The 144179-nt window shown below is 38.8% G+C and overlaps 1 protein-coding gene across 5 annotated transcripts; it reads right to left on the bottom strand.

Moving 5' to 3' along the window:
- Positions 1-59990: 59990 nt before the first annotated feature.
- On the bottom strand, positions 59991-136248 carry IGF1 (insulin like growth factor 1). 5 transcript variants are annotated; one of them, XM_087868812.1, is made up of 5 exons: positions 135913-136246; positions 131301-131457; positions 81623-81804; positions 80078-80129; positions 59991-66330 (listed from the first exon to the last, which is right to left on the bottom strand). In XM_087868812.1, exons 1-5 carry the CDS (start codon positions 135973-135975, stop codon positions 66305-66307), a joined length of 480 nt encoding a protein of 159 aa, XP_087724938.1. In that variant the 5' UTR covers positions 135976-136246; the 3' UTR covers positions 59991-66304. The 5 variants fall into 5 exon arrangements, with proteins under 5 accessions (XP_087724938.1, XP_045635851.1, XP_045635852.1 ...); XM_045779895.2 differs by lacking the exon at positions 80078-80129 and having other exon boundaries at positions 135913-136240; XM_045779896.2 differs by lacking the exons at positions 80078-80129; positions 135913-136246 and adding an exon at positions 134095-134156.
- Positions 136249-144179: the final 7931 nt, after the last annotated feature.

The following is a 144179-nucleotide window of genomic DNA, read 5'->3' as shown; positions in this document are numbered from 1 at the left end:
ACACTTTCTGTTGCAACTACTAAAGCCCTAATCTCATTCTTCAGAGTCTAACTAGTCATATACATGTCAATGTTTCCATTAGGTAGTTAAATTTTATAGAGAATGCTTGTGCTGTGCCATCCAGAGACCCAGCCCCTCTTTAGGATCGGTCATTCATTTTCCTAGATGCTGGGAATATTGGCCGTTGACAGCTCATAGCTGTGTCCCTCATTGGGAACCATCCTCCTCCTAGGGGGCAGCTTGTGTTCAAAGACTGGCCAATGCAGGGGTACAAAGGCTCAACCCCTTTGCTTTAATTGGAACCATTCTTAGCCCATCCATCCCCAGAATTCCCCATGGGATTGGCAGAGGCCTTTTTTGGGACTGCGTGACCTACTGTTCAATCTCGCTTCCTTCAGTGCTTCACAAGTGTTACTCTCAGGAGCACTTCCCAGTAAAACTTCTGTAGGTAATTCTTCCTTAAAAATGTTTTCCTGCATCCCTAGCACAGTGTTTTATAGATTCTTAGGTATTAAAATCAAAGATGATTGTTGAATCAATGGAATGAATGGATGTTATGTGACATTCATTTCTTTCATTCATTTATTGAGTATAATTTGCATAATAAAAATTCAGCTTTATTAAGTGTACAGTTGATGTGTTTTGAAAAATGTATAAAATCTTGTAACCTCTACCAAAATACAGAACCAAAATATATAAGCAAAATAAGGGTAAATTTATCACCACAAAAGTTTTTTCATGGTCCTTTGCAACTAATCTCTTTCTTATACCAAACCTCTGACAACCACTGATCTGTTTTCTGTACCTGTGGTTTGACTTTTCTAGAACATCATATAATGGAATCATATACTATTCAGTCTTTTGTATCTAGCTTTTTCACTCAGCACATGCTTTTTATTTTTTTAAGTCATGAGGTACATACACCAAAGTTTACCTTTTACAGGTGTATAGTTCTATATGAATTTTGAAAAACAATATAGTTATGTACCCACTGCCATAATCAAGACAGAATATTTTTATCACATCAGTTATTTTATTTATGTATTTATTCATTAAAAATCTGTCATATGTAGATGTATAAAATGGTATCTCACTGTGGATATAATTTGCATTTTCCTGATAAGTAATGATATTGAATATTTTTTCAAGTACTTATTTGCCATTGATATTTTTTCTGTAGTGAAGTCTTGGTCCAAATTGTTTGTTTACCTTACCTATTTTTAAATTGTATAGGGATGGCATTATTTTTCTTATTTTTCAAGTTTGAGAATTAATCTAAGAATTAATTTGTTTTTTGTTTTTGGTTTTGAAGATTTTATTTATTTGACAGAGAGAGACACAGCGAGAGAGGGAACACAAGCAGAGGGAGTAGGAGAGGGAGAAGCAGGCTTCTGCCTGAGCAGGGAGCCTGATGTGGGGCTCAATCCCAGGACTCTGGGATCATGACCTGAGCAGGAGGCAGACACTTAACGACTGAGCCACCCAGGCATCTCTACGAATTAATTTGTTAAATTTTAACATGTTGTATTTTCATTTTAATTCAAAATATTTTCTAATCCATTATTTTACTTTTGTTTTTGACTTATAGGTTACTTAGACATGCACTGTTTAATTTCCAAATTTGGGGATCTTTAGATCCGTTTCTTCTATTGACTTCTAGTTTCATTATCATGTTCAGAGAACATACTTTATCTGATTTAATCTTTTAAAATTAGTTATTCTGTGGCTCAGAATATGGTCTGTCTTGGTGAATGTCTATGTTTATTTGAAGAGTATGTACTCTGCTGTTGTTAAATTGAATGTTCTTTTTTTTAAAAGATTTTATTTATTTATTTGAGAGAAAGAGCACAAACAGGAGAGAGGCAGAGGGAGAACAGACTCCCCATTGAGCAGGGAGCCCAACATGGGCCGATCCCAGGACTCTGAGATCATGACCTGAGCCAAGCCAAAGGCAGATGCTTAACTGACTGAGCCACCCAGGCTCCCTAGATGGGATATTCTAGAATCATCTAGATATCCCCCCAAATGGGATATTCTAGAATCATCAGGTCAATTTAGTTTATAGAGTTATTCAGGTCTTTTATATCATCAACTGATTTTTGTGTCTACTTGTTCTATCAATTATTTTAAAAAGAGTGTTGACATCTCCAACTATAATTGTGTATTTCTCCTTTCAGTTCTATAGTTTTTGTTTTACATATTATTAATTATTTTTAATAATTATTATTAATTTTAATTTTAATAATGATTATTAAGCTGTGTTATTAATGTATACACATTTAACATTATTATTGCCTCTTGATGAATTTACCTTTTTATCATTATGTGATATCTTTATTGCTGTTAATATACCTTATTCCGAAGTTACTTTAACTGGTATTAATATAGGTATTCCATCTTCCTTTAATTAGTGGTATAATTTTTCTATCCTTTTACTTTTTAGTTGACTATGTCTTTATATTTAAAGCAGATTTGTTGTACAAAATATATAGTTGGGTCTTACTTTTGTATCCAACATGACAATATCAGTCTTTTAATTAAGTGTTAATTTCAATAATTATTAATAATTATTGATGTAGTTGGGTTTAAATATACCAGCTGCTACATTTTCAACTTATCTCATTGGTTCTTTATTTCTCCTTTCCTCTCTGGTGCCTATTTTGAATTGAATATTTTCTATTTAATTAATTTTCACAATTGGCTTATTAGTGTTTGCTTTAGAATTAAAAAAAAAACACCTCTTTAACTTTCAAATATATTTTACTTCTAAATATATTACTTCACATAGTATAGAAATCTTATCAAATACACTTTCATTTCCTTTCTTGATTTTTGTCCTATTGTTATATATTTTCTTCTACGTGTATTATAAGCTCCATACATATATTATTATTATCATCACTCTAAAAAGTCAATTATATTTTCTGATGGCCGAGTAATATTCCATTGTATATATGAACCACATCTGCTTTATCCATTCATCTATTGAAGGACATCTGCCTTCTTCCATAGTTTGGCTATTACGGACATTGCTGCTATGAACACTGGGGTGCATGTGCATAAAAAAAAGTCAATTATATTTTAAAGAAATTCACAATAAGAAAAATGTCTTTTACATTTAACTGTACTTTTACCAATTCTAGTGCTCTTTATTCTTTTATATAGATTAAGTTTTCTACTTGGTGCCATATTTCTCCTGCCTAAACAACTTATTTTAACATTTCTTATAGTGCAGATTTGCAGGCAATGAATTCTTTCAACTTTTTTTTTTTTTTAATCTGAGAAAGCCTTTATTTCTTCTTTATTTTTAAAGGTATTTTTTTGCTGAGTATATAATTCTTTTAACTGTTATCATTTAAAAATGTTCCATCATCTCCTGGATTGTATAGTTTGACAAAAAGTCTACTGTCAGATTTTAGGCCTCCAGAACTGTGGAAGACTAATTTTCTCTTATTTTAAGTCACCCAATTTGTGGTAATTTTTCACAACACCACTACGAAGTGAGTTTATCTCTCTGTTTAATTTTCTCATCTATTCGTTCATGTATAACACTTTTTCTACTAGGCCCCTTAACATATGAATTATAGTTATTTTAAAACTCCTATCTATTAGTTTCAATATCTGGGCCAAATTCAGAGTCTGTTTTATCTCTTGACAGTGGGTCATTTTGTTCTTGCTTTTTATGTTGATCACAATTTTGATTACACACCAGATAATATATATAAAAGAACATTAGAGACTGGAACCAAATAATATTTGTGCCCAGAACTGGATATGCCTCTTTTTCTGTTTGGTCATTAGTCTTTGGGGAATTGAGGCTACCTAGTCAGTAGATGAGCTGGGTTCAGATTTGCTGTCATTGTTGATGTGTTGTTGTCACCTGTAGTGAACTCTAGGCTTAAAATTTCTCTAGGGTTAGACTGCTGCTACCTTGTTGTTGGTGTGAGGCCTGGAATTCTAGAGTGATTTTCTAAATGTTCCTTCTCCATCCTCAACTTTCAGCAATCCCTAAGTGCCTTTGCCACAAAGGAGGTTTCTCTCCATGTTCTGGTTTTTCCTCTAGCCTTAGACTTCTGTTGCTTGTTATTCTGTGCAAGGCTCATGCTGAGGCTGAGGGTTTTTACTTCTCCTGCTTTGGCCTCAGTCTTAGGCAGACCTTTTGGTCCTGAACCTCACTTGTCAGGGTTTTTGATCACTCCCACCTCTCTGCTGAACAAGCTGTCTTTGCCTTCCCCTCAGTGCAGGTAGGTGTCCTGCATTTCCCCTCCCCTCTGCCTTTTAATAAGTTTCCTGCTTGTCCCTGGGCGGTAGCAGACCTCTGCTTTGTTAGCAGTATAGGATCTTGGGTGTAAGCAAGTTCTTGGGCACTTCCTCCTCAGAAGCAGTGAACTTTTGCCTGGGAATAGAGACATGACAGGGTTTCCTGACTCTCCCTCTATATCAGATGCATTTTATTTCATGTAAAATCATGGTGATATTTGGGATATGAGCAGGTTCTTTCTACTATCCCCAAGAGCAGACAGATTTTGCTTCCTATCTAGGAGATTCTGGGCTGTGGGCAATGGCAGCTGCTCAACATCCTATACTCATGCAGAGCCCAATGTGAGATGAGATTCTATTGATACTCCTGTTCCACTTTCAAACTTCAGCAGGCCCTGCACATCTGTGTTACCAAGAGGACTTTCCAGTTTCCTACATGCACCCAATCTTTCTTGTGACTACCCAGGAGAGGCCTGTGGAGAGTAACTGGTGTGTGGGCATAGACACCCTTTTACCCGTGGCCTCTGGGAATTCTACACTTTAACACTAGTCCACATTTGTCTTTTAAGAATGTGGAAAAATTTCAGTTGTGTACTTCTTACCCACTCCTATGGCTGTCTTCTTTTCCTCCTGTGTTCCATCCAGGGTGAAACATTGGGTGTCCCATGCTTCCTTTGTGCAGTCTTTTACCCTTTGGAATTTAGTTCGCCTGATTGATTATGTTGCAACCTTAGCTCGCTGATGAACTCAAGAATGATTATTTTGTAGATTATTTGCTCTTTTCTAAAGCAGTGTAGATTATTTAAGAGTATAGATTATTGAAAAAGACAAATCCAGAAAACCACATTGTTTTAGGACATTCTATGAGACAACGGACCCATCTTCTACAACAAGTCAATGATATGTAAACATAAATAAAAGGAGAGAGTACTCAATAGTTAGAAACCTAAGAAATGCAGCAACACGAGGTAATTTGTAGACCTTGTTTGTCTCTTGCTTCAAACAAGCCAATAGGAACATGATATTTCTTAAATAAGTGGGAAATTTTGAATACGGACTAGTTGACTAGATGATACCACAGAATTACTGATAATTGTGTAAGAGGGATAATAACCTTATAATTACATAAAAAGATCCATTTTTTAGAAATACATAATAAAATATGTAGATGTGAAATGATGGTATCTGGGATTTGCATTAAAATACTTCAAAGGCTAGGCTGGGAGATATAGATACATGAAGCAAATGTGTCCAAATCTTGGTAATCTTAGAACTTAAAAAGTTTTCCTACCATATGTGAGGAGAATGAATTAGGAAGGCATGAGAGTATAAGTAGAGAAATCACTCCTATGGTCTACTCCTATGGAGAATGATGGTAGCTTGGACAGAGAGGAGCAGCACATAGTAAGTCCGCAGTAAAGATTTCGTTAAATAGATGATAATAAGTTTTATACACACACACACACACACATACACAGATTTTTTTTTTAAACAAATATAAGAAAGTAGAATGTGTCCCTTTTGAAAACCACATTAACTTCAAAACAAAGTTTAATAGGAAAGGGCTCCGAGGCTCGGGAAGGCTAGAACTGTTCAGCTCATACTCTGCCCAAAGAAATATTTCCTTATCAGCCTATCAGTACCTGGAATTTAAACTTGGGTATTTGGACTTAAAAAACAAAGAATATAGATTATCAGTTTTGTTTGGGTGATGGGGACGTTCTTTTTTCTCTGCATCCTAAATGAAAGGAGAACTACATTTATTGTTTTAGCAAATATTTATATCAACAAATGTATACCAGGAGAGACTAATTGATGTCTCAAACTTGAACATTTGCATAATGGAAATTTTTAGTTTCCCCAGCCTCTTCCTGTTCCACTCTACACCCATCTCAGTGAGTTATCTTGCAGTCTACCTAGTTGGTCAAGACAGAAACCCAAGCATTATCCTTACTTTCTTTCTTTCACCCTACGTATTCAATCCAACAGTAACTACTATGATTACTGATTCTATTTCCAAAGCAGATATAAAAATACATTCACTTATTTCCATGATTGTTGTCACTAGTATAATCTAGGCTGTCATTGTCTCTTCTCTGGATTTATTTGAAAACTAGCAAATTGGTCTCACAACTTTCACGTTTGTCTCTTTAGACTACATTACCCACTCAGCAACCAAAGTCAAAACCTCAGTCTAATCACATTCTAAAAACAAAAGTTAAGTCAGAGTATGTCTAACCCCTGCTAATAATCGTTCAATGTCTTCTCATTGCCTTAGAATAGAATCCTAACTCCTCACTATGGCCTGCAAGGCTCTGACTGATCCAACCTTGCCTATTTCTGCACCTTCATTTTGGGCCACTTTCTTCCTTACTCACTCTATCTGGCTACACTGACATCTTTCTGTTTCTTGAATACACCAAGTTATCTTGCCACATGGTCATTGTCTTTGCTGTTCCCTTTGCTTGAAAACTCATTTTTAGAACTTTGCAATGCTGGTTTCTTATCATTGCAGGTCTCAGCTTGAATGTTGACTCTAGATGTGCCTTCTATGACCCTGTGACCCCATGTCCAAGATACATTCATCTTGACCTCTTCGAGCCCTAGTATTTTTTTAAAAGATTTTATTTTATTTATTTGACAGAGAGAGAGAGAGAGAGAAGGAGAGAACAAGCAGGGGGAGTGACAGGCAGAGGGAGAAAGAGAAGCAGGCTCCCTGCTGAGCAAGAAGCCCAACTCGGGGCTCGATCCCAGAACCCTGGTGTTATGACCTGAGCCAAAGACAGATGCTTAACTGATTGAGCCACTCAGGTACCTCAAGTCCTAGCATTTTATTTCTTGGCATCCTATTTATTTTGTTCATAGCATTTCTTAAATAGATGTTTATTTATTTGGTTTTTTAGTTTCTCCATTACTAGAATGTGAGATTTATGAGGGTGAATTTAGTTCTCTATCTCCAGTGTCCAGCACAATGGCTAGAATGTAGTCAGTACTCAATGGAATTTGTTGAACAGATGAACTTATTGGCACCATCTATATTTCAAGCCCTAGGCATAGTGATGGGAATATGGTAGCAAACAAGCAAGAGTAGTTCTTAATCTACAGCTCAATACTTAATGAGCGACACAGATATAAAGAGTCACAAAATTAACAATTTAACTATAATTGTATTTGGAGATACAGAGGGATCACAAACAGAAGAAGTTGATTTTATTCTGCCCCGAGGAAGTGGTGTCTGAGATGTTCTCTAAGACCTAGGGGGAAGAAACAAGTGAAAAAGGGTGGACAAGAGCAGTCTTAGAAAATGAATAGCATATGTAAAGGACCTGAGGCAGGAAGAAGAGTGGGTTTTTATTTTTGAGACAGAAGCAGTCCTGGAAGGTTTTTGCGCTAAGTTCAAGAGTTTTCTTTGGCCCCTTCTCCTGGTGCATTTGGTCTTAGGGGTTCACAGTTAGACTGTTGCCTCACTCAGTGGCCTTATAAATTCTCACAGACATACTGCCTTATACAAAAAACACAAAGAGACGATCTACCCTAATTGGAAAGATTAAGTTGAAATGTTTCCTCAGAATTTTAGGGAAACGCAGGAAAGGAAGTAGAATAGGCTTCTTTTCCACCTCAGTTTCTCTTCATTCTGACATATATCAAAGGCAAAGGTGCCCCTTTTCTTATTTATACTTGTGGACTAAGAATTTAAATGTGACATTTAAATGATGAAAAGCAGAGTTCAGTCTGTTAAGTCAGGAGAGACTGGTGTGACCTCAAGAAGTCCCTGCTACCCTTGACTCCATGGTGGTCCAGCTGCGAGATGCCGTAAAAGCCACTAGCCTCTGGACTTTTGTTGTCTCATTTGTACAATAATACATTTAAATCTATTAAAGGAGGCCAGAAATTAAACAGATTGCTTATAATCACACAATGAAGTATCAGAATACAAAGCAGTGTTTAGAAATTTATCTCACTGCAAAGTGAGTTTAATAAAATAATAATATATTACCTGGAATTCATGTCTAAATTATTTGGCTTGGTAACTTTGCTAGAGGAGAGAAAAATGCTTTTTACCATAGTTTACAAAATACCATAAAAAAAATCTGAACGTATAAAGTATATGTATCATGGGTACCTGGTTTTTAAGGTGATTTTTAACCAGATACTGTAAATAACCTATGTCATTAAACGTGTTTAAAATACCTTGTAAAGATTTTATCAGTGTAATGCTTTGAGAGGCATTCCCGACTTATGCATGTTTGAAGAATCAGAGCATCCCATGAACATATCCCTGAACTCTGAAAACTTAAAAAATAGAAAATATTATTCAAAAAAGAATTCTAAACAATTTTTTGAGGTGATATCTCATTGTGGTTAAGAATTCTAAACTTCAATAATAAAAAATTATTATTAAAAAAAGAATTCTAAACTTTAAATAATCTTTATTTATTTCAACTTTGCTTATTTTTTGACCTATATGCATTATTTTCATCTCTTTCAAATCTGACTCATGTTTTTCATAGTTAACTTTATTTTTGCAAATGGACCATTGAATCAAAACACTATGTTTACTGATGACAGTGGATTCTTCTGAATCTTTTTATACACTTTTGATAAAATGTCCCTTTGGTATAGAGTGCAGTGCAGTTTGCTCAGGGTAGGCGTGAAGAAGGCAGGATGTTTGTCTTTGCTCAATTGCCTGGCCATTGCATCTCATTTGGGAATAGTCTGCTTCAAGTAGTTAAATCTATTCCTGAAAACCTCTCTTTCTGTTTTATCTTTTTCCTTTTTTTCTTTTTCCTTTATCTTTTTTATGTTTTATCTTTTTCCTTTTTTTCTTTTCTTCTTGCTTCTGCTTTTGCTTCTTCTTCTATTTCATCATGCATATAGTTTGACTTCAGGAGATCTTGAAGACAGTGGTTTCCTGTGGCAATGGTGACTTCCCTGTCACTGGAAGTGTCTAATTGCATGTAAATGCACAGCCATTTGGAACCATTCTTTCATTCAAGAACAAATATTTATTAAAACACCTCCTTTGCCAGGCACTGAGATACTTACTAGGAGTTCAAAGATAGAAAGTCACGCTCTTGGGGCACCTGGGTGGTGCATTTGGTTAAGCATCCAACTCTTGGTCGTGATCTCAGGGTCTTGAGATCCAGTGACACTCAACATGGAGTCTGCTTAAAACTCTCTCCCTCTCCCTCTGCCCCTCCCCACTGCAGCTCGCTTTCTCAGATAAATAAATGAATCTTAAAAAAAAAAAAAGACTTAAAAAAATGACTATGCTCTTAACAAGGGTCCATTTTAGGTGTCAGACATACAGCTTTAAGTCAAGTGCTGATTATTCTAATGGAAAATAGGGAATCCAACTATCAAACTATTGCATGGCCTAGAAGACCTTTAAAAACATTGACTAATTTCTGAGAGTCTAAAAATTCCCCTGCAAGCTTGCTAGAGGGATTATTAAAGAAGGAAAACGAGAATGGTCTTCAAACCAGACAAACTTGGATTAGAAATCTGATTATACCATCTCTGCACTTTGTGAATCTTGGGCAAGTCCCCAAACTTTCTGAAGCGCAGTTAAGGTTTTTTTAAATCTTTAAAAAGGGAATAATTTGAAGAGGGCTAAATGGGATAATACATATAAAGCCCCAGTGCCTATTAGTTATGGTAGAGTGGGGGTGTGTTTAATGAAATTGGAGATTGGATTTAAGCAGATATTTCACGATCTTTTTTTTTTTTTCTCTCAAGAGAGAGAGTTAGGGGATGTGGTGGCAAGGATGTTTCATATTAAAGAAGCAAAACAGAAGAAAAATGTGAAGATCTAGGGAACACTACAATAAACTGTGACAGGCAATGAACTGTACAGCCTGAGCCAGTTCTGAAGGCAGTGAGCCTCAGCTAGAGCATCTTGTATGCACCCAAAGAAGATAATGACATTCAGTGTATCCAAGTGTATGTGCCTGATGACAATTTTAAAATCAGTCTCTGTTTGCAACCTCAGAGAACCTGGAAAAGTTAATCTTAGTAGTCTTTATTTTGGAGAGAAAAGTTTTTTAAAAAATATTTTATTGCTTTATTTATTATTTCTCATTAAGGAAAGAACAGTGCATTCCTGACCTAGTCCCAACTTGTTAGCAGCTAGCTCTTTGTGAGGCACTTTAGTAATAATAACCAGTTTTGCGGGTGCCTGTGTGGCTTACTAGGTTAAGCATCTGCCTTTGGCTCAGGTCATGATCCCAGGACCCTGGGATACAGCCCCTCAAAAGGCTCCCTACTGAGTGGGGAGTCCGTTTCTCCCTCTCCCTTTGCCCTACCCTGTTCGTGCTCTCTCTCTCAAATAAATAAATAATCTTTAAAAAAACCATTTCGTAGCATTGTACAAGTTGCAAATGTCTTCACATGGATGATCTCATCTTTGTCATTCCCATTTTACAGATAAGGAAATTGAATTTCAGAAATGACTTGTCTGAAGTCATGCGGATGGTATGAGTTAAAGTAGAGATGAACTCTGGTCTTTCCCATCATACTGCACATAAATGGGCCATGCCTCAGAGTAGATCAGAATTTTCAATGAAAAGAAAATTAAAATTCGATTAATATCTGTCATTCTATCTTATATCAGTCAAATATGAGTAGATAATCTTATAAAAGATCTTGTATTATCATTTAATTTACCCCTGCTGATCAATTTCTATTCTACTCAGTTTTTATATTCTATTAAATATTATATCACTGAAAACTTCTGGAATATGATGAGCTGATGAGATTGGACAAACAACTCACTCAAAACACAAACACCCCTAGGCATTTATTTAAATATAAAAACTGTATGCAATGATTAATTTAAGCAACTATTATTTGTTTATTATGTTATTAGTAAGCTACTTTCAAATACTCCAGTAAAAATGGTATGACATAAATTAACTTTAATTCATACCATAGGGACGGTCATTTACAGTAATGTGCTGGCAACACAGCTCTGGGGAGGGACAGAGTCCTGACTTGTATTGTTTGCTGATTTCTGTTTGTAACTATTCCCACCATAGCCAGTTTCAAGCAACCAGTGCGAAGTCACAGAATGCAGTGTTGGGAAGGGATGTGCAGAATTGACTCACCACCAGTGTAAGCCAGCTGTAGCAAACCACTGTGACCTTGCAGTTCTCTACTTAGGGATCCAGATCCAGTACACTTCAAATATTGCTATTTAAGTCTGCACCAGACAGTTCACTGATGAGTGCAAGGGATGTTGGACATAATTTCTGGGGTGTAAGTGAATGATGGTATGCAAGGTATGTATCTGGCTACAAGACGATTATGTAGGAATCTCTATCCTTGAAGGAACAAAATTGAAGGATCCAACAAAACCCAGAAGCCTAACATTTAGACTATGTTCTAGGTCTAGAATTTTGATTTTGTGCCTCCCTATTTAATCAAGACTGTTTCACCTGATCTAATTAGAAGTTTTGCTAATTTTTGTATTCAACTATTATTGTAAAGCTTGTTAGTAAGCCTAAAAGGTAGAGAGCAGGGACTTCCTCATAGTTTGTATGACTATTTTGAAGCTTTCCTGCTAATGAATATTTCTATGTGGTAGAATTTGGTCTGAGATTAACTTTCACTACACTTACCACCTAATGGTGAGGTAGGGGAAGAAGTCATAACTTTTACTTATCTCTTATCGTATTACCAAATATTGAGGCAATCAATATTTACCAAAAGAATCTGACAATTGTGTAGAGTCAACTTGGCATATATCAATTTTCAATATCACTAAATGGGTACTATGTTTCCGGCATTTTAGCATGATAAAGTCCCTGTCTACAGAGAGCTTTTAGGTTGATTGTATCATGAGTGATTTCAAAATGCAATGTTACCATTTGTATTTGTAAAGAGTGAAAACAAATTAGATGCCAAGTTCACACGTGCCAGCAAAGAATGGTTTATTCATAATACTCGGTTGTAGTCAAGGTGAATATACAGATCCCTTCACTCTCTTATAAGATAGCAAGGGCTTAAATAGAAACTAATGAAAGTATGCAGGTAATATTTAACTGTATTCATTATGTTTCACCTTGTTGTAATGGGTTTAAAATATGGCCTCCAAATTTCTGACCCACCTTCCTTCTACGTGTGGGAGGTCTGTGTCTCTTCTCCTTGAGTCATTATGGATTATGATTGTTTGACCAATAGAACAATAAAGTAGAAATATTGCTGTGCCAGTTTCTTAAAATATGAGTTTGGAAACTGGCACTGGATCTGGTAAAATACAGGACCAGATTTTAAGAAATTCCTCGCAACCTTTGTAGAATGAGGTAAAAGGCTTGCTCTAATAGTGAGCTACATACTGGAGGAACATAAAAACATGACCCCCGCACAATATCCCAATAACCAAACAATGTATAGTCTTTGGCACACCAGTGAGCATTCTATCAGCCATTACTACTTGGAAAGGACTGGGCTCCAAGTAGAAAACTCTGAGGGAACTAGAACTACGGCTTGATGGTCTGTGCACCATGTGTTGGGATGGAGAGATTTTCAACAGAATGTAGGAGCCCATCAACCTAAAAGGATTAAACTCAAGTCCTGATTCCCATCCCTACCTCTGTTCCACTCACAGCCTTCCTCATTTCAGTAGAATGGAAACTCCATTCTTATTGTTGGTCAGGCCAAGTCACCCTTGGTGACTTCTCTTCCTCTCATCCGGAGTGGGATCCCTCCTCACCATCTTCATTGTCTCCACCCTGGTCCACATATCCACTGTCTCTCATCTAGATTGTTGGAGTCCTTTCTCACTGGCTTTTTCCTCCTACCTTTGACACCCTACCTCCTCTCCATTCTATTGTCAACACAGCAACTGAAGTAAGTCTGTTGAAAAGTCCAAGTGGATGTTGAGGTGTAATTGACAAGCAATAAGCTGCACAAATTTAAAATGTACAATCTGAGAATTTTTGACGTGCTTATACACCCATGAGACCATTGCCATAATCAAAATAGTAAACATATCCATCTTCCCTACAAATTCTCTGTTGTCTTTGGTAAGCCTTCCTTTTCACCCTCATCTACTCCAGGCCCCAGACAACTATGGAGTGAGCTGTTTTCTGTTACTACAGGTTAGTTTGTATTTTCCAGAATTTTATATGAATGGAATCATAGAGTACATATATTTTTCTAACTTCTTCCACTCAGCATAATTATTTTGAGATATAGCCATGTATCAGTAGTTCATTTCTTTTAGTTGCTGAAGAGTATACCATTGTATAATTATGCTATAATCTGTTTATCCATTCACTTGTTGATGGACATTTGGATTGTTTTAGTTTTTGGCTATTATAAATAAATCTGCTATGAATGTTCATGTATAAATCCTTGTATGAAAATACCATTTCATTTTTCTTGAGTAAATACCTAAGATGGAATGGCTGAGTTGTATGGTAGTTGTATGTTTAACACTTCAAGAAGATTTTCTAGTGGTTGCACCATTTTACATTCCCACCACTAGTCTGTAAGAGTTCCTCCAAAACCTCACCAATATTTTAAATGGTCATTTAAAAAATTTTTAGCCATTCTAATAAGCATGTGGTGGTATCTCAATGTGGTTTAAATTTGCATTTTTCTACTAACTAATGGTGTGAAAATCTTTTTCTGTGCTTATCTGCCATCTGTATATTTTATTTGATGAATGTCCAAATTTTGTATCCATTTTTAATTTTTGTGTTTTAAGTTTTTAAAAATTATATTTGTGATAGAATTTCTTTATTGGGTATATAACTTGTAAATATTTTCTCTCAGTGGCTTATATTTTCATTCTCTTAATGTTTAGTATCTTTTTAAAGAGTTTGAACACAGATGAGTTATTTTACAAACTGCTTTACACTCAAAGAGGGGCTTAGTGGATCTGAGAAGAAAAAAGTAATAGCAAACAATTCAATGGTTTGACATTGAATGCCTTTTTGTATGATTTTCTTTGGTTGGCATGTATCTAGTGACCTTTCTTTATAAAGCATTGTAGTATAAATAAGCATTGTGGTAAGTATTGTTTAAACTTGAATTCTGGGCCCAATGGAAACTTTTAAAAACAGTTTCCAGTTTACGGGCACCTGGGTGGCACAGTTGGTTAAGCGTCTGACTCTTGGTTTTGGCTCAGGTCATGATCTCAGGGTCCTGAGGTGGAACCCTGAGTCAGGCTCCTCACTCAGTGGGGAGTCTGCTTGAGATTCTATCCCTCTGCCCCTCCCCCCATTCTCTCTCCCTGAAATAAATAAATCTTATTAAAAAAAAAAAGTCTCCGGTTTAGAGAAGACCTTAATCTCAAGGTTCTCAGTGTATTATGTCTCGTCTGCAAACAGTCTAAGCTAAAACACCCATGCATTCTATCTGTATTTCTATGCCTATGTCATCATATGTATCTATAACTATTTTTATTTCTATATATGTATGTATGACTTGCAAAAAAATCCAACTTGCATTCACATTCAACTCATGTCTTTGGTCAGACATAACCATTGGGAACACTGTTATGATCTCAGAAGTAAACTAAATGATAATATAATACATATCACAAAACCCATGTGCTTTAGTCCACAGTAAAAACACAGATCTTCTCTCAGGCCTTTATCCAGACAATTATTTATAAAGCAAGATAGATTATAACCAGTGAGGCCACACTGACAGCATGTGGAATAACAGTTTACAATGGTGGGAGGAGAGAGAGATAAAATACAGATCCAACAACTACAATGCACAGAAGTCTGGGTTTATTTTATAATATAACTACAGAAAGCCTTATAAGCATGAATTCTCCAGAGGACCTTGAGTCATCAAAAGTTTATAATAATTTATTTCAGAAATGGTTGCAATAAATTATAACTTCTTAAAAGGAACAAAATTTTGAGGAACATATAATTAAATCCTTGATAATATAAAAGAATTTATGTTATGAAAGGATCTGAGGCTATAGAAAGTATAAGACTTACAAAAGAATGGTGTCAGAAAGCTGAATGGAGTTAAGGTAGAGAGTTTATCTTGAAAATGCTTCCACTTTAAGTATTCTAAGTATGAAATAGAAAGATATAGTTAATTGGAGGTGAGAAAGTAATACCTATTGAATGGATTTCTGTGTGGTGGCAGTAATTGAAAAGGGATATTCCCATGCAACCAATTATTAAGCCTCATATCAAAATTTTGTCTAACATTTGAAATATTTGATCTAGAAAATTAAGAACAGGTAGGATCTGAAGGAAGGAAGTATATTTCCTCTGTTGGAGCTTTTTAATGCTTAAGAGCTTAACTTTAGAAACAACCCAATCCAGGTTTGAGTCATAGCATGATCTCCGAGTTGGCATCCAGAAACCCCAGGTTTCTCATGTGCAAAATGGAGCTAGAAATTCCAACCTTATGGGATAATGGTGGAGATTACATGGAAGGCTGGTAAAGGGCTTAGTTAGTACAGTACCTGGCCCAAGGTTTCACACACTCAATAAATATTAAATATTACAATTATCATTCTTGTTTCCTTAGGCAGAAATCTGAAAGTGAAGAGGCACTGGAAAATTCAAGCAAAGAACATCAACTGTCGGTCCCATAATTTGGGACTGAGGATTGAAATCAGGTTTTATCTTCATCTGTTTTTGTTTCTTTGATTTTAATAAAAAACTTGAGGAAGCCCCCAGAAATAACTGACCACTTTTTGAGGGTGTCCCTAGATGCTTTGTGGGCTCTACCTGGGTTGCAGCCACTATTCTACCTACTCCATACAAGGAGGTGCCTGAGGTTAAGTGTTCTTTGCAACAACACCCAGGTCGAAGGCTGAGTTCAAGTATGCCCCAGGTCGCATAGCTCATTCTCTGTTCAAGAATCTTCCCTAATCCCCGGTGCCATTTGGGAACGGTTTCAAAGGCATTCCAACTGCAGAATCATGCCAGTGCACTGGTTATCAATTATTTTGTTGATCCTTTAGCAAATCCTCAAACTGATTTTTCTGCCCTCCTGGGACACAAATCACAAAGCTGACCTTAACCACTTTGGCATCCCCCTCTACTCCCAAGGCACACAAAAGAGCAATGTGGGGCTAGTGATTTATTGTTTTCCCACGCAGGTCACCCTCGAGCCCAGACAGATAGAGAAGATCTGTCTTTAATGAGAGAAATGTACCATTACTTGGTCATAAATTCAACTTAATGGTAATTTTAGTAGGGCAGCTTGCCCAGGCTTTGTAGAAACACAAATCAAAAATCCCAAATTCCAGGCATATCCTCCTAGAAACTCTTTTGGCAACTTCGTTCCCTTTGCTTTTTAAGGAAATCCATTTCCCTAGTTATAGTGTCTAGTTGCTTAGGGTAGATTTGCACAAAGTCTAGAATCACTGTGGCAGCAGAGAGGGGAGTGGGTGGCATGCTGCTCAAATTATTTTTGCCAAGCGTTAGGCCCTGACTTCAGTCGTCAAGGAGGCACAAATGAACTGACACACAGATTCAGTATACAGCCCAGGAAAAGTAGTTTGCAGTAAGTACTCAGACAACTCTGTCTAATGAAGGGTTTTATTTTTTCAAATCTTTATGTCCTTGGCCAGTTCTAAACCAACTAATACTAGTCCTTACCACACTTAGATTGCAGAACACATTTTTATCCCCAGAGTTGACTTAATTTGAGTTACTGGGTTAGAAATATACATAAGAGTATGTTCAGGCATAATGCTACCAGACACCTTGCCACACTCTTAGAAGTAGGTTTGAATGTATCCTTTTACCTTGTATCACATCCTGTGCTCACTTCCACTGTAACAACTAGCAGCTCCTTTTGTGCTTAATTATTCATGTATGTTGCCTTCCACTAAACTGTGTCCTCCCAGGTGTAGGATCATATCTGAGTTTCTAGGCCAGTGCCTGACATGTGACAGATGTATAGTTAACATTTGTTGAATGAACAGAAGTATGAATAATCATGCCTTTCCAGTAAGGTCTGACTTTAAAGTCAGGGAACCTAGTAAATGGCCATTTCTTTCTATTTTCAGGATGATATATACTTGACTAGGTGAGGCAGTGCTCTGGAAGACAGTGGAGAAAAAACAGAACCAAGGACAACTGCCTCCCATAGGTAGGGTAACTGGAGTCTATTAAAAATATTACCTCATTAATTTAAGCAAATATGTGTAGATTGCCGACATAGCTAAAGCACGTGTGCCAGCTACTGAAGAATGTTCGGGGTGACTAGAAATCAAAAAGCTTATAATCTATTAATCTTTAGTTCTCAGATCCAATGTATAATGTTATCATAATTTTTTTTTTCCAATAGCATAGCTCTATCCAGAGAAAAGACATGAAATTCCAGCTCTCTCCTCTGATTTGGTTTTGTAGGTGGGTCTACTGACTCTTCTCCTCAGTTGTAGAGGGCAGTTTAATTGGCAGTTTATTTGTGTTGCTGTTCATTCATCTAGGGGAAGGTCAGGATTAGAGCAGGAAGGGAGGCCTGGGACACCCATGGGATGGCATGTTTGGATCCTTATAATTCTCTAGGAAAAGTGATGAAGAGCTATCATTTGTACACCTTCCATTTACATGATGTTAACTTACATATAGCGATTATAGTTCAGTAAAACTGGAAAAAAGGAATTCAGCAATAATGACAAAAAGACAGTGTCTCTCAAGCTTGGGCAAACATCAGAATCACCAGGAAGCCTTATTAAGACACAGATTGCTGGGCTCCACCTCCAGAGTTCCCGAGTCAGTGGTTCTGGGTTAGGATTCCAGAAGTTGTATTTCTAAAAAGTTCCCAAGCAGTGCAGATGATACTGTCCAACACCAGCTGATCTGAGGTAAGCCCTGATACTTACCTTCTACCATGTCTTGTTCTGCTGTTCTCTTGTGTAACCCCATAGGGTGATTCTGTTTTTATGGTTTTGTCAGGGTAGCCTTGGACTGGGGTGAAAGAAAATCCGTTTGAATTATTTTGTAGCCATTTCTTAGTGACCCAGGGCAAGTGTTTTTAATGTCAGATATTTTCCTTTTGCCATTTAGCCTATGTACCTATGAGCTGTCTCTCCTGCCATTAGTTGGAGATAAAACCAATGATAATATCAATGAAAGTAACACATAAACATACTGTTAGCAAAGACATGTATTCATGTGAAGTATTTTATTTATGCCATTGACCTTGTATGAATAACTACCTGAAATGATGAATTTAACATTAGCTCTTGGATTCTTCTTTCCCTCATCTGCTCTGATCAGGAAAATAATTGTAGTTTCAGTCTAAATGGGGAAATATCAGCCAGGTCTTTCTGTCTTCTAGATAGTTCCTGTAGTCCAGCCAAACTATCTGGCTCTCTGATTAGACAGTTTTTTAAAGAGAAAATTTTTTTCCCCAAGAATCATTTTTAGTTATTTTCCTACCTCATGATGAAAGGTTTATCTAAAAGCCCAAACTTCATTCAGGATTCTTCCCCACTCTTTGTCATCACCCGTCCTTCCCTGACCCAATGCAGCCCTCAGACAGCCAGAGATTTAAAAATATGTTGGAAGATTTTAATGGTGTCTGCAGAGTAGAATTATATTCTTCTGTAATGTAGCATTTGGACACTGAGTGGAAAGATAGCACAGTCTGTCTAGCTCTTTGTAATTAGTTTCATGATACTGTTTTAATTATGGCACAACTTAATCACTGGCTATGCACAGATTATGCCACATAGTTAAAATAATTATGGGTTTTTGATAAGATAATTCTTTGAATTCATAAAATGCTTCTTTTCCAATGGGCTCCACACTTTAAAAGGAAAGAGAGCAAAGAAGGATAGCTAATTGATACCAGTATTTGTCATTTTCTGCACCTTGTCAGGGCTGGCCAGGGGAATATTATTCCTTTATTCCAGGTCATCTTCTACCTGCCCAAAGAAACATTTTATCGAGTACTCAGAGATTCTGAAGATAGTGTGAAATGATACATACCCTGTTTGCCAGCTAATATTTAATACAGACTACATATCTAGTGACCTACGCAAGCCTATGTGTATGCATTAGTTCCAAATACAATGCTTTGTTTACGTAACTGATGGCTGCTGTCTTCCTAAGCAGTTCTTCACTTTCAGAAAAGTGGAGTCTGATCATAGATCTTTTTTAGAACCACTCTACAGTTTGTATGGTTTATCGAACATTCATTCATTCACAGTAGTATGTCTACTATGTGTCAAGTACTATTCTAAACCCTAACAGTAAACAAGATAAGCAAAATTCCTACCCTCATGGTTACTGATGTAGGGGACATTCTAGACGTAGGGGAACTGACAGTAAACAAACAATAAAATAATGACTTCAGATATGATTAGTCCTATGAGTAAAATAAATCAGGCTTAGGGAATAGAGAGTGTCTAGAGTGGGGAAATTTTAGATAGATCAGGAAACAACTTTTTAAGAAAATAACATTTGGGGGCATCTGGGTGGCTCAGTTGTTAAGCGTCTGCCTTCGGCTCAGGGCGTGATCCTGGAGTCCTGGGATTGAGCCCCACATCAGGCTCCTCTCTGCTGGGAGCCTGCTTCTTCCTCTCCCACTCCCCCTGCTTGTGTTCCCTCTCTCACTGGCTGTCTCTCTGTCTGTCAAATAAATGAATAAAATCTTTAAAAAAATTTACATTTGAGCAGAGTTCTGATGATAAGAAGGAATTAAACATGTGGAGATTAGAGAAAAGGGAATTCTAGATAGAAGGAAAAGGAAGTGTAAGGGTCTGAATCTATATCAAGCTTAGTGGCTCTGGGAACAGCAGGCAGAGTTGAGGGGCTGGAGCAGAGTGAGTAAAGGGGAGAGATGTTGGGACTGAGGCTGAGGAAGAGGCCCGGTCAGAGGGCTGTGCTCCATGGCTTTAAGATTGGATTTTAAGGTGATAGTAGTTCTTAGAGAGTTTACATTGCCTGATTTACATTTTTGATTTTTGATTTCTAATCTGACTAAGGAGATTAGTTTTATGAGCAAGAATTGAGACGGGAATAACTAAAGGATATAAGACCTTTTTTTTAGACATTTGAGTTTGAGATAGATGTTATATATCCAAGTGAGGAGTCTAATATAAATCTGGAACTTAAGGGATAGGTCCAAGTGGGAGAGATATATGTGGAATCCTTCTGTATACATATAGTATTTATTACCCAAGCTGGATCCAGGGCAAGTGGAGAAATGAGGTAATGCAAAGGAAATATATGCATCATTGCTTCATCCTAAAAGAGATTTTTAGAAAATGTTATCTTTTTTTTTAATTTGAGTATAGTTGACACATAATGTTACATTAGCTTTAGCTGTACAGCATAGAGATAGATTCAACAAGTTTATATATTATGTTATGCTTTTTTATGATCCCTGTAATGAATAATAAGAAGTAACAGAGTATGACTTTAATACATTTTTTGTTTGTTTGTTTAATAGAAAACAGAGCAAAATTTAGATATTCAATAAATTTTATCTTTCAAAGGAGCCATTTGGGAGGGCTAGCCAATTGGCATAACAATGCTGTCATTCCTTAGAACTTTCTTGGAATGATTGGGACCCACTTTTAGATTTGCTTATGCCACATGAGAAAGTCAGCCTAACTTTTTCATAAAATTTTGTTTCGTTTTTGTTTAAAAGATAGAACTGGCTTAAAAATTCACCTGCTATTATACTTGTAACATTTTTAAAAATATAAAACCAAATACTTCACCATAGGGAGATGAGTTGACATCATTGATGATTTTAAAATGAGTTTGTCACTTGCTTTGGGGATTCTCAGAACAGCATTTGGATATGTTTTGAGCAATAAGGGGATGATTGGGATAAGTACACAACCTCCCATGTGATAACTTTGAAGGAAATGCTGTTTTTGGGTTTGAAGCTTTAATTTTAGTCATTCATTCACTTAGTCATTCATGAAAAAAAATTATTGTCTGCCACATGGCAAGTGGTTTTCTAGGCAGTGAAAAGGCAGTTATGAGCAATAAAAAGAATAAGACAATGATAATTTTCAGGACTTCATCTTTGGCCTTAAAGAGTACTACATCTAAACTTCAAAAAATCCCATTTCTGAAAATGGCTCCATTAATCAATTTATTGAAACAAAAATATTTACATGAAGGAATAACATTTAACTTTATCTTTGCCTTCCCCATCTGCTTTCCTATTCCTACCATATTTCCAGAAACCTAACTCTCAACCTCTGATTTTTAAGTTTAAAGTAATCTGTTCCTATATGTCATAAGATCCCCTTCAGACATGGAACACCTTATTATTTTTCTTCCCCCCCTCATTTTGTTACTAGGAGATGTTCACAAATTTCTGGGGTAGGATTCTAATTTATTAATTAATTCATAGTAGGGTGAAAATGACTTGATGCTGATTTACTATGGGCTGAATTTTTATTTTAACAACAGAACAAGATTTAGATCGAAGAAATACATCTGTAATGATGGAAAGTAAAGCATTTGCAAGTAGTAAAATGGTATATTTCTTGGCTGAGAGCCTTCTCCATGTCTCTGAAATCACAGCCTATACAGCTTACTTAAATTGGCAATCATAATCTCTAGGAACAAGAAACTTTCAGTTTCCCCTTGATGCTACTATTTCTTTTCCTTTTTAAGAGATATTCTGTAGCCCTCCAATGCCATATAATACATTAGCAAGCAATCCTCATAGCTTTGCTAGAGCAATGGACCAAGTTTTGCCTTGGCCTTTGTTTAGCTGGAAGGTGCCTACCCACTGAACTGGGGCTCTCCACTACCATTGCTCCTTCAGCCTTGTGCAGCATATTATTACAATCAGCTTCACTTGTTCCCAGTTCTTTCAGCATCTGTAGTGGCAGCTGGCGCATCTCCCTCTTCATCAGGAAGTGCATTCAAGGGTATCCGACTAGAAAGCTCCCCCAGCAAGCATTTCTTCATATTACAAAATGAAGAAGCAAGGTTTCAGTTGGAGGTATTCATATTTGGGGTCAAGTAAGGTAGAGTAAAGTTGGGGAGATCTTCCATCATCAAAATGTCTTCATCATGGGTGAGACCAGACCAGCAAAAAAAAAAAAAAAAAAAAAAAAAATCCATTATTTTTTCTAGTGGACTGGCATTCCTTTGACCCTGGTTTAATCAGAAAAGGGATGAGCAGAATTACGCGATTGGCACTGCCCTTGTTTGTTTTCTAAATTCTCAAAGAGAATTGCTCTCATACCATGGGTTTCCCTCAAGATCTACAGTTCTGATTACTGTGGTTCACTTTTGTGTGGAGTTTTCTGTGTTTTGCCTTTGGACACCCATATCTATCTTTATTCCAGCAGTTAATAGGAAAATTCCATTGTGCCACTTGTGGTTTTGTTCTTTTTTTTCTTAAGAAAACAACCTCTATTATCCTCCACCTGCCTTTACTTCTTGTATTCTGTACTAATATGTAACTGCTGTCAGAGAGGTGGTGACGGTGATCAGCACATGTCAGAAAACTGTCCTGGTTAATTAGAAAGAGCTATGGTTTTGGAGGTTTAGCTCATGTGAAAATAACTGTGGCCCAGAGAACTAACTTGTATATTTGCTCCCTGGGAAAGAGCTTTGGGACCACAGCTCTCAAGGTCATTCATTTTTGCCTTGTAAATTTTTAGTACATGCTGTGCATCTGGTAATGAGTGTTAGAGCCAGAAGTGTTGCTAGCCTTCAAAAGACTAATTGGAGCCTGATATGTTTAAGGAAACTAACAATTATTGAGTACTTAGTTTGTGCCAAGCAATATGCTAGGAATTTCTGCTTGTATTACATCATAAAGCCTCAGTTTTTTTGTGTATTAGTTGGAATATAGATTTTACTTAGTTTTATTTAAATCTTGTTTTTATTAATTTGGTCTGGAATGTTACCTATGTAGTTTTATACTAGAAGGAAAGTAAATTTGGTGCTCTAAAAGAGCAATGGTGGTAGTAAATAATTTGAAATTAGACCTGTTTGTGAAGTATATAAATTCAAAGTACACAAACAAATTTAAATTACAATAGGGCTAGTCAACACAACCAGACTCAAGTGAGTAATTCCAAGAATTTGGTACTGTGATAGTTAACGAGACTGTTCATCAGTATTTCCAGACATCCCCCTTGAGTGTTGCCCTGTGTCCTATAACATGTTAGTAAACAATCCTCATAGTTAGACTCTATTTTCCTACATCCTTAAAATTAGGTGTGGACATGTAACTTACTTTGGCCAATGAAATATGAGCAGATTGACGAGTATCACCTTCAGGTAGAAGCCTTTAAAGCCAGTGCACAAATCACCATCTTCTCATCCTTCAGTCGTTATGACTAACAGCATTCCAAAGGGAGAGGCTCTGCCAACTGAGTCCTGAGTGAGGATAATATGAAGCCAAATTCACTACTGACTCAATACAGCATGAGTGAGAAGTCAAATTCTTCTAAGACATTGAGATTTGGGGATTGTTTGTTAATGGAGCACAACCTAGATTATTCTACCTAATAATGTAGGATCCATCCATCCAGAAAGTAGAAACCCCCAAAGTCCTTCCTAAATGTATCTGCTTTCCTTATCTGAGTGATATAACCAGAGGTTTGAATAGACCAGCCCCTTGTGATGACTGGATAGTATACAGGTAAAGGGGTCTGTGCCGTCAGGCTACCTCTGGTCATGTACTAGCCCTGCTATTTTCTACCTGTAAAGACTTGAATGAGTTACCCAATCTCTGAATCTCAGTTTCTTCATTTAGAAAATCAGACAAAGTTCCTACCTTACAAGGCTATTGTGAGGTGAATTAAAATAATGTATAAAAAACCCTCAGCTTAGAGGATACCCTTTTAAGATCTTGGGGAGGGAGGAAAATGGGGAGTTACTAAAAATGGGCATAAAGTTTCTGTCAAGCAAGATAAATCAGCTCTAGGATCTGCTGTATGATATTGTACCTACAGTCAAAGGGCACATATTGTACACTTAAACATTTGTTAAGAGTGAATCTCACTTTAAGTGTTCTTTCTAAAATAATTAAAAAATAAATGTTAGCTATCATTCTATTATCTGGTACCATTTGAGACTGGCTTTACGGATTCGGTCTTCTTACAGTCTAATTGTTTGGGTGAGTGATCCTCAAAGTTCCTTGCAGCTCTAAAACTCTATGGTTCTGTGGAATACCTTGCTTTCTAGTCCCCAACTTTACTTAGAGTAGCTTTAGCTGTGGTTTGAGTTTTGTGGTACATGAAAGAACAGATGCCAGCAGAGTTTCTTTGGCTTAGCAAGAAATCTTCTACCAAAAAATCAATTTATTCTGCTTCAACTTTCTCCTGTTAGTCCACTCCATCATTCCTTGAAGTTGTTCCAGAATTCTATTTAACTTCGTAGTTGCTTGCTTCTTTCTGATTCTGAAATATATTTTTATTTTTGGCCTTTGACACTGGACAACATAATTTTTCCTTTTAGTAGACTTGCTTATGTATATAGTAAATAGGACCAGGAATATGTCAAGGAGACTTCCCCAAGAGATCATGGAGGTTTTTGATGGTAAGTGTAGTGTACTAAGATCTTCTAAAAACACTGAAGTGGGGAGAGGAGAAACACTTACTGTTAGACACATATTGATTTTAACATTATACCAAAATATTTCATATGCACAAGTTTGTAGAAATATTTCTGATTTGCTGTGTATATTTGCCAGTACTCTCTCTGGGAAAGAATGCAGTGTCCCCTGAAAAAGTAGTAATCATTGGCTAAAAATGTTTTGTTAAAATAAAAAAAGTGCAGTCGTTAAGTATTTCATTAGTGTGGTTGGGATCAATGACTGTGCTTTGAAATGCAGATGTGGATTGTGAAGCTGTGAACAGAATTGCACAAGGAAAATGGCATTGTCTAGGATGAGGGAAAAGGGCAGGACCTGTGTCAGATGTGAGCAGGTAGTGCCAAGGTTATATGTAGAAAAGATAATGAGGGAGGAGGATGGTTGAGTTCCTGGGACAATAGCCTGAGAGCTTGGGGAACTGGAAAGAGTAGAGGGCAGGAAAAGTGACCCTGGGTGTGGGGGAGGTGAGAAAAACTCAGACAGGAAGAGGGACGAGATCAGAGAGGATGCAGAATCAAGGCAGGGCTGCAGACAAAGCCCTCAGGACCAAAAGCCAGAGAGAATCCCAGTTGTTTAGTCCAGAGACAGGAAAAAGGACATCCTCTAAAGGGACCTAGGTTAAGGGCTGGAGGGAGAAGATAGATAACAGGAAAGAACCCAGCTTCTCTGGGGACCCAAAGAGCAAAGCCTGCCCCTCCACCCACCCACCCACCCCCCTCTCTATTCCTGCCCTAACCCTTCTCACAAGACAATAGCTTGAATCTGGAAGGTAGAAATGAAATAAACTGCCTAAAAAGGAGAGAGAACCTGAGCCCCCAAGCCAGGGGAATGCCAGGGAAGGCCTGGCAGGAAGGCCAGCATACTAATGGGGCCTGCAGTCACAGGCCTTGCCAGGAAGGGCTTATTTATACTTTGAAAGCATTCTTTTATTGAATAAGTGACTATGTGGAGTGGGAAGCATTGAACTTGAGCTGAGCTTACCAGCAGCATGGCATTTGATTCCAACTCTAGAAGCTGAGAGCCTGAAATTTCCTCACAGGTGGGAAAGTGCCTTGTCTGTAGTTGATGCCCAATAGGTATTGTGTGAGGGAGATGACTCCCTCCCAGATGTGAGTGAAGGTGGAGAGAAGGAGGAGGAGAGGTACCCTGTGCTGGAAAGCATGTGCACTGTGGCAGTTCCCTCTTTTCTACCCCCCACCCCCACCCCCACTTCTCAGATTAGGTGAGTAATGGGGAACTCAGATTGATAAATTCATCACCCTAGGGTTGCTTTCACATGATGGCATTGTATAATTTACTGTAACACTTCCATCATCTAGGCTATATAAGGGGGTCACTGAAAATCCAAAGCAGATACAGGAAGAGTTTGGAAAACAACCAATGCTAGGAAAATTTCCAGAATTCTCTGTCAATTCGGAGTTATGAATTCTTAGCTATTTTTCCTTTGCAGTCTTTATGGATCCCAGTTGACTCAAATCTGATTTAACTTTAAGGGACTTTGATTCCCCTAGTTTGGGTAACTAGTTCCTTGACTTGCATCTTTTCTTCTGAGGGGTTTTCTCAAATGTTTTTTGGGAGGATAGCCTTGGGTACTATTGCCTGAAACTCTGGTTCTCCACTCGTTAGCTATATCTTAGGGAAGTACCTTACTTCTCTGAACTTCAGTTTCCTTATCTATAAAATGGAGTACCAGCACTACCACAGGGAAATTCTATGAATGAATGACATGATATATTTGAAAAGTGCCATGGCCTGTGGCATACAGAAGGCATCCAGTAAATAGTTCCCTTCTCTCAGAAGGCCAGACATCTAGTATGTCTTACTGGGGGGTTTTGCCCCAGAAAAAAAGCAAGCCAGCATAGTGTAAGGGTGTCAAAGACTGCTCCAAGGAGACAACCTTTCTCCAAAATAGCTGAACAGGCATGGGTAATGGACAGTGTCATTGCTGCTTTCATTCTTCAGCAGTAGAGCTCTTCTGAGAACTCTGGCTGCCTGAAGAGGTCAGCCACTAACCCCTCCATGAGTATAACAGAGGACTGGGCATGAGAATAGGTGAAAATGGGCACTAGTACATGTATGTTTTACATAAGTTATACTTATCTGAGGTCAACTTAAAGGAAGTAGGTCTTAGCAAACCTGGGGATGATATCAAATAGGGTCATTTGCTAAATGTGGCTTTTCAGGAACCCACAAATCCTAACAGGAGTTACATTTAGGTGCTTTCCCGACCTTCAGCCACATCACCCTAGAACACCGTGTGGTGACCTCGTAATTGCACTAGCATTGCATTCCTGTCTTAGCCACAGTTTATAAAATAATTTACTGGATGCCACACAAATGTGACCATAGCGATGACTTATCTTTTAGCCCTAGGCCTGGGAGAGGCTGAGCACCTCCAGCCTGGCCGTGACCTCCCCAGGCCTGCAGTATTTGTGCTGAAGGCTGCTGTGATTCAGAGGGTCAGCAGTGTGCGTAATGTGGAATCCTGTACCTTCTGGTGGACCTTGAAGAGCTCATGCCATCTGCATGCAGGGAGCCACATTTACCAGGTTTCCTTGCCACCTGGTTTGCAGGTGGGTTTGGCTACTGTAACGTATTGGTGGAAGACCAGAAGGCAGGATGGACCAGAGTATTTCTCCTCCTTTTTGCTTCAAATGAGGCCTCCAGCACTAGCTGCTTTTGTTTGCTTGTTTATTTATTCAGTTTCAGCTCCTATCGGTCAATCCCATCCTCTGTGTTCACAGCTACTGTGGATTGGTCCCTACCATATTTCTAAATCTCACCCACTGGCTTCAGTTCCTTGTTCTGGTAATGCCACATCTTCCCTGTGTCCCTTCAGCCCTAGGCTAGTGTCAGCTTTCTGTTCTTGCTAATACCTGAGTTGCCTCACCTTGAATTCTTAGCTCTTTCATTACCTGTGTAACCAGTTCCTTTGACATTGATTCTGTTTGAAATGCTTCTGGCATGTCTGTTTACCTCGCTAGACACCAACTGCTACACCTCCTTCGGTCAGTGCTATTATATCTTCATGTTGGACCTGAGGCTCCCAGGCAAGGTTTGTAGTCTCCCAGGCTATACACTGGGAAACTAGGCAATGGTTCCTTGCAACAACTAGGTGTCCCTTAACATACCCTGGGTTTCATTTACCTTTGGGCTTATGACTCTGTGGGGAAGACAGAGTGCTTGTCATTTCTTAGTGAGCTATTTTATATAAACATTGGTTAAGCTTCTTGAGATTGTCCTTGTCTTCCCTCCCATTGGTTAAACTAATTTCTTTTGAGGTAAAAAAAACTGTTCTTACTTCATCATCTATTTCCCCTTTTCCTGGGTTTGTGTTACACATTCTATGTTATTTCTCTAGACTTTGATGCTAGAGAAAACCCTTAAATACAACAAATAAACACAAATGAACAAGGAAGCCAGGGATGCAGAGCATCAAGGACACACAGATCCATTAAAGTGATCAGCAGCTACATCCGATTTCCAGGGACAGCAATGGCTGCAGGGCTATCAACAAGGTACAGTGTTAGGGGTAGTGGCAATGGTGTCTCACCAACCAGGTTCTGTAGCATGAATTCGAACATGATCCGTGAATGTGTATCATCTGAACCTGGTTTGCTGACTTTCCTAGAGATTTTGTGAGCTACCCAACATCATTTTTTTTTTTTTGGTAAATCATAAAAAATTTGTTTCTGATATTTATAGCTAAATAATAGATACAGAAATTGGAACCATGCACAGTGTTTTCTGATCCATAAAAACCATACATTCTGGTGTGCCCAGGTGCACTCTAATCTGATGTGCTTTCAAAATGAGTCCACAATATCTGAGTTCCATATAAAAATTCACCAAAAGGGCCTGTGTTAATTAGATGATTAATATGATCTGTCCTCTGAATGCCAGTAGGTCTTTGACCTCAGCTGTGCCAATGGTGCCCAGTGGGCTCATTAATTAATTGGCCATGGCAGCAGGAACTAACCTACTAGTTTAATTATGTGGAATTCCCTTCACTAAGGATTTCTCAGAATCACCAATTTGTCAGTATCAGCTCTGGTAACCAACCCTAACCATCTCAACTGATACCGTTCCAGTCATTCACATGGTGGCAGGTTCATCATATTTGACTTCTTTTGTGGAGGGAGAAGCAGTATGTCCTTACTAAAATAGATACTATTTGTATTTGGATTTGGATTTAGATTTGGATTTGCTTCCCTTCCTTCTGTGCTTCGGCCAAAGCCATCATCTACAGATACTCTGAATGCCTTGTTCACTGCCACAGTATCTCACCCATTGTTGTTTCTCACCACGAAACTCACATTTTAGGAAGGAAGCCAATGGGCTGATGCTCATGGAAATTTGTAGTCTCACCATAAACTCTGTCCTGGAAACACCTGGCTTTTTACATTAATAGGATTGAGATAAGACTCAGTTAATGTGCCAACATAAAGTCAACATCTTGAAATGTTGGGGTGTCATCTTAGAGGTGAGACTTATGTTTACTTGTGTTTGACTTATGGTGCAGACCCTTATAGAAAACAAGGATCCAGCGACCAAGGTGAAGAAATGGGAGTGCCACTTCCCACAATTACATTTAATATTATGGTCATTATACTATGACTTCTGGACAATAGTTGTATAGAAGCTTTAGTACTTGGAGGAGACATGCCTCTCCCAGAGGAAACAACAGAGACTGCCACTCTGCCATCCCCGGCTCCTTTTACCACTGGGCCAGGAAAATACAGGCCATAGTATTGGCTGGGGTGACTGATGTGATTGATCCTGGTCATCAAAGCTTTCTGATACAGTGGGGTCAGAGAGGAGTATGAATGAAATCCAGAGGAAACTCCTTGGACTTCCCTGTTCAGTCATAGGTTAAGGGAAGCTATTTCAATTCCCTCTAAGCGGGAACCAATGAAAGCTCAGATCCTTCAGGAATAAAGTTTTGGGTCGTTCCACAGTACGAACACTGGCCATCTGAAGAGAAAGTAAAGGGATAAATAGTGGAGGGTAGAAACAATAAATATCTACTATGGTCTTCTTACCAGGGGAGTCATGCTTTAAGAGTAAACATGAAAAAAGTAGGAAGTTATCCTCATTTTCAGGAACATAAAGGAAATCCTCCGAATGTTTGCTTTTGCAACAAGAATAAAATCCAAAGTTTACTCTGATTTACAAAAGCCTGTGTGAGTTGGTCACTGCCTACCTCTCTTACTTCATTTCATTCTATGCATTGCCTGCCCTGTTAAAGCTTACCAGCAAAGTTCATTCTAATCTTAAGGATTTGAACCAGCTGTTCCCCCAACCTGGAACTTCCCCCCAGATATCCACATGATCTCATCTCTCACTTTATTTGGATTTCTGCTCAAATGCCCCTCATCAGTGAAACTTTCCTTCCACCCCATATGAACTCTCCACCTCCTCAATCATGCTTTAGTTCTAACAACTATATTGCATGTTAGATAATAGACTTATATATGTTTATTGTCTGTCCCTCTCCAATGGAATGTGATCTCTATGAGGACAGAAACTTTTTGTTTATTATTATATCCATATAGCCTAGAATAATGGAGGTATTGAGATATTAATTGAATAAGTGATTAATTAATTAATTGGATAAATTATTATCTAATTTAGATAAAATGTATTACCAGATAATGGAAAACAGATGAGATGCCTGTATCTCTCAAAGTTCAGACAACTTAATAAGCATAACATAGAAGATGTTTGAAATTGCTCAGGGTCCTTTGCTATCGTCCAAGTTCTTTAGCCATTCAGAATTGGGCTGATGGCTTATTCTACTCTGAAAATGCTTTTATATTGATCCCTATTCTTCCCAAACTACTCCCAAATTTCCCTTCTGAGCACCCTCATTTCCTTTTCCAGCAACTATTGACTTCTGGGTGGTTTTTTTTTTTCCCCAATATTTTCTCCTCCAATATATCTTGCTTATCTGGCAGCTGCTTCATAAAGATGTTGGAGAGGGCCTTATATCTTTGTTATCACCCAGCATCCTGACTAATGTGACTGTTTGCTTCTGTGTATCAGCTTTTGAAGCTATTCTGAAGCTTTTGTTTGGTATTTTCATTATCAGAATGTCCACACTGCCACTCAGATGGCTGGCTCTCATGAAATATAGTATGGAGTTAACTCTTTACTGTCCCATCAGGACAGTCAAGGTGGTCTTCTTTTCCACTTGTTCTGTCCACATTATCCTGCTGCTTCAAGATTTGTCCAGAAATTTCTGCTGCTCTTCCATGCCTCACTGCTTTTCCCTTTGAGCTCATTTCACATATACAATTTCTACCTCACATTTAAACCCTTAATTACATACTGTTTGGCATTCTATTTCAGTAGTGGGGGTTCAAACTCTTTTCTACCTCAAGAGAGTTACCGGTTCCCACATTCTCATTACCAAGATCTATCTCCCGTTAGTGATCATCAGTAGTGGAGAATTTGACATACCCTGCTGCATTCTATTTGAAAACTTCTGCCTATTTCATTTGTCTCAATTCTTTCTCAACTAGTTTGTAACTTCTAGGATCCTTGATTGTATCTCATGTTTCTACAGTATTTCCTCCAAATAGTGGCTTAACATCTGGGATAGTGCTAGGCACATAGCAAGTACTCTTTTCAACAAAAAGTAATTGATTGATAGATTTTTTTATTGATTACTAACTGAGGGTTATACTGAAATTTAGATGAGTCATTATGTGTGTGCGTTTATATATTTATATATATATATGCACACATATATATAAAATGACATATATGTTATATATAATGACATATATATTATATATATAATGACAAATATATATATTTGAATACCTTTACCTCAATTCCAAACTTTCAGTAAGGCTGTTCTTGGATTGATACAATGATTATGTTTGTGGATGGGGGTCCTACAGCTCCATGTAAAGTCCAGTTTTAGTTCTGCAAGCATTAACTCCCATTTCAAATATGGCAAAGACCAGACACCCTGTTACCCTCAGGCCTTTTAGCCCAGCCTCTGGGGAAGTGTGAAGTGCCACTGGAGACTGAGTTCAACAATGTGGGCAATCAATCAAATCAATCAATTATAACTATGTAATAAAACCCCAGTAAAAACTCTGGACACTGAAGCTGAGTTTCCCCAATTGTCGATTACTGTATTTGTATTGTCACACATTGATGCTGGGAGGGTAATATGTCCTGAGGATGGAACAAGCTTTGCATTTGGAGCTCTCTGAAACGCTGTCCTATGTGAATTTTCCTTTTGTTGGTTTTAATCCCTGTAATAAATTATGACTGCGTATATAATAGCTTTGAATGAGTTCTGTGAATCTTTCTAGTGAATGATCTAAACTGAGGGGGTGTTGGGAATCCCCCAAACTTGCATTTAGTGTCAGACATGAGTGAATTTTGAGAGACTGTGCCCTGAGACTTTGCAGTTTGGCTAACTGTGGTAATGACACCCCCATATTCCCCTCCTTTCTCAGAGTTTGAAACATGACCAGAATCACAAATTTACATTGTTGTAGTTTGGGAGAAACAGGGCTGACCTTTGCTTTTGTTCTGATTTATTTTTCCACCCACTCAGTCTGTGCTGGATTTATTTCTACAGCCTTTCTCAGCTTCTGTTTTCCTTTTCCACAATGTCCATTACCTTATACTCAGCCTTGCCCAGCTCTACACTTGATAGAGGTTGGACGGATAGGAAGAGCTGCCTCTCAGCTGTGCAATTCACTACACGTTCTCTAAAAGTTAGACATGGTGTTCTGGGACCTAGGGATGACCCATGCCCAGTGTTCACCAGACTTCAAACTTACCTCACTTCCCACCAGATATAGACTTAGTACCACCAAAGCAGGTCATCAGGTGCCTGGGGATGCTGGCTTTCCTTTGCATTAAAAACTTTTTCTACCCATTCTCAGCACTTCATAAAATTGCTTAGCCGGGTGTTTCATAAACCTGACTGATTATAAGGATCACTTGAGGGCTCTTGTTAAACTTTCAGATTCTCAGCGTATCTCATGAAGATTTTGTTTGTAGGTCTGGGCTTTGACTTGAAAGTCTGCATTATTTAAATTTAAATAATAAGTATACCAGTTATTCTTATGATTACTAACCATATCCATGAGCCTGGACTTCTGCTTCATATCTACTTCTAACTTTCAGTTACCATCCTATGTATTTTCCTTGTCCCTGCTCGTGTTAGGACACAAACCTGAATCTGTTTTGTATGCCCTCTGTGTTGAAGGAGTCATGCCCTAGCCTTGGTTCTGGGGCTGGCAGTCCTCCTACCCCACCTTGTTATGGCCAACACTCCTCTCTGGCACTAGGATCTTTCCTGTGCCTTATCCCAGCGTCTGTAGTCTTGCCACACATGGATGGATGGATATCAAATATGATGACCAACTCCACAAACAACTTCATTTAATTCAATAAACATTTACTGACTTGAGTTATGTCCCAGGCACTGTGCTAGGTGCTGGCGAGATGAAAAAAGGTAAATACTCATAGTTTAAAGGGTGTGACAGGCACATAAAGAAACATCCATAATACCGTATGATAAATGCTTTAGCAGCAGCATGTACAAAGTGCTATGGAAACTCAGATGGGGAAGTGATTAATTCCTCCTGGGAAGGGTCAGGAAAAGTCACAGAGAAGAGTTTACATTTGGAAGGTGACCGAAAGTTCTCTCAGAGGTCAGGGTGAGGGGAAGGCATTCCAAGGAGAGAGCAAATCCGAATCAGAGCCAAGGAGAGTGAGAGTGCTCTCTGTGCTCAGGCAACTTGGACTGAGTAGCCTGGTGGACAAAGAGCAGTGTTTTTTCCAAGTGTGGTCCTCACGCCATCTGCACCATGATTCCCTGGGGAGTCTGTTGAAAATGCACATTTCAAGGCTTCCACCTCTTACTCACTGATTTAGAATCTCAAGGGTGGGGGCTAAGCCATCTTTATTCTTAATAAGCCTCCTAGATGATTCTTAAACCAATTAAGGCAGTGATTCTCTACTTCAGTATGCTATAATCACCATGGGGGCTTTACAAAATATTAATGCCTGAGTCTCACCTTCAGAGATTCTCTTTTATTGGATCTTGGGTGTGGCATGGGCATCAGGGCAAGCTCCCTTGGTGATTCGAATGTGGAGAACCATTCCACCCCACATTGAAAACCACAGGACCACAGCGTCAGATTCAAGAAGTTGAAATAGGCACACAGAGAGCTGCTACAAATATAATGGAGATGTAAGAAGTTAATGAAAGGGTTTGGGGAGTTTGGTTTTGATTTTATGGGGGATAGAATGTGGGGGTGGCTCCTACAAGCTCGCATTTTCTGTAGATCTCATTAAATGGTGGTGGTAGGAAACAAGATCCAAACTGGTTTGTACACACTTTGTGCTGGGGGAAGGGATGTTCTCATGGGACCTTGTCTCTATGAAGTGGCTCAGCTGTGTGTGACTGTGCTTTCCTAGAAACTGGGCACTGAGTATTCCTGTTACTATCTTCAGAGATGCATTGGGTATCTATACTGTGCCCACTGTTGAAAAATCCCTGTCTGTATCCCAGGTGAATTCTGAGCCATGCTAAGCTTCAAGGAGGGAAGGCTGCAAAGAGATTGATAGTGGGGGTTACACATTTTACATAGTCTTCTTTAAGCTCAGAGGTTAGAGGTCTATGCTTCAACCAAGTCCTTGAGATTCATGAGTAGAAAGAAATGTGTTGTGTGGATTATGGTGCCTTTGGAACACAGAGGAGAAGTTTTGGGGTGAACCAAAATAGCATAGATGAGGGAGAGGTAGGAGATAAGGGAGAAAGTACAGGAAAACAGCCAGTAACCATCTGAGACTGAGGTCCAGGAACCTTAGTGATCAACTTGATCAAGATAGAATGAGAAATTTTATGGGTACAGGTGTGAAGGGAAAGGAAAGGAGGTCAGAAGCCCAGTGCAGGAGCCACCTGAAGGCTCTACCTAGCAGCTAGTCAAGCAGACCTCAGTGACATCTCTTCTTCTTAGAGTTGGCTCCAGTTACCCCCTTTCCCTCTTATGTGTTCTCCATTCTTTTTCCTCTTCATTAACCCTCTGCATCCTCATTACCCATAGGGCTCCCAGGAATAACAAGCAAAGCCCACCAGACTCAGAAGTTTTTAAATGAGCCCACGAGTCATAGCCTTTGTTGAATCTTAGGGGTGAGACAAATGTGGACAATTCTTGGTCCAACTCATTTAATTTATGAAAGAAGAAAAGACCAGCGAGCAGAAGATCACACAACTAGTCAGTGATAGAAGCGAGACAGACCACTCGGTGTTGTATGTAAGTGATGAATCACTAAATTCTACACCTGAAACTAGTATTATACTGTATGTTAACCAATTGGAATTTAAATAGAAACTTGAAAAAGAAACCAACCAAACAACAAATAAACAAGACAGACCCATGTCTTCTGACTTTCTCTCTGAGTCTATGTCTGCTGTACTAAGCTGTTGTCATAATGGCGAGTTCTTAGGTTTTGCATGCTTTGAGTGAGAAATTTTGTATTCATCAGCTTGGTTCCTACAGCCACTTTATAAGAAGGCTACAGCAATTAGTTCCTCATGTTTGCTAAGTCAACTGAAGAAGAAATCTACTTTGCTTAAAAACACAAGTTTCTCCAGAAAGGAAGTACACATTTACAAAACAGGGAATTTCAGGCTCATATAATTTTAGGCCATATGATCAGATTTTTCATATAGTAGATTCTAGAATTATAGTTTGCCATTATCACTATGTAGAGTCCCAGAACCACTATCCTGGGACAAGGAAAGACTTTTATGATTCTGTGATTGAGTGTAGGAAAGGACATTATGTGGTTACATTACTTTGGTGCTGTGACCTTTGTTTTACTTCCTTTTGAAGTCTTCTGACCTTATCTGCTGCTGCTCTTACACTAGGATGTGGGAAACGAGCTCATTGCTTCTCTCACAAAGCAACACAGTGGTGCCTTTTGCTGTGGCTTTATGAAACTTGGGAACCCAACATAGTGTCTGACTCAGTGCCTGACACATAACAGGTACTCAGGTTATTTGATGAACCGAGTTGAGATGACATCTGCAGAGCTGCACTGAATTACTATGAGGGCAACCTTGGACAAGTCATTTCCATTCTCCAAGTTTACTCTTTGCTCCTACAAAATAATAGACAAGAGCCAGACACTTTCTGATGTTCCTTCCCACTCAGAGATTATATATATATTGGCATCTCTTTCAAAAAATCCCAGAAATTTGGACCAGGAGTGACTTTGAAGGTCAATTAGCCCAACCCACAGCTTGTTCAAGGCAGAGCCAGACTATTCAAAAAAGTGGAGATTTGGCAACTTTGTGGTTTGTGTAATAGTGAAAGTCAGCCAAAAAGAATAATTCAGATTGAAAATCATTTGAGGGCCAGAATTATTCCTTTTTTGCTCAATATCCATCAAGTCAGTGAGAAATAGTTATGTCTCTGTTTTGGTTTTCTTCTTTGTTTTCTATGAATGTATACCTTACGTACAGTAAAATGCACTAATCTTAAATGTACAGCTTGGTGAATCTTTACATATGTATTCATCCATGCAACTACTTTCCACATCAAAATATAGAACATTTCAACACCAGGGGAATGCTCTCTCATGCTCTTTCTTAGTCTTTGTCCTCTCTCAAGGAATAGAGATCTAATTTCTACCACCACAGGCTGGTTTTGCCTAGTTTTGAACTTTACATGAATGGAATCACACAGCATATAACCTATTATGTCTGACTTTTTCACTCAGCAGTGTGTCTGAGATTTATCCATGTTGTTTCACATGTCAGTTGGAGTTTTATTTTTACTTGCTATATGTGAATTGTATGACTATATCACATTGTGTGACAGTCATACAACTTAAGTATTTACCAGTGCAGAATATTAGCTACAGCCCAGGAGGAAAAGTCAGAAGACTTGGGTTCTAATCTTAATTTTACCAGTGAGTAGCTTTATAAACTTCTCTCTGGGACCATTTTCCTCATTTGTAAGTGAAGAGATTGGGCTAAAGAATCACTAGTAATTTTTCTAACTCCAAAGTTCAACAAATATTATGAGTCACAGACTCAATAAGGAATTGGTAGATAGTCATAATCATATATCTGACTCATATTGAGAACTCATATCAAAAAACCCATATCAAGAATGTGTAAGGGACTCCTATAAATCAATAAGCAAAAAAGAGAGCACAACTAAAAACAGGAAATATGCTTATATGCTCTGTGTGTGTGTGTGTGTGTGTGTGTGTGTGTTACTGTTGTTATGATGGAGGAGAAATTTGTTGAGTGGGAGATCTTGGGGTGCAATGACCATGTAATGAATATACTTAGACACTCAGAACCATTTGCTCATCTAGATACATGCTGTAGAAACTGATTTTTTAAAAAGTATCCCTTTGTACTATTTTCTGTAAGGGAGGCACCATATTTAAATGAATGCATGAAATGTACATAAAAGGGCTTTATAAACTGTAAAGCTCTCTGCAAATGAAAGGCATTATTATTATTCCAGATATAATATGAATGCAGCTGACATCAACCTCCATTCATCCCATTTGCAGGTGTAACAACCAACAAGGGTATTTTCCTTTGTTCCTTTGCCATGGCCATGGGAGACTTTCTAAACCCAATGCACAAATAACAGCTGTGATTTTAATTGAGACTTTTGAATGGATAAGCAAGGTGTATACTGAATGCATAGCAACAGATAGACTTTCACTTGGGCAGCCACATTATTATTTCCTCAGACTTTGAAAAGGGAAAGTTTTAACAGACCTCTTGGAAGTGACCCTTGTTTTTCACCCCACCTGTTCGCAGTTACTGTCACAGAATGCGTCATCTCTCTCCCACGCACACAGTGGGAAAACAACTTTGCCATGCAGAGCAAAGAGAGTATTCTGCTGTGTCAGGGACAGGAGAATCTGTATATGGTTCACTGTCCATTTCCCAATTAAGTTCCCTCCCTAGGCACTGGAGTTTCCTGCCCAGAAAGCCTGTCTGGTATCCTTATCATTTCAGCAGAAATAAGTCATCATGAGAGGCCACTGCAAACCAGAATTTTGCCAGAATGCTTGTGGTCTCTGCCTTGCCCTTTCTAAAGATTTTGCAACTCTGGTCTCGCCTTAGAAGGGTGAGAAATTGTCCCAACAATGTAATCAACCCAGATTGGTCAACCAAAGGGAATTTGCTTGTTCACTCACATTTGCTGTCTGTATCTTCTTGGATGAGGATATCCCCATGGCTCTGCCCCTTGACTAGGATGACTAACTATTGGGTGTTCTCTTTCCAGAATTGGGCATAGATATGTTTTAGAATGTGTATTTGCCCATTAATGTCCCCGCTGTGGTGGATTTAGGAGCCCTATGGTAACACACACACACACACACACACACACACACACACACACCACACAATAATAGATGTAGAGTGAAAAGGGTTTCAGAGTCCAGAAAACCTGGGTTTGGATCTTGGATTTATCACCACACCTGGATGATAAGCTTCAGTTGCCTCATCTGTAAAATAGAGATGAAAATACCTTCCTTGCTCTCAGGATTCTTGTGAAGTCAAGAGAGGCAATGCCTGTACCCCTTCCCAGAGAGGTCTGGCCCATGGTAATTGCCTCATAAATGGTGGATTGTTCCCTAGGTTGTGCAACTGGGACAGATTACCCAGTAGTGCAGGGAGCCCAAGTTCTGCAGTAAGTTAATGGCAGTCTTAGGCAAAAGTTAAGGCCCAGAGCTGTTTTCCACTCTGGAGCAAATCAGGCCATGTACAAGAATTTCTTCTGCAGGTTTTGGGAGGGGGCAAAATGAAACAAAAGAAAATGAAACAACATACTTCAATGAAGTAAATTATTAGGCTTTGATAATTTCTTAAATTGAGTAGACTCTGGTTGGCTGGCATGAAAGGGAAGTTTTTATTTTTATTTTTGTTTTTGAAACACTAACCTCTCTCTATGTTTCAGCGTTTCTTCCATGTTTAGCCACAGGCATCTATATTGCTTTGAGGAGAGTTAGGATCGTTAGATAAGGAAAGCAGAAAGAAAGAAACTAATAAAATATGTTTGTGCAGCCTACAACAGAAGCATAGATTCGAATGCCAGAACTTTTGATTTATAAGAGACAGGTTTTGTTGATAGAGGGAAAAACAAAAAAACAAAAAAACCTTGAGAATCCAAACGAAAGGTCCTTAAGGAAGCAGGCTATAGAATCCATGGCATAAAATTAGGTGCCATTTAGGGGACAGTCATATTAGCTGTGTTAGCCTTTTTTTGTCCAGGACCTTCTATAAACAGCAGCCTGAATGTCACCTTCACATGGGCTCTCAGAGGAGGTGAAACACCACAATGTCCCAAGATTTTGCTAAGCTCCTCCATAAGAGCTACCTATTTGTTTTTTTAAAAGATTTTATTTATTTATTTGAGAAAAAGAACATGAGCAAGAGAGCACAAGCAGGGGGAGCAGCAGAGGGAGAGGGAGAAGCAGACTCCCCACTGATGTGGGAGGGAGTCTGATGTGGGGCTCAATCCCAGGACCCTGGGATCATGACCAGAGCCAAAGGCAGCTGCTTAACCAACTGAGCCACCCAGGCACCCCAGAGCTACCTATTTGGATATTTCTCCTTTAGTGGCCAACGACACTAACAAGTTACCCCAAAACACAGCCACACTTCTCAGAAGGTGGGTGGAGATGTGGAGGGTGAGCCCCTAGCACAATTATCCTGAGTCACCAGTCATCTTCCTTACTTAGGTTTAATGTCAATTTGGAGAGTTAACAGAGCATAGTGATTAAGAGTGTGTGCCTAATATACTGGTTCTCTCCCCTTTTTAGATGGGAAACTTTGAGAAAATTTATGAGACTCTCAACCCATTAGTTTCCTCATCTGCCAGATGGCATAATCAGTGTCTGCTACATAGGTTTGTTTTGGTTAAAATGAATTAATACATATGAAGAACTTAGTTAGAACAGTGCCTGATACATAGAAAAGTCCACTAATTGTTATTTCTAGTTGTTCTTACCATCTGTGTTCAGCCACACCAGAGCAAATTTCTGTGTGTGTGGTATAGATCCAACAAACTGGCAGTTTTTTACAATAACCAGGAGGTAAGTTACATTTCACTGTCTCAACTTTATAGATTTGTTCATTTGATTTTTTATTTATTCATTTATGCGTGCTTTCAAGAAATATTTATCTAGCCCCTTCTATCTGTCTGCCAGGCATTGTGGAAGGTGGTGAGGGTAAAATGACATAAGAGAGACATATTTCCACCCTCATGTAGTTTACAACCCAGCTAGTCTTTTCAAATGACTTTTTTTCCCTTTATCTGATCTGGGGACACAGGACAATCTCCTGAGCATATTCCCTAGTGCTGGCAATCTGGGGTCCTGGAGCAGGCCATAAAATGCATGGTATATGGGTTTAATAATGTCAGGGGAAATTTTCAGTTAATCCCTTGGACTGTGGGTACACTCAGGATTCAAAGGCCAGACCAAAATGGCATGAAGAGAAACAGAGAACTGGTAATTATCTGGTGAATTTGGGTCATGTGGAAAGCCAAACCAAATTACTTTAGCCAAGGAAAAAATGATTTTTTTTTCTCTTCACATGAATTGGTAGTTTTGGTAAGATTTTGCAGGGGTCTCCCTTCCTCTCTTTGCTTTATTCCACCAGGTATTTCCTAGAAACCAGCATATCGTGGGAAAGATCTGAAGACAAGGGCTTTGAGGGAAATGACAACTGTCCATTATGGGGTATTATTTTGGGAGTGCTGGTCTTCTTTCCAGTACATATATGGAAAATCAAAGCAAGGTTTTCAGTCACACTAGGTCGGCAGTGCTATCAAAAATCCAATCAACTCTCAGGTGCTCTAACTTTGAACTAAATCTGACAACTTTTCTTCATTTGTGAAACAAATGTTTTGAGTTAGATGCTTTATTTTAGTTCTAAATTGTATTATGAATTTGTATTTCTAAGGCAAAAAAGCAAATGAAGGGAACATGCTTTAATTTTTATGTTTTGAGTCATTTATTATCCTTTTAATAGAAGATTTCAATGTATTCCCCATCCAGGAAATGGTAATGGAAATCTCCTACTTCAACGTGTAATCTATAAAATCTTGTTAAATAGTGTAATGAGACTTTGTCACTTTGTCACCTAGCTGAACTTTTACAACTCTGAGACCCAAAGTGGAATGACACCTTCCCCAAATCAGATGAAATGCCCACATATTTTACTGTGTTCTTACCAAGAAAACCCTGCAGCCAAAATCCAGCTAGTCCAAGTCGATTTTTAAGCAAAGTGCATAACCAGAAATTGGCACAAACATTTGTGTATCATCCTTTCCATATTCAAAAGCTGTCTGAGACTCATTTGATTAAGCATAAAAATAACTCTGCGAATGTCATTAGAAAGGCTGATGAACATTCCATGTCTGGTCCCTTGAATTTGTATTCTGAAGACGCATTATTAAGTCACTGCTAAATAGTTTCTCTTGTAAGAACCTGATCGTGCTCTCTAGAGTCTGAAGGAATTATTTTTATATTGAGTTTAGGAGGTTTAATTTTTCTATTTCCATTCAACAGAAAGGAAACAGCTGGTAAATTAGGGAAGGCCGTTACAGTTTATTTGACTACGTAACCTCCACTGGCTTCTTTGGTTAATAGAACATCTTTATTCCAACCAGGGCCCCCTCCCTGCCAAATCTCCTCATTAAACTGAGTTGTGATTAGAAAAGAATAAATGACATTTTGTTTCATATGTGGCTCCTTCCAAGCTTCATCCTCCTCTTTAAGTTTTCCTTTTACACGACTTTTCCTTGGCCTTAAGCATTTCTTCTTCCTGGCAGCTCTTCAACACAGGAGGTGCAAAAGTTCTTGTGCAGTCTTATAGACTACTACTGAATGTAACATCTCCTTGCCCCCTCCTTGGACTCAACTGTTATCCATTCATTTATTCATTCCGCAAACAATTCTTACACACAAAATGGCCTTATGTACTTTAGATTCAAGCAGTCATCTCTGAGGATGATTTATTGGTTCAGACATGGAAGTCCTCTTTCACTTTATCAGATTTTTTTCTCTATTAGGTGGGGCAGTGGTGTGTGTGTGTGTGTGTGTGTGTGCTTCTTTCCAGAGTCAAGAAAGACCAAAATCTACCTTGCATGTGGTAGAGTGTGTTTCAGATGTGGACAGATGTTGACTGAAAAAGTATCACTTGAGTTTGTTAAAAATGGAGATTTTGGGAGGTTAGCCTGAAGATAGTGTAGGAAGATCCTGAACTCACCTCCCACAGACACAACAAATCTACAGCTACCTATGTAATGATTCCCTCTGAAAAAACCTAAAAACTTGTGTAATAGCATCTCCAAAGCAAAGGATAAAAGGACCATATCGAGATAAGAAGGAGAGGCAGAGATACAGTCTTGCTAAAAACCCCGCCTCTGGCATGATGACCCACAGTTGTGAGGGATCTTACAAATATGGAGCTTATCCCTAAGGAGCCAAGTGTTTGTGCTCCACATCAGGCACCCCAGCCCTTGGGATGTGTCCTGGAGAGAAAAGTCCCCAAAACATCTGACTCTGAAAACCCATATGGCTCATGTCCAGGAGAACCAGAGGGCTGTAAGGAATGAAGATTCCACTTTTAAAGGGCTCATATGCAGACTCATTTAGCCTGGGACTCAGTGAAAAACCAGCAGTTTGAAAAGCACCTAAACCATGTGATAAGATTAATTTGCTAGTCTCGAAGCATCTATTAGAAGGGCAGGAGCTTGTTAAAACTCTCTGGGGACTGAGGCACTGGCAGGTGCCATTTTTTTTCATTCTCCCTCTAACAGTGTAGCAGGGGGCCCACCTCTGTGCTGCTCCCATGGCCCTGCCAAAACCACACATGCAGCTCATACAGGGGATGCCCCTTGAGCACTTAGGTCTGGTGGCCAGGGGGTTTCTCTTTCTGGGCCCTATGGATCTGAAACAATCAGAGAGATTGTTCCTGGTGGGCTACCACTCCAAGGCACTGCACAAACAGCAGACCAAGAAATACCTCAGTCCTCCTGTGAAAAAGGCCTATCAACCTGTCTTGGAGCTTCAGTCTGAGGGGCAGGCTCTAGGCTTACCACACATCTAGAGGCTCTTAAGGAACACAGGCCAGGGGATGCCATTTTTGTGCTCTCTCTTGACCACACTACAGCTCACGATTACTTCCCAGAAAGGAACTCGTACACTTGTCTGGAACCCTGATTTTTGCAACTGTTGCTGAGGGGACACCTCCAGATCACATGGTTTGAAGGCCAACAGTGTTTACAATTGCAACCCCACAGGACTGGATATGTTCACATATCTTAAAAGCTGTTTCATGAAGTTCTAGCTTCCAATCAGCCTGAAATTAGGTGCTGACTGAGATCCTGCCTTCTGGAACACTTGACATAATAGTAATAATAGAGTTAGTAATAGAGTTCTATCAAGAATAAATCAGGCTGTTTAGACAATCACAAAAGTTCAGGAGACAACCAAGAGCTAGGGCAATGTTAAATGATAAGTTTCATCTTCTATATGAGGCTCCTCCTTCAAGACTGGGAGAGATGTTTCACCTAATACATTAAAAAACAAACAAACAAACAAACAAACAACCACAGAGAGTCAAGCAAAACGAGGAAACAGAGGAATATGTTATACACATAAGAAAAATAAACTCCAGAAAAAGACCCTAATAAAATATGGATAAGTAATTTATCTGGTAAAGAGTTCAAGTGGTCATAAATATACTCACTGAGCTTGAGAGAATGGATGAACACAGAGAGAACTTCAACAAAGTGATAGAAAGTATAAGAAAGTACCAAACAAAGGTCATACAGCTGAAGAATACAATAATTATATAAAAAGCAGCAAGAGAAAAACAACTTGTTGTATACAAGGGAACCCCTGTAAATCTGTCAGCAAATTTATCAGGAGAAACTTTACAGGCTGGAAAGGAGTGATATATGTGATATATTCAAAGTTCTGGAAAGAAAAAACTCCCAACTAAGAATACTCTACCTGGCAAAGTGATCAATCAGAATTGAAGAAGATAAGCAAAGCTATGGCAGTTCATTACCTACAACTGGCCTTATAAGAAATTATATAAGTAAAGGCAATGGATCAATCAATTATAAAGCTGGTATGAAGGTTGAAAGACAAAAGTAGTAAAAATAACTATAACTATAATACTTAAGAGATATACAAAATAAGATGTAAAATGTGACATCAAAATCATAAAACAGGGGGTGCAGAGTAAAAATGTAGAATTTTAGAATGTGTTCAAACTTAATGCACTATCAACTCAAAATAGGCATATATATTTATATGTGATCTTCATGGTAACCACAAAACAGAAACCTATAGTAGATACACAGAAGATAATGAGAAAGGAATCTAAGCATTAACATTACATAAAACCACAAGGGAAGAAAGCAAGAGAAAAAGAAAGGAACAGAGAGGAACTACAAACAACCAGAAAAGAGTCAACAAAATGGCAGTAAGTACATACCTACAATAATTACTCTAAATATAAATGGATGAAACTCTCTAATCAAGACATAGAGGGATTGAATGGAAAAAAAGACCCATATATGTGCTACCTACAAGAGACCTACTTCAGATGTAAGAACACACACAGATTGTGAAAGTGAAGGAATGGAGAAAAGATGTTTCGTGCAAATGGAAACCAAGGGAAGCTGAGGTAGTTATACTTCTATCAGACAAAATAGACTTTAAAACAAAGAGTGTAATAGAAGACAAAATGGACATTACAGAATGATAAAGGGGTCAATCCAGTAAGAAGTTATAACACTTATAAATTTTTATGCACTCAACTTGGGAGCACCTAAATATATAAAACACATATTAACAGACTTAAAGAGAGAAATTAACAGGGATACAATAATAATAGGGGACTTTAATATCCCATTTACACCAATGGATAGATTACCCAGACAGAAAATCACCATCAGCCTTAAATGACACATTAGACCAGATGGACTTAATAGATATATACAGAACATTTCATCCAAAAGCAGCAGAATACACATTCTTCTCAGGTGCACATAGAACGTTCTCCAGGATTGAACATATATTAGGCCAGGAAATAAGTCTCAAAAAATTTAAAAAGATTGAAATCGTATACATTATTTCTGACTACACTGGTAGGAAACTTGAAAAGAATTACAAGAATAAAATGGGAAAAAACCTCACAAATATGTGGAGGTTAAGCAACATGTTACCAAACAATCAATGGGTCAATGAAGAAATCAAAGAAGAAATAAAAATACCTTGAGACAAATGAAAATGGAAATACAAGATGCCAAAATATATGGTATGCAACAAAAGCAGTTCTAAGAGAGAAGTTCATGGTGATAAGGCCTACCTCAAAAACAAGAAAAATGTCAGATAAACAACCTAACTTTACACCTAAAGGAACTAGAAAAAGAGGAATTAATGAAGTCCAAAGTTAGTAAAAGGAAATAATAAAGATCAGAGCAGAAATAAATTAAACGGAGACTAAAAAGACAATAGAAAAGACCAATGAGACTAATAGCTGTTTCTTTGAAAAGGTAAACAAAATTGATTAATCTTTAGCTAGACTCACTAAGAAAAAAAGAGCAGAGCAAGGGTTTAAATAAAATCAGAACTGAAAGAGAAGTTACAACTGATACCAAAGAAATACAAAGGATCTATAAACAAGTATGTGCGAATACATTGGACAACCTAGAAGAAATGGATAAATTCCTAGAAGCATAGAGTTTTCCAAGACTGAATCAGGAAGAAATAGAAAATCTGAATAGACCAATTATTAGTTAGGAGATTGAATCAGTAATCAAAAACTCCCAACAAACAAAAGTCCAGGACCAGACAGCTTAACCAGTGAATTTCACCAAACATTTAAAGAAGATTTAATACCTATCCTCAGACTCTTCCAAAAAGATGAGAGAACACATCCAAACTCATTTTATATGGCCAGCATTATCCTGATACCAAAACCAGTCAAAGATACCACAAAAAGAAAATTACAGCCCAATATCCCTGATGAATATAGATGTAAAAAAATCCCCAAACTCAACAAAATATTAGCAAACCAAATTCAGCAATGCTTTAAAGGATTATTCATTATGATCAAGCAGGATATATTCCAGGGATGTGAAGATGGTTCAACATTCACAAATCAATCTATGTGATATACCACATTAATACAATAAAGGATAAAAACCATATGATCATCTCAGTGGATGCAGAAAAAGCATTTGGCAAAAGTCAACATCCATTTATGATAAAAACTTTCAATGAAGTGAATATAGACAAAATGTCTCAACATAATAAAGGTCATATATGACAAGTCCAAAGCTAACATCAAATTCGGCAGTGCAAACTGAATGCTTTTCCTTTAAGATTAGGAACAAGACAAAGAGGCCCTCTCTCACAATTTTTATTTAGCATAATATTGAAGTAGTAGAACAATTAGAAAATTAGGGGAAAGAAACAAAAGGTATTTAAATTTAAAATGGAAGAAGTATAACTGTTACTATCTGTGAATGACATGATTTTACATACAATTGATCCTTCAACAACATAGGGTTTAAAGATGCTGACCCTCTGAACAGTCGAACATCTGTGTATAACTTTTGACTCCCTCAAAACTTACTTACTAATAGCCTACTCTTGACCAGAAGCCTTTCCAATAACATAAACAGTTGATTAGCACATATTTTGTATGTCATATGTACTGTGTACTGTATTCTTACAATAAAATAAGCTAGAGAAAACATGTTATTAAGAAAATCATAGGGAAGAGAAAATGTATTTATAGTACTGTACTATATTTATTGAAAAAAATCCATGTACAAGTGGACCCACACAGTTCAAACCCATTTTATTCAAGGGTCGACTCTATAGAAAACCCTAAAGGCACTACCAAAAACTTTTAGAGTGAATAAACAAATTCAGTAACATTGCAGGGCACAAAATTAGTATAGAAAAATCTGTTATGTTTTTATACACTAACTACAAACTACCCGTAGGAGAAACTAAGAAAAAATTCCATTTATAATCAAAACAAAATGAATAAAATACCTAGGAATAAATTTAACCAAGGAAGTGAAAAACCCATACACTGAAAACTATGACATTGATAAAAGAAATTGAAGAAGACAAATAAATGAAAAGATATTCCATGCCCATGGACTGGAAGAATTAATATTGTTAAAATACCTGTATTACCCAAAACAATCTATAGATTCAATACGACCCTTATCAAAATTTCAATGGCCTTTTCACAGAAATATAACAAATCTAAAATTTGTATGGAATCACAAAAGATCCCAAAAAGCCAAACCAATCTTTAGAAAGAACAAAGCTGGAGGCATCACACTCCCTGATTTCAGAATATATTACAAAACGATAGTAATCAAAACAGTGTGGTGTTGAGATAAAAGCAGACACTATCTGTCAATAGAACAGAATAGAAAGCCTAGAAATAACCTATGCATATATGGTCAATTAATTTATGATAAGGAAACAAGAATATTCAATGGGGAAAGGGCGGTCTGTTTGATGAATGGTGTTGGAAAAAAAAAAACCAGCCACATGCAAAGAATGAAACTATATCCCTATCTTATATCACACACAAAAATCAACTCAAAATGGATTAAGGATTTCAGCATAAGACCTGAAACCATAGGGGCACCTGGGTGACTCAGTTGGTTAAGTGTACGACTCCTGATTTCAGCTCAGGTCATGATTTCAAAGTTGTGAGATCAAGCCCTGCATCGGTCTCCATACTGTGCGTGGAGCTTGCTTAAGATTCTCTCTCTCCCTCTCCCTCTGCCCTTTCCCCCGCCAAAACCAAAACCAAACAAAATAAAATAAAAACAAAAACAAAAAACAAAACCCGAAACCATAGAACTCCTACAAGACATAGGAGATAATTTCCTTGACATCAGTCTTGGAAATAATTTTTTTGGATTTGATTCCCAAGGCAAGGGCAACAAAAGCAAAAATAAATGACACCACACCAAACTGAAAAGCTTTTGCACAGTAAAGGAAACCATCAACAAAATGAAAAGGCAACCTACTAAATGGAGGAATGTATTTACAAATCATGTCCAATAAGGGCTTAGTATCCAAAATATTTAAGAGCTCATACAATTCAATAACAAAACAAACAAACCAACAATCTGATTAAGAAGTGGGCAGAAGATTTGATTAGATAGGCACATGAAAAGATGCTCAACATCACTAATCGTCAGGGAAATGCAGATCAACCTCACAACTGTCAGAATGGCTATTATCAAAACACCAAAAAATAACCAGTATTGACAAGATGTGGAGAAAAGGGAACCCTTGTGTACTGTTGGTGACAATGCAAATGGGTGCAACCACTACAGAAAACAGTATGGAATTACCTCAAAAAATTAAAATTAGCTGGCATTTGGTATCAAATGATACCATATGATCCAGCAATTCCATTCCGGGTATTTATCTTAAGAAAATGAAAACACTAACTTGAAAATATACATACACTTCTATGTTCATTGCAGCATTATTTAGAATAGCCAAGATATGGAGGCACCCTAAGGCCCATGGATAGATGAATGGATAAAAAAGATGTGTTATATATGTATACAATAGAATACAGCTCAGTCACACAAAAGAATGAGATCCTGCCATTTGTGACAACATGGATGGACCTTGAGGGTATTCTGTTAAGTGAAATACATAAGACAGAGAAAGATTTCACTATATGTGGAATCTAAAAAACAAAACAAATGAAAAAATAAAACTCATAGACACAGAGAACAGACCGGTAATTGCCAGAGGGTGGGGGTTGGTGGGGTAGGCAAAATGGGTGAAGCGGATCAGGAGGTATAAACTTCCAGCTATAAAATAAGTAAGTCATGGGAATATCATGTACAGCAGGGTGACTATAGTCAGTAGTATTGTATTGTATATTGGAAAGGTGCTGAAAGAGTTTTAAAATGTCCTCATCACAAGAAAATAATTTTTTGTTAACTTTGCATAGTGACAGATGGTAACTAGACTTATTGTGGTGATGATTTTGCAGTGTACAGAAATAGTGAATTAGTATGTTGCACACCTGAAATGAATATATGTCAATTACACTTTTATTTCTTTATTTACATGAGAGAGAACACATATGTGAGCAGAGGGAGGGACAGAGGGAGAGTAAGAGGGAGAATCCCAAGCAGACTCCACACTGAGCACGGAGCCTGATGGGGGGCTCGATCTCATGACCCTGAGCTCATGACCAGAGCCCAAACAAAGAGTGGGATGCTTAACCCATTGTGCCACCCAGGAGCTCCATACACGTCAATTAAAAAAATGGAGACTTTAGAGTCCCAGTCTCTAGAAGTTTTGAACCAGTTTGGATAGAGCTTGAGGATTCTTATGTGAAACTAGCTTTTGCCCCATTGATGTACTTCCAATAGCAGTAACTATGGAACACATTAAAGAAACACCCAGAAGGCAGAATGGGAGGGCTTGACGGCTATAGGTGGCTACACGAAGGAAGGAAAGAAAATGATCAAAGATCACTCATTTATACCTATTGTTTCTCAGTTCATGTATTTACAAAAACAAAATAATACTACTCATTTAATTGATGGAGAAGCTTTCGGAATAGCTTTAATTAAGCAACACCAAACAATATTATCCAAATAATTCTTTGATTTCAAAAAATAAATGCCCAATAGAATGCACACTTTTTGATTGACCGTAAGTTTACTGAAAGTTGAATGAAAGTAAAAATGCTGTACATTTCTCTAGAATATTTAACCTATAGCCACAGACAAATGATCATATTGTCATATATATTTGTAATCCTCAATCTTAAATAGATATTGTCTGCTAATACATTTCCCTACTAAGATTGTTCTCCTACCTACCACAATAAATGTATTTTAGACCTTTCACTCCCACCTCAAACTTTTATTTCCCCCACACCCTATACTGTCCTCACTTTTTAAAAATTATATATGTTTCAGGTATATAGCATTATAATTCAACATCTGTATACACTAAAGAGTGATCCTCCCAAAAACATCTAGTTATCACCCATCACCTTACAGTTGGCTGCCTTTGCCTCTTTTGCCCATCCTTAACCCCTTCCTCTCTTGTAACCACTGATCTGTTCTGTGTATCTATGGGTTTTGTTTGTTTATTTGTTTGGTTTTGGTTTTGGTTTTTATTTTAGATTCCATTCCATATGGGTGAAATCATATGGTATTTGTCTTATTCTTCTGGCTCATGTCATTTAGTATAATACCATCAAGTTCCATCCATGTTGTTGCAGATGGAAAGATTTCATTCTTTTTATGATGACCTTGAATTCTACTACTTCACAGAAAATGTAGACATCATCAAACATGCACACCTCATTTTTTTTTGCTATCAAATTTATAAGCCTATCTGCAGCTACATTTCTTTTTTCCACCTTCCCTCCTGTTATCATTGAGGAAGTACCCCCTCTCTTATCAAAAACCACTTTTTCTTCCCCCTGTAAGGGTCTCGATCTTATCCCTTCTCATCTTTGCGAGGACTTTGTTCTTCATGTTTCCCCTTTTCTCTCACTTTCATCTTTGATCTTTACCTTTTTACTGGGTCATTTCTGTTAACATACATACCTTCTGTAGTATCTTCCATTAAAAATAACTCTTGGGCTCACAGCCCCTTGTGTCTCTGACACGTTCTTGATCAAAAGTTCTCTATATCTTTTTCCTCATTTCCTCACCTCTCATTGATTCTTTGCTTTCACCTTAATGTGTATTCTCTCCTTATCCACCAAAATTACTCAAGAAAAGACACTGATATCTGCTACAAAAGTAACCTGCTAATCATTTTTATCACCTTTCAATTTAGTGGAACACTGACGGTCTCCTTGTAACATTTTGTTGACCTCGCTCAGTGGCACCTCAGTGTTCTGGTTCTCTTCCTATCTTTGTGATTGCAGCTTCTCAGAACCCCCTTCCTTTACCCAAACTCTGAGTAATATAGCTCCTTGGGGTTTAGTCCTGGGCCCTTCACTCTTCTGCATATTCTTTCCTTAGGTGTTTCTATCCATTTTCTTATTCTAAATGATCTTCTTTTCTTCCTCCCTCCTTTCCCTTACCCCTCTTCCACCCTCTTTTTCTTCCATCTATCTATCTATCTATCTATCTATCTATCTATCTATCTATCTACCTACCTACCTATCTAGTTTACTGCTATGGTCTGAATGTTTGTGTCTGCCCCAAATTTGTATGTTGAAAACCTAATGCTCAATGTGTTGATATTGGTAGGTGTGGGCTTTGGGAGAGGCTTGGGTCGTGAAGGTAGAGCCTCATGGATGGGATTAGGGCTTTTATAAAAAGAGACTCCACAGAGCTCCTTACTCCCTTTTGTCATGTGAGGATACAATGAAAAGTCGGCAGTCCAGAAGAAATCCCTAACCTGGTCATGTTGGCACCCTGACTTTGGAACTCCAGTTTCCAGGACTGTGAGAAATAAATTTCAGTTGTTTATAAACCACCCAGTCTGTGCTACTTTGTTATAGCAACTTGGATGGACTAAGATATTTATCAACTATCTATCTATCTATCTATCTATCTATCTATCTATCTATCTATCATCTATTTCCATAGAAAAATGTGTTGTTTTGCTTTCTATTGCACATATTATGCAACCATAAATATCATTCTAAATCTTCCTTTAGGCATCTATTCATGTAGTTTATAGAGATACACCCCATTTTTTAAAACTACGTTATAGTGTTCATTATCATGAATTCAATCACAGTTATTTGATCATTTCCCCGCTGTTGACATTGATATTATTTACGGGTCTTTATTTTAACAAATAATGCTGCAACAGATATCCTCGTGCTTTCCTTTATGCACACACTTGTCAGGGCTTCTCTAGGGTAGTAAGTTGAATTGATGGAGGATACAGACATTTTAAATTTTAATAATTACTGCCCACTCACCCTCCAATGAACTAGGATATACATCCACAAGCAGAATATGAGAATACCTGTTTTTCCATACTCTTGTCAATACTTGATATTACCAAGCTTTAAAATTTTGTTTCAATACAGGTTTCAGGGATTTTTTATTTTGGATTAAATATACATTGAATGGTCAAATGTGTTGCTAAGGACAACTCCAAGGTTCTGAACTTGGTTGACTGAGTGATGGTGCCATAGACAGAAGTTCCAAATGGTAAATTCCTTTCAGGGGTGGGGGCTAAGAGAGGAAAATGGGTTGAAGTCAAAGCGATGGAAGATATCCAAGTGGAAATTTCCAGTAAGCCTTCAGATGACTAAGGGATTCAGAGAATGTAGTCTCTTTCCAAATCTTCTTTTCTTTTTGCCTATATAGAAAGTGTTTACTTTATGTGTTTCCCTGTGGCTCTGTTGATTACATTCTTATGTGTGGTTTTGAGCTTCTCTGGCTTCAAACCTGTATTTGTTTTGGGCATGGTTGGAGTAGAGTGCTAATGAGCCCAAGGTCATGGGTTTGATCCCCAGAAAGGCCAGGGAGTTTCATGGAGAGGAAAACTGTGTTCTGTGGTTCACAGACTTCACCCCTAATCTTGTCTACTTGTCTCTAAACTATGTAGCATTGGTCCCAAGGGGGCCCATGAGAAAGTGTGAGTGATTGTGTACAATCCATTCAAACTATTTAAAGAGTGGTTTCAAGTGGGTTTATCTGGGTTGCTTCTTCAAGAAATTTTGCCTGCCTTCCTCCTTCATCTTGTGGACAGTGATCATATTTTCAGAGACAATGTCATGACCAAAGGCACATGGAACTGTATTGTTTATGGCCACCCACATCTGTTTTCCCACATTTTTTTTTAAAAGATTTTATTTATTTATTAGACAGAGATAGAGACAGCCAGCGAGAGAGGGAACACAAGCTGGGGGAGTGGGAGAGGAAGAAACAGGCTCATAGCGGAGGAGCCTGACGTGGGGCTCGATCCCATAACACCGGGATCACACCCTGAGCCGAAGGCAGACGCTTAACCACTGTGCCACCCAGGCGCCCCTGTTTTCCCACATATATTTACTTCTCAGGTAAAAGGCAGTGTGATGATCTAAGACTGTGTTGATCCAAGACTGTGCAAGCGTCTTCTTGGAAATATTTGAATATTATCAGTCTGACTTTGGGAATTGGCTTACGAATATTGTACAAATAAACCCTGGAGAGCATGAACATGCCCAAAAGACTCTCTTAGCAAACCTTTCACTGACAGATTTTCCTTATCTTATCAGGCTGTTCTAGCCTGCTGCATACTCTTACTGGGAAATACAAGTCTACACTCAGAATTCTTGCGAAATGGTCATACATGGATACAGCATAGAATGTGCTGTTTAAACGAGTGACAATGTCCATAGAACAACCTTTGGAAAAACCCACAGTAGACATCTTCTACACAAGCACAGAGTTGCCAGGATTTGCTGGGATGGCATCTGAAGTCTGTTTCTGTGGATACTTCATTTTCAAAAATCAATCCTAGAGTTTCTCAAATTGCTTTTCCAGTTGCCTGATACATCCCTGGGTCCTGCAGGAGCAATCTCAAAGAGGATTTGGAATAATGTTACAAACATATTGAAAGTTTCAAAGAAAATCCTCACAGCTTAAGAAGGACTTGAAAATAGGTTCACTTTTCTTTCAGGGACTCTATGCTTGCCACATCAGGGATATTTCTATTTGACATTATGGAAAATTTGAAAGGCTGAGGAGTAAGAGACCAGACCATCAAATACCATTTAATAGATTGCCAAGAATTACAGTGATGACTTAGAAGAATATGGTGTGGAACAAATATGACTAAAAGTAAAAGGTAGAATAATTAAAGTTATATGCTCTTGAATACAAGAAAAGTGGTTAAAAAATTAATGGACTTTAGGTTGTACATAATGACACACAAGGGACTTACTTAGATTGTTTTCTTGAATTGATTATGGTAACAAGAGCATTATTTTGGTACTATATAGGGACAACCTGAAAATACCATATAAGTAGTTAAAAATCATTATATGGGGGGCGCCTGGGTGGCACAGCAATTAAGCGTTTGCCTTCGGCTCAGGGCGTGATCCCGGCGTTATGGGATCGAGCCCCATGTCAGGCTCCTCCGCTATGAGCCTGCTTCTTCCTCTCCCACTCCCCCTGCTTGTGTTCCCTCTCTCGCTGGCTGTCTCTATCTGGCTGTCTCTATCTCTGTCGAATAAATAAATAAAAATCTTTAAAAAAAAATCATTATATGGAAAGTTTGTAGCCCTGATGGCTGGGCTGGGCTGGGGTGAATAAAGAGAAAGGATCAGGGATACAGCAAGAAAATGCTAGCTTTGAGATTTTACATTTGCCTTTGTGGTGCAAGGAATTTTAGATTCAAACAGTACTTTCTACCTGATTTTGCTAAGTCAGACTCAAATTAGGGAAAAAATCTCTTGGTAAGTGTCAGAAAAGTTGAGGCTATGAACCAAAATGTGCAGAGAAAAGAGTATGACAAGGCGCATCTGGGTGGCTCAGTCAGTTAAGTGTCCAACTCTTGATTTCAGCACTGGTCATGATCTCAGGGTTGTGAGATTAAGTCCCACCCCCACTCCCCTCTCAGACTCTGCACTCAGCATGGAGTCTGCTTGAGATGCTCTCTCTCGACTATGTAACCTGGGAAACAAACTGAGGGCTTCAGAGGGGAGGGGGGTGGGGGATTGGGACAGGCTGGGGATGGGTATTAAGGAGGGCACATATTGCATGGTGCACTGGGTGTTATACACAAATAATGAATCATGGAACACTACATCAAAAACTAAGGATGTACTGTATGGTGACTGACATAATAAAAAATTATTAAAAAAAAAAGAGATGCTCTCTCTCCCTCTCTGTCTGCCCTTCCCCCTGCTCTCTCTCTCAAAATAAATAAAGAAAGAAAGAAATAAATTATTTAATAATAATTTAAAAAGAGTGTGACAAGCCAATGGAGATGTTCTACTTTGGATATCTTAGATCTTTAATTAATTCTCTTATAACTAATAATAACAATGAAAGTAGTGATACCGAAGGTAACTGTACAAACTGTACAAACGTTAGGAACCACACCACACAAGAACTGATGAGCAGACCAATGCAGGACTGTGCCAGTGTTTTAATCTAGCCATAGAGAAACTGAAAAGATGAAAAAAACAAGTTAACACAAAGTGATGAGTTTCCCTAAAGGTTAAGGTATTAAACTTAAGACACTTCCCTTTATTCTAAGATTATATCCATGTTATTTAAATAAATTCTCTTGTAGTGACATAATGATCAATGTTTCTTTAAAAAAAGTCCTTATTTTAGCCAAATATATTTTTCCACCTTAAGTCAATTTATACTTTTATTTTTGGAAATTTCACTCTTTTGAGAAATCTAGAAGTTTAGGGACTTGCATGATAATGTTTAATCCTCAAATAATATGAGGTAGATTATATTGTTATTATTACTATCACTTTGCAAAAGAGGAAACTGAGCCTCACGGAAGTTGTTTTAATTTGTTCAAAGCATCCAACTAGAAGTGTCAGAACGACAACACAACCCATGTCTGCCTGATTTCAGTGCTCCTGCTTCTTACCACTATGTTATTCCTTTGGGTGTTAGGGTCCAGTGAAGGAAGGAGAAACCATTCTAGGTATTGTAAACAGGGCATATTTAATACAGGTGATGGAAAAGATGAGTAGCCAAATAAGAGAGGGGAGTCAACCCAGAGATCAATATCAGGAAGTCACTACCATCCCTAGGACTAGGAGAGGAGGTGGTGTTCCCATCTGAGAAAAACTATCTGGATGGGTCTAGATCCCCTCCAGCAACAGGGTGCTACTCAGGATGGGGGCAGGGACCATGGAGGGAGGAACTGCCATGGCTGCCAACAATGCTACTTGAAGCAGAGAGAGAAAATGGAGTGTGTGGGGGGGAATACTTTGGCTTCTTCCCTCCTCCTGCCCTGTTTCTTTTGTTAGTGCCTCTTATTATTAGGCAAACCTATTCAGAAACCAGAGAACACAGGGACTGGGAAATGTTCCTTGTGAAACAGAGTCAATGAAGGGAATATTGGGAAATGGATATGAGAGCAAACAGATAAACAACCAGTATATTATAGCCTAAATATGTAAATTATTTCAGTGTACTTTTTACTATGGCAGTGAGGTCTAGAGATACCAGAAGAGACTTTTCAATATTAACAGTGTAAGAGAATTTATTTGGCTATGGGAGAGGGGGTGCGCATGTTTCCATTTCCAAATGACCTTTAAAGCAGAGAGAGGCAAAAGAAATGAGAGAATTTTGGTCTTGGGGTAACCCTGCCTTTGAGTATTTTAGGTTCTATAAGGGTGGCTGAATTAGAAGTTCTGGGCCAAATAAGGTGGCAGAGCCCAACCCTGACTATCATTTCTGCCCCTGTCATTGTGTCTCTTTTCCTCTTTAGAGGAACAATCACTTTCTCCTCACTCTCTCTCCCTGTCTCAGAGACTTGGAGTGGGAAGGACAGTTCCATATTTGTGGAGTAGAATGATGGATTCAGCCACTGCACTTATATAGAGACTTGTCATGAATAGAGACGAGGACCTCCTCACCCCCCACTCTCCAATTTCCATTTAGAGAGAGAGACTATTACTAGTGTTTCCCCTGGAGGAGGTTGGGGGCTAAGCAGGAGCCACTGAGTTAAATAAAGTAGAATTAGGAAATTATAGGGCAGGTACTCCAGTTTTAACTTTCCTGGTAGTAGCCATTAAAAAGGGAAACCTCCAGGGGTGCCTGGGTGGCTCAGCTGGATAAGTGTCTGACTCTTAGTTTCAGCTCATGTTGTGATCTCAGGGTCCTGAGGTTGAGTCCTGCCTCCGGCTCCATGCTCAGTGTGGAGTCTGTTTGGGATTCTCTCTCTCCCTCTCCGTTTGAATCTCCCTCTGCTCTCTCTCTCACTCAAATAAATAAATAAATAAATAAAATCATTAAAGAGAGAGAGAGAGAGAGAGAGAGAGAGAGAGAGAAACCTCCTTTCTAGGCCACATTTCGTACTTTGCTTGAAATCCAAGGTCGAATTTTACTTCTAATGTACTGCAGCAATTGTCTCAAATCCAATTTACATCTGTTCCTGTTTTTACTGATTGCTTTATTCTTTTCAAAATCACCTCATCCCATCACACGGTGAAGGAAAAGAACATTTAGAAACCAGATGTTATATTAACCATAACCATTATCCTTTATTGGATCCCCCAAAGATTTAATCTCTATCCATAAACAGGTGAGGAAGACACCAGCTTTCAGCTCAGCTCTACACTTTAAAGATGCCTCACTGAGAAGAGGGCAAAGGCTCTGTCATCCACCTGCCATTATGACCCAGAGAGGATTGTAATTGGTATGTATAGCCCAGTAGTTCAGTTCTATCAAACCCAAAGCTCTCCTTTACGAAACAAATTTTATGATATACCCTTTGGTGTCCCAAAGAGAAATTTATAGATAATGCTGACATATGCAATTTAAATAAAAATCTAAATGATGCCTGAACCATAATATAAAGGAGAACTAAAATGAAAACAGTTTATAATAAGTTAACACGCATTACAAGATAGAAAGGCTCAGGCACAACTGTATTAGAATGTGTAGTGAAGTGGTGAGATGTTTACACTTATGTGGAGAATCATGAATGTGACAGCTGCAAGCAGACTGATCCGCTCAGAGAATGGAGAGATTCAAACAGCACAATTAGCATTGTCATCAATGATATTTTTTCTAAAATAGTGGACAACACTTGGTAAAAGTTCCAAATGAAATAAAGTACCACCTTCCTCTTAATTTACATGGTAATTGCATTCCTGGAAAATTCAGTTTCTATTAAAATCATGCAAAAGTACTTTGATTTTGTAAGTAAATTGGAGTTATAGCCTAGGCTTAGATGATTACAAATAGGTTTGTCATCTACATGAAATGTCTGAAGCCCTAACCCCTTGCCCAATTAAATGCCAATAATACCTTCCTCACTCATGAATGATAACCTCAAATGATCCCACACATTTCCAAAATGCCATCTAGGACTAGCATTATGCCCTTTGGAACTCCCGAGAGTGGTGTAACGAAGGCCCTTTCAAAGGGCAGAGATATAAGAACATGGGTCTCATGAAACTCACTCCCCAAATCCACATTTTTGTCTGTGGAAGCCCTGATTCAACCATGTCCCTTGACAAACTGTCAAGAGAGCAACAGGCATATTGTTGCCAAAGCTCTTGGCGGGGTTCTTCCTCATCAGCTTCTAGTTTACTTATGTGGAAGTGGTTTATTTCTGGATTGATAAGGACCCAAATCACATGCCCTTACTGAGGAATCCTGAGATTGGTTTAACATCAGTTATTACATACACCATGTGAAGGCTATCAAGAACCGACACTGCAGTGTGAATGAGCAGAGAAATGGCAGCAGGTAAGGTTGAAAGCCCAGTTAGATACATTGGTTATTGAGCAAAAATGCTTATTTATCCTGATAATATAATATTGATAAATAGTTTATCACTCAAAGGTGCAATTAGCTTTATTTCTGCCTGTAGTATGTAAACCAAATTTTAATAGGAACATATCTGTCACCGTTTGGAACTGTCCTTGTGCCTGGATTGGGGCATGAATTGCAAAGTAGTAAAAACACAGGTTTTGGTGTCCTCAGACACAGACTCAAGCCCATCCTGCCTGTATGTGACCTTTAGTAAGTTACATAATGTCTTTGAGTCTCCATTTCCCCACCTGTAAAATAGGGTTCATAATAGTGCCTGACTCATAGAATTTTTGTAAAGACTAATGAGATAATAAAGGTAAACCACTTGACATAGTGACTGACCCATAGTAAGTGCTCAACAAATATGAATATTATTTTTATTTTATTTTATTTGTTTTTTGGGGGGAAGGGGCAGAAGGAGAAGGAGAGAGATTCTTAAGCAGGATCCATGCCCAGCATGAAGCCGGACGTGGGCTCAATCTCACAACCCTGAGATCAGGACTTGAGCTGAAACCAAGAGTCAGATGCTTAACTGCCTGAGCCATCCAGGTGTCCCCTTCCACCTCCGCAAGTTCTTTCTAAGGGAGACGATGAAGTGTTGGATAGGAAGTGATTCCAGGGAGAGTTTGCTGAAGAGAGGAAGGAGTCTTACTAAAATGACAAGAGGCACATGAACAGCCAGAAATTCCTTAATGGATTTTAGTTAACAGTGATGTTTGACATTAACAGCCAATTTCTGCCATGTGCTTACTTGCCTCCCACTTCATCATCCCCAAAACCTTTAGTGAGAGCCTGTACCCAGTTTAGCCTAGTGTGAATGAAGGGGGAAAAGTATTGTCTAAGGAGAGATGCAATGCAGTTAGAAGCTCATGGCCATAGGCAGCAAGATGTTGAGCACAAATAGGACAAGGAGGTTGGGAGCATAGGGTTAAAGAGAGCTGGGGAAACTCTGAGGGAGTGAGGGGAGTCAGGGTGAACTGCACGTGGGAAAATAATAAACTGGTATTGCTAGTAGTTCCTTAAAATCAAGTACAACCCTCCTGAGCCTTTTTTTTTTTTTTTACATTTAGGTAACTTTCCAAATAGTTTATGGAAGTTTTAAGAAAAGGAAAATAGAATGAGATACTTTCAAACAACAAGAGGGAAATTACTTATCTTTCCACCTTGTGCTTCTAGAAATGCTGCTGTGAGTTTGATATGCAATAAAGATTTAGAAAGATTTATTGAAATAAAAACTCAATGCTAAGAGACCACAATTTTAATCTCACAATATGGGTGAATATTGAATGCTACTTGTATATTATGTACCCTATTTGATAGAAGATCTTGTCCCAGACCCTTTGTGTCATGGATTATAACTCACTGTTGGGTTACAGTGAGTGGGGTCAGTTAATTACACCTGCTTTATTTTTAATGCATATATCGTACAATTCATACATCTTTTACATAGTTTGTACAAGCTCTTTGAAACATTTATTTTTAAATATAATCTGTAAATTCTATAAGATATCTCCATTCTGGTGTATGATTAGTTTTATTTTTCTGGGTAAGTTTTCTTGTTTATTTGTTGCAGTGACCTTAATTAATAAAAATGCTACATAACAATAGAATTCTTAAGGAATGACACATTACACCAACATTGTCCAAAAGAACTAATTAATCAAACATTAATTTTAATGTAATTACTAAAGAAAGATATATCATTTTATTATGACGCTCTAGCCATACATTTTTCCAAATATGCTTACTTAACAGTAAATGTAAGATAATGATTCAGTTAGTTACAGTTTTAGAAGTCATTGATATTCCTCTGCCATAAATGAATAATGATTTCAAATACAATCAGAGTTAATTTAATAAAAAATATGCTTTTGAACTAAGACAGATATAACGAATGACCAATCATTATTTCCCGGTTTCAAAGTAGCAGGGAAAAATTCAGTGTCTGTAAGTGCACTTATCACACTTGGCCTGTAAGTGTGATAAAACCATACGAAGCAAAACACATGATGTAATCCCAGTTCTCATAGTTCATTAACTCTCTCAGTAACAAGAGATCTGACATGGTATTTGGGGCCTTTATGTAAACTGAATACAAGCTGCATGGTGTTTGAAAGTTTTTAATATTTTGAATAGACATTATAATGATACACAGACACAGATAAGAGATGTGAGTAGACAGTTCAAGGTTTCAGAGTCCCTCCTGCAGTGTGTTTAGCAGCAGGTACAAGATAAATATCCAAACAAAATCAGAGTAAGGGATTAAAAGAAGTGACTTTGCTCTGGGTAGGTAAATGGGGCCAGTGGGTGACTTGGAAGGGATTTTTGACTTTTGTTTTTATTTTTCCTACTTTTACATCAGTGCATTTTGGGCAAAAGAAAATGAATAATGTTTACTTTTAGGATGCAGTAGGCCTGGGCAATTAAACAAAAGGCAGATTCTAAGGCTTGCAAAAGGTCATTCTGAAGGTGTCAGGTGATTCAGCAGGGATTAAGTAGGAGAAGCTATCTCCATCTTAACTCACATTTCAATTGGGCAGTAACATTTGGACTTTTGTGTTCCCCTTTTAAAATTAACACTTTTTTTTCTTCAAAGACCCTATCAATGACAGCTGAAGAATGGGGAGATAGAGGGACCATGTTTAAGATCAATGTATAATAAATTAGGAGGGACATTGTGGAATTTTTTTTTAAAAAAGGTCCCTTTAGTTCTAGGGTGTCAGCTTGGTCACCCTCTATAAAATTTTGAGGCAAATACCAAATGAATAAGGACTGGGAGGAATGGAGACAGTTTCAAAAATTCCCTGGGCCTCTGTCTTATCTATGAGAGGTTTCCCAAAAAAAGTATTGTTCTAGATAGGACTTGGTTATTTCAATTGGTATCTTTATCCTGTACCATATGCACTTTAAAGCTTCAGACAGTCCTCTCATCTCCTTTTTTTTTTTCAATAGAAATCACACAAAGAAGATATCTATGTATCAGTTTCTAACACCTAACAGGAAAGTCTTTTAGAATATTAAAATAGCAATAAGCAAATATGTACTATAGGATTAAACACTAGCATTGAAACAAACAAAAAACAAAGAATCAACAAAATTTTCTTCTTGTTTTTGCCCCTTCATATTCTGAACTTCATGATCATTGCAAGAGAGGGGCATAAAGAATTACAATTCTTCTATTAAAAATTTTTTAAATAAATGATGCCATAATGGATAAATCAGATTTATCTTTTGAAAACATTGGTGCGAAAGCCCAGGTGATTTGAGTGGGAATGCTCTTTCTTATGAAGAAAGCCAAACAGGATCTGTCTCTAATAAATTAGTACACTCTTTTAAGATTAAAAAATAGCAAAAACATTTTAAATAGTCTGATTATAGCTTCAACAAGTCAAACATACACTTCTATCTAGCCTATAGTTTTAAAGAGTCTATGTGGGTTTAACTTATCATCCCTCATTCCAATATAAAAAAGAAGAAAGAACCAAGTCATTTTGAACATTAAGATATTCATAAAGACTGTATAAAGTAAAAAACAAAAACAAAACAAAACCCAAAAACAAAAACAAACAAAAAAATCTTCACAGATTGTTAGCCATCTCTTTCAACGATTTCTCATAAATTCTTCTCTTTCCTTATCAGTAGATAACCCCCATCTCATAAGGAAATACTTTCCAACACTTCCCAATGAGATCAGTGATTGCTTTTTATGAGAGCTACTGCTCGTTGAGATGTTTAAATGAAGGAAGAGTATCTTCTATAAACCAGTAAATGCCAAAGAATGACTTAAGGGGGATGTGGCAGAAGCTATTTTTAGCAGATTTAATCTATGCATTTTTTTTCTCTTTGTTTTTATTTTCTCCCCTTGCTGAATATCTGTTTTAGAGCAGAGGGCACAAAAATCAATAAGTAACTTTATCATGTTTTGTTCTGCCATTTGCCTATAAGGTCTTTTTTTTCCCCCATGTATACTCTATGCTCTTGATAGAGGTGTTCCGATTGGATAACGTATTGCTAATTTTGCCGAGTTTGAGAGCCAGCGAATAACAGAGCCTTCTAACTTTACAAACATTCCATCTTCTGTCCCTACACCCCCAAACTCACAATTTGGTGAACAGTACACTACTTGTGAGTGATAAAAAGTTGAAAGGTGGTGGTGACTAGACCTCATGCTATTTTATTAAGCCATCTATCTATAGAATTGTTGTTTTCATACTTTAAAAAAATATGTCTATGCTTTCTTTTTTTTTCTTTTTTTTCTTTTTTTTTTTTTTTAGTCAAGTACTTTCTTAAAGAAACAATAGCACCACATTGGCATAGCCGGCCAAACAATAAATGGGAAAGCAAAATGTGCTACATCTTTCATTTAAGCAGTCTCCCAAGTGCATAAACTAGGAACAGAAACCCTGGAGCCACAGTGCATGAGATGGTTTCATCTATACAAACATTGACATTCCAAGGAGGGGATGGATTCTCAAGGGAGGCCAGGCATTTTTTTTTTTTCCCCGATAAGCTTTTTCAAGGAAGTGATTTCTTCTCAGTATTCCACTGGACTCTCAGATCGAGTGTGTGCATGTGTGCACGTGCGCATGCATGCGTGGGGGAGTGTTACAAGTTTTTCTTTATTTCTAGAAGAGTAGATTCTGATGGAAGGATACCTTAACTTTTTCAGTGGAGCCTCCTCATCTTAAAGTGTTCAAATGATACTGTTAAATTATTTGGGGGAACTGGGAACAGAAATTTGATCCAGGTATTCAGTATTGTCAGTTAAAATAGAACTAAGCTTGAAAGCTGAAAGCTCATGCTTACTGATATTTACAAGCTATTTCATAAACATTTTGAAATTGCCTCATTTGAAAAATCCAAAACAAAGCTTATAAAAGTTTTGAGATGTGAAGTTTTAGGTGCTCCTTTCTATCGATCCCGGGTCATTCTGCGGCAGTGTGGAGATCAACTGACTTGAAGTTTTACATTGATTTGTCTTCTAGTTTTATTTTATTTAAAAGTAGGACAGTGAGTTAGTGAAATTAGTTAATTTTTAATTCATTGACTTATGATACAGTTGGAGAGGATTATGTGTCAGAAAAAATTAAGAAAGATATGGCATTGCATATTTAAGCTTTCCTCACTAGGGTAGTTTTGGCTGTGAATAGAATTATTAAGTGAATCAAATAAGTCATAGACACTCTTAGAATTGCCATATCCAACTGCATCTGGAAGCCCATAGGTCTGCAGAGGATTGCATGTAAAGTGTTGCTGGGAGACAGTAATTTTAAAAGGTATACACAAAGAACAAGAAATAAGAACCAGAAGTGCCATTTTGGGAAGAGAGGTCCAGCATCTAAATCCATAGAACACGTCTGTTTGAAAACAGATAAAGGGTAAAAATGACTTTCAGTTTCTTTTGCATTTGTCTATAGTGATCACAGCATTGCTCAGCATGTCAGAGGTGCTCAATTCAAGTAATGCTGAGGGTCTGAGGACTTAAGCACTTATTGGCTTAGCAGGGGTACCCACTATATAGGGCTTCTTTTTGCATATGTTTGAAGATCCAGGAAGTCTTAGACTTTTTCTGGTTTCTGAACCTTGAGGTGAACCAGTGGGAAGAAAACTAGTGGGAAGAAAAAAGATTCTATTTTTGTTTTCCATGTACAATTTTCAAGAATAAAGAAATACCATTTGCATGAAGTAATCAAGCCTTGTTGCTTTTCACCAAAAAGTTTGAAGGCAGATAAAAACATCTGAATGATGGATGATTCATTTTTCTAATAGAAAATCTTAATATGTAGATGGGAAACGTTTTCTAGGTCACCATGGGCCTGTCCTTACTGTTGGATTTTCCTGATATCAGTTGAATGGATAAGACGCACCTGCAGAGGGCCAGAGGTCACTCTCGTAAGCAGACATGAAGGAAAATTTCTAGTTCTAAAGGAAAATTTTGCCTCTCCACTAGCAACTCTAGTCAAATATATTTTAACAAAAAATTTTTTAAAAAATGTGTATGTAAATATAGCTAAGGATGAGAGCAAAATTTATTGAAGAAAGTGATTTTGTGATTTTTTTAGAATTAGATATTATTTCAATATTTGAAATCTTAGGCCATTTTTTTTAGATTGCCCAAAGAGAAGGAATAGCTAGCTATATTGTTCAAAATGAATAGAGTATCATTTATAATATTACAAGAAGTATTACTAGATTACTAGTAACTGCCTGGAAGAGTCAATGAGTGCTAAGATGGAGTAGTCGCTCTTTCACTGGTGGAAGTCTTTTCGTTTTTCTTTTCCTTTCTCTCTTTGCACTTTGTATTCATAAATCCAAATGCAGAATTCAGATCAAATTGTAAATCAGATATTTCTAACTTATTTTGAAAGGGTTTTAAAAGAGATGGAGCTGGCAGCTTTTAACAACCAGAATAGTTGGATAGTTTGTGGGGTAGCTTCATTGACAAGAATTAGCATGTCAGAAACATTCAGCTGATCAATTTCCTAGCTATGCCGTGAATGGGTTGTTTCTACAATTTGTTGCATCCCAGCAACTGAAGGACTCTGACCTTGTGCCCTTATAGCAACCCAGGATAAAATCTGGAGCTTTATCTTTGTAATCTTCATACCACCCCTGTGAGGTAGGTAGATGGCGTATTACCCCCATTTTGTAGATGAGGAAACTGAGGCACAGAGAGGTGAAGTGACTTGCCCAAAGTCACACAGTGGTGAGTCCATGACAGAGTCGGCAGATGTTTGTTTCTTCAGTGAGAAATAGAAGCCAGGACTGTTAAATTCCTAGCCTTCTGTTTTTTCCACTCCTCTCTGGACTCCCCAATCAAATTTACATTAGCGGACTTTGTGTCTTAAGTTTTTCTTGGAAGGCATAATTGGGGGAATTTTGCCTTCTTTCCCAAATGGATGGATTTTTAGTACCCTTCCCCTTTGTGTCATCTTCGGCTCCAGGTTTCTTTTGTTTTGCTTTCACCTTTTACCGTTTTGGCCAGACTCTTTCATATAACAAACTACAAAATAGCACCATTGTACTAAAAAACAGAGTTTTACATACTGTTTGTGATATATCCTGTATTCTTGATATGCTAAATTTACATAGTGCTCTATATGGAAAAAATAAAAAGAAAGAAGTTACTAATCAGGTTGCACACTAACTCATCATTTGAAGAAACTGTTGGGAGTTTGAGACTTTCTATGCTTAAAACACATGCCTAAAAATGATTGGCCTCAAAATTGAAACTACTTGCATTTTTTTAGCAAGATGTGGAAAAATAAAGCTTTGTGTCTAAAATAAATGCATCCAACTTATATTTGGTACAAATGCCACAGATGGAACTTTTGGGTTAAAATCTTTTGGGTGTGCTACTTGACTGCTTGTTGCTGCTCTTGAGGAGGCCAAATTTGGCAAATATAAAGATGATGAAGTGGGGGAGGGGTGGTGATAGACAAACAAGATTATCAGACACTGTAAAACAAATGGCCTGTGTTGGCGTAGAAAGAAGTGCAAATTAAAAAAAAAAAAAAAAGAATAAACCACTTAGACAAGACTGCTGAATGAATGGCTCCAGCAGCCAAGACTCAGAAACAAATTTAGTGCAACTGGATCTATACAACGCCCATGCATTTGTGGCTCTTGAGAGGCAGGGACTAAGATATATTTATATATATATATATTTTTCTCTATAGAACATTATTGATAAAGGATCAACAGCAATCTACCAACTCCAGGACCATTTTTGCAAGGTGCAAAGCTTTTAACAATTACTCCTAAAGACAATGTTGGAATGTTTACTTGCGTATTTCATTGGGGGTGAATGCCCATCTTTTGAAATGTTATCAAACTTATTTTTTTTGGTAGGTCTTCTGGTGTTTATCAGGTAACTCCTACAGAGCAAACGATCCTGCCGGTGACATGTCATTCTTCACAATTCAGGAAGGTCTTCCTACATTCTGTAGTTCTTGTTTCCTGCACTCCCTCTACTTGCATTCTTCAAATGTACTTCCTAAAAATAAGGGAGAAAAAGTGACATTAACTTAATGAAGTTTTACATACCCTACCCATCTATTTCTAACACTGGGTCTCAACCTTTCATATTTGATGTCTCATCAGTCAATCTCACAGAGAGCTTGGGCCCATTTTTTTCTAAGAAAGAAGTACATAAGTAGGTAGGCCTTTAGTTTTTAGTTTAGTCAAACTTTACTCAGGCTACTTTTATGTGTCCCTGGTGTCATGGGGACTACAAATTGTTTTATAATCACATAGAAATGTGTTTCTATTCATCTGCCGCTATCACGGATTTGTTGACTGGAAGGAGACTCTGAAAAATCCAGAATTCTGGCCTGTGGCATCTTTTCCTATAAGAGGAAAAAAAAAAAAAAAAAGGAACACATTCTGGGATCATCCTCTGCTGTTTTATTGCATTTTATTCTGGTTTAATTTTTGTAAAAAGGAGACGTTTTTATTTTTTTTCTTTTTCTCCTATGGAGAGACGGAGAGTTTTAGAAGTAGAAGATTGGGAAGTTTTATAATTGACTTAGAATCTGTAAAATCACAGATGTACTGAGCTGGGTTCAAATCCCGACTCAGTTTTAGTTACGTGAACTTGTGCAAGTGGCAATCTCTTGTGTCTCAATTTCATCTATAAACTAGCGTAATAATAGTTCCTACCTTGTAGGATTAAGAATTAAAGAATTAGTATGTAAAAAGACTTATAATAGGTCTGGCACATGGTAAACACTACATAAATATTAGCTATTTATTATTATTATTATTATTTACTCACAATTATTTCATCTTCATTGGAAACCATTCCTGGACTAAAAACCCTGGGTTCCTTGCTTTGGTGCTACCATTCACTTATTAGCAAACAATACTGTTATCCAAGGTATACTGAGTTTTGCTTAGAATAGAAGCCTTATACATTAGAGACCCGTCTGTCTGTTCACTGTTATATCCTTGTGTCCAAAACAATGCCTGGAATATTGCAGTTGCTCAATAAATAGCTATAAAATGAATTAAATGACTATAATGGGCCCTCTAATAATGTGTAGAATCAAGTCATTATACTTTTCCTATAGTTATTATTTTATCCTTGAATATATTTAAATAGTAAAGTTTATTATACAAATAAGAAGATGTGGATTAAATCTGGGAGGAAATGGCATCTGCACACATAAACATAAGGTGCTTTTTCTCTTGGTTTCACCTCTAGCCAGGAGGACCTTAGAGGAGGACATAATGAATCATTATTGGTACAGAATGAGGTTCAAGAATCCATAATACCCCTTTTTCCCAGAACATGTTTTCATCATGACGAAAAAGAAGAGTTCTCTCTATGGTCTCTGGAATCTCCAAATTCTTTCTTCTGGCTAAGGTAATGAACTCTTAATCCAGTCATTCTTAGGAACTTATAGGTCATTGTAAGGGACTTTGGAAATTGTTCAGATGTGAGACCTCCAGTGCGTGAGAAGCTGGGACAGAATTGACTACCATCCCTGGAAATAATACCTATTGGCTAAGGCCCATGGGGATTTGGTAATTTTTCTTACACATAATTTTCAGCTCTACCTGGAATGTTAGAGTTATCATCAAGTCCTTCAAAAAAGCTAGTTAGCACTTTGTAAGTTGATGGTCAATATCCTGTACTGACTAAATAGAAGGAAGATAGTGTCATTGTATAAATATGTTTATTAAAATAACTAGCTCAGTGACCATTGAAAACTTGTGGGAAGAAGTTTGGCATTTGTATAGGATAGCTTGAAATGCATCTGTTAAAAATCCTGGCACTTTTTCCCCAGATACCATACAACTTTACCAAGTCCACTTAACATGCATTTGTTGTTATACAAAGCATCCACTGTTAAGTTACCAGTAAATTTAAATTCCTAATCTTACACGTTATTCTGCATTCTTAAAGGGGTTCTCCCGAGAGATGGAAGAAAAACAAATGGTTTTACAGAGTTGGATCACTGTTGTCCCGAACTCCTTGAAACATTTCTGTTTAGTATGCAATGGACACTGCAGATGGTATGTGGCTCATCAAAACCCTCAAATGGCTATTATTAAGGATGCCACCTCTCTACCAAACTACTAATCAAATTAAATAACAGATCTAAAAATATGCTAATTTGAGTTTGCCCTGTTTTCTCTTTAACAGGCATACCAGCTTAGAAAAAGAAGATTTTAAGAATCTGGATAATGAGCACACTAGGAAATATGCTCAAGAATGAAATAGTAACAAATCAAAAGATGAGGTGTTTAATCTCCAGTCTTTCTCTCAAGCCAAATTAATCCCAGATTTACAGAAGAAAAATTTTAGGTATCTTCTATATGTCTGTCCCTCTTCAAATTCGTTAGGGCTGTAGCAAAAAGGATTGAGGTTAGCTTGGTCAACCATATGGATCTTATCCTTTTCCCCAGCAGAGAGATTCTTCTTCTTTTCTCTCATAGCAGAGGTGTAAAGTGTCAGTCTGAGTCCAGGGATCCTCTGGCCTATTTCTTCTGGATCTGTTTCGGCCTTGCAGCAAAGCCATGGGCAGAAACTCACTTGAGTAGAGCAGACACTGCTCCAAGTAGCATGGTTCCCAAGCACACTCGCGTAAGGTGGAGGCCATTCAAAACCAGCTGGGATGTTGTCTGGTTTGCATTTGGCTCTCTTCCCAGGCTCTCACATGTGACTTCTTTGTTGCAGACAATGACAGTGACAAAACAAAAGCACTCAGGGATTTGGTCTCAGTCGCATCTGTTGCTTTGCTCATTGTCTTAATTTAATTATGCTAGCCACCCTTGACAATGGGCAGCAAGTGGAGGCATGTTAGAAGCAGCCGGAGCTGGCACCCACCTTCAATGCACTTCTTGAAGGGTTATGAAACTGTCCCACATGCAGCCAAGCAAAAACTTTTCACTTCAACAGCTTGTCCAAGACAAACAAACCAGCTGAAACTGTTTCTAGTATGCAACTAGACAGATTTTTGAAAGGAAAGCAGTAGTGAGTAAATACTGTTTCCTATTGACACCAGGGAAGGTAAGATGATTAAAAGAAAAAAGAATGTTGTTCCTTTAGCTCACTCAGGTTGGTTGAGAAAATTTATCACTCTGAAGGAAATGTTAACCAACTCATCATGGAATAAGTTTCAGAACATCTTAATTTGTGATATACATTATAAAACATTGTGTGCCATACACAGATATTTAGGAAGCTGGAAAATGCCTGAAGTATTACATGACATTCACATTCTGCCATTGTCTCTTGGCTCTTATCCTAGCTCCTGGCTTTACAGAGGAAAGCAATCCACAAACTTTTTGATTAAAAAGATCACTGAGAGCTAATAACAATGGCAGTAACAATAACCTTGATTAACATTTGCAGACACTTTATAGTTTACATGTTAATCTCCAGTAAGGTGATATTATTTGTATCAGTCTTATTTATAACCTAAGGCTTGCTAAGATTTGGTGACTTGCTTGAGGTCACATAAGAACAAACTGATAGACCAAGGACTAATAATTAGAAAATTTATTATTTTAATAAACTACTTCTATCCCTCAGGGCTGGGCACTATATTATATATGTTAATTGGACGTATTTTTCTTATTTAATTCTCCTAGTTCTCTTGGGGATGGATACTATGTCTTGCTCATTTTACCTTTAAAGAATCTGAAGCTTAGAAAAGCTAAACAACATGCCTAATTTCTTATAAGGAAGATGTGACTATGGTTGGGATTTGTGCCAGTTTCTTCTGATTCTTGAGCTCACCAGTTAGCCAATCTACCATATTGCTTCCCCAAAAGATAAAACATTATTGGGTGCTTCACAGTCCAAATATATTTCCAATAATAATAATCGACAATGTAATAAACTGCCCATAATCCCAGATGGTGGTATATGCTTGTTTAGAGGGTAAGGCAAGACTAAACTACAGAGGGGTACCGTCGCTTACCACAAGAGTGAGCTGGGCCCCATTTATATTATTATTGATAGGAATCTAGTAGCACAGTATTCATTTAGCAAAAGCTAACTCTGTGGATATTCTAAGCCCTTCTTTTTGCCCCACCTATCTTAATGAGATTTTGCCTGAGAAACAGTATCTAAAAGAAGGATGATAATAGTCTCTTTAAATTTCAGAAAGGAAGCAGTGATGTTTTCAATAGACTATGTTTCCATCTCAACTACTCCAAACAAGTAAGTATTGTATGACATAAAGTCTAAGAAAAGCCTGGCATCCTATAAGAAATACTGAGAAAATACTGTCCAGCATGGAATATTAGCAGCCTATTATATAGCATAAAGTCCTAACGCAGCATTGACCTTCTCCTAAAAACGGCAAGATGGGGGGAAAAAGAGGAACAGATAACTGGAAAGATCGCCCAGATATCAGCTCTTTACCTGTTGAAAAGGATGTGCTCTAGCTATTTTCCTGGTTTGGCCTGGAGACATATGAAATTGTGGAGGACAATTTAGATGTTTCTGTATCAACTTTGATATCTCTTTACTTCAGGGAATCACAAGTTCAAATTCCAAGAGAGTTGGGTCAGCCTTTCATCTCTGGGAGCCAAGAGAGTAAGTGTCATGTGATCTACTCAGTGCTTTGGGATGTGACTTTTAAAACCAAAGGACAAAGGTGCACATTTCAAGAGACTTGTGCTCCTGGTGGGATGGTTGCCTTTGTAACAAAGTAAAAGGTATATAGATTGGGCATAATGTCAGTCTGCTCAGCCTCTTCTTTTTTTTTCTGGAAATTACCTCATCCTACCTTTTCTGTCATTATGGTGGGAATGGTCATTTTTTCCAATATTACCCTTTTCTCTGGCCATGTTCAATGGCCCAGAGCTGGCACCTTCCCCAATGCCAAGACTGACTATGGTGGGAATACAAGGTAGACCCATTCCTGGGAAATACAAGATTCTTTTATTGGCAAACTTTTGGTTCAAGGACTCCCCAGTGGCTTTTCTGAACATTTCCTTAGACTCTACAGCAGTCCAAGACATTTCCACCCAACACTCTCTCCCCCTGCCCTTCTCCTTCACTTAGGGTCAGACTTGCATTGTGTTCTGATGGTTTGCCCAGGCTTTCTGGTTCCTCCCCTATTTCACACAGGTATTTCCCCTAATAAAATCCTGCTTATTTAACCCAGTTTCATCTCTGTTTCCCCAAAGACCTGGGCTTACAAACCTGATTTGGATCCCACCTCCCCACACAGGAATTAAGGGACCTTGAGAATGATCACTACATTGTTCTCTCCTCTGTTTCTTCTGTGAAATGAAAGGTTTGGGTAAGAGCACCCACCTCATAAAGTTGTTATGAGTGCAGGTGATCACCCTCACACATTTACCTGCCACAGCTGTGTGTGAGAGAGCCTATTCTTTCAAGGGCCCTTGATTTTGATCCATTTTATGAACTCATTTATTAGCAACATCAGTCTGCTCAGGCTTCGGTGCTATGAGTCCACTCTGCCTCTATCTTTGTTAAAGCATTGATGTGCTGTAGAGTAAATTATGTCTGTGTTTATTTCCCCACTAAAAAGTAAGCTCCTTGAGGGCAGGCAACATGTTTCCTTCACCTCTGTTTCCTCCCCAGAGGCATGGTGCTTCGAGCAAACATAGCAAACCAGGAAAAGCTTGCAGAATTGTTTAAACTTTTCTATAGAACTAGTAGAATAGAGTTTAAATAGCAACCCTGGCATGGCTTCCTACTTCCTGCTGTGCTCTCTATGGGGACAAATAGCACAGAGCCCCCTCCTGTTTTGGAACTTAAAATTGGTGGGTTGTGGTACAAGAAGTATCAATGAAAAAATGCAGAAGAGTGAGGGCAGTGCATGGTTAACACACTGGAGTCCATCTTGAGTTTAGATTCTGGTCTGGCCACTTGTTAGAGCAAGACCTTGGTAAGACATTTAGCCGTACTCAGCCCAAGTTTTTAAATCTGTATAATGGGGATAATTTTAGTATTTACCCTATAGACTAATGGTAAAGATTAACTGAAATAATTCACTATAATCCTTTCCACAGGGCATGTGCTTAATAAATACCACCTATTCTTACTGGCCACTGCCCTTTTTATAGTTACTCTTGTCAAAGCACATCCCATAGGTGGGTGTTGCCTTTCCCTGGCTGGAGAAAGGGAATCTACTTACTAAGTGCTCAGAGCTCCCTTGAATGCTGGGATAGCAGATATATACCTTTTTTTTTCTAGAGACTGGTGCATCCCTAGGAATCCCTAGGATTTAGGGAATTTATATTTGTCCCATAATTATTCATGGATTATCCAGATTTAGCAACTTTCTTACTCTTCAAAGGATACCACCTGACTCTATTTCAAATATTTCTGTCTGTGATGTAAGAAATCACTACCAAAATTGTTTAAAAGCCTGGAAAAAAAAAAAGAAAAGGAAAAAAGTGCTGAAGGGTATTTTCCCTTGTTGGCAAGAAGTATTTACGTTGCCTTTAATAGTCTTGAAGGATGTTGTAAAACACTTCAGGGTTCAGACTGCTTAGACTGTTGATTTTATGGGCAGCTTGTTTAGTTAGCTGTTTGTGTTTGTGTTACATTTTTAAATTAAAAAAAAAGTTTAAGCACACTATCTTTCCCAGAGGGAGTTGATTTTGGAATTGCTGAAAGGTTCAAATGTTGTGGTATTTTAAAAAGTGAAACACCACATTCTAGCAATTTCACTGATATGTGCTAAAGATTCAGCACATTTTTACCTAAAAACTGGATTTGATTATTTTTTTTTCCTCAAGCCTCCAAAATGCCATACATCTGACATACAACTTATGCTGGAGTACTTAAAGTAGTGTATGAAGTGATTTATATTGCCATGTTCTGAGGAGATGTGAGGCCCAGGGTTGTACCTTTTGGTGTCATTTCAACACCATAGTGATGAGTTCACAGGATTGGTAGGAAAGGGTGTTGCCCTCCTCCACTCATTCTTTGTGTGTGTGACACATCTGGGCAGAACACTCAAATGCTGTGTTCTAAATTTTCCTCCTCGCTGAATTGAGAGAAATTTTGGAAGTTTGGAAGGCTTGTCTGAACTTTTAGGATGAACAAAATAACACTATGACAAGTTAAAGTGATTTGCATCTGTTTGAGGTTGATGGGAGCCTTTCAGCATATAAAAGTAAACACGCATGGTGCCAGCAGAGCTTTTCCAAGACAGAAAATGGCGCAAGAACAATTCATGCGTGTATACAGTTTTTAGAAATCAGAATTGCTTCATTGTGCCAAAATCACTTCTACCCTTATCCTAATATTCATTTGAAGAAGGAAATAAATGTCATTATTTACAGAAAGACAAACCAGAGCACCCAACAGTGGCCTAAGTCAACTGATACTGACAAAGTAACAGTAATAATGCTATGTATCTATTGATTCATCTGTAGTTTTCTTTTTTTCTAGTCCTGCAATGCCTCATAGAACTATTCAAGCATGCCACATTCACACCATGATATAAATATTGCATATTCCCAACTCTACAACAGTCAACTGATTAGGAATCCTTACCCAACCCTCAACCTGCCACGGTCTTGCACCTAATCATTTGGAATTTTTGTCTTGCCATAATTGTTATTTATAGCTGTGAAAAGAGCACATCATATTTTCACAGATGGCAGGGATGGTTGGTCTTTGATTACTTGACATCCTGGAGCTGACCAGACAGAAAGCCCCATACAAGCATTTATATATTTTACACAGAATTTTATAAAAACTTTTGGCATAAGAATCCCATCTTAGAAGACTGGGCCACTTGGTCAGTTTGGGTTTGATGTAAAATCTCTTGGTCTCTCAGTGGGAACTTTGGGGTTATTTTACCAGACAGGAGAATTGCCATCATGCTCAGTCTTTCATAGGTCTTGCTCTTAACATCCCAACTTCCTATGGAAATCCTGACCCTACTAGTTAGAGAAGCCAGGGACGATGGTATAAACCATTGCCACCTTCTTTCCAGAATGACAGTGATACATGCCTACTCAAATAAATGTATGTACATTTATCTGATCCAATGGGAACAAAAGTGTATGCCAGAATGAATTGAGGAAGTTAGAGGTTTACAGTTATGGAAAGGGAAAGTGGTGGAAAAGGCATTAGATAGTTTTTTACCAATAACCCCAATTTCTAATAGAAGTAAGTATAGGGGATGCTGGAATGAAGACAGTCTGGATGCACTGAACTTTGATTGTGCTGGGTCAAGAAAGTTTCTAAAGTTGCAAATTGGTTCTATGTGAAAGTTTCTGTTTTCTGATCTACAGAGCCATTCTCTTTCTCTGTAGATCAGATTAGAAGTAGTTGAAATCCATGGATCCTTAGAAGATACAATAGAAAGAGAACCAAAATCTTTCTGCCTCTTCAATAATGTTTCCTTTATTTCCTGAATAATATTTAAGACTAAACCTGGGCCTTGGGGAAGACAAAGGAATAATGTGATTTCTCTTGAATGATGATTAGTTTTCACGTAAGAATTTGCCTTCACTGAAAGAAAAGCCAAGAAACTGTATTTACCTATAATTTTGGAAAGTGATTCACCCCAAATCCCTAGTGGTTGCAACAATGCTAAAACATAAAACTATATAAACACACACACACACACACACACACACACACACACACACACACACACACACAGGGAGAAAGTAGAGAAAAGAATCCCTTTTTCCTCAAAACTGTTTTCTGTAGTTAATTACAGATTGTAAATTACCAGCAAGGACATTTAGAATTAAAATTAGTTGGATGGATTCTTATTTCTATCAAACTTCCTCTTTTCAAAAGAGTTATTTTCCTGACCAATGGGTCTTAGAACTGTAACCACATTAGCTAATAAAATAAAGATAGGTATTTTCCAAAATGTTTTCTAGCTCTTGTTACTTATCTAGCAGTAGCCCATCAGATCTGTAATTGAGCTTCTTGTATATGGTGAGAACTTTCCTGGCTGCTCGCTGGAAGTATGAGATACGGACTCACAGGTCCATTGTCCCACATCTCGCATAATTTCCCTGACGTCCTCAATTTCTATTTCTCTCTTTTTGAGTTTAAACATAAGTCAGTATTTCTAAATAATATCTTTTGGTTGCTGGGTAAAAGTGAGGTAGCACTAAAGGCATTAAGGAGTCCCATCAAAGATGAACCCCAAACATGTGGACATCAGGGAAAGGTGCTCAGATTTCATTTAGAGCCCTGAGGATGGAGAAACTGATTTTGACCTGGAAATTTAGTGGTCACTGAAGAACATTTGCTAACCTCTCCTGTTCCTTCTTTAAAAGTGTACTTGTCTTGCTGAGGTCAATAAATACTGTCACTGATTTTCATAGCAATTAGTAGCTAGGCTTTTAATCATTTTGATGAGCATATAACCTGAGGAATTCTTCACTGAAAGAAAAGCCAAGAAATTGTATTTACCTATGATTTTGGAAAATGATTCACCCCAAATCCCTAACCTCATAAAAGGGCATTCTGCTTTGTCTAGAACAACTGACCTTCTTATTGCTACCAAAGACATCAACTTTAACTTCAAACTATCAACTTTGCCCTTGGATTAAAAGTCAGCTCCCTGTTACCTATTAAATAGTGAAAAAGTCTTATTCCCTTCAGACAGACAAGTAAGAGAATAGACCTCATCTTTCCCCATGGATGCTAATGGACTTGAGAAATTGCAAAATGTATTACTTAGGAAAACATTATTTCTTGTTGGTGGTTGGTGGGAGGGTGGTCAAGGCTTGAGGGGAGGGGGGAAGGGCTCTTGGAGGACTCCTTTTTTTGCCTCTTTTTCCACCCTTACATCCTAACAGCACGCACATTCGAAGCTGTATGAGGTTTTGTTTGTTTTCAAGAGATGTTTGAAAGAAGATCAAATGCTTGTGAAAGGCACTGGATCGGCAGCCCTAGAAACTGAAATGTCCCGGAAGCTGTGTGAGCCCGGAAATATCCCACATTTCTATTTATTTTGGCAATTTTACTTAAAACTAGTAAGAGCTGGAGTTCATGCTACAATTAAATTTTCCTCAGGCACCATGAAATGAAAACACATATTACATTTGATTTTAACTGGTTGAGAAAAATGGTGGTTTTCTGAAAGTTCATTCTGTGACCTTGAAATAAAAGTTAACGGTTCCTCACATGGGAGAGTTGAGCTTCCGCTTACGTTGGAATTATTCATAGAACTGGGGTTCTCTGGGTTGGAAGGGCTCTTAGGTCACTGAGTTCCCTTCTATCATCTGCTCAAAACCCTGCTACCACCTCACCAAAAAGTGCTGGCAAGCTTGGCTTTGAAGGTTTTAGTGATACAAGACTCACTTCCACTTAGAGATCTATTTATTTTTCAAATGGCTCTAATTTTCAGAACTAGATAAAATAATATTAACTAAAACTCTAATAGTGATTACTATGTGCCAGGAACTATTATAAGCAATATAATATGTATTTGTACATACACGCTCACATACACATTTATATAGATATTATCTCAGTAAATCCTCACAACCATAGGAGGTAGATTCAAATAGTACCCTTGTTGGACAGATGAGAAAACCAAGGCACAGGTAAATGACATGATTTGCTCAAGGCCACACAACCAGTAAGTGAAAGTCAGGATTTGAACCCAGGCAGTGTGACTCTAGAGTCTGTATTCTTAACTGCTATGTTTTACTGCCTCTTCAGTCTTTATAATTCTCCTATATAATCTGCCTAGTACAGAGGTTGGCACATTGTAGGTGCTCAATCAAAATATCTTTTGACAATTTTATTTCAGGATCATGATTCCTTCCATCTTCCCATTAGTTTTACATACAGTCATCAATTTGCCTCAAGAAATGGTAGAAACAGAATTTTGAATGATTATTAATACTCTGCCCACTTAAAAAAAGCATCAAGGAGAGCAATAGTGCATAACATTCACTATAAAGTACTACTCAACCAGTTACCACCTTTAGCAGTGGGTCCTTGAACCATTTCAGTTTAAGCTCTAAAAGGAAGTTCCAAACATGCAATGCAAGGCTTGTGTCAGTGCAACTCCTTTGCCCTCCTCCATTTTTTTTTTTTCTCTGTCCTTGCCTCACTGTCCTATGCAAGGACGAGAGGAATCATTTCATCTCAGCAATGCTACTTATTTTTATGGTCTGTCTTTCTCTACCGCTATTCAGCTACCTGTCTCACTTATTTGTCCATCTGTTTCCTCCATCTATCCATCCATCCATCCATCCATCCATCCACCCACCCATCCATCTGGCATTATATGCCATGTATCACTAGGTACTTGGTATTGACACTAGGAAGGAGGAGATGGAAAGACAATAATAGGTTCTTCCTGTTTACTTAGTTCATATTACTCAGAAATCATATGTAGGCATTCAAGATGACTGCTTTAGAGTTGATAAAACCCATTCCAAAAAGAAGTGTATTTTAATCCACAGTGTGAGAGTTAAGCATTTTTTAACTAGAAAGTTCCGTTTGTTTTTTTTCTTTTAAAGTCTTTGCCTCCCTTCTTTTGAATGAAGTTTATCGTAGAGTATAATTATAGTTTATCCAAAGCCTTGAGTCATAATTGACATTTACTTAGTCAACAATGAAACAGGGAAGAGATAATCCCCTAAGGAAACTTTCCATAGGACATGAATTGTTAATTCTTCCGTGGAACTTGAAGAACCATCTGTATTTGCAGGCTACTCTTAGGTGGTGGTCACGATAAACATCAGCTTATGCCTGAGGCTGGTCTCAAAGCATGGATGTCTTAGTGGAAGAACTCAGCAACTCCTCAGTAAGGTGGCTGACTAGATGGGCTTTGGCACCAGCCTACCCTTGTCTATTCAGATAGGCCAGGCTTTTGCAACCATAGCAGGAGTGGCTTAGCTCCCATCTGGGGCTTGACATGTTTCTGACTGGACCTTTTCTTCCTGGGTTGAGCCTTGGGCATGGCCTTATATGTTTTATTATGCTATATTTATTATATATCCTGGGTTTTCACTGCACCATAGAGGAAGGATGATCCTGAAGTAGAAGCAGCAGGGGCATGGAGGGCCAGGCGGAAAGGAGGTTCCTTTATACCATGACATCTTCAAAGTAGGTTACTTGGATGAAATGCTTCGCTTCTTGGTTTAGTCATCTTCTTACCCCAAGTGTCATCATTTGCTTGGCTGACCACTTCTCTCCTACACCCTCTCTCAGCTCTTATAATTCATAATTTGGATGATCTTGAGACTTTTTGTTTTATATCTATGAAGACTCTAAGCCTACTAGTTAAATCAAAGAAGCTGAAGGAGAAGATTTACAAGACCTAAATTCTATATTCTACTTAGCTTTTTTTTTTTACCTTCAGGGAAATCCAGCCCCTTGCTGTCACTCATGCCCTTCCTTCTGGTGGAAAACTATTAAGTTAACGGAAGATTTCATGTGCCATCTATTTCTGTCCTGTCTTTTCCTTTCAAAATGGTTTCTTAGTCCATGTTGATTATGTGCTCTTCTCTGCTAGCCAGAAGGAGGGCAGCTTAGAACTCAAGCATGCTTTTACCCTTTTATGGATCTCAGTATTCTTGTCTTTAAAATGAAGGGATTGAACCAATCAACTTCAGAGGCCTTTGTCCTACTGTGTCCATGGAACAAAAACTCGCAGGATTTCACATCTGAAAACCTAGATTTGTGTGTTGTGTGTGTGTGTGTGTGTGTGTGTGTGTGTGACAGAGATAGACATACACACAGAGTTTTATAGGAGATAGAATTAGAAGGCAGTAATCAGACATCATAAATCTTCTGTTATGGGCTAAATTGTGTCTCTCCTCGGCCATTCATATGTTAAGGTCCTGTCTGTCAGTACCTAAAATGCAGTCCTATTTGGAGCTAGGGTATTTGTCGAGGTAATTATGTTAAAATGAGGTCAACACCTTCATCTGAACTTCCAGCTTCCAGAAATGTGTGAAAATATCTGTTGCTTAAGCCACCCAGTCTGTGGTACATTGTTATGGAAGCCCAGGTAGACTAATACAACTAATATATCTTTTATATCTGATTCCAAAGTGCAAAAAAAGAAGGCAAGGTTCAATGACTCCTCTTGTAGGTTACCTCACTGGCCTCACAGGTCTTTAGGCAAATACTGAGTGCCCTTTGGCCTGAACCTGGACTTGACTAAGAAACCCAGCCTCCAATGACACTGCAGGAAAGGACATCTGGGAACTTCTATGACACAATTCAGTCTTGCTGAGAATTTTGGGCTAATATTTAACTCTGGACATATATTGACATGGGCAATTTTTCTATAATAGCTTCACACAAAATTTTAAAATACATATAAAAGCCTTGATTTTTATCTTAATTCTTTTACTCTTATTTAATTGGTTTTTTTGGGAGGGAGGGTAATGTGTCTTATTTGCCTCTTTTATAATTTGTGTTCTTTTTTTCATTCTTGCCACTGTATTTCTTTGGACTTCCTTGGGCATTACATTTCTCTTTTCCATTCTCTCCATGTTTGTTATCCACATTCTACAACAGGTTCCTTCTCCTTCCATCACATGCATTATCTAGCTCCACCAGGCCTACTGTTCTTCATTCCTCTATAGCACTTCCCACTTTTCTTTATCGCTGTCTGCTTCTCTCTCATCGTCCTTGCCTCTGTCTGCTTAGTCCTTCTCTCCTCCAGTTTCCTTTTTTTGCCTCTGTGTTCAGTTTCTAGCTCCAGTCTCCCTTCTCTGCTCTTTCTTCTTTCCTTTCATCTGCTGACTTGTTTCCGTCCCCACCTTCTGTTCCCCTCCTGGGCGTTTCTTTGGCCCACCTTTCCTTCTCCTCTGAGACTTCGTTTTCTTGGTGGTAGATGGGGGACGATACTGTAAACATCACAAAAATAATTGCATTGAGAACAGGTGGTTCCCTTGATGTGTCCCAGAAGACAGAGCCTTTGAGTCAGCCCAGAACGCCTGGGCTCCATGTGGTACAGGAGATAGCATTGGTGCTGGAGGGATGTCTAGGCCTCAGTCACAAGACCCAAACTTTTAGAACTCTGGGACTCATCTCTGACCCCCACCCCCTCCCCAGCTAGAAATTGTGAGGCACTGGGTCACCTGGGAAGAGAAAGAATTAACCTGCCTTTGTCCCCTCAAGCATACTTCTCAGCCATATTCACCTAAGTTACTTCTATGATGTTTTCTCCTTGACTTACCCACTGGCTACTATGTTCTCTGTGCACCAGATTGTGCCCAAGCCCTTTCCATCATTCATGGTGGCTCCCTGGGGTCACCTCTCTGCTAAGCTCCCTGGTCTTCCTCCAGCCTTGGCTGCAAGCGTAGGACCAGGAAGCAGCACATGTGTCACTGTGAACTTCTTGGTTTTTCTTCTTATGCTTTCTGCACGATGCTAGTTTTGGCTCCAAAGAGTAAAACCACAGTTTTTTGTTTTTGTTTTTTGGTTTTGGTTTTTTTAACAGTGTCCCCAAGGAGACCTACTTGGGCTTTACTCTCCTTACCCACCCTTCCTCACTTTCTTTTTTCTCCTTTACTTACCCCCTATTCTTCAGTTCTTATTCTTTCTACTTCAGGACTAAAATTTAATTACTTTTCATTTGTTCACTCATTTATTCACTCATTCAACAAAATTTATCAAGTGACTCATGCATTAGATCATTTATGTACTTTTGATTGCATAGACAGTAGTTCTAAGGTTTGTTTGAAGTCTAGGTCATAGAAAAAGACACCTACAGATTTTGATCATTAGAAATTTCTAGGTATTCTTAGAGCCAAACAGCAATTACTATGTTTAATGGGGTTTTTTAAAAGTTAAGCTTGCCATTGAATGTGAATTTCAAATAGTTCCCATTTTAGCATATTTTCTTTCCTTGCACCTTTGCAGAATACCAGGACTTGAAAAGTTACATGCTTTTTTTATTAATTACAATTATGGAAGGCATTAGCACTTGCCCAACAGTTACTTTGTGCAGGTTATGAAAAGAATTGCATGTGTATTTATTAATTCTTGAAATTACTTGATGTGGTAGGTATTATTATCCCAATTTTACTGATGAAACTAAGGTTTGGATAGGTTATGTTATTTGGCCAAAGGCTCTCAGTGAAGCTAGGACTTCAGTTTTGTCTAATACCAAAGCTCACATTTAGTGACTCTTCTCCATTCAGGTCATCCAGAGCAGCGGAAAGAAGAATTTGCAATGTGGAGTGACTAAAGGGATGGACATCTGAGGTGAGAATGGTGGTTTTTTGACCTGTAAGCCAGGAGACTGTGGGACATAATTTCTGTTTGGCCTACCCACCAGGGATAAGATACCTCAATATCTTGAGGATGGTGGATCCCTCCCCACCAGCTGGTTTACCTTCTGAGCCTTGGGCATGTCAGTGTGGCGCTGGGCACGGACTGAACGGGCAGACTTGGCAGGCTTGAGGGGTGCGCAGTACATCTCTAGCCTCCTCAGATCACAGCTCCGGAAGCAGCACTCATCCACGATGCCTGTCTGAGGTGCCCTCCGACTGCTGGAGCCATACCCCGTGGGCTTGTCTATGCAAATCAAACACAGAGTGGCCTGGCTTTAGTGGGGAATCTGCTATCTTCACAGTTCCACCCAGCCCCTGAAGCCTCTCTTCTCCCCACACCTGGTCAACCTACACATCTCAGACTCTTACTGAAGCTTCCCCAACAATTCCTGACCCTACATATCCTTCTAGATTCTAGTGTGTCTCTGGACTCAGCCCCACACTCCTTAGCACTAACTCATGCACCATGTATTTTATTTCTGTTAATTCTCTAGTTCTCAGAAACCTGTAGTCAAGGAACTTGTCTATGCTCAAGCCTAGTTTTTCTTTATATATTCACTTCATTTGGAGGCTGCTAGGAATATTAATTAAAAGAAGATCATGTTTTAAGTTTTCTTCATCTTTTTAGCAAATTTGCATAGTTTTCATGTGCAGGATGGCTCAAGTTTTTGCTCTTTTGCTTAACTGCTTCCATTGTGACATCAGGTTGAGTACCAAAGGGGTTTTAAGTCTGGAAAGGGCTCCTCATTTTACTGATGTGGAAATTGAGACTCAGTCATTCATGCAGTAAGGAGTTGAATCAGGATTCGAACTCACATCTTTCCCTGCAGAGTTCAAGTGCCTCAGAGAGCCCAGGAGACCTGTTGTGTAACTATGGATAAGATATTTAAGCCTCCTGGGCCCAGTTTGCCCATCTGTAAAGTAGGTTTAATAATATCTTCCTTTTAAGGATTCTTTAAGGATTACATGAGATAATGTATGAAATGTGCTTAGAACATCACCTGACAAAAGGAGATCCTAAATAAATGTTGGTTCACTTTCTCTGAGTACCCTTTTCCAGGATCTTATATAATCTGTGAAGAAACAGCTTTAGTATTAAGTGCATCCAGAAGCCTTGGAACTTGGGATTGATAACAATACTAGTATGATGGGGCTTCCTCTCCTATCACCCTGGAGAGACCAGAACAATCAATTCTGTTTTCTTATAGAATAACTACTACACTGAGACAGAATGAACTAAACGTCCATCTTTCATGTGATTCTAATTGCCCAGAGGGCACATCATGAATCAAATTTCTTTTGATATTTGCAAATCAGTTAGACATCTTTTCTTCGCAGGTAGGTTTTGGTTTAGTTTTATTTTGCATTGTTTTGATTCGGGCACACTTTTTCGGCTCTAGAATTGAAAGAGAGGGCAAAACAAGCTTACATGAACTTGCCACAGGAACTTAAATGTACCTGAGTTCTTTGTAAACTTTTTGTTAAAGTAGAACTTCTGTTAAACCAAATCTTGCTTATATACCAATGGATAAAGCAGACAAAAGTGAAACTGCTCTGGCTCAGGCAAAGGCAGGGGGAACTGGATCTTGGCTTTCTCTCATCTCCCTTACCTCCCTTGAGAAGTGGGGGGCTTGGCCTTCTGCACTGATATCTAGTCTTCATGGAGGACAATTTGTGAACCACTGAGCTTGAAGAATCCAGCTAATCAATCTGGCATATGTTCATTCTTTATTCCCAACACAGAAGACAATGTTATATTTTAAATAAGATCTTATATTTGTGTAATAATGACACCATTCTTCAGGATGGCATTTTGAAAGTCAAAATCCCCATGTATGTTTTGAACTCCCTAGTTAGGGAAGATCAGACCCATGGTAATGGCCTGCTACCAAACTAGTATGGCTGCCTTGCTGCTTGAAGGGCCAACTGTTCATGGCATCTTCTACAAACCCAAATGTTTTCCTGATGTTTGGCACAGGAGCCTGGGGATGCTTCCTCCCCATAAGGCAGGTTTATTGTCATTCTTAGGGCAGCTGGGGGTAGTAACTCAGTGAGGGTTCATTTGTGGTCTCTTTGGGTGGGGTCTGCTTCCTCACTTAGGGGCAAACCCTGTGGGCACCTCATGGTTGAGGGGTTTGGGAGGGACCAGGCAGCTGGCCCCAATCGAAGCCTCAGTAGTGCTTTCACTTGCCATTGGAGAATCCACTAGTGCAGAAGACTCTCTGGTTCTACTCGCCAGCCAGGCCCTGGCAAGCTGAGACTCGGTCAGTCCCCTGGGCAATGTAAACAATGTCTTTTGGTTTTTGTTTTTATAATCTTTTCCTGGGACTATAATTAGAGGAAAGACGCAAATGGGCTTACATGGTTCTTTGTAATCCACAAAAGACTTCTACATACTTTTTGCTAAGTGGTTATTTCAAGAGGTTGAAGGGGTCACCCAGTTAAGAGTAGCTGATATACTGGTTTTCCTCTTGGGGTGGGAAGGAGAAGGTGACTTGACTTACTTGAGGTATCCCTGTTGTTCACCATAGGTAACAGTTGCTCTTTGTCGAAACTATACATTTCTTAATGGGACATACCTGGGACTTTTTGTTGTTGTGTAGTATAGAACAGTAATTTGATGTTTAAAGGTGGGGTGGTAAAGGTGGTTCCAAAAACCTTCAATCTTGGCTAACTCAGAAACAACTGATTTCAAAATTTATGCTTATGGGTTGAAGATGGAGAGGGATAGGGTTTGCAATTCCAGGACCTCTTTAGCATTTCCATTTCATGCATCCCTAATGTAATCTTCCTTCTGGAGGAAGACACCACTCTTAGTCTTGGGAATGCAGAAAACACTGTATGTATTGCATATTCCCTTCTTGGCAACTATCAAAAGCCATGAAACTCACCACAGGTCTATTTCCTTTTATGAAGTAGAAAGTAATCATCAGCACAGCAAAAAAAATAATAACACACACACCCAAAGTTGCTTTGTCACCTTTCTGAGATGAGCTCAGAGTTTTACATGGCTCAGTCGATAAAATAGCTGTGCTTTTTCAGTCCATAGATCAATGAATTTAGGAACAGAAGTTTAGGACTTTCCTGCAATGCCCCATAAAAAAAGTTTACCTTATGTCCATATCTTTTAAAAAAATATTGTTGAAATAGTGGTATACAGACTTGGATTTTACCATAAATGTAACTACTGGTTATCTTTAGTTACTGCAGTTCTAGAGAGATGTTTTTCTTTGTCTATTCATAATATCTGCAATGGACTAATTGTACTTCATTGGGAATATATGAATATAACAAGTTTTACCTATTGCCTTTTAAAGTTTAATTCATCCTTTGAAGTGTCCTATAGGCTTGGTTTCTGGTTCCACATCAAGATATGTAAGTAAAAAAAATTATTTCTGACTAATTGAGAGGCCGCAGTTGAGGGTCAAAGTTTTGTCCTTTATCTTCAGATGCCTCATATTACTTCTTTTTTTTTTTTTTAAATTGAAGTATAGTTGACATACAGTATTATATTAGTTTTAGTTGCATAACATAGTGATTCAACATTTATAAACGTTATGAAGTGATCAACATGATAAATCTAGCTACCATCTGTCACCATACAAAGTTATTACGATGTTATTAACTATTCCCTGTGTTGCACATTGCATTCTTGTTTTTCATTTGTTTTATAACTGGAAGTTTATACCTTTTAATCCCCTTCCCTTATTTTGCCCACTTCCCACCCCTTCCCCTCTGGCAACCACAGGACTGTTTTCTATATCTATGAGTCTGTTTCTGTTTTGTTTGTTCCTTTGTGTTGTTTTTTAGATTCCACATATAAGCGAAATCATATGGTATCTGTCTTTATCCATCTGATTTGTTTCACTTAGTATGATACCTCTAAGTCCATCCATATTGCTACAAATCACAAAATTTCATTGTTTTTTATGGTTGAGTAATATTCCATTGTATATACTATATACCACATCTTTTTTATTCATTCATCTACTGATGGACACATAGGTTGCTTCCATATCTTGACTATTATAATTAATGTTGCAATGAACATAGAGGTAGACATATCTTTTCAAATTAGTGTTTCATTTTTTTCAGATAAATACCCAGAAGTGAAATTGCTGGATTATATGTTCTATTTTTAATTTTTTGAGGAACCTCTATACTATTTTCCATAGTGGCTGAATCATTTTGCATTCCCACCACCAGTACACTCATATTACTTTTTTCTAGAACCAAAATAAAGACATTTGTTGCTATGGGCTAAAATCAGAAGTCTGAAACAATATGGTTTATTAGAAAGGCTGTAAAATCATTTGTTCCAGTATCAATTTTGAGAAAAATGGAGATTTTTAATCACCTGTAAATTATAGCTGTTGTCAATATGATTAATTTTTAAATGAGGTGGAATGAACTTTTCTATCCTTGCCTTTAGGAACTCCTCATTAGGAACTATGTAATTCTGCTCCTGCATGCAGAGTCAGAATTGGTGGGTGAATGGGAAACAAATATTGCTACTCAAAAGTGTTAAATATGGGACAAACTTCTTTTAAAGGTAATGTATTTCCCATTGCTAGAAACAGTTAAGTAAAGGCTGTATGAACACCTGCCAGAGATCTTAGGAGCATATTCCTGTATTGTACACAGTGTATGACTGCCATGATCCCGTCTACTTCAGATATTCTGAAGCAAGTAAAGAAATGGAGGAGAAAACCCATCTAGGCCAAATACTCAGTATGGTTGGGAGCTACTTACACTGTCTTCAAGAAAGAAGTTCAAATATATATATATATTTAAAGATTTTATTTATTTATTCGACAGAGATAGAGATAGCCAGCGAGAGAGGGAACACAAGCAGGGGGAGTGGGAGAGGAAGAAGCAGGCTCCTAGCAGAGGAGCCTGATGTGGGGTTCGATCCCATAACGCCGGGATCACGCCCTGAGCCGAAGGCAGACGCTCAACCGCTGTGCCACCCAGGTGCCCCTCAAATATTTTTTAACTTAGAAAGTGAAAATATTTTTTCTATTTATTACTTGAGTTCCCCAAGAGGCTTAAAATATTTTTCCTCACTTGAGACTACCACAAAAGAAATAGAATAGAAAAAGGACAGTCCTTTCTACAAGTAGGTACAGTCCCAGAGTTCTGTGGTACTGGCATTATGAAGTGACCATATACTCACTCAACCATTAGCATGAACAGATAGACATGTATAAAATTTCACAGACTTTTTCTTGCTGACAGAGTCTTGACATTGAAAATTTATATATTTATTTATTTATTTTGTCAGTAGTTTTGCTCCAAAGCTTGCACACCAAATATTGCTTAGCAGACAAGTTGGCCACCACCTAACCTAGGCTTTGACTCCACTATGAGTAGACATAATGCGTAGTCACAGTGCACTGCTATATCTTGAAAGTTGGCCAACAGACAGAATTCCAATGGTTAAGCAGCTGGCTTCTATAATAATAGCACTTCCCTTTAAATAATGCATGGTCAGTGGAGTAATTCAATAATCTTCAGGGCAAACTTGCTAGTTACAAGGGTTTTGGGCAGAATTGTGGCATCATCAAAACCACACCAATTAGCTGAGTCTTACATTTTGTCATGGATGCAAGCAACTTGCTTCCCTCCATCTCTGAAGGAGAAGGTGTAATGCTGAGATTAAACTGGGGTCATCACTTCTAGAACAAAGAGCTCTAGTCATTCATTACTGGTAGAAATGGTACTACCTCTACTGTGCTATGCATGCATGTGTTTCTTATAGGTTTCTTGGGATGCAGTTGGAATGCTGTACTCAATTTTAATTTGCTTTGAAACTTCCCCTCTTATTGAGAAAGCTTTACTTTAATTATTTTAACCCTATCAATGGAAAGAGGAGACATTGATTTGAAGAATCAGTATTTAAACAACGAAAAATGCTAACATTTTGCAAACAGGGAAATATCCAGTTCTGAAGACACAACTTGCTACTCTTTGGGTTCTGAGGAATAAACCTAGTCTTTAGAAATTGCTAACAGGAGTAGGTTCTAAAGTCAATCATATTTTGAAGGCAGAAAAAAAGAAGTAAGACAATTCAAGTTGGCTATTTTAAAAAAATTCACAATTATGTGTTTGATGGAAAACACACATGAGGTTATTAAGTAATAAGAAACTACTTCCATTTAACTTTGATTAACTGAGGATTGATTTCAAAATTAACTACTACAATAAGAATCCACAGAAGCCAGAAAATTAAGTTTCTTACACCATTTATCCAAAACCTCCAGACATGTTGACAATTTAGAGTAACTCAGAATAACTAATTTCTTAGGGCAACGTTTCCCCATGGGCCACCTTGTCTAATAAAAAAATCATTCAGTTGACATAATTTTGCATGGTATTCTTAGGAAAGTTGGGTAAAATATGAGTAATCTTGAAGTTGTCTCTACTTTAGCATTTTAATTGCTATTTTCATTGGTGGAAAAGTGAGAATCACTTCTCAATCCTTCCTACACATTTTATGGCTTTATATGGAAAACTAGGCTCCTTTCATGAATTCCAACATAAGGAAAATTGAGATAAGACTATTTATCCAAACACAAAATATGATACATTGATGGTTAATATTTTCTGAATTCATAAGATTTGCATTTAGCTTAAAGCCTTTTGATGAGTCAATATTTTACCTTTAAAAAAATTCTATGGTAATCACACTTGAATGAAAACAATTATTGAGATACATGTTGTCATGTGCTTAGTAAAGATACAGAAAGAGGCTTTCACTTCTGTAAACTAGGCACATCATTATATACCTAGAATAACATACACACACACACACACACACACACACACATGTATCAGGGAGTAAAGTGACTTACCATCAGTATCAAGGCTACTGCCAAACACTTTGAAATTAGGACTATTTTTGAAGAAGTTTTTTAAAAAATGTATACCTATTGCCTGCCTTATATGTTGCTAGTGGACTCTATACATTTCTGCTTTTCTGCAGAAGGATCTTTCCAAGTAGGACTGACCTTTGGCATCTGTAAAAGTGAACACTGAGAAAATGTCCACTTTTCTATGAACTACATGTCATGAACTTTTCTGGAAAACCTATCACATTTAGGCATTGATTTCATTTTGGCCTATGTTAATTTTTAACTGCTGGTATTTGCTGGTCGCACTACTTCTCAGTTGGACGAGGCCATCTTTTCTAGGAATCTTGGCCCTATTTGACCCACCCCCACCCCCACCACTCAGCAACTCTTTCTCAGCTACTAAATCCCCACAACCCCAAAAGACAAAAATCATCTCATTACCCAATCAAGTCAATGTTTGTGTATCTGTGGGTCTGAAAGGAATGAAGCAGAGATCTATGGGGCTTCCCCTTTCTTTAAACCCTCCTTTCTTTTGGAAGCCTCAACTCAAGGGCAGGTGTAAAAATAGTGCTATTTAGCCCACCTCTATCTCTAAGACCAGGAAGCTAAAGCACAAGGCCCAGGAACAAGAAAACTAGCGATTCAGAGCAGAAACATTACCGTTTTAGGACTCTGGAGAAATGGGCCAACAGAGTGGGAAGCAACATGATGTATTACTTTAGCCTGATACAATGCCCTGGAGGACGAGCGTCTTGCCAGGACAGCACAATTTACTAGCTTAGGTCTGATTCCAGGGCTTGGAGGAGATAGATGTAGCCAACAAAATTATACTTTGGCAAGAGAAATGCTTTGCTGGACAGAAATGTTGTCCTAAGGGAATGGTTTGGTTTATCAACGTCTAAGGTAAAAGATAATCAGATGCCAAGAGGTCATTTTTATGTTTGAATGACTTCATTCGGGCCTGCTATATAAGTTAGCTACCATTTTCTAGTTACATAGTTTCAGTTATTTAGAATATATTACAGGATTTGGTATGATCTGCCTGTGACATCAGTCATACCAATGAAGGAGGCAATATGTGGAATGGCTAAAAACACAGGCTTTGGAGTCAGACAGACCTGGATTCTGCCACTTATTCACTGTTCACCTTGGGCAAGGCACCAAATATTCTAAGACGCAGAGGCTATCTAAATTGGACATATGTAAAAGAGTACCTCCCAGGATAGATGGGAAGATTAAGTGATAATGTATGTAAAGTATTTTGTACAATGTCTGGTATGCAGTAAAGTCTAAGTGAATGTTAGCTATTTTAAGTAGTATTATTATGGAGTTGAGTTGGATAACATAGCTAACTAGGCAGGTATCCTCTTCCCCCTACTCTTAAAAATGCATCCTTTCCAATGTTTGGTTGTAAAAGATCCTTTCTAGATAAAGGAGGACTGTTTGCCATTAAAATAAATGAATAACTGTTCCTTTGAAAGGACACCCAAACTATATGTTGTATAGATTGTTCTAAATAGTTGTAATCTAGAATAGACACTCTAACAATGGATGCTCCTATCAAGTCAAACAAGTTAAAGTCATATGGGCTTATCTTGACCTCTTGCTACCTTTGATTTCTCCCCAATAATTATTCAGAGTTACCATCCCCATCCATCCACTTATTTCAAAACAGTGTTTCAAGGCATGAGATGGGTGTGGGCAAATAGATGGTTAGAAGTGGTTTCCCAATCACTTTCAACCAGCATATGTGTTTTTCTCCTCTCTCTTCGCTTCATGCCTCAGCTCTTTCTCTTCTCTTCTTCCTCTATATCTTCTTCTCTCCTGCTATTGACAGCCACTGATGTTTTTACTCACTGATGAATTTTAGGACAAAAGTTGATGCTATGCAGACTCCATAGTAGGCTAGGAATTAAAGTTTAGTTCCCTCCTTGGAATAACTGAAAACTAGGGCTCCCTCTCCTGCCAACCTCACTTTGGGAATAAGCAGTCACCAAGTATACAGTGTCACCAGGCCCACTTAGTCACTACTCCATCTTGGTCCCATGCCTGAATGAGATGAAAACAGACAGCAAGAGAAAGAACACGAAGGGATATTGAGGAATTATGTATATGGACTTTACTTATCTCATTTTTTTGAGAAAGACTATGACGGAAATTGTAAGATGAGTCTGGCTCCAACCTGGAGATTGTAGCTATGCTACCAACATTATCTCCTATACTTGCATTGTTATTGTTCGTTTACTCTTTCAAATGTGGTAAGAGAGGCCTTGTAGGCAAAACATAAGGCACTGGTGAATAGAGGGTAACACCCCTCTCTCTGGTGCCACAGAAAGATGAATCAGCCAAAAGGGTATTAAAACACATTCTCTTTATTTTTAGTTTCACTCTGAAGTCTATCATTTCTCTTTTCTTTGCAACTTGGCACCTGCTCTGCGTTCTCAGGGGCCCTGTTCCCTGTCAGTCTCCTCACTCAGGCCTCTGTGTTTTGCTCAGGGCACATCTGGAGATTTTCCCAGGGGTGGGTGTGACATGGTCAGGATGGAAGGTGAAGGGGTGACAGCTGCCAGGGCAGTCTGGCGTGTCTGAAGGGAGAGTGTTGGGAGGTGGAGGCCCCGTAAGGAGAGGCACTGGGCCTGCATCAGGGAGTGAGCTGTTGGAAGGCAGCCTCCACAGCAGCAGAGACAGCCTTTGGCATTACCGCAGAGAAGGAACAGCCAGAGTCAGCGACAGACTGAACACAGGGAGAAAAGGAGGAGGAGGGAGGGAAAAGGTGGTTAGGGCGTTACATGATATAAATAACCACATGGTGTGCACTTCAGTGCCAGTTGGGTTGTGTGTGATGTCCTTTTCATGCCGGTGTGTGTTCAACAAGGCTGTTCCTGAATTGAAAGGTCCTATAAAATGTTTCTGTAGCACCTACAAGAGTGCTGTATGCAGAGAGGGAATAAAAAGAAGGCAATGCGGTATGATGAAAACAACATTGGATTTTAGCCCCAGATCCTTTGTGTAAATTCACAAATCACCCAAACTCTCTGAGATTCAGTTTCCTTATGTTGATAACCAAAGTACTGGATAGTATCAAGCACTCCTTCTAACAATATGACCCTAAGGATTATCTGGATGGTTATGTTACCCACTTTCTAATCAATAATGTACATATGGCATATCAGTGCTTCTCCCTAATAATAGGGAAATATATAGTGAAGAGAAGTTTGATGAGAGAACCAGGAGTTTCCATTTTGTCAGGTTTAATTTTAGATGAAAACAGGATTCATATGCCGAATTTAAGGAAATCAGGGATCAGTGTTGGATTTGATGGAGGAAAATAGGGAAAGTCCAATATGGAGGGGGGTGTGAGTAAGAGGAGGGAACAAGACCATCTATAGGGATTGAAGAAACCAGTTCAAGGAGGATACAGGTGTGAATTAGATGCAAACAATGAATCATGGAACACTACATCAAAAACTAATGAAGTATTGTATGGTGACTAACATCATAATAAAAAAAAAGGGTAAGAAAGGGAGTCATTTATTGGAGCTGTTGAAATAGTAGAGAGAATCAAACTACATTCTGGAAATCAGGGTCCTGAAGGCTTTGAGGAATAAGTGAGGGATGGCCTTCACTTATGTGGACACTTGGAAATGAGAATTAGTGTGAAATAGTGGGTATAGTCTTTTACCATTACTCTTTACAAAGCTGCATCTTGAAAAAATGAATAAGTGACAAGCCCTGGGAGGGTTGCTAATATTGTTGACCAGAATGCTAATAAACTTTGTAGCACTCAGAGTGGCCAATTTTTTATTTCACTAGTTTCCTTGGTGTCTGTGAATGGTATATGAATCCTCTGTGAGATATTCAGTTCCTTCCAGGGGGACACATGCATAGTTTCCCTGGAAAATTCCAGCTACAACCATATGCTGTATCATCTCTGATAAAGTGAATGAGCTTCCAGACAGGTCGTCATCTCCGCTATTGGTACCTAACATCTGCCCAGGGGACAAAATTAGAAGACGACCATTAAAAACATGGTTTTTCAAACATCACCCCCTTTTTTGGTAAAATAAACTAATGTTAAAGTTATTAAAATTTTAAAATCTGTACAAGGAGTTCTCAAGCAAGGTGTAATATTATTTATCAAAATACCAAGCAGGTATGCAGACTGAGGCTGAAAGGTTTATTTAGAGTGTTTATGTTATTTCAGGAAATTTCAGCTAAAGTCTGGACTCATGAGACCATCTTTTATTTCTTTTTTTTCAATGGAACTTTGCTGCTACAATTTTTCTCCCTTTTCTCTTAATATTTGATAGCTTAAACATGACCAAAAGACTTGAAGTGCTTTCCTCAAATTATTGTATTTTAGAATTTCAAACATCTTTGGACATGATAACAAACTTAAGGTCAACTAAAGAGATTTCTTAGTAATCTGGCAATCGCTAAGCCTGTTAGCTTTTAACCACCCACTCATCCCAACCTCCTTCCCCCAAATATTATTTTTCTGAATTGAAGAAGTAAATTATGAATAAGGAGAGAGAGAGGTGTGGTTAAATTGTGGCCTGTCTCCATGATAAACACTGTTCTTAATTTTATTTCATCTAAGACTGATGGCATGCCTACCTCTTCAAAACTTATGAATGCTATTTAGCAAATATTATTCTCAATTAAGAAAAATCTCTGATTCTCTTATTTATTTTACTAAATTCAACAAAGAAACATACTTTCATCTTGTGATATTGGGAAATCACAAAAGAGAAACCAAACTCTTTTATTTTTATTTTTTCTCACATAGTCAAACATGCTGTGAATAACCACATTGCTCCGCTCTGGGACCCCACTCTGAAGCAGTGGCCTCTTGACCTTCTAGCCAGTCACTCACTTCCATGAATTTACTTTCTGAGAACTAGAGACAGTTGCCCCATAAATTGTTTTTCAGTTTATCACATAAACCAGTTTATCCATGGTTGGGGAATTAATTAGCCTCATTAGGAACAAGCAACCTGAGGACTAATATGTCATATTGGGACAGGATACTGCTTGTGGGACATTTTATTTCCCTTAACACTTGTCTTCTATCTGCTCTCTTTGGCTCAGATCTGATTTGAGAAGGTTGCATGGAGGCACTGCTTATGCTAATACTTAGGCAAATTAGCTCTGTCTTAACTCCAGCAGGAAGTGAGGGCCCAAGTTCAGAGGCTAACAGATCTCTTCTGATGCATAGTCTTTTAGCAGGGCAGCCTCTATTTTCTCTTCCCAGCTTTCCAGAAAGTATCTTCTTCCCTGTAACCCCACACCCAAGCCTCTCACACTTGTGAGAAAGGAGATATCAAATCCATTGACCTCTTGATGGGTATGGTCTCCATAATCTCCACTATGTCAATTAGATGCATATTTGTATAAAAACTACATATAGAAACCTTCAGGCTGATGAGAAGAAATGATCCTCAAGGTCTTGTAGCAACTTCTATATACTTGGTATGAGAGGAGAGTAGTAAAGCTTTTTAACCGAGTAGTGTGTGTTCTGATAAGAGAATGTGGCGAGAGCTGCATACATCCTCATTTCTGAACTGTGAGTTCAAGTCATTGATGATGACTTCTTAAAAGAATGATAGGAAAAAGGGGGCTGTTGGTCTAGAAACATTTTAATAACTTCTAAAGACTTGCTAACATTTATTTTTCTTCTCAAACAACTTCTTGTCCTCCTCCTCCTCCTCCTCCTCCTTTGCTTCTGGTTCAAGATGATACTCTGGTAAAGGTCACTTGTGAAGTCCTAGTCTTCACATATCTTCTCACTGAACCAGTGCTCCCACGGTCCACTGAGATCTGCCCTTGGCAGGCATTTCCCGCAGTCAGACTACGAATCGTCATAAATTCCTTGCATTCTTCACAACATCTGTGCCTTCTTTTGCCACATCTTTTTTCCTGGTACTCAACAGGCCACAAATTACCCTGGACTTCTCTTTCCAGGCTGTTGATGTCTTAACACTCTCTTTTCAAACCAAATTCCTCTCTTGTCCTTGGCTGTGGCTCTTGGCTTCCCAGACTTCTCATCTCCCTCATCTGGGTTAGTCATCTGTAGCATCACCAGCAGTGTCTCTTTCTCCTAGCCTTCTATCTGGCCTAAAATTAAGCGTTTCTTCAAATGTCAGAGTTACTACACCCAACCATGCTACCTGGTTGGATGCTGAGTTAAACTCCCTAATATGATTGAAACACTATAGTGCAGACAGTACCTCCATACAGCAAGAACACTCAAACCCAGAGGATGCTGATTAGCCGGTGGAAGGGAAAGAACTATAATAAGACCCAAAGATACAATCAAATGAGGTTGCAAACTTTTCCATTAAAAACAAGTTTCTCTTGAGAGTGAAAGGCAGCATTTCATTCTTTCGTTCGTTTTATATTTAAACTTATTTCTTTGACATTTAGAACAATGGGGGCCTTTGCAATAAAAACATTACCCATAGCTTCCTTTTGTTGAGTGCTTTCTATTAAACTACTATCGTAAATATTACTTTTCCTGTTTTTTTTTTCCACTTACATCCTACAGCACTACATGGAGTAAGCATTATTACTATATCCATTTTACATATGAGGAAACTGACACTTAGCAAGGTTAAGTAACTTGACCCAAATCATACAGCTAGAGAGTTGTAGAGCCATTTCCCTTCAGCTGAGGACACCTTGAAAATGGGAGAAATCCCAGGTGAGGAAAAACTCTGAAGTTGATACTGTTACTGGGATTCTCGAAGGCATGTGATGTTAATATCCATGAAGGATGTGGGTAAGGCCGTTTATGTCCGTCAACCCCAGGGTTTGAGCACATGCAGTAGATAGTTTTACACTAGCTATTCTAGAGAGTGTCAGAGGGAATGCCATGGCTTTTGCCCTTGAGAGAGAAGTCTATGCAATCCTACAGTTTGGGGTGCAGCTGGGTATGTGATGCTCACATCTCACTCAGTATACTGTGATTCTTTCCAGTTCCAGAAGGGGCAGCAGCCAGACCATCTTGTTTCCAATTCTTTTGAATTGCCAAAGTTATAACAACTTTAGCAGAAATTGAAATAAAGAAATTTTACCCATAATCTTGGTATCTCAACAAATAATATTATCTTTGCTAAATTTTTTTTCTAGTTCTCATCCAGATGCACACATCACTTTGACATAGCTTCAGTCACAGCCTAAAGTTAATGCAGTATTGTGTTTTCTTTGCTTAACATTATATTGCAAGCGTTTTCCATATTGCTAATAATCTTCATAATTATAATTTTAAAGCAGCACAATTTTTTATTGAGTAGATTTTTCATCATTTATTTCTTTAACTATTTTCTTGTTACTAGACATTTAGGCTATTTCCAGTTATATCATTATTTTAACTAACATAACACTGTTTTTGTGCACATAACTTTCTACTCTCTGAGGTAATTTATAAGATTAAATTCCCAGTTGGGACACCTGGGTGGCTCAGTCAATGAAGCATCTGCCTTTGGCTCAGGTCATGATCCCAGGGTCCTGGGATCGAGTCCCACATCGGGCTCCTTTCTCAGTGAGGAGTCTGCATCCCCCTCTGCCTGCAGCTTCCCCTGCTTGTGCCCTCCCTTCTTTGACAAATAAATAAAATCTTTCAAAAAAAAAAAAAAGATTAAATTCCCAGGAATGGAATTGTTAAGTCTCAAAGGATGTTGTCAGACAATCCAATTTTGATGAAAGACCTTGATTTTGCATAAAGACCAGAAGAGAGGACCAAAGGACTAAAACAGAGAATTATATCCACATATTTTCTCGGGATTAGAAAAGACACAGCCAAGGTGGAGCACAAACAGGAATCTTACCTGCATCCCATGAATTAGAATAAAAGAACTGATTTCTGTTTTCAATTACTAGTGCAGTTTCCTCTGAAGGAAACATGGGGTGTAACCAAGACTTGGGCTTGGCATCCAAAGGTTTGCTAAGTAGAAATAAAACCAGGGAAAATGAAATTGATGACAAGAGACCCTGGTTCTCAACTTTCAAAATTACCAAGTACCTATGAGGTTTCTTCTCAAGGTGGGGAGAGTGGGAGCTCAAGGAGCCAAGACAGCACCACACCCCACTGTATGGAGTAGGGAAATTTGTATTGTAAGTAACAAAAGTCTCTGTTCTTGTTCTCCTTCTAAACCCAAGTTCTCCATGGAATACCAGGCTCTTGCCCAATCCACTTTGGGGATATCCCTGACCATCCATCCCAAAATTTGGCAAACTATACCTGTCCTTCTTCTCCCACATTATTCTTCTCCTGCTTATTATCATTTAATCACAGATGTTTATGGAGCACCTAAAATGTTCTAGATACTGCTCTCAGTACTGAGGATAAGTGAACAAAACAGACAAAAATGGGGTAACGGGTCACCATTCCCTTTATAATCCTGATTACTGTTATAGCCCTGAAGGAGACTGTGTGCAGGGATCCTGAACTCAACAATTCAATGACAGTTGCCCAGAGCAATCGAAGTCTGAGTCTAGCAATAGGAGTTTCCTTCCGGCCCTTGTGAAAATTCCTGTTTGAGGACTTCATTCCCACCAACCTCCCTGAAGGTGTAAAATGATTACTTTATATGTCATAACCAGCACTTAACTACCTATTAGCCTTTATTTTCTGTTTTATGAAGACTGGCAATTTTTGCCAACTTGATTTGAAGCATCTTAAGAGCAGAAACTGTCTCATATTTCTGTGTCTAGAAGGACAGCACTGGGCACTAATCAGGAACTTCATAGATGCTTATTGATCAGTTGATTGGTAAGTCAAGTGCACAAACAGTACACACAGAGGTGCAATATGAAGACATTTTTACCTTGGTAAGAAGAAATCCAACATCAGGACTAGTCTCTGTGTCTCTGTTTATCTTAACTAATGTAGCAGTAAATATCTTCATTGAAATAACTTTCTACTCCTTGAGATCATTTATAAAAATAAATTATATTAATAATGGGATGATAATAGTATGTACCTCTATCAGGTTGTGATGAGGTAAGGCACAAAGAGAGCTTGGAACAGTGAGCAGCACAGAGCAAACATGAAATGTCCCCTCCCATCACCATCCTTAGCACCACTACTCATAGATTAGTTGTGAGGCTGTGCAGGGAAGTTAGAGCTCCGGAGCCGGTTTGCCTGAATTCAGATGCTGGCTCCACCATTTCTAACTATGTGGGCATGGGTAAGGTACTTAACATCTCAGTTTTCATCCACAAAAGGGGATACAAATAGTACCCACATCAAAGGGTGTTTGACGAGTGCATGAGTAAACATTTACCAAATGTTAGTTATAATTATTCAGCAAAAAGTCAACGAATATTGCCTGGATTCAGGGTTTAGAATACTGATGAGGACAAAAGAGACACAGTCCCTGCCTACACCCTGCCGCCCCCCCTACTCCCAAGGAGCCTGCAGTTCATAATACACTTCAGCATTATTGATTTGTATAGCTAACTCCAGAGCTAACTGCATAGAGTGCCTTGCAGTTCAGGAATCACATTCACACATATTCTGTCCTTCAGCCATTTCAACAACCCTATGAAACAGAGCTGGGAGCTACAAAATGGGAATAACTCCCATTCCCATTTTGTAGATAAGAAAACTGAGAGTTCAAGTGACTTATGAATCTGGAAGTTCCTTTGATTTCAAATGGTAAAATCTCCCCACCCACAACTTGTCTCCACTAACCTCCATGCAAGGATGGATTTCAGATTTATAAATCTGTGGGGATTCCTGAAGCAGCCAGTGTACAACATGACTAACAAACCAGGAGGTGGGTGGTTACACAATGATGCACATCAAGGCTTCTCCTGCATCAGTATCTTCTGGAGGGCTTGTTAAAACAACATCACTGGGCCCCACCCTCAGAGTTTCTGTTTCAGTAGGTCTGAGGTGGAGCCTGAGAATGTGCATTTCCAACTAGTTCTCAGATAACACTAAGGCCAATGCCTATGTGTGATGTAGACTTCCAACATGTGTATATAATATATGATTTAATAGAACACTAGCAAGAAGGAAAAGGCCAATGAGGACAGGAGTTCTGGGAAAGACCTCTTATGCTTTAAAAACTCCAGAAATACTTAATATCTCTTTTGATAATTGCCTAATAAAGGTATCCACATGTTAGTCTGGTAGCAGGAACAGTTTTATTGCAAAAAGGAAAAAAAAAAAACCCTCCAAAGTAAGAAACTAAACTGAAACGAAAAACACATGTTGACCTTTTCCCCTTCCCTGCATTTTTTATTTGCACAGTCTGTGTCATTCTGACTTTCAGCTAGCACCTGAAGACAAGCCAGGTCGCAGGGAGGGAAATTAGAGCCTTAACAAATTCCCCGACCACATGGAAAGCTAGAAACACAGGGACGTCCTCTGATATTGAAAGCCACCTTTTCTAAGTACCAGGTTCAATTTATTTTTAGGCTTTCAAAATTGTCAGGTGGGTATTCAAGCCAATCTGCTCAATTGTAAAACTTACTTCAGAAGACAGACTTCCCAAGGACCCAAATCTACCTTTTCTATGCCTTCACCCTTTATAACCACCCGGGGTAATGTAGAGAAGCCAAAAAGGTGGGGTGGGGTTTTGGCACACCTTCAGGACGCACATTATCAAAACATCCTTTCATGGATCATTCAAAACTCATGGCGAAAGAGAGTGAAAGGGAAGTATGCCACTGATGATTGCCTATAGAATCAAGGTGGTTATATAAACCAGAGGACATTCAGTTTTGCAAAAAAGAAAAAAAATCATAATTTGTTATTTGTCAGTCAGGCTACACATAATCATCAAAATTTTTCAAGCAAGTGTCAGGATCAATCCTGCTGAGGAAACAGGGTTAATTAATCTAACTGCCTTCATACAGAAGTGGCAGGAAGAGGGCAAATGCTGCTCTATTTCTTTTCCAAGCTCTTCTCATGAGAGTGTGTGTGAGGCTCCCATAGCTCTAAATCAAACGGTACCCTGCAGGCAGGAAATCCATATTGAGAGCATGGGGAGGAAAGCAGGAGCCACTGCTGGCTTGGCAGTTATAACCCTCCTCCAGGTCCCTGTTTCCATTTCCCTTTTAAAGAAGAAGTTGGGTTTTTAATAATTCCCCTTCTAGTCACTTCCTTCTCATTGCCTTGCTAGGTCATTTCAGTGCACGCCTTCTTCACAGATCTATTTCTGGAAAAGATCAGAAGGAAAATGATCTCATTCACTAATTGGGAAGCCAACTGGGTATCCCCAGGGTTGGTTGGTACTTCTTTGTTGGGGGGGTCTCTCCACTCTCTCTGGCTGTTTCTCAGGCAGCAGCCACCATAGGACCCTCTGGGGAGGTGACCACAGGCACCTGGATACTTATTAGCATCCTTTGTGGGCTAAGCACTCCACCAAGGCTGAACGAGCTTGGGAAAAGGTAGAACACCCAGTCTCAAGAAATCCACAGGCTAATAAAAAACATGAACTGAGAAGATCATAATCTGAGAGCAGAAACTTAGAAGTTTAACACTGAACAGGTCCTTAGAAATCTTCTAGTCCATACATGTGTTTTTGTAGGAGACCTGTGAACCCTCTGCATGATGTGTAATTATGTATGTTTGCATATTTTCCTGGAAAGAGGAAATTCAAGATACTCAAAAGACTCTCAAAATGCTCCATGATCTGTAGAAATAAGAGGAGTACAGGCCCAGGCTCATGGAGAAGCTCATTTTGTTTCTGTCATACCATTCAGAAACATCCAAGGCTATCCTGCATACTGGGTGCTTATGATTTGGAATCATATCCCCAATGCCAAATCCAGTGTCAAAAGACACCAAAGGATCCAAGACATCTCCTCAGCCCAGCTTTCATCACAGAATATTCTTTCACAGATTCCATGCCAAAAGCTTAGGGAATAGCTGTAAACATCCCATTTGGTGGAGTCCTAAAGTTTATCAACCTATTCAAGGCTGTAAGAAACCCTGGAGTGAAGAAATCTATGTGATGGTATTGAAGTCCACTCTCTCCACACCTAAGGGACCACCAGTAGATCCTTCCGATGGAACTAAGACACCTGTATCCTGAAACTCATCATTCCTTTTGATTAAAGAACATGAAAGAGTCCTTTGGAAGTGTAAATAATTTACTAAGGTACAGAATTTTCAGCCATTAACTTTTGCATCCCAGCAAAAGTTAGTTCTGGGTCTGAGAGAAGAGACCATGAGGAAGGTTTGGTTTGCTAAGGAGGATTGGTTCAGAATAGCAGAACCCTGCTAGGCTGTAAGGTCTTCAGAGCCCCCTCCTTGGGGAGGTCTCTCCTGTATACCCTCTAAGATAGCCACCACTATGATGTCTATCATCCCACTGTTTCTTTTAGAACACTTACCAGGATTTCACGTAGTACTATTTATTGGTTGACTTGTACTCTGTCTCCTTCCTCCTCTACTTCCCTTAGAATGTGAGATCCATAAAGGCAAGAGCCTTATATGTCCTGTTCACTGTTACAGTCCCTATACCCACCACAGGTTTGCAAAGAGTAAGTACTTCAGGAATACATTTTGTATACACTATATGTATATGTTACTGGATGGATAAAGAAATTATGATTTATCCATCACTGTATCCCCAGTGCCTATCATTTGTGCTTGAAAAGATATTTGTTGAATAGATGACTGGAGAAGGGTGGTCTGTGGTGCTTTTCCTGCTCAAACCATGCTTGTGGATATTGGGAGAAAATTGAGACTACTTCCTTGATAAAATAATAGACTAGAATGTTTTTCAGATTTCACTAAGCCAGGAAAAGATCTTCAAATATTAGAAGGTAGGATTAGAATTTAAAGTAACCTTTAACAATGTAGAAAGGGGGAGGTCATTAAAAGCAGGAAGATGTTTAAAATGGACAAAAACGAGCTCCAATTGGCAGAGACAAGTACTATAGCAAAATAGCTGTGGGCCCCAACTCAGCGGGAAAGTGCTACAACAAAATTGTAATATGAGGCAGGCGTATGTCAAGAATTATGAAATGAAAGCCTAGAGAGTAATCCTTCTACAAAACTTGGCATTGCTGAGGTTTTAATTAGAGTGGGAACTCAGATTTCATCCTCCTATTTTAAGACTCATTTGGAGAAGCTGGAAAGAATCCAGCTAGGAGTAAAAAAAAAAAGAAAGAAAGAAAAAGAAAAAGAAAAAAAGAAAAAGAAAAAAAGATTAACTGAGTGGAAAATGGAGTTAAGATTTAGCCCCCAGAAAAGGCTAATAGTTGACTGACACGACTGCCAGGTGTAAGAAGGATTATTATCACACAGAATATTCTTCCTCATCTCCACTGAGGACTAGACTAGTGCTATATTGAAAGTGTTTCCACTTAAATACCAGGAAGAATTTCTTGATTGTAAGAGGGAAACATGCTGACCCAGGGCGCTGTGGGAAGTTGCCCTGGAGATCTTTAAATGTAGAATGACAACCATCTGCCTTGGAAGGCTTAGATAGACAGGGGACTGGACCTAAGGACCTCTTGGATTTCCTTCCATCTTTGATTTTGTGTTCAGAATCACAGCCACTAAGCACCCCCATTCTACAGTAATCCTCCATTCCCGTCATGAGACAGACCCCGCACTGTCAAAATCCGAATGGCTTCCCCTGAGAGGAGCTCGATTGTTCTCTTCTGAATGGGAAGGAAACTGATAGTGTTGCTTCAGCTGCTTCCCTTCTCCAGCCCCCACAGAGAGAGGCCAGTTCTTGTCCTGATGGGCCTCCCCAAATACTGGAATGGGCCTGTTCTCCATCTTGTGTGGGATTAGAAAATGTGGATCCAGTTGGAGACAGCTGATACCTCCAAGAATCAAGGAACATCAGAGCTGCAAGGCATTTCAGAGCTAATTCAGACCGATCTCCTTGCTACTCAAGTGAGAAAATGGATATCTTGAAAGATTAAATGACTGTCTCCAGGTCACATAGCCAGTTCTTTCTGTATGGGACTAAAATCAGGCCCTCTGGCTCCTTATTCTACACTGTCTCCTCACTATCTGTTTTTTTTTTTTAATAAAGATTTTATTTATTTATTTGACAGAGAGAGAGACAGCCAGCGAGAGAAGGAACACAAGCAGAGGGAGTGGGAGAGGAAGAAGCAGGGTCCCAGTGGAGCAGGGAGCCCGACACAGGGCTCGATCCGAGGACCCTGGGATCACGCCCTGAGCCGAAGGCAGACGCTTAACGACTGAGCCACCCAGGCGCCCCTCCTCACTATCTGTTTGTACTTCAGTTGGAAAGAACATTTTTAATCAGGTAAAATCTCTAAAAACATATCTGGCAGCTGAACTGTAGCTGAAAAAAATGAACAAGGAAGAAGAGAAATTCTACTAGTACATTATAGTTACCTGGCATCACTATTTAGCTTGAGTGAACAATGATAGTCACCTGGACTCTCTAGAAGATCAATTTCCCATATGTAAGTGAGGCATTTGGACCAGGAACATTTTAGGGCTTATTCCAACTGTAGCATGTTTTGATAATAATGAGTAAAAACACAGTTGCTGTCTAAAGAAATGAGTTTTTGGGGAGATCATTTGTGATGTAATTGGATGATGCTCAGTTCTTTTGAGACTCCAAAATGGCAATTTTATTTCTTCCTTCTTATTTTAAAAAAATAACTTAAAATTGAAATCCTGGGGTGAGGGGGAATCATGCTTTGGCTGTCATGTGTACAAGGAAACTTCCAAACCTATTTCTTTGGGCTGGTGTCTCTCTGAGCTTTGAACCAGCACCAATAATGAGCCATGGGAATTGTCTCCTGAATGCACCATTATGATTCAGTATCTCTAAAACCAAAGTCAACATCTTTGCCATTGACTAAAATCAACCAAAGTCAAATCTTCCTCTGGACTTGTCTACGTCTGCACCATCATCCTCTTGTTTATCCAGACTCAAAATAGTCACCTTTGTTTTCTTGTTATTCCATTCCCCCTTTATCCAAGCAGGCAAAATACTGCATCAAGTCTTATTTATCATAGCTCTCAGGGCTTCTGCAAAATTCCAGGCACTCACAACTCTCTTGCCTCTAGTTTTTTCCTACCCTTGATTCATCTTTTGATGGGCTAGAGCAAAGGGGGAAGGTGACAGAAGAAGGCAGTTTCAGGAGTCAAGAGTGACAACTAGGAGAAGGAAACTGTGGCATGAACTAACTAGGGAGAAGCCTGGTCCCCCAAATATTCAGAGCTTTTGGGCAGTGCATGGACTTCTCATGGAATGTAGAAAGGGGTCACAAGCCATTTTATGTAGGTAGTGGATAAAAGTATGACCCAAGCAGACAAGAAAACCTGGGCACATCTAGTTTATACATATGCTATTTCATTTAATTCTTAAAATAATCCTATGACATGAAGGCCATTATTATCCTCATCTTACAGTTGAAAACACCAAGGCTTAGAAAAGTCTATTAATATGTCTTAAGATCACCCAGCTATTAAGTGGCCAAGCCAGGATTTAAACTCATGTCTGCCCAAGTACCAAATCATTCTACTACAGTACTTTTCAGTCAGAATAGTAACTTCCTGACTAGATAGAAGACAATGGGAGGATCTTAATGCATCTTAGAGCATTTTCTAAGAGGAACTTAGTATGAAACAGTGGAAAATAAAGCCAGGTATACCTCTCAACCCATTTACTTGATTTGGCATAGTGGGCAATGCCAGGTGGTATATATATTTCTTTACCCTTTTCCAGAGTGACTTTCCACAGTAGTTTGCTTGACCTGATAGAGTGAAGTGGAATGAATACTCTTTGTATTCTAAAAAGCCTACTATCTCCTTCATCATTTTAGGCTCCTTTTTGAGCATTGCTGATTCTAATTGCCATCTCTTGCAGTGCTGAGTAGTTTATTAATTGCTTTTGTCTTGTTTGACACCATCCAACAAAGACAGAAAGGAAAGGACAACTAAGGATAAAGACATTCTCTTGAGCAGGCATTCATTTGCTCTAACACATCTGGCTAATGGATAGGATGTGAAATTATTCAAGAAACATGGCCACCAGGAGCTTTGTTAATGTTTTCGTGCCCAACTTGGTCTAAAGCCTGGAACAGAGCAGATCAGTCTCTCATATGTGGGCAGAATGATAATAATAAATGTTGGCCGAGGATCTACTCTGTGCCAGGTACTGTGCTATGCACAACCAGCCATCTTACATCATCCTATAGAAACCTAAGTGGGAGGTGTTATTCCCATGTGTGATAGCGTGGGAAAAGGTTCAGAGATCACACAGCTGATTATGTGATACTGCCAGAATTGGCATCTGGATCTGGCTGACCCAAGATCAACCTTTGATTTTTGCAGTGCATATGTGAGCACCTAAGTGATATGACTTAAAGATTTCTGGGATGGTCCTTCTGGCAGGGATTCCTTTTCATTGCCCAATATCCATTCTCCCTCTTTCTGTGATAATGGAAACATTAATTTTCAGCTGACTATATTTCCCAGCATCCCTTGAAGCTATGTGTGATCATTCGCTCAAATTCTCGACAATAGAATATAAGTGAAAGTTTCACAAGACAACTTCTGGGATCCTTCCTAAAAAGACAACCAGCATGTATCCTTTCCTTTTTAAAAATCTTCCTGCTGACAGGAATGTTGTTCTAAGATGCTCCAGCAGCTATCTTGGGCCATGTAGATGAGGGCCACACTATAAGCATGGTGAAACAGAAAATTAGAAGGAGCTTGGATACCTGAGCTGCTCTGTTCAGCTGATAGTTCAGCAGCTCTGAACTATGTATCTTGGGACTTCTATGTGAGAGAGAAATAAACTTCTATGTTGGTTAAGTCAATCTAATCCTGAAACTGTTACTTGCACAGAATCTTAATGATAACCACTTCTTGAAAGAGCAAAGTTTATTGAAGGTCACTGGCTTATTATTGGTTCCTCAAATGACCCCATTATGGCTTTTTCCCATTGGATTAGGATATATTTATACAGAGCTTCTGGGAAGGAAGGTAACAGATCACTCAGGGTGCATGAATGGAGTAGGACGATGTATAAAATAGGCAAGCCTGAGGTTCCTATAATTCTGTGGCAGGGCTTACTAGGTGCTGCTGCAGAGGGTGGGGCTCAGGATGAAAGAGGCAGAGCAGAGTTAGGACCTCCCTTGCTCTTGACAATATGGAAGAGGCCCAATTTATACTTTGTCTACTTAACAGTTTAGTTCAGGGACTGTTCTTTTCTAAGAAATTCACCCAGATCTGTGATTACACAGAACAAAAGTTCAGGTTACATCAGTATTGGATTAACGGTGATGATGACACCTTTTTATCAGCAATACTAGACTGAAACAGGAGAGTGAGGGTCAGATAGATAAAGTATTCTCCCAATGCTGCCTCAGCTTCACAGGGGAAATGGGGAGCACCCTCCATGAGTAGTTGTTCATTGATTTATTCACTCATAAATTCATTTAACAAACTTATTCATTGTCTACTATGTGTTGGGCATACTTTCTATGGATTAAATGTTAAGAGAATATTAAGGAAATTTAAATCTATGGTGACAAAATAATTTCTAATCTGAATAGTCTTCCTGTAGAACTAAGATGAAATTCAATTTAAAAATAAGTTACTTTAAAAAGGAAACAAAACTTTTTTGTCACCTGCCATTTTTAAGATGCACCATCCTAAATGTTTTAGGGTATATGAAAATAGTTGGGTATGGCAAAACGCTTGTTTTGCAGGAGTTTATGACCCAGCAAGGGATGAAACAACCCATAAATAACCATAATAAAAAGCAGAATAAGGCTAAGTGTCTGAGCAGGTACAAGGTACAATGGAGGTTCAGAGAAAGAACCCTGCTGAATCACTAAGGGGTGACCTCTATTCATAAGAGATGACCATCTCATGGATTGGTATAACACCCCATTGCTATGCTTTTCTGCTCGCAGACTGGGGGGGCAGTAAAGTTGGGGGGGTTCAGCAGAGTTCTTCTGTCAAGATGTTGAAGAGCAGAGGGATTTTATGAGTTTGAAGTTTTTTTGCAACCCTGTAATTCTACAGTCCCTCTATCTCCATCCTTTTTTTTTTAAAAGATTTTATTTGTTTGAGAGAGAGAGAGAGAGAGAGAGACAGAGCACAAGCAGGGGAGGAGGGGCAGAGGGAGAGGGAGAAGCCAACTTCCCACTGAGCAGGGAGCCTGACTTGGGGCTCGATCCCAGGACCCTGAGATCATGACCTGAGACAAGGTCAGATGCTTAACTGACTAAGCCACCCAGGTGCCCCCCTCTATCTCCATTCTTGACAGAAACTCTTACCCTCTGGTCTACCAAGGGTTTCTAAGTCTTGTCATATTTCTAAGTCTTGTCACTATGGTAGAAATGAAGCACAAACATGGGTAGGCATAGAGACCTCTGAGGGACTACACCTCATGTGTTCTTCTTTTCATCTCTAGTAGATGTAGGGTAGAGAGAAGAGAGAGAACAAAAGGAAGTGTTCAACCACATTAAATGACAAGTCACAAGATGAAGACTTAAAAAGCATTTAGTAAAGTGATAAATTTTTCTGAACTGAGAAAATCCATCCAGAGTGTATCTGTTTTACAAGTGTGGATTTTCACATAGTAGATTCTTTAAAGAGGAAGTACTCTTTTCCAGGGCTTTTATATTATTTCCCTATCACTCTTTCCCTCACTGAATTTCATGCTTTTCTTGCCCAATTCACTCATTTGCTGCTTAAAGCTAAAAATCTCCTTACTTTTACACAACTCTCATAGAAATTGCTCCATTACAGAGTAAAAGAGCAACACAAAGAGCTAAGTGAACTATTTTGGCTGTGACAGGAACCGTATTTGCCTGTTGGCACTGTTTTCTGACTTTCTTTGTGAAGTCTCTCTTGCTCTGATGGCCCCAGCAGCTTTCTGCATCAACAGAAACACAGACACCAGGCAATGCTCCACTTGGAGACAAATGGACTCCCAATAGCTCTAGGACTAAATTAGACCTGATAAAACACTGCTTTTCTGGACTTCTCAATCTCTTTCACCTCCCATTTGAAGGCCAGGGTTTTCAACCATCTCATTTAGAGATTATGATTTTTACTTTATTTTGGCAAACACAGATAAAGGACACATTGACTCTTCTTTCAAGTTCATTTGGTGCACTTGAAAAGTTCTCTCCTATTCCTGATTTTATTTTATCAAGTTCTACATGCTGTTTATCAGTATTCTATCCTTCTATCTATGCATCTAATTTTGATTCATTCTTTCCATTCTAATAAGACTCCAGTAAGACCTTGGGTAGATTTTCAGAAGAAAAGTCTTGGGTCATTTCTTCTAAACTTTTGTTAATTACAGGATTTGGGGTCTAGGGATACAGAATCACAGAGGTTTAGCCTTGAATGAAGCTTCAGATGATCTTACTACAGCAGGTTAGTCTGTGATAGTGTCAGAGAACAAAGAAAAGGATTTTGGAAAACCAGATAGTCTACTGGTGAGAAAAATAAACAAGGTCAAAATATACATTCTTATATCTTATCAAGTGAGTCAGTTTCATATCTAATTTGATATGATTTGATCAATGATTCCCCATATTAAATCTGGCTTTTCTATTCCCAGAACTCTTCTAGGTAAATCAGTTGGCTCCTAGATTGGGATTGAGTTCATCAATGAAGTTGTATTAAAACCTGTGACTTCCTTATAGATTCAATCAAGGACCAGAGACCATTGCTTTCTCTTGCACAAGGCACTTGGGTATTTATCAGACAAGTAATTTGAGACCTACCCAGTGTTTCCTACTATTCTCTATTTTGTTTGTTTACACAGAGTAGGTAATAAATTTCCAGGAAGCTGGCACTTCTAAAAGCTTGAGATCAAGGTGCCAAGACATAGGCCCATTGACATTTTATGGTTTCCTTTACTTAACACCTCAGGAACTGTGGCTTTCCCAGGACAAGAGACTCCAGTGTATATGGAATATCCCAGTATGTGTAGAAAAACAGAGGGGAACAATGAGTCTGACTCCTGTTAGAAACAAACTAGTCACACAATTTAACCTGCCTCCTTTGTCTGGGATAAGAAAAGGAAACAGCAAGAGCCCAAACTGAACCTAACATCGAGGTTTCCTTGCCACAATGCATCTAAACCAATGCCTTTAACAGTGGGTATGCCCGCTGTAGAGGGCAACAAAAATAAGAGAGGGTAAGAAGAAGATGGGAGATTGATTAGAAAAATATTCCAACAGTTAAAAAGAAAAGAAAGCTTGGGGAATGTACTGTATAGTTCTCCCCCCAGACAAATGCAGGACATAAGAGTCTCACAATTCCTCGTTCACCCTTAGCACTGGACTTTAGCACATTTGTGGCTAAACTCTAAGCACCTAAGGCAGGAAACCTGTCAGTTTGGTTCAGCACTAAATCCCCAACACCTGCTTCAGAGCCTGGCATATAATAGATGCTCAGTAAATAACTGTGCACTCATCCATCGCATTTCAGCACTCAACTTTACCTATCTCAATTTGTGTAGTGTTGGCCTTGACAATTAGATAATTGTAGGCCATTCCACATGCTTGTCTGACATCCTTCCAAAGGCATCACATTGTGCTTACTTGCTGTTATTGTCTCTCTGAGCTTGGAGGTAACTCACGACAAACATTAAAAGGATACTTTTTAAAAAAGATAAGACCTTCTCTTCCTATTGAGTAACCTCACCTGTGGGAGAAAGAAATCACGCCAGAAAAGAGTTGGGTGAAAGAGGAAGAGATTGGGGCTGGAATCTGCCTGAGTTACCTGGCCCGCAGTTATATCTAAGCAGCAAAGCAATTTAAGGACGTGGGCCGTAAAAAGAAAACAGCACCTGCCTTGCTGAGCAGTCTAGTCTGGAAATTGCTGGGTTAGCAACACGTTGCACCCTGTGAAAACTTGCAACTTCAATGTGAAAAAAGAGAGGTTTTAATTAAATTGGGTGTTTTTGAGTCTCCTGCAGAGAGTTGGGATTTGGGGGTTGAGAAACTGAGAACTTTTTTAGGATAAAGGGAGACTTCTCAGAAATCCTGGAACCCCACAGCCCTTGGTAAGATACTTCTTCATCCACGTGTGGCCACGTTTTAGCCTGTAAAAGCACTTTTAGAGTTAGCATTCTTTTGCAGCCAAGCAGGGTAACCCTGGAATGGTATTCTTGGTCTGTGGCCTGGGATTGTCCACACTGTGCTTTTCCAAATGGTTTTTGATGGACCGTAGGATATCAGGGGTGGGAGAGTTCCCTGTAGGGCTCAAGATATCTTAGTCTTTTGTTGTTTTTGTTGTTTTGAATTTGGAAAGATGGTATAAACGATATAAACGAGGTATGGTAGGATTAGGGGACATTTCTCCAGGCTTCAATCAGTGGACTCTGATACTCAATTCAGCTATGTTGATTGAGCACTTCCTACTTGTAAAGCACTATCCCAGGGTCTGTGTATATAAAGGGGGATATGTTGACAAGTCTGGCCTATAGAAGTTTGTAAATGAGCACATACTTAACTCTAATATAAGTAAGATTGGAAAAATTACTGCAAATACAAATAAAGAGGAACTTGGAGTAGGGAATGATAAATTCTTACCAAGGGAGTTGGAAGAGATCTCACTGAGGATGAAATATATGAGCTTGCCCTTAGAGGTTACCCAGTATTTCCATAGCTAGGGAAGATGGGATGGAAGAAAAAGCAAAGAATAAAGGCATGCTATGGGCAGTATGCTGAAAGGCTACCAGGTACAATGGATGCTGGGGTCAGTTGCCTGAGTTAAAACCATGGTTTTGTCTCACTTAGAAGCTGTGTGCCTTTATACACATTATATCCTTCTCTGTGCCTCAGTAGTCTCATGCTAAAGTGAGGATACTGATAGTATACACTTCACAGTTTTGTTGTGAGGATTTAAAGAACTAACACATATTAGTGCTTAGAATAGTACCATGCATATAATAAACACTTAGAAAGTGCTAGTTATTATTATTCTTCAATACAAATGTTTCTCTAACCTATCCCTTTGGGCTTATTTTACACTATTCTCCACTAGCCTACTACCCCAACAACTGGCTGGATGGTTTATGCACGTGCAAAGATGCCCTATATTTTGCTGTTCACGGCTTTTCCACTAAGTTGTTTTCTCTGCCCAGAATTTCTCCATCTAGCAAAATCCTCTCTATTCAAAACCTCTCTTAAACACCAGATGTAACTTCTAGACAAATATGAGTATCCTTATTCCACTTCGCAGGCATCATAGCAAATTTTTGGAAGCTTCCTTTCTGAAACTTCCCATTAACCAAAGCTACTACTGACCTTCTGGAGTGATTTATGAGGTCTGGGGAATATCAGGGTTTTCCCTTCCTTTTCCCTTGGGGGAGTAAAGGGTAGATTCATCTCCCTGCTATTTCTAGATTTCCCTGAAAGATGACAGCAACACAAAAAGAACAAGGTAAACCTGGTCTCTTGAATGTGCTAATGTTTTACTTAACCCAATCTGAAGGCCATTGTCACCTTTGTGAATCAAACAGGACTCAGAGAGAGCTCTTCATGAAGTTCCCAAGAACATTCTGGACCAGCCTATTTTAGAATGGAGAAGGGTCTCATCTCCTCAATTTGAAAAAAGCATTTCATAGATTGAGCTAGAGGAGTGATCCATGTGGATGAGGATGGAAGATTCCCCCATCAAAGAATCAGCAGGTTCAATGGCCAACATTGGAAGGAGAGTTGGGGTGTTGGACAGAATCCCAAAGACTTGATTGGGAATGCAAGGCTGAGTGGAAAGAAGCCTTTCCTATTTTCTGTTTACCTATCTGTTTGGGAGCAAATGGACAATCTCAGTCTCATGTTTTCATATCCTACTCTGTCAGAGTCCACCATAATGTAGTGCTCAGTGGAGAAGTTCAGAACTGAACCTGCAAGGCCTGCAGCTTCGTTCCCATTCAGCTCTCTCAAGCCTGGAGAATTTTGGCTGGGAGTGTGGGGGAAGGGAATAAGAAAAAGGGAGGACATGGCCCCAACCACCCACTGTGCCATTCCTGGGTTTTGATTAAAGAAGAAAATATTGGCTCTGACATTCTTGATTTGCAAGATCCAAATGTATTTTGACTTTTTAGAAGAACCAAGGGCTCATGTTTCACGGGAATGATCCTGCTCAGAACTTCTGACTCAAAACCTAAAGCTGCTTCTCGGTAGTTGAATGTACAGCAAGTGCAGTTAGCAAAGTGACATTGCAATGGCTGTGAGTTGCACAACAGCATGATGTCAGCCTTCTGATGAGAGCTGGGCTGTTGAGCAATGCCATTTGGAAGAGAGAGGTCACACACAGAAACCTGTCCAACAGTTCTAAGAATTTTATATCTTTAAAAATATTCAATATATTTCTTTATGTGTTGGGGCCCAGGCTTTCCAAATCCCTGATTAGTGTTTTTCCAGAAATCTCCCTTGAATCTTGGGTCAGGCAGTGAATTTCCAGTTGACAAGCTAAGTTCATTTTAAAATATCCTACAGTGAAATCAGGGTAGGGCATTTAAAGTGTGTGTGTGGGGGGATTTCCCAGAAAGGTCCCTGCTCATTGCATCTCCCCTCTCCTCCCAATTACTCTCACCTACAGCCTCTTTCTTCATGCTGAGTCTGGGATAACTGAGATCAAGAGTCTCCAAGAGGCAAGGTAGTTTAGACTCAGGTAAGGTTTTCCATCCCTTCATGCTAGCAGGCAGGAGACATGCATTCCATTGCATTCCATCATGCCTGGTACGGCAGCACCCTGCTGCTCCATCCACAAACCCTCGTCCCAGGATGAACCTAGCAGACAGCTTGGATAGGAAGCTGCCACTTCTCTCCCTGGCCCTGGGAAGAGATGAGTCATGAACATGAGCAGAGGACGAGGAGTTGGCTAACCAGTCCTAAAGAGTTGGGATCCCTCTGGATATTGCTCCCTGTAGAATGAAAGGAAAATGGCTGCATATCTGACAAGTGCTCAGTGGCAACAGCCTATGATATATGACCCTTCCTCTACTGATCGTTTACTTTGGCCCTTCAGTCATTATGCTAATATTTGTTTACTAAGGACATGTGATTTGGTAAAGAATTTCCTTCATGAAAAGGCAAACTTTTGTGATAGGGTATGGTGACCATCTTGGGAGCCTCTGAGGAGAGTTTTACCTCTTTTGAATTCCTAACACTGATAATCAATTTGTTCAATTTTTCAATTTAAAAAGTGGTGTGTGTGTGTGTGTGTGTGTGTGTGTGTGTGTGTGTGTGTGTGTATTCTAATCTAGACGATAAGGAGAGATCCTGAGGAGGTGATGAAGTATGAATAAATGTACTTCAAAGACTAAAAGTGGATTCTAAACACAAATGTCTTCATTTAGGGAAAATCAGAGAAAATACCTCAGGGAGGAAAAGGTATCAAATCTAACTGTTAGCATGTAATAATATTTTGTCAGGAGTTTTTCCCTCATTTCAGTTCAACTATAGACTTTCAGCTAGAACTAATCTTCTAATCAAAAGGGAACAAATCTATTTATAATTGACATAAATGATAGTCCTATTTATAGTTCTCTTTGGTGTTCCATGTTTCTCTGTGGGAGATTTTCCCTGAAACAAAAGCCTACTTTTTGAAGCAACTGTGTTCCAGGGACAGCATTGATCATTTCTGTTGCCCAAGAGATATATTTAATTAACCTCTTATCACTACTCATGGGATGGTGGAATATGGGAAGCACTGACCAATAATACAGCTACTCCTACTTTTGCCCTTGTAATTCCAGCAAAAAAGCATACACGACCCAAAAAGGAATAGCTGTCCCAACCTCTAGAGGAAGGTGTCTGGATGTCATCTTGGCTAACCCAGTTGCAACTTTAGAATGCACTCTAGCCTAGCACTCCATCAATTCAAACAACACCTCATTCAAGTTATCTCTAGAAACCTGTAGCTGGCTTTGATTCCCTAGAAACTTTGTGATGACTCCAGAGGTATTATCTTGACTGATACTCACAAATGCCCCCCCCTTTTGAAGGCAGAACAGGGCTGACAGTACCCCATTTACAAACAAGAGAACTGCCTAAAGTCACTCAGCTTATAACTAGCAAAGCCAAGTCTCCTTAGGGTGTTCAGGTCCTCACCTCACAATCAGAGTCCATTTTGACACCTAACATCATCACTTTGATAAAAAAAAAATATATGTATTATTCAAATATGTCCAGATACACATAGTTAGATTTCTGTTTAATTTGGAAAAATACCTGTTTTGAGGAATACTTGTGCTGAAAGAAAAGGAGTGAATGATGCCCATGTTCTCTGTGTCAGATCCTGTCTGACCTGGGAGATACAGAGAATCAGGTGGACGGGGAACCTCATGACTCCAGGTAGGATTTGAATACATCATTGAACTTGAGTTGGAAAGATTGGCCTGGCAACTTCACAAAGGGAGAGATTTTTTCATGTACTTCCCATCAATTCAAAGTCAAAGCAGCTTGTTCACCCAGTATTTCTTGCCTCTCTCAAGCACCAGAGCACATCCATACCTCTACCTAGTTAAGGACCCAGGCAGAGAGAAGGTACATGAAGGTGACAAATTCCATCTTCCTTTTAAACATCAATGGAAAACCTCACAAGACTATATGTATAGAGAGAAGAATGAAAATTCTCAGTATTCATCTGGAAATTTAGTAAACATGTTTTGACATCTGCCATGTCCAGGAGGAATAGAAAAAAAGAATGCCATTTTTATATTTTATTAATTATTTTAATGCTGTCAGTTTACCTTGATGATAATTCCTACACATGGGTAGAGGTTGCATTCTTAACCAGACTGAAGGCAACTTAAGGCAGGCTTTTACGTTGTATCTGGAGAACATGGTGTGTGCTTGTTAATATATTAGTTGTCTCCACTTGCATTCTTGTTTTAACTTTCTCTTGATTTCTAGCATTATCCTGGGTACATATTAGTCCATAAAACATTGTTTAATTGAATTACATTTTAGAAGAATGACTTTCTTCCTTCTAGTTCATATTTTACAACCAGTTATTCTGATCAAAATCTGTTAAGTTGGAACCATTTCTGGAGCCACTAAGTTCTGACTCCATAACCTTGCATCTTGTTGATGGGTTCTTCCTTCTGCCAGGGAAAACAGAAATGAGAGTGCCTTTCTGGGTGTTCAATAACTCTGGAAATGGATACCTTTGAATGCAGTGTGCAAAATTCTTTCTGTTTCATTTTTTCAAGGGTATTTGTGCTCTACCTGGCACTGGCTCAACTCACTGTTTCAGGCCTCCTCCCCCAGCCCCCTTCCCCCCCGTCCCCCGCCCCCTGCTGGAATAGACTGACTCCTGTAATTCTGACAAAGCTGAGCATACCAAAGGGTTTGCTGATGCTCCTTGTGAGACATGCAATAGGGATTTAATCAGAAGATCACAGCCAGCTTCCAACAAAAAGGATCATGTTCTGTTTACCTAAATTCCCTCAGTAGTTTCCTTTAGATACAGCATTTCTCACTCCCTACTTGAAAATGCTTAAAAGTCCATGGAGACCTTTCGAATCAGCCATGTCTGCATTTCAAATGAGTTACTACCTTCTTATGGGCACACACAACTAATCTGGGCTGGAAGGCCAAAGAAAAATGGATAGCTTAATTAATTCCATGTGGGCATGGACTGTGTTGTATATAAGGGGGTATGTGGGATTTTACAGAAGATTAATAAAACAGCCCTCACCTTCGAGGAGCTTATAGCCAACCAGATGGTATAAAGCATGAACATTACCAAAAAACACAATATAGAATAGATTATAAATGTTGTAAGAGTAATAGTATTGTTATATAGCGGAAAGAGAGTTGACATCTGGCAGAAGGTTTTTCAGAGGAGGTAACATTTGAAAGAAGAACAGGAGGAAAGCCCAGGGAAATAATATATATAGTAGGAAATCACCTAGGTTAGATGTTGAATATGTAGGGAGCATTTGTAAACTCAAATGCCTATAAAAGCCAAGCAAATCATGTAAAGGAATGAGTGGACCACGGCAATGCAATAGAAAGTGGTGAAGATTTTGGTGCTAATGTAGAAGTAACAGTCATTTATATTGACAGATAATTCAAAGTTTTGTAAAAACACTGCATTTGCCAAACAAAATACTTCTGAAGATTGGATACAATTTACAGACTGCCAGTTTGTGAGCTTTGCTGTAGGGAAATGTGAGGAAATACAGTTGAAAAGTTAGATAGAGGTCTTATATAAAATGCCTTACTGTCAAATTGTGGAGTTTGGATTCAATTTACTTAGCCATGGATGGTCACTGAAGTTGTTTAAAAAGGAATAAAGTGATTAGAACTGTGCTTTAGAAAGATTAATTTCATGGGTGGGATGGCTGGTGTCAAGCAATATTGGACACAGAGTGATCATTGAAGAGGCTGTTGCAATAGTTTTGGTGAGTGATGAGGAGGACCTAAATAGTGATGGGAATGGAAGGAAGGACACATGTGTAATCTTCCAGTGAATTGGTAACAGCTGTTCTGGATCTCGGTGCAAAACAAACTACAATGCTACAACTCACTTTGTCTGAAGAGTTGGGTTTGATGGTCTTCATTGTCCTAAACACTTGGAGTGATTGCGTAACTTGTCCATTGCATTGGCTGGGAACCTGGTCTTTCTTGCTTTACAGGGTCACTGGCCAAAAGTTCCACTTACTCTTGAAGAAATCTCCTTTTGATGATCTCTAAATTATTGAATGTTCAGTTTTTCAGATTTGGGCTCTTCCTTCACCAGGAAGACTTGATCGTCTTTTAAATTTTACCTGAGCTATGTACCCTTGCTAAGTTTGAGGAGAGCAATGAAACACCTTAAAGAAAAGTTTTGTGTCATATTTACATGAATCAGAAGTGGCTAGTCTAATGTGTGGGTGATAGTGCAAAGGCAATAAATGAGTGTTGTGTTGAATAAAGAAGAAAGGTGTATGGTTAATATCCAAAGAGATCTTGCGTATCTGGGGAAGGGGTGGCACAGGTCCATGTATGCTGAGGCCCGATGGGTATATAGATGAATAAAGCAAGCCTGTAAGGCACTGTGGTTAGCTGGAGGGTCATATATCCCACCTAACAATCTCTAGCCAATGGCTGCTATTCAGGAATGCTGGCCAGTAATTCTAGATCACCTAACTTTTCAAGAGAAGCTGTTAATCTTTTTTCAAATTTAAGATCTCTTGGTTTTTATAATTCCAAAATTTAAAAAGTATATTTGCTGGTGCAAACAAAACATGTTTGTGGGCTAGATTCAGGTGGGGTGGGAATAGGGCACCATTTTGTGACATCTACTCTAAAGTAACTCCATGAGGGTAGTTAGTGTCTTTACTCACTCCTTTCATTATTAGTGTTTTGCTAAGCAGAGGGCACTCAATGAATGGTGTAGGTTGAAATACTATAGGGAGGGAACACTTCTATCTTATCCAAGCTTGGGGTTCATGAGTGCTATTTAATGGGTCCTCACACACAAATGAGAAATCTCTTTGAAGGCATGGGTTCGTCCTCTCTTGGGTAGTGCTTAGCACAGAATAGGTGCCCAGTCAATGCTATAATTAAATAAGTTAGTGCCATAATTTTACTTCCATACATTTTACTAAAGCTCTGAATAAAAGTAATGAAAGAAGAATTCTAATAAAGAAACAATAGCTCTATATCCAGTTGGATTTCTTAAAGGATTTTAGAGATTTCCATGAAACAACAGTAAATGTTAGTTTTGGAAAAGGTCTTAGAGAGTATCTTGTCAACATTCTTTCAGTGGGTAGAGTGCCAAGGAGTAAGGGATGTTGCATTAAAATTCTGTGGATTAAGTCTAAATAAATTAAATATATAATTGTGAGCTAAGTCTAATACCACCAGTTGAACTGAATATAATCAAGAGGTGACAGATACTTAAAGTTTAAGGAAAATGTATATGAAAAAAATGTGAAAACTATATCTATGACTTATTTTTTTCCCTCTGGAGAACTGTGAAAAGAGATCATAGTGACCCCATTTCAGAAGTGGAATGTCATGGTTCAACTTATTATTGTTCCAATGGAAATAGGTTTTGAGACTCATGGGACTATTCACCAAATTTACCAAGTCATTTAGTGGTAAACCTCTGAGTAAATCCAAGATGCCCAAAGTACCTCATTCAAAGCCCTCCCTCTTTTTTCTAGTGTCATTCAAGGAAAAGAAGTTATAAACTGTCCCTCTCTTACTTTTACCTGCCTTGCTGTGGGATGAGCTCTTTCTGAACAAGCATGTCCTTTAGCTATCTGAACTTTCAGTGATGGGTTCAGGTTAGGGAACTTGCCAAGTTCCAGAAAGGGTCTAGTGAAGGCTTTCAACTGGGGACCCAGCTGCATCTTTGCAAAGCAGTTTTAAAGTTTTCCCTTCATCTTCCAATAGGAAACAGAAATCCACTTAACTCAAAACCATTTCTTTTAAATTCCAATAGCAAACCTAATGGAACTAATCAACTGAGAGTCATAAGAAATAATACTAGAACCTGGCTAAGCATGACAAAGGAAGCAATTTGATATGAGTAAAACACACATTTGTCCACTCAATGCAATTAGAAATATTTTTTTTAAGGACACTTGCTTGGCTGTTCTTATAAAATGTAACTATTGAAAAAGAAGCTGGCAAGATCTGAAGGATTGGATCTCAGTTCCTGGCCCCAGTGATGGGTTTGGAAATTGCAGCCACAGCAATTAGGAGTTCCAATTTCCAGTTCACAGAAGGTCAGGCCTTGGGGTTATCCTTGGAGCAGTTCTATACTTCCTCCCAGGAAAGGTTCTACCAACCTGAAGGAACTGGGGACTTGATACGGTTGAATCAGCATATATATTGTTAATGATCACAAGCATGTTTGGCCCCAATAACACTTTTCAAATATTCAGTGGAAGTTCAGCTCTGACTAGCTTGTGTTCTCTTTCTTAACAGACAAGTCACCAATCAACATGTACCTGTTATTCCCTATGATTCCCTAGACCAGGGCTCCTCAAATCCCCATGTGCATATGAATCCTCTGGGTATCTGTTTTAAAATGCAGATTTTGTTTTAATTGGTCTGGAGTAGAGCCCCTGATTTTGCATTTCCAGCAAGCTATCAGGTTGTTTTGAGTAACAAGGCCTTAGTCTTCACATACTAAACTCTATTTTTACTATGTGACATGTGTGACCCTTAGAATGTTTGTTAATCAAACCAAATTTTCCTATCATAAACAAGAGACTATTTCTTGCCACTTTCCATGGTCTTCAATAACTTCTGGTTTCTTCTAAGAGACTTCTCTGTTCTTTATTATTGCCATTGTTTTTTTTGTTGGGGGAGCATATCGATATCATTTATATTGATTGAAATCAATTACCTGGTAAATGACTTTAAGACACTAAGTGATCAGTGCCTACTTCAGAACCAGCCAGAAGTGAGTCCTTCTGTGTCTTTAGCTTACACAGCATAGTGTTTTCTTGAAGTGTTACTGAACACTTGTCTGGCTTTTCTGGTAAGGGAGATTTCCATAATTGCATGCAAAGCACTAGTAATCTACAGAAATGCCAGCCAGATTTGTGGCACTAATACCTTTTACAAACCTTATGATTCAAATGACTCAGGGCCCACAGACTGTCTATCTTAAGGTAAGCCTGAAATGATGCTTATTGTATGAGTATGTCATTGATCTTCGTAGAATCTATCCCCAAATATCTGTTCCATAGTGGGAGGCAAGAATCAGCAAAAAAGAAGGAATCTTTGGAAAGCCAAAAACATCTCTACACAAAATTGAGAGAGCGGAATTATAAGGTGAATGCAATTAACTGGCAGTCGTGTCTATGCCGAAAACAGAATCATCCCTTTAATAAGGAACATTTGCTGTCCTTGACAAACTCACAGTGAAATGGTTGGATCCATAGGAAGGAACATGCTGAAAATGGTTTCAATATGATTCTGTTTTTTCACTCAATAACCATTGATTGAGGATGTCCAGCCAAAAACAATGAGAAAATGAGCCAACAATAGTCTTACCCTTTGACCATATTAGATATAGTTGCAGCTGAAATTTGTTATATGTTTCAGTAATAACAAAGCATCCATATGGAACAAATATTTGGCAGTATGGCAGCTGATGAAACCAGGAAAAATTAGACAAATTATCAATCGCTCGCTCCCAAATTACCCCAAAAAGAAATTAGATCCATTTTCAGTAGCTTTGCTTTCAAATTTCTTCATTCCATGAGTCACCACTACCTTCTGCCAAACTAAATATGTCTATGAACGGCTGGAAACTTTAATGGAAAGAAACATAAAACTCAAAATACGTAGGAAAATTTAAGCTTCTTCATGGAAGACCTTCATGGAAGACTAGCAAGTCAGGAATGCGTGGAGACAGAAATAATGCATCGACAATACCTTTTGTTTTGGGTGGCTTCTGAGTTAACAAGCAATACAAAATGCATAAACTAGGCAACCGGCTGACATGACCTAAAATTAAAGGTATCTCTAAAAAGAAATTAGCTCTTTACTATTTTCTTTTAAACCTCTAATCAATCAAACTACTAGAATCTATGAAGATCCATAATCCTATAGTCATGTTCATCAGATTTGGAATAAAGAGACTTGATGATGGGTGATAGAAGTTGGGAAAAAAAAGTTTTCTGGTTGGTTAAGGGCTCAGATTTTCAAACACTATTCTAATGCATTACACCAGAAGTGACTGACATAGCAGTTCTGAGTTGCTAGTACTACCTTTATGTGAATTAATCAAGGTTAAGTTTAAAGTGTCCTCTTGTGCCTTAAAGAGCCCTGGTCTAAGCGAGGTGACAGAATTGCAGTTCTGGCTTTCCCACTAGTATACTTTGTGACCTCATGCCCATTATGTTATTTCTGGACCTCGCTTCCTTTATCTGAGAAGTGAGTGTACTGAACCAGATTGCTCTATATGGTTCTTTCTAGATCTGCAATTCTTCAATTATGTTGTGGCAAACAAAAATTACTTATTCTCTGAGGGCTGGTGCTCCAGCTGTTATACCTACCTTGGGGGCTTATTTGCCAAGGATACCATTTGTTATGTGCCTTCCCTTGACTACCATCACTCCTTTTAGTCTGAATATCTCAGATGAGATAGAGAAGAACTGAGTGGAGGTTCTGTTTGTAAAACCACTTCCACAGATGGAACCTCTTTGTGAAGGCTCTTTTGGTAGACCTTGAAAATTCTCTGTTGACTAGAATTAGCTCACTGTTGAGCTAGGAGAAATTTTTACTGGGGCAATAGTGAAGGGGTCCCAAGAAATGATATCTCAAATAGGCTTTTTTATTCTATACCTTAAATCTCAGATCCTTAATGGTAGCAGTAGCAGATGGAACGTCATGGGGGTATATTCTGGGGACTGATAGAAAGAAATAGCTATTGGAATGACTTTGTCAACGTCAAGTCAAGCAGTTTTATTAAGTGCCCAACACTGGAGGCTATGGAGGACAGAAAAAAAAAAACAAAACCTTAAAACTTTATTTTTCTGAAAGAGCTCAAAATAGAATGAAAATTCATGGCAGCAGTGACCAGTATTTGACTGTGAGGTTCAAAAGTGTCTTTGCTAAGTCAAATATTGTGTCTCTAAGAGCTGTTGGATGTGAGCCTCTGAGATAGAAGAACCACATGCCACATGGTCACTGGACCATATGGTGATAAAACTCAATTTTTATTTCATCAAAGCCATGCCTCCCCCCCCCAAAAAAAATTCAATTCCCCTAAGTCAGGGTGAGATAAGGAAGCAGTTACACTGGGCAACCTGAGAGTGCACAGATACTTTTCTGATTAGTGAGTACATTCCCTCTGCTGAACGCTGCATTTTGAGGCTGAGCAGAAATCACCAATAGCTGACTTGGGAGAATGGAAATCTTTTGCCTACATGTGAAACCTCAGTGACTACCTAAACACTTTGAGGAGACAGACTCTTTAAGCAAGCTTAGTGTGTTAACATGATAGGCTCTGTCTTTTTTTCCTGCTTCCTGCAATGAGGGCATGAATAGTAATACTGGGTGAGCTGAAAATCCATTAGTTAACTCTTGGGCAGTCTAAATGCAAAATGATATGTTAATAGAAGTTACCAATATACTTTTCATTCTAATTAATAATTTTGAGATGATACACTGCTAAATTAACTTTTCTAGGTTATAATTATTAAAGAACAATTGAACTAATAGGTTAATGTCATTAATAACTGAAGTCGAACCACTGAACTAATTTGTGGTGATGATTAGAGGGACAAGGCAAAGCATTCAACTCAATCAATTACCAGTAACATATTTGATGGCCCCTTAGGTTTTCTAAGCCTTCTATAGTTGAGCCTCAAAGCAAGTCTGAGGTGTAATATTTTAACTCCCACTTTACTAATAAGGAGAATGTAAGACCCAAGGATATTAACTAACTGTGCCAAGGGGGAAAGGTGCTATTAAGTAGGGGAACTGGGTGAGGCTCAAATGTGGAACTTCTGGTTTCCAATGTAATACTTCATTGATCTTCTTTCTGTTTTCTGCGGGGGTTGTTTCTGGGCAATAAAATGCCTCTAATGATATTTAGATAAGGAAGACACAGAAGGTATGAGAAAAACTGTGGCCACCATACCTGAGCCAGGCCTTTCACTTATGGGATATTGACAGCTATTTATTATATGATTAAGAAGGAAACGACCGTAAGTATTGAGGTCATAGATAACGGGCTTCTTTTTCATTTGCTCCAAGTGGTCATAATCATATTTCTAAGCACAAAGTTTTGCTTTACACCACTTCTGCCTTCCTTTACTGCTGTTACTAAAATGAGTTCCATAGCTATAACATAAAATGGAGTGCCGACAAATACCTTCTAGGTAGCCTATAGGAAGAGCTTTTTATTTTCAGAGAAAAGTTTTTAAGACCACAGTGAATCTTCTCATTGTTTACTCAGGGCAATGGAACATAGACTCCTGATTAACCAGTGACTGATAATTAGTTTCTCTGTTACTTTCATTCATGGCTTTCCCATCCCTCTAGTGGCTTCTCTTTTGGAAACCTCTAGTGCAGTAGTTCTCAACGAGGGTGATTCCACATCCTCACCCTGGGGGCATCGGGCAATGTCGAGATGCTTTTGATTGTCATGACCCAGAGGGAGGTTACTGGCATCCAGAGGGTAGTAGTCAAGTATGGTGTTTAACATTCACAATGCAAAGAAGAGCCCCCCCCCCAATAAAAAATTATCTGGCCCAAAATGTCAGTAGTGCTGAGGTTGAGAAACTGTTGCCAATGGCACTCTGGGGGAGGTGAGTCGGGAGTATGAGAATGAAGTAGGATTTAAAAACATCCACTTGGTCTCACAAAGGGGCTGGGGCTGGGGCTGGGGGCAGTGAGGAAGGAGAAGTGAAGAGGCCAAAATCTATAGTATCCTCAAATCAGTTTAATACAGAATTCTAACTGTTGGTGCTCCTTTCCCCAGTTTCATAGATAATCAGGAGTTGTTGGCTGCAAGTGGGTTGGCTCAGTGCAGACTTTCTTAATCACTTGCCTCTGATGAAAGAGCCATTTCACCAGGGTAAATGGCACAGAGGTAGTACCATCTTCCCAGCAATATTCACAGAATTGACTCTATGACTAACCTGATTTCAAAGTTTAAAAAGACCCTCCAATAGCCTTTTTAGTACCTCATAAAGACCACAGATGAAAGAAGAAAGTCTGAAGAGATTCATAGAGTATTTGCTTGGAAGGCTGCAAAAAAATCAGGTGTAAATTTCTTTTGGCCTGGGGCCGTGAGAGAAATCTCCAGAAAAAAAGCTGATCCAACAACTCGTCAGACTGTTTCAGATTTTCCAGGAGCACAGCTTTGCTAAGTCATTCCAAAGCAGCTCTACCCAAGTTGACATTGGAGAGAGTGACCAAAGAGTCAGAATAATATAATATACAATAATAGTCTAAATTATGACCTTAAGTGGACTTGGAATGTCTAAAGCACATCTGAAGGTTTTGTGTAATGTATAAGAAAGAGGCAAGGAATTACTTTGGTTTGTGCAAATTTCTACAGGAAGGGAAAAACATTAAACTTAAGTTTCAGGTGAGTTTATTGGAATGAGAAAGCCACCAAGATCTATATTCATTTGGGTGAGCTTGATTGGAGGCCTCTCCCAGGCCATTTTAACTTATCTGGTAACTTTGACATAGACATGGTTCATTGCTGCCAAAGGCCAAACACTGCATTGGAATCAGAAGAGAGAATCAACAGTATCTTTTTCTATTTCTGACACTAAGTAGCAGTGTGACCTTGGACACATTACCTGTTTGTGAGTTTCATTCTTGATGTTTGACTATTTTTCAAGGGTTTCCAGGCTTGCAGCAGTCTTTATTTTTACTTCCTTTGAATAATCAGGTTTTTTTCAGAAGGAGATATTAGAGAGATGTATACTTGATCAATAATCAGGTTCTTGGGTGTCTTTCCAGGGGCTTCAGCGTGTTTTTTGTTTTTGTTTTTGTTTTGCATGGAAACCCTATCCTGTAGTCCTGTAGTATGCATGAGCATTAAATGCAAAAGGTTTTAATTTAAGAGACTGTGTGGTCTCTACTGGTTGCACAATTTCTCTTTGTGTCTGTGCCGCTGCTGATCAAATATTGCAAAGCCATTAATTACCTTAGGACAAATGCAGAGAGCCACGTGCAAAAGTTCTGGCCAATTGCATAAAGCAATATTGCCAGATATAAAGTAAGTGAAGGGTTTTTCTTGGTATTTAAGGTTCAGTGAAAAAGTAAGAGGGGCAGTTATGCCAAGAATGAAAAGCCAGAGCTTGCCAAGTGCTTCTTTAAGTGGCTTTAGCCAATATGAGACTAAACAATGCATTAAATAGGCATACAACTTACTGCAGTTAAGGAATTGCACGTCAAATAACAGCTCTTTGCTGTTTTAAACATGATCTCACATATAGATAAAGACAAACAAAATGCTATGTTGTCATCTTCTTAGTCTAACAGCTAATAAGTCCTGAGGATTTGAACTTTCCAGGCAACCAAAAGTAATTCTTTGTGATGTAAGAGCTTGCTGATGTTTCACAGAGAGGTGTAGGATGGAACTCTGCCAGGGCAGCAGCTCAGTGCAAGAATGATTTTTTGCCACCATGGTTGTCAAAGACATCTGGCTGAATAAAAGAGCAAAGGCTTTGTGGCCCATTATTGAGAACAATGAGAAATCTACTTGAGAGAGATCTTGTTGTACCTGTTTTCAGTGTCTGATTCTTTGTTATAGGCTGTGAAATGGGAAGGAAGCCTGCTAGAGGGATGAGGTCGACTCTTAACAGAGGCCCTGAGGAAGGCCGGCATGGTACGTGACGTCTGAAAAAGGTATATGGTGGCCCAGGGAATTTGAAGAATACCAAAACTCTCTTCTGGATCCAAAATGCCTAACTTACCAGCCACGTAAGATACGAGACATCCAAAACCAAAAGTGTCAAACAACTGCTTGAGTGATACCTGCACAGGTGGAAGCCTTATATCCAGACACCTGACTACTCTCATAACTCCTTCCATGGTTAAGCTGGAGAAGCCTCTTCCTCCTGGCACACTATCTGGATTATGGAACCTGTGACCACCTCTCCTTTACCACCTCTCTCCCATAACACCCAGAGAAAGATTCCTGGTCCAAATAAACAGCCCTTCTTCAGTTGGTCTTTGAGAAATAATAGCTGTAAGAAATGAGGTACTTGAAGGTTGCTGGCAGAGAAGGAAAAAAACTTGAAGTTGGCTAGAAGAGGAGCTCCCCCAGATCATACTGCATATCTTGGTGCTCACAGGTGACCTGCAGTGTTTGGTCTGAGTAGGGTCCAGTCTCTTGAACAGCAGCAGCCCATAATCAAAGACTTTTCTTGTGTACCCTGAAGAAATTCAATTAGTATTTCCTAAATTTTTCTGGAAGATAAAATGTAGGGTCATCACATGAATATCTCCCTCATGCCTCCTTTCAAGGAAGTGTTCAGAATCAACTGGGTTACTCTCTCTCAGAAGAGGACTGGGATTTTTGGAAGCATCTCCCTATGCCATAACATTTTGGACCTCTAAACAATGTAAATGGCCAAATGAACATGCTTCTTGGAGACAAGAGACCTTAACTTTGGTTCTAGATCCATCCAGTGAGGTAAGTCACAAAATCTCAGTGTCTCACGTTTCTCATTTGTCCTGAGAAGCAATAATTCTTGCTTTCCAGGGGGTAAAACCAAAGTGAGAGAGCTGATGCAAATGGATTTTGAAAAAGTAAATATAGTAGTCAAACGTAAGACATTCTTCTTCTTACTGATATTGCTATATGCCTATTACTATTAATAATAGGTTTTATCAGCTACCCTTAAGGAGAGAAAATGAGTGTATAACTAATTGGGCTGTTCAGATACCTCAACCTTTGCAATAGACTGCGACTGGCCCCACAAGAGAGTAAATAAGTATTGCTAACATGCATATGGTGCTTACTATGTGCCAGGCACTATTCTAAGTTAATATGTTCTAATACATTAACTCATTTAATCCAAATACCAGTTCTATGAGGTAGGCCCCACTTTACAGATGAGGAAATTGAGGAACAAGGAGGTTAAGTAATTTGCTCAAGGCCACCCACCAAATAAGCTAGAATTCAAACTCTGAATTATTGGCAACAGAGACCATGCTCTTGGTCTTGAACCATTCACTCTTCTGCTGCTTATAATTCTCCATCAGGGAGATGGTCTTAAAGAATATGAAAATGTCAGGAAAATGCAAATTATTTTCTAGTTTTGCACAGAAACTATCACTTTTTTAAGTTGTCCTTTGGTTGCATAGACTGGTCCTCTTGGGCATATTTAAAGAGTAGTAGCAAGCATTTAGGATCAATATAAAAACTCATTACTTTTCTTTAAGAGTATCTGTGGCCTATTAGCTTAGTGGTGCTAATGAGGCTGGGGCCATAAGGTCAAACCCCACATGTGCCAATTAATTTCAAAGAGAAAAGCTTTTCCACAGCCAGAGACTGTACCCTTAACTTTGACCAGCTGTCATACAAATGCATGGCTGGGGGTGTAAGGGGTACCAAGCTATGGAATATGAATGGTGTAGCTCAAACCCAGCCCCACTCAAAGCTAATGATGTATATCTTTGAATGCCCTGAACTATAGGCTGGCAAAAGGCGGTTGGCCAAGGTTTAGAAGCCTACAGATTCTTATTTGTCCCATCTGATTCAATAAATGGCAACTAAAAACTGACCTACCCACTTGTTCTCACATCCAAGAGAGTGAGAAAATGTAAAGATGAGAACTGTCAGCTGGTCCTTCCTCACAAAGAAACATGGCAATCTGCTTGCATGAGACATGTGCTCCTTTGGCCAGATGACCTTCGTATATTTGGTCCTGTCTGAGCTTCTATTCCATTCCTGAGGGGTTGGAACCCAGCTTAAAACAAAACAAAACAAAATAAAACAGAAGCTGGCTACACTTTCTTTAAGTAGGTGGAATCTTCTATCTTTGGGGGCAAATGGAAACTCTTTAGGGAAGATAAAGGACACTAAATGTTCTTGGGTCACTACTTAAATCTAAGGTTCCCCTTTCTTGAATAGCACCAAATCCTTGTTCATTACAACCTGGACTACGAGTCTGTTAAAGTTAGAAGTCATTTACTTTAACAAAATCCCCTTGTTTTATGGACAAGGACATTTTGACCCAGGAAGTTTAAACGCCTGCCAAAGTCATACAACTAATGAGTGACAGATCTGGGAGCAGTTTTCTGAGGACTATATTTCAAATGAAAGAAGCCTGAGTTAATAATAATACCTAGATCTAGGAAGGTTGTTGCAATCAATAACAAATTCATTGCAAAGTTTCACTTAGCCTCCATAAAGCAGTATGTTTTAACACTGAAGAATGCCCTTAGTTTACTCAGACCTGTTCTTAATAACTATGCATTGGAAGTATGTTTTACAAAAGCTATAAATCTGTGATAGCTGAAAGGGTATCCAACTTTCTTTTCTAATTGATTTACTTCTCCTTTTTCCCAGACCGCTGAGGTAAAGCATACACAGTTTATTTAAGAGACTGTTTATAGACTCTTAAAACTAAAAAGGACCCCAGAAACTTGCTTTCTTTTGGTTGCTCTTAATTGAAACCATCCAAGATGGTTGGTTGTCTGTCAATTTTTTAAGTATCTCCAAAGAGAGAAATTCCACAAGCCCCTAAAGTACATGTTAAAACGGTTAATCACTATGACTGTCAAAAAATTATATCTATGGCAAGCTCAACTTCTTCTTTTTCACTCGCAGCTCTTTTCCTCTTGCTATGTCTCATGCAAAATGAGGTTACAACAAGCCCTTCTCTATGAGGGCTCCATCAATCTGGTGAGATAATAGCTAGCTCTTTCCCACTGTGCCACTTCATTACGCCACCATTTTTCTCACAGGACTGTGAGAGCACAAGACTGGCTGATACCTTCTCTTACTATGATGCACAGGGAAGAATTAGTAATTAGCTCTTCATTGGAACTTTCATTTCATAAAATGTCTGGGGAAGCTGCATTAATTATAGAGGAACTGTTCCACTTATGCTGGAAAAATTGTTCACAAAACAGATAATCTAGAAGTTTGCTTCCACTGTGTTGTAGTGAAGCTTGTGCTTATAGAGAAATATGAGCTCATTCACACGCTGGGTCAGTCTATACAAAGTAAACATTAAAATTTTTTTTATTCAGAACTGTTCTGTTTCTGATGGGGTAAGAAAACTCCCCTTGTTAAACATTCTGACCTGACAGAAAAGATAAATATGGAGGCAATTTTCTTTTAGATGTTTGAATTTCAAATGAAGATCAGAAACTGCTTTTCACTATTAAAAAGAGAAAACAACAATGAAACTATACTTTCAAAATGGATTTGAAGCAGCTTAAAATAAAAGGCACGGCCACAATAAAACTTTGAAAATAAGGGTAAAAACAATGAAAAGAGTTAACTGACTGGGGATAGAGGTGAGGAAGACTGCTTTCCTCTAAATAGTATTTCAAAGACCCATAAATGCTTAGAACTGACTTCTCCACACACACTAAATCTCAGGGGACAAAAAGGAAACTCAATAAAATTTGTTGACAACAGTTAATGCCTGTTAGAATAGTTGGCTCAGACACAAAACAGACCGTCAGTGTAGCTTGGGGATGATGACCAAAATGTAGCCTCTAAGTCATTGTTAGTATATGCCATATTCAGTTGAATAAAAGAAAAACAATTTTATTCAATAGCTGGGTAAATAGGAGATAAGAATTATCCAAAGTACTTGACAAACCTAATTCTTTATGGTTTAGAAGACTAAGATCCCAAATAAGTAATTCCACTCCATTCAATTGGATTCAATTCAATTCAAGCTTGTCAGTTCAATGATCAAATATGAGCCTCTACTATTTCAGTCATTGAGCTAGTTACTGGGATTCAACGGTAAATAAAAATAGTCTTTGGCATCAAGGAGCCCATTGAGAGGGTAGATCCTGGTTAGATGATTTTAAATGGGACAAAATATTCAGGAAAAGCAAAAAAGACTATAATCTATTCTCCTATGATTATTTTTCTCTTATGACACTTGATAATACTTATGTGTATTTTTTTAATCTCCTAACTAGACTATGAGTTCTTTGAAAGCAAAGTCAATTTCTCATTCATTTCTAGGCATCTCATTCATGCCTAGTACAGTGTCTGACATATAGCAGATGCTCCATTGAAGTTTTAAATTAAAAAATTTAAAGAGGCTAACTTCTCTTGGGCAAAAAGTACTGTCCAGTTGACTAGAAAGTTAACGAGAATACTTTTGGTCTATGTCAGACAAAGAATTTACATAAGGCATGGAATTCTACAAGGCAGAATTTATGAAACATAGTCTCAATGACAATACTGACAATAGTCACAATCTTTGAAACCACTTTCTATCCAAAGTCATAATCTAAACATCAAAAGTTGCTATATATAACCTTTCCCTTTCAAGTTATTAGAATGGAGTTGAAAAATATTTGCTAAAATTTGATCATTGTAGTAACAATAAAAGAACCTTTTTGGTGCCTTGAAATTGGTTTCCATCATAGTTGCTCAATACTATTGGCTGTCTGTTTGCACATATATCAGTATTATATGGTTACTTGGGACCAAATCATTATTTACATTCCTGTTTTTCATTATCTAATGCAAACATCACAGGCACAGAATGATCCAGTTTCCTTGCACTGTACATGGAAATTTGGAGCACATCAAGTTGAACAAGACAATTCACCCTGGCACATAACAGAAGACATAACATAATTGTGGGCTTGGCAATCACCTTGATCCTTGGATCAAAGGAAATTGCACAAATGGATTATCAAGGCAAAAAAAATCCTCTTGGGCATAATATGTGAGAATTACTTTTTCATTTTTTTACATGTGCATCAGTAGCAGTAAAGCAAAGAATAATGACAACCCATCATTGGGTGATGTTGATGTAACACATTTGCCTTTCACTATATATTTCAAAGGTAAAACAAATCTGCTATTTGAAAAGTACCCACCCAATGAACTTATTCATCTGCACTACAACAGAGAACTGGATAAAACTGCTTTATTGCCAGAAAAATGAATTCACTCTATTAAAGCATTAGCTGGAAAAAGAGGGTTGTTTGCCCATTCAAGTAGTAAAAAGCACTTCTCATTCTGTCACATGTTGTTTAAAGACTATTTGTTGCCAAATCTCTGGTGAATACAGATCATCAATCCCCATCAGCCTCTCTCTTCCCATCTCCCAGACTCATCCCAGACTGCTATATTCAGGCCCCTCCCCCCAGCCTCTCTCCCTCTCTCTCTGTCTCTCTCTCTCTCTCTCTCTCTCTCTCTCACACACACACACACACACACACACACGCACAGGCACACAGGCAGACACCACCTTCCCTGGGAAGAAGATGAGAAAGACTTGAAGTGTGTGAGTCATCAGAGGAGCTATTCAAAGCTTAGTGGGCAACTGAGGTAAGCTGTCTACACTCGAGTGATAATGAACCTCTAAGAATGATTCATGCTCACTGCGGACCTGAACATCAGTTTCCTGGAACCCTCTAAAATTCCAAATAATTATATAGAATGAGCAATTGGCTTTAAATCTTTCACTGTCCTATAATATACAAGGAGACAGATGCCTCCGAGGTAGATTCTGTAAGTGCTCAGTTCCCCCAGGCAACATCGACTTATGTTTGTGTTTATTATTTGCAAACATTGACTGGGCTATCTATTTTTTATTGACTGTCAGCTTTTTAATCACCTGAGACCTCCTTATGGGATAAGTAACCCCACACTTGTCAGAAACTCTTTTCCAGATGGAGATATCACTGGAGAGTCCCAGAGAAAAGCTAAGTCAAAGGAAGGCAATAACAAAACATCAAGGTCAATTTGCATAGAGGACAAATTAATATGGCATTTCAGTTTGCATTCAGAGAGTACCTGTGTTTTTGCAAATGTGCCTTTGAGCAAAGTTCACCTTCTGTCCCTGGTGATTTCATATCACAGGGAGACATCTGGGATGTGCCCCCTTAATTCTTTTTCCAAGTTCACCTTACTGTTCTATTCCAAATTACCTAGCTTTTAAAATAGGCCTCCATATTTCCATATGTTTATATGGGCACCCACGGATCTAGAAAACAAAAACCTCAATTCCCCAGGGTCATTCTGTCCTTTCCTTTCACTGAAAGGAAAGGAATAGTGAGGGTAGAACACAATAATTTTGGGAAAGCTCAGCAGGAAGTAGTTAAAAGACAAACTGCTAAGGAGGAAAATTCCATCCTAAATCTGCAAAACCTGCCACAGCCCCGCTGAAACACTAGGCTTACTTTAAGGTGAGGAATCTCAGAGGCTGAGGAGGGCTGCCAGCCACGGGCAGTCATTCAGTTATTCACACACTCCCTGCGGTTGTAAATCCACAGAGCAGTGAGAGGGAGGGCTACTTACTGAAATAAAAACCCCTGTCTCCACACACGAACTGAAGAGCGTCCACCAATTCAGCCCCACAGAGCGTCTCCGGTCCAGCTGTGGCAGAGCTGGTGAAGGTGAGCAAGCACAGGGCCAGGTAGAAGAGATGCGAGGAGGACATGATGTGCATCTTTACCTGCCAAAAAAATAGAAGGATGGTCATATTTCCTCCTTGGTCCTTGCAAGGGCCGTGGGGGTGAGTCAAAGGTGCATCACCCCTAGCATTCCATTACTGCCATTAGTCAGAACCACCCTGCACAGAAGTGCAACAGAGTGCATGACGGACCACAGGGTGTTGTGGACTGAGCATGTCTTGGCATCAAACAACCTGTGTTTAATCCCCTTGCCACGTTGGACTTCACTGAACCCCTTCTTTGCAGATTCCTATTGCAATTCAATGAGATAAAATATCTAGAAACATTTACTATGTAAATGAAAAATGCTATTATTGCAGTAGAATCCCACACCACCCAGAGATCCTGGTAAACCTTTTGAATTATCAAAGGTTAAACTATGCTCAGTCCAGATTTGGGGCCAAATACGTTTTATTAATTTAAATTCTCTAAAGATTGGCCATCTACAGATGGCATATGTGTTCATTATGGACCAGAATATTAAGTTAACTAGGACATCATTCCCCAGCTACTGATTAAAGATAATTTACTGTGGATAAAAAAGGATTTGTGAAAATACTATATGTCATTACAGGGTTTTTGTTTTTGTTTTCACTTGAGAGAAACAGAGAAACAGAGACAGAGAGGAAGACAGAGAGAGAAAGAAACTTCTTACCTGGGGAATATCGGCGGTTAACACAACCACAAGTGGAAGTGAAAAAAAACCCCAGAAACAGGAAAAATAGGATTTAGGAATGAAATTGGCTCATGCTAAGTAGACCCTACATCTTCTGTATTCTAATGCCTTCTGTGTCGAGTGCAATATCAAATCAACATATGTGGGGAGATTGCCTTCCATGAACAGGGCATTGGGCTCAAAACCTGCAAAAGATTTTTTTTTTCCTGTCACAGGAATTCTGACTTTATGTCTTGGAGGGACTTATCTGTCTCTGTATCCATTTTATAGCAAAATATATTGAAGGAGCCCCAGTGATAGCCAAATGGCAGCCTGGCCGAAAGCAGGATTTCTGTGGCTCAGGACTCCATCGTCTCTCAAAGTAGTAGAAACAACGCTAACGTGATCACTAACTTTTCCGTATCGCTACTTATGGCACAAAGATGTGGTTTCTTCCAGGAAGCTTCCCAAGGTGAGTAGCTTCACAACTCTCTCAGATGCATTTACTTTCAGTGGCCTTGGTAGAGTCACTGGTAGGATGTAAGTGAAGGACCTTATCAAAAGTGTCATGGAGTTACACTGGAAGTGATCATTGTAAAAAGAGGCTTTTCTGAACCTCACAGTAGTGGCAGGCCCATTCAACCCCATCCCTTTTGGAGAAACAGACTCAGTCATTTGCCTTCCCTGCCCCCCATGAACTCTCAACTTTATGGCTCTCTAAAACAGTGGCAGAGTTTGCTCCATCATTTTAATTAAGATTTCCATTTTTGTGGCCAGACCTTCAGCTCAGCAACTGGGAAAAAAAACCTTAAGCCCCTAACTCTCGTTAACACAACGTAAATATGTAGTTAATGCTTGTAAAACAGTTGAAGATGAAAAGTGCCCTCTATTTGCAAATCATCATAAATAACGGGCATAAAATAGAAGAGGAGGAGAAAGCTCCACTGAATACTTCTTCCTTTTCTCAATAGGACCTCCACCCCCACATAGCCAAAGCCACCAGGACTGCTGGAAACAGGTTCTCATCCAATCTACCTTTTTGTTAGTTATAAAATAATTGGTGGGGGTTTTCCCCTTCAATATTTCCAGTGGAAATCTCAATAGTTCCAACCTATCTGGACTTCATTGCCTTTTTCAAAAGAGCAAACTCTGAATTGATCTTACAGAACATACTCCACACTCTGGCAATGGGCCAGTTCTAGAATGCATACTATTCTTCCAATCTTATTTCTCCATCCCTCCCTTCTTTGTTGAGTTTATAGTAATGCTGAAGGCCAAGCACCTGCAACTGTAGATGGCTTGAAGTTCTTCAGTTCTCGTGAAATCCATGGGAAGAGGTAGCCTTAGTGAATTAAGAACTTCGTGAGATGTTAAAACTATATTTTTAATAGTTATTTCTGGCATAACACATATAAATTCAACAATACATATAGACCACTAGCATTTCAGAATATAAGATTTATTTTTTATAGCTTTTTTTCCCCTTTTCTTTCTTTTTTTGCTGAGTTGTGTTGTTAGATAAATATCAGCACTTGCAGTTCTAGGACAAGAGAGAACCTCCATTGCATTTTCCTTTAGTTCAGGGAGCAGTCCAGTACACCCAGAGAGAACCAGAGAATTCTATCACATTATGTTCCCCCCAAAGAAAACAATAACAAACTTGCTTAGGGGTTAAAAGTTTGAAACAAGTGGTCCCATATGTCCGTCCTTTTCTTGGTCTTTTATTTTGCCAAACACAAAAGAAACAAAGAGAGAGAAAGGAAAGATATAGAGAGAAAGGAAGCAAGAACCAGAAAGAGAAGAGAAAAAAAGAAAGAAAAAGAATTCAGAGCACTATTTCTCAAAAATCATTTGCAAATTCAAAATTTAAAAGACCTTTCTTTTTTATCTTAAATAAATGGAATATCAATTGATTCCAGATTTCTGGGCTACAATGAAAATGCCCAGCAAAATTTGAGGGCAATAGTCATAAGAAAATACTCACTGTAGGTGTAACCATTTTTTGTTTGTTCCAGATCTTTTACAGCAGGTCAGGGTGGGTATTATGAGGCTGATGTGAATAGAAAACTGAGGACTTAAAAACATGTGCTGCTTTGTGGGTGGGGTTTGTGAAAGCGTCTAGTTACATTTGGACACCCAGGCAGGTATGCCATTAGCCTGGGTAAACTGCCTTTTGTCCATTCAGACAATGAACAGATTGCACAGCTGGGATTTGAGTCCATCTTTCCCCCCCGCAATCAAGGCACCAATTTCCATTGTGTGCCTATTGTAGCCGCTCTGAACAGGGATCCCAAGCTCTTGTCCTCTGCCTTACCCCCTTCCCTCTGACTCGAACGCTTACAAATATCTTGACACTCACAGTACAATCAGCTTGTGAGTTCTGCCTCTAGGCAGGACACCTTTACTTATCGAATTACATCTGAAGGACCACACAGCCCTCTCAAGCTCCAGGTACAGGGGAAAAGTAACAACATTGCTAGCTCCACTTCTGAAAAGTTCATTTTGGAGACAGTTTTCCAAACTTGTAATTAATACAGAGATAACACTCAACAACCCCTTTTATGATCATCTAAGTAGGGAGACAAAAACCTTAGCTGTCAGACCACATAGTATATTATTTATACTATGTATATAGTATATAGAGAGACCCCTATTTATTTTAAAAGCAAAGTAGCCAGCATGTGTCTTGGCACCTGGAAGGTAGCAGGATCAGGTGCCTGACAGAGATGTATCTTAACTCCTAAGCCACTTACTTGACTAAGAAAAATCCTAGTGGTGGAGTATTTGAAAGCAGCGAATGAATGCTGCACTAAGTGGCAGGGACGTTTTATGAATTGAGCTCTTAGGCAATTGCATTGAGGAGCCAGTGACAGCGGCTTAAAAATGCTTGCAAATTGGAAAAACACAAGTCTTGAAGGATATAATTTTGCTGAGAATGGAAACTTGAACTAGGGCCAGTGATTGGAAACGAGAAGTTGGCATTAACAGCGGCAGCCAAATTTACCTAAAGAGACTTTACGACACCGAGTATAAAATCAGAGTTTTACAACACGAAATCCCAAGTCCAAACTTCACCCATGAAAGTCCTTTTCCAAAGGGAAAACTTGGACATGCAGTTGCTAGAAAGTTTCCGCTTTCCATATATACAGTATGCATTTGTTTAAATTATACGAATATGCAGGGTCAGCAAGAGTTGTCAGGTTCTTTTTCAGAAGAGCAAATTAAACTTTGCTCTAACTTTGACTCTCTGGGCATAAGTGCAGAGAGTTTTGGGACCTTAGCTCCAAAGATCATATTTAAAAGCTTTAATATCACCTAAAAGGTAACTCTTCATATGCGGCATACCTTGTAATAAAAAGTCCTAACAAGTTTTACACACACACACACACACATACACGCACACACGCACACATGCACACACATGAACATGGTCTTAAAAATAAAACATCTGCACCTGCAAAAAAAAAAATCTAAAAGTTCATATCCATGCTCTATAGCCCTTAACCATAGACAGGATTTAAAGGAATCTTCTATAATGATACCACTGAAGCCCTGCAGAAGTGGAGGATTTAGCATAAGTACCTTGCAATAGTTTCTACTCATACAGATATCTGTGCAAAGGCATCCATCTCCCGGAGCTAGTTTTTCAGATCCCACAGAATTGCATATTCAGCAATTTATAAATAACTCCCAGTTCCGAAACAATGAAAATTCTAAAGTGAATAACATTTCTAAGCAGAAGCAAACAGTAAACAATTTAAAGAAAATTCCCCAATGACTTCAAAGAGTAAGAAATATTTACCTTCAAGAAATCACAAAAGCAGCACTTAAATAATTGAGTTGGAAGACTGCTGATTTTTCCCATTGCTTCTGAAGTGCAAAGTCTGGAAATGAATTGGTTAGCAGGAATAATGAGGCAAAAAGAAATCCAGAGAGATGGGAGATGTTGAGAGCAATGTCACATTTCAATTTTGAGGACTTTATTCCATTGCGCAGGCTCTATCTGCTCTGAATTTAGCAGTGACAGTGAGATTTAGCAAACAGAAGAGGGATTTAGAGAAAATCCTCACATTTATCTACAAAACACAGACACTGTAGACAGGAAACAGCTGGGGGAACATTTGCCTTCTCTCTCTCTCCCTCTTCTGGCAAAGTTATCGAGTAAGGACTTTTTTGGGCATGGTGACAAATAACATCATACCTTTGCATTTTAAAACTAGAGCACAGAAGCATTTTTTTCCCTTAAAAGAATGTGTGTTAGTGACAGGGTTAGCAGACGTTAATATACTGATGCTGCCATAGAAAATAAGGATCTGTTCTCTGATTAACTTTCTACTGGGCATGGAGACACACACATCTGCTAATACACCTTACCGGTATTAAAGGAACATACAATGGAGGATGGGCGAGCATTTTTATATTCTAGAGCAAATGCAAAATTAAAAAACAGAAATGAAGAAAAAACCATCTCGAGCAAATCCTACAATTTTAACCCTGAAATGACTGGGGTAAAGTAGGTTGGAAGACAGCACTGGGGTGACCCCTTGTCCTAGTTGCCAAGCAAGGGGAATGATCTCATTTCCTAGAACCTAGAAAAGGGGCAGGCAGCATTGCAATTGGCTCCCTTTAGGACACTGTCTCATGCTTTTTGCCCGCGACAGGGCAAAGACTTTGCTGAGCTATAAAGCCAACTGAAAAAATAAAATCTTGTTCTTCCTTTCTCTACTAGGCTTCCTATCACCACCCCCAGGCGAAGGGCACCTGAGGGGCAAACTATTTTTCCATTGTTCGTGTTTTTCTGCATAACTTGAACCTGTGTGTGTGTGTGTGTGTGTATGTGTGTGTGTGTGTGTTTTCTTTCTCCAATTTTTGTGTATTCTAAATAACACCAGCTGGCTAGCAATACCCTCTCAAGGGTTATGATGTCATTCAAATCCCTTAACTGGATGAGTGGCCGGCAACATGGTCCAAGCCAGCTGTTTTGCTATTTATAATGTATACTTGTCTTTGCCATTGAGAATCAAGTTCTGATCTTTTGTCAATACAGTTTGTACCGATTCCTCTTTGGTTTTGCGAGTTAGTAGATAAGAAAGTGGATTATGAAATAAGGTTGCAAAAGCCCAGATCAGACATAACACTTTGCCTAGATGTCTATCCAAGCTTGGTTTCCCAGGGTTGGTGGAAATAACCTGGACCTTGCATTTCTCTCTGGTGATTCTCAGGGGACTTGATGAGACTGACGCAACAACTAAAAACAGAGGTCTGCTGGATACCTTAGTCTGGACCTTTATGTTGTCCTGTGGGCAGAAAATTGTTAGCAGAGGTGAGTGCCCTCAAAGGAAAACCTGGTTGGTTTTGAAAGGGAGCTGGGTTTGGTGAAGTCTTCCATGTAGCTAATAACCTGTGGCAATGTTTACCTTCCAAAAAGAAGAATTAGAAATCTGGAGTTATGCTGTTTTGATGGCGCATTATATTCAGCATTATGTCTGCTATGTGCCCAACACACGCATCATAGTCAAGGTCCTGCCAAGTCTTTCAGCTGAGTGGCAGAGCTAGAGAGGAAAATGTCACTGTCATGTGGTGGGTATGTACTCTTAAAAATACGGACGATGCACAATGAAAGGGAATAAGACATTCTCTAGAAAGACAGGGAAGTGAAACTCTTTTGAAAATCCAGAATGAGGGATGTGTCACGAGAGGGTTTGGGGTACAAGGCTGGGAAGTTTCGGTGGATATGATTTGACCTGAAGAGTATATACACACACACATCATCAAGAGGTGGCCTGGTAGGCAGCCACAGGCATGCGGGCAATTCCTGTCCTTAAAGAATAATCCAAATCTTCCTTTAATGAGCTCCCCTTCCTGCAGGGGAATTTATGACTTGTTATCAAAAATCTTTTCTGCAGCCTTTGTGGATCATGCCCTTTGTGAAAAACAAAGTCCATTCGGTCGTGGACTATAATGATGTAGATTGTGTTAAACCAAAGAACTGTACCTATTGCCCAAGTAGAAAGAACTGCATTTTCCAAGTGTGCATTCAGGTGTTGGCTGGAGTCTTGGCGCTGAGTGCCTTGCTCCACCAGTGGGCACCTTCACAGTGAAGGCCAGGACGTGCCTCTTGCAGTTTTAGCATATTGTAATCTTTCCAAGATGTCCTAGAAGCTCACTGCACTTCTCCAAGGCTGTCACCCGGTCTGATGTACTCTCTCGGTATGCACTGTGCACAGATCACCTTATCCCCAACCATTTCGTGTGAAAGGCTGTTTGGGATACAGAACACATACTGTTCCATCAGACACTGTGCTCCTGCGATATCGACACACTGACTCACAGTCTCTTGGTTTTATAACCCCAATTACCCTTAAAGGATAATTGGGTTTTAATTTATGTCCCAGTTTTTATGTCACAATCAAAGAAAACTGAAATTTCAGTGAGTCGTAATTATCATCAGCTGTGCTGTGGAAACATTCCGATGTGAGCTCTCAGTTTCCAATAGGGAAAGCAATTTCCTGAAGTGATTATTGTAGACTTCGATGTGGAGAATGGTCTGTATTTCTGGGTAGGGTGAACCAGCGACAGAACAGGGCAATAATTCCTAGAGACACGGCCATTTTCTTTGCTAATTCCAGGAGTCAATCTGAAAGGAAAAGGGGCAATAAATGTGCCACATGATTACCTTTTAATAACTGAGAGCTGTACTTGTTTAGGAGAAAAAGAAATGAAATGTGTCTACTACTAGACAGACTAAGGTGGTAGTAAATCTAATCCCAGGAAAAGTTCAGGTCATGCAGTCCCACTGGGAGAGAAGCATACAGGGTCAGTCTAAAATTACTGAATGATTATGTAGTCTCCTGCCTAGAATAATCTGACAGTTAGGTATGGGAATTGTGTGCCACCAAAATAGCTAACTGCAAGGATGCGCTCATCATGAGAACATCCACTCCTGGAAATTCAGAGATTCACAGTTTCACCTTTTGCATGTGTAATGCCTGTGGGATATAAATAACTCTCCCCTAAAGCCGTCTTCTTGAGTAGTGTATTTGCATAAAGCTGCAGCCTCAGAAGACTTCTGACACCTCTCTTAAAAAAAAAAAAAAAGAAAGAAAGAAAGTTGTTCATCTCCTTAAAGAACAGGCTGACTGAGATTCACAGAAAGGGGTGGGCAAGGCCCACTCTTCACTCTTTTTGCTCAGGCCCTGTTCCCAGTGTTCCCCATGTCAACTTCAGAGGAGCTCATCCAAAAGGCAATCTCATATCCATGTGCAATAGGGCATATTTACAGTTTATTTCATTAATGTCATTGCTGACTCCCAAGAAAAGCTCAGAGTGGATATTTAAAGGGAAGGGGAATTTAGGATCAGATAAAGGGTGAGGTCTAAGATTCTAGGGCCACCCACCAGGCGAACAACTTAGGCAGCTCCTGGATGTATGTCTTGGATCATGAGTTGTAGGGACAGTTGGTCTGGGAGTGTATTCTGCAGTGTTTGAAAGCGAGGGCTTGTCAATTCAGAATGTAAAATTCAGAGAAAAAGGCCGGACCTCAAAAATACAACATGCTGCTGACAAGGGCACCAATGTCAGCTCCAAAAGATCTGCTGAGAAAGATCTGTTACTCCTCCGAAAGATCTTTAGCTCAAAGGAGCTGCTTTAAATCCTTAGAGGAGCATTTTCTCCACAGCTAGGGAAAACAGTAACAGGGAGAAGAAATCTTCTCACTAAATAAATCAGTGCTTTCTTTTCAACATTAAACTTGGATCTTATTTCTTCTAAAATGTCAAAAGGGCAAATGCTGAAAACAGTCAGAAGCAAAACTATTGTGGTTTGGGGAGCAAAAGAATTCTTCGTAATGGCAGACAAGGAGTCACTGCATGGGTCGAGGATGGCTTAGTGGAGTGAGAGAACCTGAGGGCTCGCCACAATTGCCCCAAGTTGAATAGAAAGCGGGGAAAGGAGACACCAATTCCAAAGTTCAGGGGTAGTATCCACATACGCACTTTCTTTCAGAATCGAAAAATGTGCGCGCCGCCTAGTGGCCTGCGGGGAAACTGCCACGGCAATCTTCACGGTTAATGGGTGTTCGGGAGGATTGGGGAGTTCTGAAAACCTCTGGATTCAAATATTCTTTAAACTGCACTGATCTTTAATCTTTTCATCTGTTTGAAATAAATAAGCTGAGTATTTGATTCGCTGTAATTTTAAAAAGGGGAAGAGAGCTAAGGGGAGAAAGAAAGACGATAACTCTCAGCTAGGGCGCGAGTGTCTTCCCTGTGGCTATAGTCCCAATGCTGAGCTTCTGGTTTGGGCTCAAAACATTTTGTTGATTTAATGAAAGTCTGGATAATAAGTGACGATAAAAGTAAACTATCTCACGTGAAAACTATCATAAACTCTCTTGAGAGTGAATAAGAAAAATGAAGGGCGGGGCATCGACGGATAGAAAAGTGACTTGTTTAATGAAACAAATTTAGGTGCTTTCAAATGGATCTTGAATCCAGTCTCCCTATAGGCTCTGTGCTCATCAGCCTTCAAAATGTGGGTTTTTCAAACTGAGGGCCTCAGAGGGGAGGGGGTGGGGGAATGGGATAGACCGGTGATGGGTAGTAAGGAGGGCACGTATTGCATGGTGCACTGGGTGTTATACGCAGCTAATGAATCATTGAGCGTTACATCGGAAACCGGGGATGTACTGTATGGTGACTAACATAATATAATAAAAAATCATTAAAAAAAAAAGAAAAAAAATGTGGGTTTTTACACTGATGGTCAAAGGGCGTTAAAGAATCACACAAGCGTGGAAGTGGTCTCACTGTCAATTCTTTCTACCCTGAGTTTACCAGGGAGCAAATCTCAGTTTGGTACTAGTGTGTCTTCAGTTTTCTCTAAAACTTGCTGATCTTCCTATTTGATTATTACAACAAAAAAACACCCTGAAAACAGAAACTATGGACCTTAAGTCCAAAGTCATCGCATGCAGTGGTTTTATCCAGAATTTAACAGTACTGTTTTATTTTCATGGTGTTTATTTTTAAGGATAACTTCTATTTAGGGTAAATGATGCTATTTTTGAAGCAGATATCTAACTCTTAAAAAAATCAATATAAGAAAAAAATTTCTTAAAGTAAGTAACTACTACTACAGGTGGCCAACAATTATGACCAAAAAAAAAAAATGTGTAATTGGTATTTGAATATCTAGTGTTTGGGAATCACTGAAGTAGAACATGCCATGTGTCAGGGGGAAAGTACATAGGCACAATGAAAAAGCAGGGAACAAAGACCCTGCATATTAAAAATATCACCATATGAATGTATTAATTACATTTTTTGATAATTTAAATATTCTCTAAGCTCACACTCATTTTTATTCTAGTCTTTCATAGAGCTCAAAGATGTTGAAAAATGTTTGGAGGAGTGAGTAGCATTTGAGTTAGGTCTTGAGGTATGAGTTCACATCCAAGATGACAAGAAAAGAGTAAACACTGTTCTGGGCAGAAGGAACAGCATGGACAAAGTTGTGTAAGAATGAGGAGGTTCCCAGTGTGGGGCAATGTGGGGATGAGGCTGTAGCCACGTTCTCAGATTCCTGCACTATGGAGGCCCTTCGGTCTTCTCATTTCCCCACCAGTTAGCGCTCACTTAGCTGGAAGACTGGAAAACAGTCTTAATTCTGTCATGATCCCCTTGTATAAAAAGATATGTATGTAGCTGAATCTGTGATTAACTCTGGGAATGGCATCATGTCTCAAGGTACACATGGAACAACAGACCTGGATTACATTATAACATAGGTCAATTTGAGAGCAGTGCTAGGTAAGAAGAACTGAGGTGTCTATTGCTCACTTAATGGTCTTTCCAGAGCTTCCATTTTGAAAGATTAAATTGTGTTTCTACTTTGGTAAGTAAATTTTAATAGAAAAATGAAATAATTATACTTGGTAAAGATTTTGCAGAATAAAGGTTGATGCAAAAAGGTCTTGTTTCTGGTGAGCCCTAAACTTGCTAGAAAAACTGGTTCATCAGAGCATCCCATTCTTCATGTGGGTTGGTTAGAGAAGTTTTGTTGTATTCTTTGAGAGCAGGGAACACAGCCTCCAGCCTTAATTCTTCACTTAAACATGGCTGCTAGGGAACATATCAGACTGCTTTCTGTTAAGGTTACCTGCATAAATAGCAGTTTGAGTAACCAATTGAAGAGGAGATACAGATTCTAGGGGAGCACTTGGTAATGACCCATTTGATAAGCATTTACCCTTGGAGACTGCATCTTATCCTCTACCAAGCACAGATCCCTGATCCTGGAATGAAAGTCAGCTGTGGACACCTTGCAGGCATTCAGATAGGTCTACAACACATTTTGCTCCTTTTCATAACACATGGTGTAGTCCTCAGAGTTCTCCAGACAAACAGAGCCAATAGGATCAATATCTATCTATCTATCTATCTATCTATCTATCTATCTATCTATCTAAATTTATTTTAAGAAATTGGTGCATGTGAATGTGAAGGCTTAGCAAGTTCAAAATCTGCAGATAGGCCAGCAGGCTGAAGACTCAGAGGAGAGTTGCAGTTTGAATCCAAAGGTGGTCTGCTGATAGAATTCCTTCTTCTTCCAGGGAGGTGTTCAACTAATTGGATGAGGCCCACCCACTTTATAGAGGATAATCTGCTTTTACTGAAAGTCTACTGATTTAAATGTTTATCTCATCTAAAAAATTACCTTCACAGAAACATCTAGAAGGTGACCAAATAGCTCGGTACCGTGGCTTAGCCAAGTTGACATATTTATTAACCATCATACCATTGGTTATCCAAAGGTATACTCACTAGTCCTCCCTCACTAAAATTGAACAACAATAGTCCTTTCCCGGTTTCAGAAAAGAAAACTCAAGTTAATGGATTATATTTCCCAATTCTGAGTTTCCTCCCATACATTTTTCTTAAACCTTTGTCTCCTGTATTCACTATTCACTGATTATTGATAAAAGGAAGTCACAGGGCACTTGCCTTGACTATGTCATTATATTTTATGAAGATATTACTCATCGGTGCCCCCCCAAAACCTGTTTTTCCCCCTACCACTAAGAGGAACAAGTGTGCATATAACACACATACACACACTCATATACCCCAAACACATGTACACAGAAACATCTGGGCTTAGTTTCTCTAGATAATAGGAAATGTATTCATTCCCTTATTTTAAAAATAGCTGTTTAGATCACTGGAGAGTATTTTCAGGCCTAGGGTGGTGTTTGGGTAGGGTGAAGTCTTGCCTTTTGGCAAAATGGAGAGAGAAGTTTCCTACATGCTTCTGCCTCTAGAGACTGACTCCATGCCTGGCTTTATGGGGGTGTTGACCCTTTCAGTAGCTGGACCACAAGTGATTTTAACTTTCTTCTTAATACTTTTCTGCATTTTCCCATTATTATTATTTTCTATATTCAGGAGGTATTACTTTTATAGTCATGAAAAGTTTCAAAAATTATTGAAAACATCATTGATAGGTGCTATCTGTCCCTAGTATTGACTGAATATGTAGCATATATGTGTGTGTTTGTATATCTAGTAACTCGGTTTACCTCTGTAAATCTTTTGAACTTCTACGATTACCGTCTTGGTCTTGGCTTACTTACATGACATGTATTTGTACTAGCTCATCAAATCTCACCCTCATTCTTCCACCTTCCCTTATAATGTCTAAAAAAGTTTAGCCTCCTTCTCTCAATTTGCCCAGCACTGTTCTAGATTGGATTAATAAATTTCCTGGATTATTGCACGGGCTTCTAAACCATCTTCCCTCATGTCAATCTAGTGAATTCTGGTTTCCTCCTCAAATATCATGTTCATGTATTTCATACCTCCTCAGAGTCCCTTGGCCACGTCTAAGTCTATCTCCTCCCATTCAAAATACCCCCTTCTTCAGCAGCCTCCTCTCTTGCTAATGCCCATCATGGCTTCTTCATAACCTGTTGTCCATCAGCATATCCCTAGCCCCAGCATAGTGCTTGCTTTTTAATAAATATATATTTGTTAATTAATAATGATAATAACCACTAACAATGAGTATGTG

This window comes from Ursus americanus, chromosome 17 (assembly GCF_024610735.1).
Source record: "Ursus americanus isolate L20-20 chromosome 17, mUrsAme1.1.p, whole genome shotgun sequence".
Classification (NCBI taxonomy): domain Eukaryota; kingdom Metazoa; phylum Chordata; class Mammalia; order Carnivora; family Ursidae; genus Ursus; species Ursus americanus.
This window is presented reverse-complemented; position numbering and strand designations above follow the sequence as displayed.

Excerpts from the sequence above, each read along its gene's own strand:
- IGF1 (XM_045779893.2), bottom strand. The coding sequence starts at position 135,975 with ATGGGAAAAATCAGCAGTCTTCCAACTCAATTATTTAAGTGCTGCTTT. Across the intron at positions 131,458-135,912 it reads GCTTTTGTGATTTCTTGAAG|GTAAAGATGCACATCATGTC; the intron begins GTAAATATTTCT and ends TTTTTTTGGCAG. Across the intron at positions 81,805-131,300 it reads AGACAGGGGTTTTTATTTCA|ACAAGCCCACGGGGTATGGC; the intron begins GTAAGTAGCCCT and ends TGATTTGCATAG.